The sequence below is a fragment of the Oryx dammah genome, unplaced genomic scaffold, assembly GCF_014754425.2.
Source record: "Oryx dammah isolate SB20612 unplaced genomic scaffold, SCBI_Odam_1.1 HiC_scaffold_23, whole genome shotgun sequence".
NCBI lineage: Eukaryota > Metazoa > Chordata > Mammalia > Artiodactyla > Bovidae > Oryx > Oryx dammah.
Window position 1 is genome coordinate 110,081,531 of NW_024070207.1, and position 144,179 is coordinate 110,225,709.

General features: G+C 42.0%; 1 protein-coding gene across 2 annotated transcripts; it reads right to left on the bottom strand.

Annotated features, from left to right (window-relative positions):
- Nucleotides 1–18,358: 18,358 nt before the first annotated feature.
- PDK3 (pyruvate dehydrogenase kinase 3) lies at nucleotides 18,359–98,036 on the bottom strand. Of its 2 annotated transcripts, none has more exons than XM_040266646.1 (12): nucleotides 97,716–98,036; nucleotides 71,848–71,989; nucleotides 67,255–67,326; nucleotides 63,039–63,223; nucleotides 60,427–60,516; nucleotides 46,391–46,468; nucleotides 37,745–37,821; nucleotides 36,336–36,437; nucleotides 28,639–28,749; nucleotides 25,480–25,593; nucleotides 23,007–23,146; nucleotides 18,359–19,060 (listed from the first exon to the last, which is right to left on the bottom strand). In XM_040266646.1, the coding sequence occupies exons 1-12, from the start codon at nucleotides 97,819–97,821 to the stop codon at nucleotides 19,030–19,032; spliced, it is 1,248 nt and encodes a 415-aa protein (XP_040122580.1). In that variant the 5' UTR covers nucleotides 97,822–98,036; the 3' UTR covers nucleotides 18,359–19,029. The 2 variants fall into 2 exon arrangements, with proteins under 2 accessions (XP_040122580.1, XP_040122582.1); XM_040266648.1 differs by having other exon boundaries at nucleotides 23,015–23,146; nucleotides 97,716–98,012.
- Between the last annotated feature and the right edge of the window lie 46,143 nt (nucleotides 98,037–144,179).

A 144,179-nucleotide genomic window follows, 5' to 3' on the forward strand; every position in this document is an offset into this window, starting at 1 on the left:
CACTTTGTTGTACAGCAGAGATTAGTACAATTAAACCAATGATAATTCAATAAGAAAATAGCTGGTTAGGATCACTTACCTGGAGGGGAGGTCATGCCAGGGGCCCAGCCAGGACCCTGAGTTGTAGGCTCCACTGCCAAATTGCTTTCTGACCTGTGTCAAAGCCCTTCACTTTTCTGACCTCAGTGTCTGCTTTTGTAAAATGAGGGCATTAGAGGAAATGGTTTCTGAGGTTTCCTTTGCCCGTAGAAGTCTCTGAATTCAGGAGGCAAGCTCCATGGTCCCCAAACTTCTCCAGCTATGAGGCTGTCACTGAGGCACCATGGCAAAGAGCTCACCCCTCGCTAGGAGACTGGGAGCTGGCCTGGGGCCTCCACACCCAACTGCACAGGGGGCCACTTTCACACTGCAGCCTCTGTAGGTTCTTGGGTTCTACCCACCACCCTTACCTTGCCACCTACAGCTTTTCACCTGGGCCTGAACACTGGAGTGTGGCCATTTTGGCCACTTCTCCATCTTTGAGGCAAAGCTGCTTTCATGGGCTGCTAGCAGAGAGATGGGAGTAGTACTAAATCAGGGTTCAAAAGGTCAGCAAATTAAGGCAGACTGTTGCTCACAGCATTGTGGTGGTGCCCTCCACTAGTGGAATCCAGGAGCTTCTATTAGATTCAGTGGGCTTCCCTGACAGTTCAGTGGCAAAGAATCCACCTACCAATGCAGGAGATGCAGGTTCAATCCCTGGGTCAGGAAGATTCCCCTGGAGATGGAAATGGCACCCCACTCCAGGATTCTTGCCTGGAGAATCCCATGGACAGAGAAGCCTGGTGGGCTTCAATCCATGGGGTCACAAAAGAGTCAGACACTACTGAGCGACTAAACAACAATTAACTCCATTGGCATGGTCTAGCTCTTTGAAACAACAGTTCTGACATTAGCCTAGACTCTAGAAGAAATAGAACCAGGCCTGCGGGCAGCATGGGAATTCATTTAAAGACAGAATACCTGTCCTTCACACAGTACCTGGCTTTTCCCACACAGATCAAACGTGTCCTTGACAGGCTGGATTTAGAGTAACTCGACTCTGACATTGCTGTCCCTCTCTGCCCCACACACATGGAACCACCAAAGACCTTTTTCTTTTTGTCCTTTGGACAAAGTGCTGAGGAAGCTGATCTTCAGTTCTTAGTCCTCAGCCAGTCCTTATCCTCCAGTGTCTGGCTATCCTCCCAGTCTGGCCCCCAGCCCTCCAGGACCTCACCTCCCACCCTCCTGACACACCTGCCTCTTCCCTTCCTTTCTTCCCTCCCACCCACAGAGACACACATCTTTTTCCAACTAGCTGATTTTATTGTATTCAACATCCATATACCATGATAGTCTCAGATGTGTTCCTTCATCTTTGACCATTTCCTCATTGCTGCTTCCAAAGACAGCTCGTTCTAGTGCTCTGGCCCAGGCTCTGAAATTAACTGTCTGCACAGGAAGTTACTTTGAATGGTTGGATTTTCCATTGCTTCTTATTCCTGCTCATCGTGTGCTTATATGATTTTTCAGTTTGTGGTAACAGATGAATGTCGTAGGCCTTAAGCTTCTGTTAGATATTCTTGGATAAGAGGGGGATGATTGAGATTTTTTTCTTGACTTCTTTGAGGGGTCCTTTTTACTCTCATGTTTTCCTGCACCTGAAAAGGCATCAGGCTGAGTCAGCAGGACTTTGGTTTGGGAGAGGAGGATTGGAATGTTATAGGAAAGGGGGCCTCATGGGTAGAGACAGGACTTGAGGCAGGCATTTGTGCTTGGCAAGGGTAGGATAGGAGTCTTGGGGAGATCTACGGGGAGGAGAGGAACATGGGTAGGGTCATCTGACCTTGGTACTGTCTCTGGTCTTTGACTGATGAGAAGTCCCTTGTTCCGTCTTCTTCTTGATTCTTGGAGCTAGCTGTTCTGTGTTTGTGTTTTCTCCATTTATGTTACCCTCCTCTGGTATACAGATCTCATCAGCCATAGTTAAGCCTCTCACAGTGCATCCCAGGGCTCCTGACCTCTCTATATACACCCTCCCCCAGGCAAAGGGGAGCCACACCCTTCAACTTTGTTTGCTCATCAAGGAGCAAATAGCTCCTTGCAATAGTAGCCTTGCTCCTTACAAAGCCCACTCCTGACACCTCTGTGGGGGTGCTGCTGGGGAGGTCAAGATGCTATGGTTGGGGGAAAAAAAGGGTTATTTCCTCAGTACCCCTAAAGATCCATGCTTACGTGGCCTCCTCATTTCCCCATCTTCAATTATGGTGGGTCTCATGGCAGGGAGAGAGTGTTTTCTCCAAGACATTCTCCACAGCCACTCCCATTCAGTGGTTCATTCTGTTCTCTGCCATCCTTTACTATAACCTACCATTGTGGATGTCTTACCTAAAATCCCTCCAACATAATGTGTGTGGCCTTACTTAATTCTCTGGGGATATGGGAATCATACCACTTCCCTCCAGCAAAGTTCCCTCTTGTGCCTGTTTTTGTATGGCCTGTGAATGAAGACAATTTTTGTTGTTCTTGTTTGATTCTACATCTTTATTTATAAATACTTATTTGGCTGCACTGGGTCTTAGTTGCAGCACGCAGGATCTTTAGTTGTGGCATGTGGGCAAACAGCATAACAAAACTCATGTTTAAAAGTAATTAGCCTCCAATTTAAATAAATAATATAAAAAAAGAACTTAAGTAAAAACTTGAAAATAAAGAACCAGTAAAATCTGAATATATCATTAAGAGCATAAACATCAGCAGATGCTAATGGATCTTTATGTTAGGCCCTTTACTGCCATAATTTATCAGTTCAGTTCAGTCGCTCAGTCGTGTCCGACTCTTTGAGACCCTGTGGCAGCACGCCAGGCCTCCCTGTCCATCACCAACTCCCAGAGCTTGCTCAAACTCATGTCCATCGAGTTGGTGATGCCATCTAACCACCTCATCCTGTCATCCCCTTCTCCTTCTGCCTTCAATCTTTCCCAGCATCAGGGTCTTTTCCAAGGAGTCAGTTCTTTGCATCAGGTGGCCAAAATATTGGAATTTCAGCTTCAGCATCAGTCCTTCCAATGAATATTCAGGACTGATCTCCTTTAGGATGGACTGGTTGGATCTCCTTGCCGTCCAAGGACTCTCAAGAGTCTTCTCCAACACCACAGTTCAAAAGCATCAATTCTTTGGCGTTCAGCTTTCTTTATGGTCCAACTCTCATATCCACACAGGACTACTGGAAAAACCATAGCTTTGACTAGACGGACCTTTGTTGGCAAAGTAATGTCTCTGCTTTTGAATATGCTGTCTAGGTTGGTCACAGCTTTTCTTCCAAGGAGCAAGTGTCTTTTAAGTTCATGGCTGCAGTCACCATCTGCAGTGATTTTGGAGCCGAAGAAAATAAAGTCTGTCACTGCTTCCATTGTTTCCCCATCTATTTGCCATGAAGTGATGTGACCGGATGCCATGATCTTCATTTTCTGAATGCTGAGTTTTAAGCCAGCTTTTTCACTCTCCTCTTTCACTTTCACCAAGAGGCTCTTTAATTCTTCTTCACTTTCTGCCATAAGGGTTGTGTCATCTGCATATCTGAGGTTATTGATATTTATCCCGGCAATCTTGATTCCAACTTGTGCTTCCTCCAGCCCAGCATTTCACATGATGTACTCTGCATATAAGTTAAATAAGCAGGGTGAGAGTATACAGCCTTGACATACTTCTTTCCCGATTTTCATGGCCAGTTCTACCTGTTGCTTCTTGATCTGCATACAGATTTCTCAGGAGACAGGTAAGCTGGTCTGGTATTCCCATCTCCTGAAGAATTTTCCAGTTTGTTTTTATCTACACAGTCAAAGGCTTTGGCATAATCAATATAGCAGAAGTAGATGTTTTTCTGGAATTCTCTTGCTTTTTTGATGATCCAACAGATGCTGGCAAATCCAGCTTGAACATTTGGAAGTTCAAGGTTCATGTACTGTTGAAGCCTGGCTTGGAGAATTTTGAGCATTACTTTGCCAGTGTGCGAGATGAGTGCAACTGTGTGGTAGTTTGAACATTCTTTGGCATTCATTGCCTTTCTTTGGGATTGGAATGAAAACTGACCTTTTCCAGGCCTGTGGCCACTGCTGAGGTTTCCAAATTTGCTGGCCTATTGAGTGCAGCACTTTCACAGCATTTAACAGAGTACCTGAAGAACTATGGATGGAGGTGCCATAACTTATATTCTAGAAAAAAAAAAACACCATATTGGTTGAATGTCAGCTGCAGTTGACCAGATGTGGGAAATTAAATGTTCAAAGTAGGGTTGACTTGTTTCCTGTGAGCAATTTTTACTCTCATCACCTTCATAATCTTTCTTGCAAGGCAGGGAAAGGCATTAATTTGGAAGGTTACTGTACTCTCTTAATAGAAGCAGAGTTCTGATGGAAGGAATAGACAGAACTAAGATTCTTGATATGTAACCTTCTATTTTAAAAGAATGAATCCATACCTGAAAGAGGGGATACTTTACCGTTTCCACAGGGACCTTTTCAACTTCTTAGACTTGCAAATAAACTTGTCACTCTAGAATTTCCAAGTTCAAAGAAAACCTGTCATCTTCTGCTATACATATACATGGATGTGACTCATTAGCAGGACATGACTCATTACATAGCTTGAGGTGATAACCAGACTTTGTCTGATAATCCTGTTCCACTGGACAGATGTTGACGAGATGCCATTCACTGGCCTGACCATATCAGTACATTGACACAACTGAGTCATTTTTTCCCCATGTTTTCCGCATATCTGGTACCCAGGGATTAAGGATGGAGGAAAGAAGTTGAAGAGGAGTGTGTGTTAGTTTCTTATTGCTGTAACAACTTCATGACCTAAAACAACACAGGGGTATTATTTTACAGTTCTGGAGGTCAGAGGTCAAAAGTGTGTCTTCCTAGACTAAAATGAAGGTGTTTGCAGGGCTGCATTCCTATCTAGAAGCTCTAGTGGAGAATTCATTTTCCTTGCCTTTTCTAGCCTGCATTTCTTGGCTTGTGGCCCCCTTCCATCCTCAAAGCCAGCAATGACCAGGCCAGTCCTTCTCATATCATATCACTATGACATGCCTTCTGTCTCTCCCCTCTACAAAGAGCCCTTATGATTATACTGGCCCACTTGGATTATCCAGGACACTCCCCCTATTTTAAGGTCACCAGCAACTTTAATTCCTTCTTGCTAGAAAACAGAACACACTCTCAGGTTCTGAGAATTGGGATGTGAACTATCGAATGCTTCTGCATCCATCACTGTTGTTGAAATCATTAACATGTTTATTTTGTTTGAGCACTAGCAAATTCTGTTTGGACAAGAATGCCAGGAAACAAGAGTAGCATTAGCTTAGAGTTTCTTGCACAGCAAAGCTCCTCAGTTGCCCCAAATCCAAACTGACAAGGCCTTTTCTCTCTTTTTAAGTATTTTCCAATTACCTGTTAAATAGAACATCCATGACCCTAGGCCTGCTCTGTGCCAGGGAAACAGGATTTGCTGCTACCAGAATTTGAGCTATTCTCAGAGGCTGGTCTGTGGTTGGCACCTGATCAGTGGTTTTCAATCCTGTCACACCTTAGAATCTCTTAGGGAATTCAAAAGACTTCCCAGACACCATCTGATGAATCCAAAATGGTGCACAGGACTTGGAGATTCTGATGTGGTCAAGTTGAGACCCTCTGGCCTGTAGTTAATACTTCACCTCAAGGAACAAAGTGAGTCTCTGAGATAACTGGATTCAAAGAGGTTTAAGATCAATGCCTTTTGTAGCAAAGATGAGAAGTGATGCACTGAGCAGCTGTAACAGGAAAAAGTCTAAGATATCCTTCTGTTGTTTTTTTTTAATCCAAAGGGAGCCAATTATGTTGATTAAAGTATCATAAGTAGGCAGGGGGCAAAGGATTCATTTTAAGACCTACATTTAGAAAGGACAAGGGCAGCATCAAGCACCCAGCCCAATGACTGGCAAGAAAGGGTACTCAATGTTAATTTTAAAAACTCAACAGCGAGTAATGCCTGCATATAGCTACACTGTCCAATATGGTCACCATGAACCCCAAGTGGCTATTAAAATTTAAACAAATACTAATTAAAAATTCAGTTCCTCAGTTCAACCACACATTTCATGTGTACAGGTGGCTGCTGCTGCTACTGCTGGGTTGCTTTAGTCGTGTCCGACTCTGTGTGACCCCAGAGACAGCAGCCCACCAGGCTCCCCCGTCCCTGGGATTCTCCAGGCAAGAACACTGGAGTGGGTTGCCATTTTCTTCTCCAATGCAGGAAAGTGAAAAGTCAAAGTGAAGTCGCTCAGTCTTGTCTGACTCTTAGCGATCCCATGGACTGCAGCCCACCAGGCTCCTCCGTCCATGGAATTTGCCAGGCAAGAGCACTTGAGTGGGGTGCCGTTGCGGTCATATTGGACAGCAAAGATAGAGAACACTCTCAGCCTCACAGAGTTCTAGTGGTGGGCAGGGGTCTACAGCAACCCTTCCCAGAGGCAACCCCTCCTACGTGATGCCTTATGGTTTATTCATGTCATCAAAGAGTACATCTCTGTGTTATTATGACATGAACATCCGAAAATACCAGCAGATAATCATTTGTTAACATTCACTGTTGGAAAGAATTTTGAAATGAAGGACAAGTAAGTAAAAACAGACACTATGCTACAATGCTCTGCAGCAGCTTCATGAACCACAGACTCTTGAGTAGGGGTCTCTGTGAGTTTTAAACCATACTTACCTCCTGAATTCAAAACAGGGCAGGAGTGGCTGCTACAAAAATGCTCTTCCCCAGTTGTGAATGATGTCTTAGCACAGTGACTGACTGTTGGTAAAATACAGATGGACAATTTAAAAATTCTGACTAAACTACTGTCACTTCCAAGAGTCAGTGTTTTGGGCAAGACACAGCACAACATGAAAGCAGGTGATCAGGAAGTGCTTCCCATTTTAGGTTTTAAAGAGAGCCCTATAACATTAGACCCAGCAAGAACCTTAGAACCAGGCAGTCCAACTCCCTAACAGATGAAGAAACTAAAGCTCAGTTAACAGCTGGCTGGTAGTGGAACCAAGGCAAACACACTGATTTCCTGACATTAACGCTCCCCAAGAATCATTCAAACCCAAGTTTCTCACCTTAAACTTTCCAGAAGTTTTGGTTTTTAGTGATGAATGCACAGGACAGCAGTTATATGGCTCTCAAATTTTAAAAAGACACCCGTTCACCAGTGAATGCGTAGTAAAATAGTGACACATCGATAAAGCACACGGAGACTCTGTCTCTTAGTTTTTCAGTAAGGACCTAATTTCAGCCAAATGCCCTTGGAGGCTCTGGGTTCTCTGGTGTCAATGCTGTGCCAGCTGCTCAGAAGAGACCATGGAACCCACAGCTCTTTCATTGAAAATTCCAAGTTTTCTATCTTCTGCATGTTCTGTATGGCAAACGTTTCCAACTTACCTTTTAAAAAGAATTCCCCTGGGGCATCTGTTAAAACCAAGATTTCAAGGCCTCCACCCCAGAGAATCTGGATCAGTAGCGCTGACCCAGAGCCCAGGAATCTGCATTTAACCAGCATCTCAGTTAATTCTAGCATAGGTGGTCCATGGCCAGTCAAGCCCAATTTCCCCAGGGCAGTCCTGGTTTACACCTGTTGCCATGGCTTTTATAGCATGATTAGTAAACGTGCTTTCTCACAGTCAAAAGTGTCCTGGCTTGTGAAGGAGTCCTTGGGCCTAGAAAAGAAAACAACTGTCTCAAATGCCCTTTTGCTGAATCATCCAACTTCAGGGAAAACAAAACTGAACTTTAAGTTCCGCCCTGATGCTCCCGGCCGGTTGCATCTACCTGGGACTTACCACCCTCTGCTCAGAAACCTCCCACCCCCTACATCTGCCTGGGGCTTATCACCCCCTTCCCAAAACCTCCCACCCCCTGTTCAACTACAAATGCCATCTCAACTAAAGATTACCCAAAACATCCCGCCTGACTAACGTTTTCCCTTATCGCTCCACAAGTAAGTAAGTAAGTAAAGTCGCTCAGTCGTGTCTGACTCTTTGAGACCCCATGGACTATACTATAGCCTACGAGGCTCCTCCCTCCATGGGATTCTCCAGGCAAGAGTACTAGAGTGGGTTGCCATTTCCTTCTCCAGGGGATCTTCCCAACCCAGGGATCGAACCCGGGTCTCCCGCATTCCAGGCAGATGCTTTAACCTCTGAGCCACCAGGGAAGCCAACCTCCCTTTAAATATGAAGGCTCCCTGATCCCTTGCGCGCTCAGCCTGGTCGTTAGACAGACTGTCGCCCCTCCTTGCCTGAATAAAGGTAACCTACCTCGGTTGAGGTTGTCTCTCCTTTTCTGCCTCGGCCCGAACTGTACTTTACAGCTTGGCCAGTATATTATATTGGTCTCTTTCCTTCAATCCTTGGATAGTATGAAAAATACCACTATAACATATGGTATTTTTCATAATAACATAAGATTTACTGTTCAAACTGTTAAGCAGTTTCTTTGCCAACAGGATGTTCCCCGCAACCGCCCCCGCCACCACAAAGGTCAGTTCCATGATCCCTGCCACAGAGAATCCGAAGGACCTGTTTTTCCTTTGAGTGATGGTAAGAATTTTAAAAAGGCCTCTTGTCCATTCCCAGCAACTTGCCAAGCTGCTTGGTGCTGTTCACGTACTGAGTTTCTGACACTGAAAGAGCAGAAAGTGGCGCTTACCAGGGGGAGTGATGAGACTTCAGACAAGAGCTCAGGAAAGGACCACACTGACACTCAGGGAAACACAACCACCACTTTATTGTTCAGTGACTGTGTACAGGACTGCCCACGTGCTCCAGGACTCGTCTGGCTATGACACACACCACAGATGGCTCCCCGACTGATGGGGGACATTATCTGAGCCACACACTTCCCCAGTCATGTTTTTCCAACCATCACAAAAACAAAATTTCAAACCAAAGTCATTCTTCACTCGTGACAGTGTGTACCAGCCAGGCCACAGAATAGCACAGAACACAAGGGGCCGGGCTTCCCTCTACAAACCATGAGGCAGCTTGTGAACCCTGGAAACACACATACATTTCACTGCAACTAAACTGACCACTGCTCAAAGCCAAGCAGGTCAGATTTGGACTTAGAGGCACAAACATGGTAATGAACTTTCATTTTATATATACATAACTCTTCTCTTGTTAAATCAGCTCACGTTCTCAGTTAGGCATTGTTCATGAGTTAAGCAGTGATTATTAAAAAAAAAAAATCAGCCAAGTGACTTTACATTTCAATGCAACATTAAATTTGTTCACAATAGTATATTCTACTTCACATTGACTTTTCTTTTTCGGTTCAAGCACTTCATGAGTATTCACAACTTGTATTCTAAATCTGGGAAATATTGACATTACAAGCACTCATGTACTTTTGTAAGGATGTGAACTTAGAGCAACAGATGTCATGAGTATATAAACCCGAAGCAGCAATCACAACTTCAAATGACTTTAACACCAAGGAACCCTGCAGAGATTGGCGTCAGCCAGGATGCTAATGGGGTAGGGTTCACTCTCCTAAAACGTGTGTCATGCTGTCCAGTAGTGACTTGAGCACAGCCTAGGTGTTTCAGCAGAGTGGAGCATTTGATTCCAGTGCAGCGCGGTGAGGACAGAACAACAACAGTGAACAACAGAAACAAAGAGGCAACGGCACTGGATTCCTCCGACCCTGAATACAGCCAACTTGCATTTTTAAAGTGCTTAAACCTTTATACCTTCTAGGTAAAACTTGCCTTGGCTGTTTACTCAGAGCCAAGATATATTTAGTTTGGTCTAGTTTAAAAAAGAATCTTAAGCACATGCACAACTTATTGGTCAAATTCACACACCAACATGAACAGGAATTTAAAAGAACAAGACATCAAAGGACTTGACATACATTTTCTCCAAGAGTTACAGAGGCAGGTAGAGAAAATGGGAGCAGATACGGGATCGTGGCTAACATCTATTTTAGGTTTTATACTAGTTGTGACAGCCATCGGCACACACCAGGCTGCAAAGCCTGCCACCCAGCCTGGATCCTTGGCAGCGGCAGGTGCCTACAGGCTTCAGTTGTAATGACTCTAAAACATTTGGCCTAATTAAATATGGCAGACAGTGACCTCAGCAGTGTTTTAGGTAAAAGTGAAAGTGAAGTCGCTCAGTTGTGTCCAACTCTTTGGGACCCCATGGACTGTAGCCTACCAGGTTCCTCTGTCCATGGGATTTTCCAGGCAAGAATACTGGAGTGGGGTGCCATTTCCTTCTCCAGATCATCTTCCTGACCCAGGGATTGACCTGGGTCTCCCGCATTATAGGCAGACGCTTTACCGTCTGAGCCACCAGGGAAGTTCTAGGTAAAGGAAGTTTTTGGTAAAGGCACAGGCCAATTCTTAATGTAAATATAATGTCTTTAAAAATATTGACTGAGGTTTCTCATGGGTATAAAAGTTCAAATGGCAAAAGAAAATGGAATTTAGAAGAAAGTGGTGCCATGATGCATTCTCAGCAGCAATGTAACATCTTATACCTATTCTGTTTTTGTCAACTCTTCATCATTGTTCTTGTACATCAAGCATGGCTAAATGGCAAATGTCTGTGACTTCCGATCATGGCATGTATGAAGAGCCAAAACAGAACTGAATGTTAAGAGTCACTTTTTTCTCAAAAAGAATCTCAAGGTAAGACTATTTTAAAACATTAACTAGTTCTGTTATTAATAAGCATTCTATTCTGAAGGTGCCATTTTCAACCAATTTGGAATGCAGAGATAAACTGAAGAGCCATTAAGCCGCTCCTAAGTGCTAGGATTACACATTTCTTTACTTGGCTAACTACAGGGTGAACACAGAGCTTATATCTTTGACATTTGTGCTGTTTTGGCCCATTTGCAAAAATTAGCAGGCCACTTAGAGGTTGTCAAAAGTTAGAATTATCTAACAGAATGTACTTTTAAGTGAAATTTTGTTATCCCACAAGGATTCAATTCCAGTGGGAAATGGAATCTTCACTGAAAAGTCAAGAAGCAAAATGATCAAACAAAATCAAAATGCAGGGTTCTTCTATGAAAATCTCAGAGAAGAGCGATAAGGAGGTCTTTATACCACTACACAAAGGACTTTAAGGTGTCCTTTTATTATGAAAAAGCACATAGAATCTGAGAACTGTAAGGATGGAGTTCAAGTTTCTTGGGTAACCTTGTGTTCCTGAGATGACAACACATTTCAAACTTTAGCTCTAGAAGTTTAGACAAGAATGATCAAATCTGAGCACACCACAATAGACTTCCAGAGATATCCATGAGGAATCTTATCAAAGGCTATTCCCTGAGACATGCAAGAGTAGTGAAAATGTAACTCTGAGTACAAAAAAAAAAAAAATTTCTAAAATCAATTTGCTCTCTCTCTCCCTTTAAAGCAATTGTTAAAATTAGTTGGCATATTAAAGAATGCAACTATAATTCTTCACTTTTGGAAACTATAACATGAAAAAGTTAAGCAGACTTAATGGAATCCTCAAAAGATGAGAACTTTTAAAGAATGCAATCGCAATTTTGTACTTTTGAAAAATGTGATGTGAAAAACAAATCCAAAATACTTCTCTATGTAAATTAAAGCTTCAGCCACGGTATTCAAAATTAAAATGATTTACATAATCTACTATACTTTTTTTTTTTGGTAATTAACCTTCCTGAGGCTGATTTTGTTCTTAGTATTTGCTTAACTAAAGTGCCTAATAAAATTTCTACAGAATATATTACTCTCTTCATAGATGAATATTATTTTGAACTACATTCTGACAAAAATCTAACTACATTTAATTATGCTTGATTAATCCAAATGTCACTGAGAGATTTATAGAATAGAGAAATATTTTTCAGGTTAAGTTCATCCTTTCTTTCACTGCAAGCTTCCTGGATCCACTATTACCACAAACCTGCGACTCAGTTCTAACATTTTTTTAAAATTCCACCAAAAATAACTAGACCACGGGACTCCAGACATCAAACTCTACTGCTTATCCTTTTCAAGAGATGTGCAGACTCCACCAAAGACTCAAGTCACCACTTCAAATTGGGAAGCGAGCCACCCCTGTGGAGACAGCAGTGCTGGAGGGAAAAGAATACAGAGACGAGGAGTCGTCAAACACTAATATGCGTTTATTAAATGCTGCAGAGTCTTAATGCGAGATAAGAGCTGGGCTTTCTTTTAATACAGGCACTTAACTGTATCCCACTTTCAAAGGTTTTCAGTAGTGATGCCCTAAGATGCTTTCATTTATATGCAAACGCACACCTAGCTACCCTCCCTAGAAACCAGTCGGACAGGTCAGAAGACCTCCCGAGTGTCCTCCTCAGCTCTGAGGGAGCAGATCTCTACCGAGAACCCCCAACCCCCGCCCCAAGTAGCTACTTGCGTCCCAGCTCCACTGACCCATCACCAGCATCCTGGGCAATTCAAGTCCAGGTTTTAGAGATAGATGAAAAGGCATAAACAAAGGTTTCTCAAGGATTCCAGGACCTCGATATGGCTGTCCTTTTATTTTCTTCATTTAGGGGGTGGGGAGGGGCACGGGTTGAACACCATAGAGGCCAACTTGCAGACTAGAGAGGGAAGCCTCCTCGGCTAACCCTCTCCCCCGCCTCTCAGACCAGTTTGCCAGTGTTCCAGACAGTCTTTTCTCCTGACAAGCGGCATCACCCTCCAGAGGCTTGAAGTGAGAGGATCTGGTTTCGGTCATGAGTTCTGAAGTTCTGCAAAAACCATCCTGGGGTGTGGCTCAGCCAACGTTTCCATTGTGAGGAGACACCGGCCCACACCATCAGTGCAATGTGATGACTGAACCTGGCTCATGCGCCCACCATTCCCCGCTGGCCAGCGAGACAAGGAAACGCCAAGGGGCTCAGCCTGGGCGCAAGGCAGCAGAGCCAGGCTGGGGACACAGCCTCTCCGGATGCAGAGGAACACACAGAGGAGACAGGGTGTCAGGGCTCACCAATGCTGCCTCGTTGAACAAACACAACCATACCATCTGTGAGGATGGCAACGCTTGCAGGGTTTTGTGTCCTCCCCCATCACCTGGCCCTTGCCAGCCCCTTCCCGCCTTTTTCTCTCAACTGTACTAGAAACTCTCCCTGGTGAGGGTCTCACCCACCTGAATGTGGGCTCGAGAGGCTGGGACTCAGCCGGCTGTCATCACGGTGTGTGCCCAGCACTGGACATTTCAAGTGCATGGGAGACACTAGCTATTTAAAGGGAGGAATGAACACGGCTTTCCTTTCCGTGAATCCGCTTTCCACCCTCTTCACTTCCTTCGTCCCTCACATGTGGACACATGATCCATGCTGCGCTTTACACCAAGAGGGAACCAGAGCAGAGACCCTGAACTGAGGGGAAGGCGGTGCCCAGAGCAGAGTCAGGCACACTGAGCAAGACTGTTACCCCTGCTTGTGGATCGTGTGCTTGGCTGAAGGGAGGAAAGTGTGCCTCGTCGGATACTGGTCCACCAAGGGAAGGCGGCTTCAATTCTACAAACAGGCCAAATAAAACACTCAACCTGTGATCACCCTGTAAATGCACTTTCGAAACATCAATTTGTGTGACAGTAGGTCCCAGGCCTACGAACCATCTCAGTGTACACTTGTGAATATCAGCAACCATCCTGATGAGGACTTAATGCCTTTCTATTTCTTAATGAACGTTTTGAGATGGGTTGCTAAAAAGACAAGTAAGACAACCTGTGTCACAGTAAAAGCTCTCATAGGAACACCTCTCTCAGTCAGGCAGTTCGACTAGCAACCTGTTAGTAAAAAAAACAAGAACAGTTTAAACTTCTCTTGATAACAACTGATTATCTGCTAGTTTGAAATATTCTATCATATTTAATGAATTAATAAATCTGTCAATGGCTAGTCACTTTTGAAGTTCATTAAAACGTCACCTGCCCTCTTGTTTTCAAGCCAGAAGGTACTGATCTCTCTAACTGATGGACCAGGAACTCAAGGTAAAAGCTATCGTTTTACAAAGAATAAACAAACATCCGGTATTGATGAAGTTATTAATGGTGCCTTCCTGCTAGCGGCATGGCTTCCATCTGCTGACTAACATATAGCTTATGGTTGGGAAGGACATTATCGTCAAAGTCAATGTTTAAGCACCTGGACTGCTGGGAAGATGGCAGAGTAAGTCCATGTTTATATACGTGCTCCTGCCCTTCAACACACACATCCAAAAGCTGGAAAGGAAGCTGTGTACAGGGAAACTAATAAAAGCCACCACGCCATACCAAGGACTCCAGGGAAGCATCTGACAGCTAAGCTAGGGACTCATCAGAGAAGGCTTCTTCAATCTGTCAAGCAGCCCACAGTTGCTGGGCAGTCGCTGAGAGGGTTTCAAGCGACTCAACTAATTATCTCTGAACTTGGAGAAACAAAGCCTGGTGGTGGTCAGGACAAGCCGAGGGCGCGTTTCCCCAAGCAAACCTAGGAGGGGAGGTTGACATCTCATGTGGCCATCTGTGTGAAAAGGAGACCAACTGACTACACGTAATCCAGCAGAGCAGAGGCACAGACCCTCTGAACTTGAGGGGGCGACCTCTAGTGGAGATAGGGAAACGCGAGGGGACCCCTCTCCCCAAATGGGACACAGCCAGCCCAAGGGCAGAGCATTCAACAGTGCCCATGAAGGCACTCTGGGAGGCTTTGCTTCCCCCCGCTTTCCCCCGCGTCCAGAGAGCAGAATGGAAAACAAAGACCGCCTCTGCCCCCACACCCCATCAGCATCCAGCCTGCCAATTTCAGGGCTCAGGTGAGCAAACGTGTATCACTTAAAAAAGGAGGAGTTCAAGGATGATTTATTCATACTCTTCTTGGCAGACAGAATTGGTCCCATGCAAAGACCAAAATAATAAGCAAAAAAAGCCATCGCAATACTTGTGCAACAATAAAAGAGCAAAACGACACAGAAGAAAAGGAATGAAAGAAGCAAAAGATAGGTACACACACTCTGGAAAAAAGAATGATCTCAGAAACCACAAAGACGGTAGACCACATAGGTCAGCTTTCCAAGAAATGAAATAAGGGGTCAAAGAGGACAACACAATGAGAGAAAAAACTGGCAGAGCTAAGCAAAAGACAGAGAGAAAAAAGATAAAACTGTAGCCAAAGTGAAAGCCACATGGGGGCCAAATCGAGGCCTAGAATCAACATCACAGGAAATGGAGTCAGTGAAATGGGAGGTTAAGATTGGAGAAAAAACATCACACAGCAGGAAGAAAGACAAGGAGACCCAAACGATCAAAGGCAAGATAAATGTGGAGGGCAGAGAATGGAGAGCCAACATAGGAGCAAACTGCTGAACAGAGAGAACCAACAAAGGGTAAGAAGTGAGGGAAGGCACGAGTGTCAATGTCTGATGCTCACTGCATACCAGAAAAAGCCAACAGATAACGGTTGGCTCCAAGATACACTTGACTGAAGTTACTGCATGTCAAGGACAAACATGAAATCACAAGTACCAGGGCCAACGAGCAGATCTACAAAAAAGGAAGAAAAATCTGTCTGGACTCAGCTCTCTCTGAACCACTAGACACTAGAAGACAATAGAGTGATGTCTCTATAAAGAACCGAGAGAAAGAAAGATGTGATCCAAGAATCTGATAGCCAGCCAAGTTACTGTTCGTAAAAGACGCCATCTGAAATGATGCGAGAACACTCAACGGAAGCTGTAATCCCGTCCACTGAAAGATAAAAGCAACGACTCTCGAATGTAGAGTCTGTATGAGAGGGCTGGCAGTGAGCACTGACTTCATTCAAACACAGAATTAAGCCTAAATAACTCCAGTAATTACCTACAGTTAGACACTTTCAAGTCGCCTTTCTAGGTAAAAGCTGCCAAATCCATTCAATGATCTCTAACTCTGCAAAATGACAATGCACAAAAGAGAACCTCTCCCAAATGAAATTCTCTGACACTAAAGAAAATTTTTGGTTTCTGTCTTACCCTTGAGGGTTAATATACTCAGGAAATTTCTCAAAAGAGATCATGCTAATTACCTGGGGCAGTGCTGAGAGCACAGACTGAGGGCCAAGAAGACCCAGCTGCTGGCTTTGGTTCTTCCCTGCCACTGTGACGAACCACTGAACTGCTTTGGAACTTATATGGAAAACTGCATAATACCTGCATGGTTCAGCACACGGCAGCAAAAGGATCAAACGGGATGCTGTATGTGAAAGTTCTATGGAATCTGTAACCAAGGGTATAAAATCATGTTACCTGATTCGATGGAAAGTGAAGTCGCTCAGTTGTGTCTGACTCTTTGCGACCCCATGGACCTACCAGGCTCCTCTGTCCATGGGATTTTCCAGGCAATAGTACTGGAGTGGATTGCCATTTCCTTCTCCAGGGGATCTTCCCAACCCAGGGATCGAACCCGGGTCTCCCGCATTGTAGACAGATGCTTAACTGTCTGAGCCACCAGGGAAGTCCGACTGGATGGGAAAGAATACTATTTAAGGAGTCAAAATCAGTCATTCAGAGACAAAGAAAGGATCAGATGGCTCCCATGAATCCATCCCTAAGTCCATCCTTTCACGTCTCTCCATTTTCAAGTCATCTCTTAACACTTTATAAAAAGGAAATTCTGTACTTTCATAGCTCCTGACCAGAATTATTTTTAATTTGAAAACAAAGATAGTTTAAGAACTAACTAAGAAAGATGCCGCCCACCATCCGAGGTAAATGTCTGTCCACTTCCATTCACTGACTCAGCTAATATTCATTAAGCACCTACTATGTGCCAGGCCCTGCTTCAAAAAGTAGATGCTTGAAATTGAGGAAATGACAGGGAAGTACAGGGGAATTGGGAGAATTAAACAAATTTAGCTGAAAAACGGTTAATGTCTATATATATTACAACATGTAGAAAGATGACCAGATACCTAGAGACAAAGCACAGCAAACAGAAAGGAGAAATGAATGCTTGGGGTGGCTGAACTGTGTGAATGCAAGATGTTCCTGAAACTCTTATGGTTGCTTTGGAAGCAAAGTTAATTTCTTAATTCAGAAAACAAAGACACAATTTAAAAAAGAAAAAGAAAACAAAGACAGGAGAGGCAAGACTGTCCTGGAGTCAGACAGTTAAGCCAGAAATACATCAGCAAAGGACTATCAATGAAGTCATTAAAACACTGAAAGACATCTTCAGTTTCAAAAAAGACCTGAAAAGAAAGGAATGTGATCCCCTCCAGTGTATCATGCATAGAGAGAAGAGTAAAGAGCTGTGTAGCTGGAAAGGGAGGCGAAGGAAGAGGCTGAGAGACAAGCTGACATATAGGAAAGCTGGGGTCTTTAAACTCAAAGGCCATTTTTTTTTTTACATCTTTATATCACATGGAAATAATCACATGGAACAGCCCCATTCCCAAGACACTGACTTGCCCTTCAAAAAACAGGCCTTTATGCAGACCATCTCATTGACTTGTATCTTGGGAGTAACATTGGTCTTTTTCTTATCAGACTAGATTATGAGTTCCTTGATGAGAGTCTTCTAAGGATGGAAGAGATGAGGTCTTCCGAAAGACAAAGGAATCACCATGAGCTCAGGTAATGTAATGAAAGAGTATTAGCTTTGGTGGAACAAAGAGAAACAGAGTCGTCCTCCATGCGAGTGCAGTGGGTCAGAGCATGGCTCCATCCAGCGGAAAAGCCCACTGAGATGGCAGCGGCGAAAAGAGGGTTAGTACTGTCATACGTCTAGAGGAGGAGGAATACTTAACCAGTGACAGCTTTTAAATCAGCGGACTCAACACTTCAACACTAGATGGAGAAACATTTATATGGATGTTAAAAGAGGGCAGAAGTCAAAGTAGAAGATAAATATATGAAAAATATTAGTGAAGAGAAACGCACCCTGCAGAGCTGTTTAAGTTGTGGGTTTTAAATCCAGACTCTCAGATAGCTTGTGTTTCTAAGGGTAAACATGACATGACAACTCTAAAGCGGCTGAACGTCATGAAAATATAAACGATGATGACCTGGGGCCTGTTCCAAATCAACTAGAAAGAGCTTTTCCCTTCGATGGCCTATTTGACACCTAGTAGAGTGCATCACCACAGGGACTTAGAAAACTGCAAAGGGATATGATGTGAGAAAAGGACCGTATTCAGTGGTAGATTGTTACATGAGCATAAAAACTTCACTTCCCACTCTTTACAAACTTCATAGTGACTTGAAGGTAGTTTTTCACTTAAGATCTTTGAAACCAAGCAGCTAAGTGAAAAATTCCAAGACAACTTTTGGAACACTTTAATCAACAGAATCGAAGTATACAAATGAATTTCAAAATGAAATCAATGCACCCAAGAGGGAGATCTAACATGAGAGTATCTACAGCTCACAATGAGAATCTGGTCAGATGGAAGAAGGCCAGAGTCCAAAGCCGAGAGTGAAGAGGGATGCGTAAGAGAGAGGAAGGGCTCTGGGACAGAAATATCAAGACATGCTCATCTGATGTCTTCAAATTCCAGACTCCCCAAGGCCATAGTTGGTGGTTTGGGACAAACATGGTATTTGGTCACAAAGAGCAGCAGTAGAGATCGGCTGTATCTGGAATGGGGAGGGAGGCGAGAAATCTGGGGAGACTGTAGACAGTCTATGATAAGACGGAGGTATGAGGGCACGGGCACTAATAAGGCTCTGTGTCCCCTTACGACAGGCGCCAACCAAACCACAGCAATGTACTATGAAAAATGACTCAAGTTAACTGCTTTAGTGGAAGATATGAAGTAGCTACAGAAACTTCTGTGGAAAAGGTCCGGCTTATATGGAGAAAAATACACATTCAAGCACTGGATTATCTATAGCGCCACATTCAGAGTTGGTGGAGGAAAGGAGCTCTTTCCGGGTGACTTGCAGAAGGCCATCTTTTCTTCAGGGAGCGGACTAAAGCATTCAGTTCTTTACAAAGTTCTGTTAGTCTTCATCTTGTCCCTACAAAGAAAATGACAGGGACAGCCCCAGTGAGTTTATGAGGACAACCTTCTCAATTTTAACTGAGATGTAGTCAGAGCATTTAGTTACAGTGACAATTCAAAAACCTGTGTCTTATCTCAGAATTATTCTCTATAGTTACTACAGAAGAAGAATTAGCATTTAATGACATATATACACTAAAGCAGTTCTTTCCTCTCAGTGAAAAACATGCTTAGAAATGAGGAACCACTGCCAATGGGCACGGGGTTTCTTTGGGGAATGGTGAATATGGTCTAAAATCAGACAGTGGTGAGGAGCACACCGCCCTGGGAATTCACTAAAAACCACTGAGTTGTATGCTTTCAAAGGGTGACTTTTATGGTATGTGAATTATATCTCAATAAAGTTGTAACTCAAAATCTGCTTAGAAATTAAATTTTCTTAGCATTTTTCATTCACCTAATGAATTTAATATAACTACTAAATACTTCCCCAAGGTTGCCAGCAATTATCCTATTTCTGTTAAGTGAAAAATTTTCAGTGTCAGGGTAGCCATTTTAGAATTTTAAAAATTGCTTTCTGATAACATTTGTTTGCCTAATAAGATATCAGAAATGAAGACTCAGGGACTTCCTTGATGGTCTCAATGCAGGGGGCATGGGTTTGATCTCTAGTCAGGGAACTAAGATGATACATGCTGCCCAGCATGATCAATAAATAAATTTTAAAAATTTCCCCTAAATAATAATGTATCATCCTTTATAAAAGAGAAATTAAGACTCATAATTACAGTATACAACCTGCTAAACTATTTAAATAGGCTTTAAAACAATATTCAACTAAAACCATCTTTTTACAATCCAAATGGACCTTAATGTTCATAAAGACCGTTTTCTGTGCTACCCAAATAATTCCCCCTACCAGAGCCATAGCTGGAATTAACTGCTCATACTGATGCCCAATATACGTCTTGACTTATACGAACTGAAAATGGAATCAAGGGAAATTGAGCCAGGTGTTTCAAGCTGATTTAGCTTAACCTTGGCCAGGGACGGTGTGTATATGTATATACACACACCTGTGTGCATGCTCACATTCATGTGCATAAAACAAACTCCTCTAAATTTCATCATTTGAGGTGAGTGACCAACCTTGCACAGAGGCCCATCACAATACTTCCAGAGGAAAAAAAAAGTAGCAATATAAATAACCTTTTATATCCTTCACTGGAAAAGATCAATGCTACTACAATGGTACAAAGTCACAAAGCTATATAAACTCTATTTGCCTACAAATACCTGTCTGTTGCACTTTGTTAGGAATCAAGGTTTTCAGGGTAGGAGGAAATATATACAATTAAAATAGATTAGGGAGAAATATTACAATGTTAAGAGAGAATTAAAAATCAACATGAACTTATATATCTTAAATCATGTTTTATAAGGTCTGTCCAGAAAACAAGACTAGAAAAGATGTCATGTACGCCTCCAGCTCCCAGATTAGGGTTTCTAATACCCATTAAAAGTAAACAGGAGTCTTAGTATGAGATGAACCTAGGACATCCTCTTGGGCCAGAAAGAAAGGAAGCTTTCAAAGACCAACAGGATTTCACCAATGGTACATAAAGGATATGGCTCAAAATAGCTTCCAATGGCCAAAGGTGTGCCAATTTTAGCATTAAAAAGATGGCTACTACATGCAGTGACAGGGTGAACTTCACAGAGAAGAGAGCCAGACACAAAAACAGCATGCACTGTATGTTCCATTTATTTTAAATTCAAGAAGAGAAGAGAGTCAGATATAGTGATAGGTGATGGAGTAATGGTTACATGGTGGGGAGGGAAAAAGGAGAAGAGTGTGACTGGAAAGTGGCCTTTTCGGGTCCTGGAGATACAGATGTAAAAATTCATCATGTTACAAACTTTTTATCTGTACACTTTATATATATATGTTAAATATTGACCAAAATATACCAACAAAGCAATAAAAATCTACAACATGCATAATACTACTTTAAAAAAAAGGAAGCCTGAGATTCACCCATTACCATTTAAGGTGGTTTCTAACTCAACATCGTCCTGGAAAATTTGCAATTTAAAAGAAAGATTTAAATGCCTATCCTGCCTTGCCAGGAGGAAATGTACTTCAGAAGGTACCTAAATGACCTTAGCTGATGAGGAAAAACTTGATAGGAGAATGTCAGCTAATTGTCAAAGGAATGACACTAACAAAAAACTCATCATTTTATAAACATTAACAAAATTACTGATTCAGGCCAAGTTTTTCAACTGGTCTTAATAACCCCTAAGTGATGGTTGTATGGTGCCAAAGTAACACTACGCAGATCATTTTCTGATTGAGAAGGGAAAATTAACCACATTGTGGAGGGACCAGGCAGTCATCATCTGAATTATGGGCAGTCTTAACATTACTAACACTGGATCAACTGAACTGCCTGGGTCTCAGAGTGTAATTCTGCATCCATATTTATGAAATATTCTAGCAAAAAAAAAATGCTCCACTGAGCCTTCAGATGAACTTCCAGTTTACGGGAGAGCCAGGGTTTCAAAGAAAAAAAAAAATCAAACAAATCAAGGTGGGACATTTTTGCAGGACAACTGGTATGGTCTTTTAATAACAAAAAATTGTTCTACATTAAAATCTAGAGACCTACTCAGATGTGTTATGTGGTCCTGGAATCGATTTGTCTTTGGGACGAATCGATTTGTCTTTGGGACAAATCAGGGGAATTTTCATGATGAAAATATAATGACACAGAAAGATGGAGACAGTTAAATGAAATAAAACTAGGCTGCACGACAGTATGAAAAGTATGATCTCATTTGGGGAAAAATACATATACATATATACAAATAGCAAAACACCTGGAAGGACACAGATAAAGCTCTAAGAATGGTATTCTCTGGATTATGAAAATACAATAGTTTCTCATTTTTTGCTTATTTATATTTTTTAACAGTGTACATATACTGCTTTTTGATGATTAAAAGATTACTTTAAGTTAAACAAATAATCAGAACCCTTACTGTTGCTAGTAGAGTTGGAGCTTAAAGGTTGTCAGAAGAAAGAAAACTGGAAACCAAAGACTGCATTATTTATTGTTATTACCACAAAGTAGTAAAACTCGTTATTCTGTGATTGATCATTTTCTTCATTTTTTTAATTGTGGTAAACTATATGTAAAGCTTACCCTCTGGTTAAGATGGAAAAAAATGTTTTATTAAGGGTACAGCTCAGCAGTGTTCAGTACATTCACAGTGTTGCACCACCATCCATCTCCAGAACTTTTTCATCTTTCTTCAATGAAACTCTGTCCTCATTAAACACTAAATTTGCTTTTCCCCTACTCCCCAACCATGGCAACCACCATTCTACTTTCTTCAGGGGCCTTACATAAGTTGAAGCATACAGTATCTGTCCTTCAGGGTCTGGATTATTTCACTTATCATAATGACTTCAAGGTTTATCTATTCTGTAGCATGTCACAACTTTATTCTTTTTAAGGGCTGAATAATAATAATTGGTTATATGGATAAACCCACTGTTTACCTTGATTGATAATTTTAACTTTTTATTTTTCTGGTTTCAATCCATCTACAGACTTTCTCTAAACATTCTGTCAATTCTATGGATGATGATAAACTGAATTACTTTTTAAATAAGATTCATGGCAGGATACACACCCTGCTTACTGCTTTTAATACCTCCATAGGGCAAGGACTCCCAGAACATCAGCTCCGCTACTGAAATGGCTACTCTGGTGACCCAGTTCTTGCTATCCTTCCTGTCTGGGGTGAAAAAATACTCCCATCTTTCTTTAGGGATCACTTTGCTTTTCCAGTGGCAAAACCACAAAGATGTGGCTGAAAATATCAATCGTCTGGCTGGTAGACTCTGAGGAAAAATCAAATATTTTGTAATACAAAGAAAAGTAGTCAATTACTGTTTTGCCTTGTATTTGGAAGCGTCCCTGGGCTCACTGCTGGGATTGCTCCAATCGTCAGCTTCAGCTGTGCTCTTGTAATGGCGCCATGCGGACTTGTTAAAAACCGGAAGTCTCTCAAATGATTCACTTGAAAGGGCCTAAGGAGAGAAACAAAAATGTATACTAAAGGTCTACAGTATCATCTTTCTCATTCGAAATACCAACTCAAATTTTACTATTCAAAGCATCAGAAACCTTAATGTGGAGGTATACTAAAGTTACATTTTAGCATTTTACTTAGACTGGACAGGATAAAATGAAAGCATTTTTTAAAGGAATAAAAACATTCACACACAAAAAACCAGTAAACATGACGAGAACAAAAACCATTTTCGTTCAGTTAATACTGATAAAGATATCCAATCGTCTTAGACCAAACACTATTGTCCACTGGGTAAATGCTCTCCCAGAGGGCCCAGAAGAAATAAAGTTTCACAGTAGATTTATAAGCTCATAAAGTGATATCAAATAGCATATTGTTTCTATGTACTGGCATCTAAAACAAACACCCCAAATAAAGGGTTATTTTATGATATAACATATAAAACACTACACAGCTGCTAAAAGGATGAGCCAGTTCTATGTGAACTGATATGGAAGTATCTCCAAGATATATTGGAAAGTAGAACAGAGCAAAGTGCTAAAATAATCACTGGTGTGAAAACAATTAGATTCTCTCTCCATATGTTTATCAATACAGAATCAACTTCTAAGAGGATTCACATGAAACTGGTACCCCTGGTCACCCCAGAAAAGAGAACCCAGTGGCTCTGGGCCAGTAATGGGAGACAGTTTTCCCTTTCACAGCTTTAAAATGTCATATAATGTGCCCCTATTACATAATCAAAAAGTACTCCAAATATTCTAGAGTTTCAGTTCAATTCAGTTGTTCAGTCGTGTCCAACTCTTTGCGACTCATGGACTGCAGCACACTAGGCCTCCCTGTCTATCACCAACTCCCGGAGCTTGCTCAAACTCATGTCCATTGAGTCAGTGATGCCATCCAACCATCTCATCCTCTGTTGTCCCCTTCTCCTTCTGCCTTCAATCTTTCCCAGCATCAGTCTTTTCAAATGAGTCAGTTCTTCACATCAGGTGGCCAAAGTACTGGAGTTTCAGCTTTAGCATCATTCCTTCCAAAGAAATCCCAGGGCTGATCTCCTTCAGAATGGACTGGTTGGATCTCCTTGCAGTCCAAGGGACTCTCAAGAGTCTTCTCCAACACCACAGTTCAAAAGCATCACTTCTTTGGCTCTCAGCTTTCTTTACAGTCCAACTCTCACATCCATACATGACTAATGGAAAAACAATAGACTTGACTAGACGGACCTTTGTTGGCAAAGTAATGTCTCTGCTTTTTAATACATTGTCTAGGTTGGTCATAACTTTCCTTCCAAGGAGTAAGTGTCTTTTAATTTCATGGATGCAATCACCATCTGCAGTGATTTTGGAGCCCAGAAAAATAAAGTCAGCCACTGTTTCCCCATCTGTTTGCCAAAAAGTGATGGGACCGGATGCCATGATCTTAGTTTTGTGCATGTTGAGATTTAAGCCAACTCTTTCACTCTCCTCTTTCACTTTCATCAACAGGTTCTTTAGTTGTTCTTCGCTTTCTTCCATAATGGTGGTGTCATCTGCATATCTGAGGTTATTGATATTTCTCCCGGCAATCTTGATTCCAGCTTGTGCTTCATCCAGCCCGGCATTTCTCATGATGTACTCTGCATAGAAGTTAAATAAGCAGGGTGACAAGATACAGCCTTGATGTACTCCTTTCCCTATTTGGAACCAGTCTGTTGTTCCATGTCCAATTCTAACTGTCACTTCCTGACCTGCATACAGATTTCTCAAGAAATTTCTTAAGCAGAACAGGTGGTCTGGTATTCCCATCTCTTTCAGAATTTTCCACAGGTTGTTGTGATATTCTAGAGTTTAGAAGTAAATAAAAGTTTGATACCACCACTGAATGAGAAAAGTTGTATCACAGAGAACTTTGTTATCTGATCAGACTTTTAGGTAAACATATTATAGGCACTGAAATCTTGCAACTTTAAGCCAGCAAGTCTCTAAAATAAAAGACTTCAGTTTATGAAAATCTGTCTTTTAAATGAGTCCTTTTAATGGATATGCAAATTTTTTAAAAATCACAACTTAGAATTAAGGTTTTCAAAAATCAGTATTTAAATTTTCATATCTCCATATTTCCTATTTTGCTCTGAGCATAAAATCAAGGGTAGATCATAACTTGGTTTTCACATAAAATTGAAGTAAATCCTAGTTGAATATAAGAATTCATATATATATTAAATCATATATATATGATTATTCATATATATGAGATGATGATACAGTGCTAATCTGTTTTAGTTATTAGAACTTACAGCTTTAAAAAGTAAAGATGCCTTCCGATAACAGAAATAAAATGCAGTACCTTTAAATAAATGACAGCATCAGTACCCACGCCTTCCATAGAATAGAGTTTTAGATCTCCTTGAAAATATCTAGCATACAGACGAGAAATTGGCAAGCCATAACCAAATCCAGCCTATTGAGAAAAGAAAATTAATACACTGAGAAAGGCACAAAATGCTAACACATTGAGTCTGAGGACCATCTGAAAGATTAGAATCCATTCTTGATTCATATTTAAAGCAAATACATTGACCCAACCCATGCTATGACGCACATACATGGCATCTATGGCAAACAATCTATTTTCATCCTCCAAAAATATTTCTCACGTGTTTGGAAAAGAATAGAAACACTCCTATTTTGACTAAGGTTTTTTTAAATATCACAAATAATGCTTTTAATTATTTAGCTTCTTATAGTACTCACATAACAGAAACTGACAAATCCATGTTGTTGTTATTTAGTCACTAAGTCACGTGTAACTCTCTTGCAATCCCATGGACTATAGCCCATCAGGCTCCTCTGTCCATGGGATTTCCCAGGTAAGAATACTGGAGTGAATGGGTTGCAAATCCTTCTCCCAGGAGACTAATGTTTTTTGAATGTTTTAACGTAATTGTTTAGCATTGTTTAAAAACAAATCCCAAATCAAGTGGGATTTGAACTGGAAACTCAACTAAACCACATCATTCCAAAGTTCTATTAACTGATTTCTTTGCTCTTTATAGTGAACATTCAATTGAGTAGCACAGGAGTTGAAACCTATCAGTACCAAGGCTACCACAATGAAAAGAAAGTGATCTCCTAAGGGCTACTTCCTAAAGCTGTGGAACACTACAGTATTTTGACATGTGGTTGTCCACGTATTTTTAGAGACAAGAAAGCAATGCTAGTACCCTCCTGTATCTCTGTGTCATAGAACCCTGACTGTAACAGGTTGTTGGGGGGGAAAAAAAGATTTCCAATACTGACAAGAATAAGAACAATTGAGACTGATTTCAAAAACTCTGGGTTGGAGAGGAAGGGGCTGTTAATCAAGCTTTGGCCCCTTTGATTAAGTCCACTGACAGGTTAGTGAAGGAGGCAGTGGGCAAACACACAGCAGTGGTTGGGTGGGCTTCAGGTTCAGACAGATGAAATCCACTGTTTGTGCAACTAGCAGTTTGCTCAACCTAAGACTGTTTTCTTACCCAAAAAATGTAATAAAAAGCTTACATAAAAGCTGTTGTAAGAATTAAATGATATAAGGAGTGTAAAGTCTTGGGACAGTGTCTAAGACACAGCAGAATGAAAGAAATGGAAGCTACTATGATGGCTACCACACAGCAGTAATTTTACTAAGCTCTGCAGCTTTCATCTGCTTTCTAACAGCTTTCCTAGATTCCCTCCTTGGGGTTAGGGCCTAAACAAGGGTTGGGTGTGATAGAGTACACCATCATGGAAGGGCTGCAGGACAGGCAGAACACGGTCAGGAGCAAAGACGAGGCAGCCGAAATGGTGACTGAGGTCACCACAGCAAAGAAATCAGCGGACTCTGGAGGAGGCTGAGGAAACCTGCCTCCTCCAGTCAAGCAAGGCCCGGAGCCAGCTCCCAGGGCTACCAGGGAACAGCTGAGAACACCTGAGCCCGATGCAGTCATGAGTGTGAAGAGACGGGTGACCCCAGGGTCCCACGGAATGCAAAGGAGGGGCCTCTACCTCAGACTTGGTCAAGTTCTGGAAAGTCTTCCCAGGGTGTCAAAGGATCAATAGGAGTTGGCTGGGACGATATTTCCAAAAAAGAAATGCATGTGTCACAGGACAGGGCTGTAACACAGTAAGGTGCTTGATGGTGAAATTACATTTCCTAGTAGTACATACCCACATGCCTGCTTACAGGCTGAGGAGAGCTAACTGGGAGACATGCTAGTGGAAGCATTTCTTCAAAAGTAGAGCCACATAGCACACTGGAAAGAATACAGAGAGACATAGCCAGTGCTGGCTTGACCATCATGAGCTCAATGACCTTGGGCAAACAGGTAACCTCATTTCCTCATCTATAACATGTGAGGTTGGATGCATACTTTTTAAAACTCTTACTTCAATTGCTCAGTTTCATTTAAAAAAAAATGACATCACAGCTGTCCTCAAGATGCTATTTTGAGACCTGGAAGAGATAATCCATATTCCTTTCAAACAACTGATGAAGGCTCTAGATTTGCTTGTGGCATTTTGTTTTCCTTTTGACATTTGTTTAAATAGGTACCAGAAAACTAGTCAAGGTGATGGGTTTCAAAACTGATCTCTCAAATATTTTCTTGAATCCTATATAAACGACTTCCTCTCTGTTTTCAATATGCTGTGTTAACAAACTCTGTCTTGAATAAATGATGCTAAGTGTTGGATTTTATTCATACAAATAAAACATAATCTTATGTGCTTATCAGGCAGGTAAGACTTGAAAATGAAAATGTACACCCTGAACTATTTCGCAGAATGATAGCTATGTTGCTGTGTTTAATGACAAAGGGTTCAATTGTTGTTTGTCAATTAGAAACACTCAGCGGGGGAAGAAAGTGTGGCCCTACCAGGATCTAAATGCTGCCATGGTAACCAGAGGCTTTCCTCACTGCCTTAATAGAGCTGAAGATTTTTTCCACAGTGAGACAGAAAAGGCTCTGAAAATGCATACACAACCTCTATGTTTCCTGCTTATGTTATTTCATGTAAAAAATGTAATGTGTTCATAATTTAACATTTAATTATATAAACAAATTTGGCAGGGGAAGTTCTAAGGCCCTGGATGATCCAAGCCATGGAGGTATGCAGCGCCCAGGGCCTGCTGCAGCCACACACACGGTGCTGTTCCCAGTTCACCTGCTATTAAACTTCCACCCCCGCCAAGGGGAATGCCAGGTGGTAAATGGTGCTCTGGCAGCTGTCTTAACCATGACGTTTTTCTCTCTATTGGGAAAGTAGGCACTCAGCTCTGAGTGTTTTTTACACACAAATTAGAAAAGAAATCTGAGGCCAAAAGAGTCATAAAGAAAGTGGCAATAGTATAAAACTCCCCCCTCCTTCAAACCAGGTGGAAAACATTCAAATTCAACAAGGCTAATGCAACACCCTGGGGAAACAGCCTGCCCTGTCCGTTCTCGTGTTAATGGTCCTTCCTCCAACAACAGCTTGACAGGCTTACCAATGGGGCGGCTCGGGTAGGCTCCAGGCTAGGTCTCGGAGCAGTTGAATACATGTAGTTAAAAAGGCGATCTATTTTTCGGAGTGGAACCCCACCACCTAGGTCACTTATCTGTAACGTACAAAAACATTAAAAGAAGAAAAAGTCATCATCCATATACTTAGCAGGTGGCAAGGCGTTCATTACATAAAGTATATGACAGATTACTCTAAACTGTGCAAGGGCTTCAACTCCCAAAGAAATATAGTGAATGGTATAAAACAAGGGAGGTGGGCAACTGGGGTCAGCATCCAATAGGCTTGAGTTTGAGATCTTGATCAGCTCCCTAAAAATGGGGCTCTAATGAAGTTTAAACAAGGTAACTTAAGCCAAGGATCTAATGTAGTACTTCCAAATAAAAACTCCCAAACTCATTCTACAAGGCAACCATCATCCTGATACCAAAACCACAGGCCAATATCAATGATGAACATAGATGCAAAAATTCTCAACAAAATTCTAGCAAACAGAATCCAATAACACATTAAAAGGATGATATATCATGATCACATGGGTTTTATCCCAGGGATGCAAGGATTCAACATTCATGAATCAATCAATGTGATATACAATATTAATAAACTGAAATATAAAAACCATATGATCATCTCAATAAATGCGGAGAAAGTCTTTGATAAAATTCAATACTCATTTATGATAAAAACTCTCCAGAAAGGAGGCATAGAAGGAACCTATCTCAACATAATGGGCTTCCATGGTAGCTCAGACGGTGAAGAATCTGCCTATAACGCAGGAGACCTGGGTTCGATCCCTGGGTTGAGAAGATCCCCTGAGGAGGTCATGGCAACCCATTCCAGTATTCTTGCCTAGAGAATCCCCATGGACAGAGGAGCCTGGCAGGCTACAGTCCATAGGGTCAGAAAGAGTCAGACACGACTGGGCAACTAAGCACAGCTCAGTACATCCAAACATAATAAAGGCCATATATGACAAACCCACAGCAAACATTTCTCTCAATGGTGAAAAACTGAGAGCATCTCCTCTAAGATCAGAAACAAGACAAGGGTGCCCACTCTTGCCACTATTATTCAACATAGTTTTGGAAGTCCTAGTCATGGCAATCAGAGAAGAAAAAGAAAAGGAATCCAGATTGAAAAAGGAGAAGTAAAACTCTCACTCTTTGCACATGATATGATACCATACATAGAAAACTCTAAAGATGCCACCAGAAAATTACTAGAGCTAATCAATTAATATAGTAAACTCACAGGATATAAAATATACAGAGATCATTTGCATTCGTATCAGCTAACAATGAAAACTTGGAAAGAGAAATTAAGGAAACAATTCCATTCACCACTGCAGCAAAAAGAATAAAGTACTTAGGAGTAAACCTAAAGAGATTAAAAACCTGTATTCAGAAAACCATAAGACACAGATAAAAGAAATCAAAGAAGACACAAACAGATGGAGAAATATACCATGTTCTTGGATTGGAAGAAACAACAATGTGAAAATGACTATACAACCCAAAGCAATCTACAGATTCAGTGCAATTCCTATGAAACTACCAATGGTATTTTTCAAAGAACTAGAACAAAAATATTTCACAGTTCATACAGAAACACAAAAAACCCTGAGTAGCCAAAGCAATCTTGAAGAAAGAAAAAATGGCGCTGGAGGAATCAACTTTCCAGACTATAGACAAAACTAGTCATCAAGACAGTATGGTACTGGCACAAAAACAAATATAAACCAATGGAACAAGACAGTCTAGAGATAAACCCACACACCTATGGGTACCTTATCTTTGACAAAGGAGGCAAGAATACACAATGGAGAAAAGACAGTCTCTTCAATAATTGCTGCTGGGAAAACTGGAACCCTACATGTAAAAGAATGAAACTAGAACACTTCCTAACACCATACAAAAAATGAACTCGAAATGGATTAAAGACTTAAATATAAGGCTAGAAACTATAAAGCTCTTAGAGGAAAATACAGGCAGTACACTTTTTGACATAAATCACAGCAGGATCCTCTTTGACCCAGCTCCAAGAATAAAAATAAACAAATGGGACCTAATGAAACTTAGAACCTTTTGCCCAGCAAAGAAAACAATAAACAAGATTAAAAGACAACCCTCAGAGTGGGAGAAAATAATTTCAAACAACACAACTGACAAAGGATTAATCTCCAAAATACATAAGCAGCTCATATAGCTCAATATCTGAAAAATAAAGAGCTTAATCAAAAAATTGGCAGAAACAGCAAAGGAAACTACAAACAAGGTGAAAAGACAACCCTCAGAATGGGAGAAAATAATAGCAAATGAAACAACTGACAAAGAATTAATTTCCAAAATATACAAACAGCTCATACAACTCAATACCAGAAAAACAAACCACCCAATCAAAAAGTGGGGAAAAGACCTAAAAAGACATTTCTCCAAAGAAGACATACAGATGGCTAGCAAATACATGAAAAGATGCTCAACATCACTTATTATTAGAGAAATGCAAATCAAAACTACAATGAGGTTATCATCTTACACTAGTCAGAATCAGTTCAGTTCAGTTGCTCAGTCATGTCCGACTCTCTGCGATCCCGTGAACTGCAGCACGCCAGGCCTCTCTGTCCATCACCATCTCCCAGAGTTCACTCAAACTCAGGTCCATTGAGTCGGTGATGCCAACCAGCCATCTCATCCTCTGTTGTCCCCTTACCCTCCTGCCCCCAATCCCTCCCAGCATCAGAGTCTTTTCCAATGAGTCAACTCTTTGCATGAGGTGGCCAAAGTACCAGTCAGAATAGCCATCATCAAAAAGTCTACAAATAATAAATGCTGGAGAGGGTGTGGAGAAAAGGGAACCCTCTTGCATTGCTGGTGGGAATGTAAACTGATACAGTCACTATGGAAGACAGTAAAGAGCTTCCTTAAAAAGCTAGGAATAAAGTGAAAGAGGAGAGTGAAAAAGTTGGCTTAAAACTCAACATTCAGAAAACCAAGATCATGGTGGCAAACAGATGGGGAAACAACGGAAACAGTCAGAGACTTTAATTTTGGGGACTCCAAAATCACTGCAGATGGTGACTGTAGCCATGAAATCAAAAGATTCTTGCTCCTTAGAAGAAAAGCTATGACCAACCTAGTCGGCAATTAAAAGCAAAGACATTACTTTGCCGACAAAAGTCCATCTAGTCAAAGCTATGGTTTGTCCAGTAGGCATGTATGGACATGAGAGTTGGACTATAAAGAAAGCTGAGTGCTAAATAACTGACACTTTTGAACTATAGTGTTGGGAGAAGACTCTTGAGAGTCCCTTGGACTGCAAGGAGATCAAACCAGTCCATTCTAAAGGAAATCAGTCCTCAATATTCATGAAGGACTGATACTAAAGTTGAAACTCCAATACTTTGGCCACCTGATGCCAAAACCTAGAGCCTATTATACAGAGTGAAGTAAGTCAGAAAAAGAAATATAAATATTGCATACTGACACATATATATGGAATCTAAAAAAATGGTACTGATGAATTTATCTTCAGGGCAGCAATGGAGAAACAGACATAGAGAACAGACCTATGGACACGGGGGAGGGAAGGAGGGAGAGGATGAGATGTATGGAGAGAGTAACATGGAAACTTACAATACCATATGTAAAATAGATAGCCAATAGGAATTTGCTGTGTGACTCAGGGAACTCAAACAGGGTCTCTGTGACAATCTAGAAGGGTAGGATGTGGAGGCAGATGGGAGGGAACTTCAGGAGGAAGGGGACACTGGTGTACCTATGGCTGATTCTTGTTGATGTATGACAGAAAACCACAAAATTCTATAAAGCAATTATCCTTCAATTAAAAAAAAACAGGCAGAAGACCTGAACAGATTTCTCCAAAGAGGACATATAAACGGCCAATAGACACACGCACATATTAAGATGCTCAATATCACTAATTATTAGAGAAATGCATCAAAACTACAATGAGGGAGGTGGTCCTAAGATGGTGGAGGAATAGGACAGGGAGACCACTTTCTCCCCAACAAATTCATCAAAAGAACATTTGAACGCTAAGCAAACTCCACACAACAACTTCTGAATGCTGGCAGAGGACATCAGGCACCCAGAAAAGCAGCCCATTGTCTTTGAAAGGAGGTAGGACGAAATATAAAAGATAAAAAGAGAGACAAAAGAGTTAGGGACAGAGATCCATCTCAGGAAGGGAGTCTTAATAGAGGAGAAGTTTCCAAACACCAGGAAACCCTCTCAACAGTCGGTCTGGAGGAAGTTTTCAAATCTCGGAGGGCAACATAACTGGGAGGAAAAATAAATAAATAAAACCCATAGATTACATGCCTAAAGGAAACTCCCAGCAGAGAAGTACCTCAGATGCTTGCATCCGCCACCAGCAAGTGGGGGCTGAACAGAGAGGAGGAAGAAATAGAAAATATTAACAGACCTATCACAAGCATGGAAATCAAAACTGTAATCAGAAATCTTCCAGCAAACAAAAGCCCAGGACCAGACGGCTTCACAGGTGAATTCTACCAAAAATTTAGAGAAGAGCTAACACCTATCTTACTCAAACTCTTCCAGAAAATTGCAGAAGGTAAACTTCCAAACTCATTCTATGAGGCCCCCATCACCTTAATCCCAAAACCAGACAAAGATGCCACAAAAAAAGAAAACTACAGGCCAATATCACTGATGAACATAGATGCAAAAATCCTTAACAAAATTCTAGCAAACAGAATCCAACAACACATTAGAAAGATCATACAGCATGACCAAGTGGGCTTTATCCCAGGGATGCAAGGATTCTTCAATATCCGCAAATCAATTAATGTAATCCACCACATTAACAAATTGAAACATAAAAACCATGATTATCTCAATAGATGCAGAAAAAGCCTTTGACAAAATTCAACATCCATTTATGATACAAACTCTCCAGAAAGGATGAATAGAAGGAACATACCTCAACATAATAAAAGCTATATATGACAAACCCACAGCAAACATGATCCTCAATAGTGAAAAATTGAAAGCATTTCCCTTAAAGTCAGGAACAAGACAAGGGTGCCCACTTTCACCACTACTATTCAACATAGTTTTGGAAGTTTGGGCCACAGCAATCAGAGCAGAAAAATAAATAAAAGGAATCCAGATTGGAAAAGAAGTAAAACTCTGTTTGCAGATGACATGATCCTCTACATAGAAAACCCTAAGACTACCAGAAAATTACTAAAGCTAATCAATGAATTATAGTAAAGTTGCAGGATATAAAATTAACACACAGAAATCCCTTGCATTCCTTTACACTAACAATGAGAAAACAGAAACAGAAATTAAGGAAACAATTAGCATTCACCATTGCAATGAAAAGAATAAAATACTTATGAATATATCTACCTAAAGAAACAAAAGACCTATATATAGAAAACTATAAAACACTGATGAAAGTAATCAAAGAGGACACAAATAGATGGAGAAATATACCATGTTCATGGATTGGAAGAATCAATATAGTGAAAATGAGTATACTACCCAAAGCAATCTATAGATTCAATGCACTCCCTATGAAACTACCAACAGTATTTTTCACAGAACTAGAACAAATAATTTTACAATTTGTATGGAAATACAAAAAGCCTCAAATATCCAAAGCAATCTTGAGGAAGAAGAATGGAACTAGAGGAATCAACCTGCCTGACTTCAGGCTCTACTACAAAGCCACAGTCATCAAGACAGTATGGTACTGGCACAAAGACAGAAATATAGATCGATGGGACAAAATAGAAAGCCCAGAGATAAATCCACATACCTATGGACACCTTATCTTTGACAACGGAGGCAAGAATATACAATGGAGAAAAGACAATCTTTAACAAGTAGTGCTGGGAAAACTGGTCAACGAAGAATGAAACTAGAACACTTTTTAACACCATACACAAAAATAAACTCAAAATGGATTAAAGATCTAAATGTAAGACCAGAAACTATAAAACTCCTAGAGGAAAACATAGGCAAAACACTCTCTGACATAAATCACAGCAGGATCCTCTACAACCCACCTCCCAGAATAATGGAAATAAAAGCAAAAATAAACAAATGGGACCTAATTAAACTTAAAAGCTTTTGCACAACAAAGGAAACTATAAGCAAGGTGAAAAGACAGCCTTCAGAATGGGAGAAAATAATAGCAAACGAAGCAACTGACAAAGAATTAATCTTAAAAATATACAAGCAACTCCTGCAGCTCAATTCCAGAAAAATAAATGACCCAATCAAAAAATGGGCCAAAGAACTAAATAGACATTTCTCCCAAGAAGATATACAGATGGCTAACAAACACATGACAAGATGCTCACCATCACTCATTATCAGAGAAATGAAAATCAAAACCACAATGAGGTACCATTTCACGCCAGTCAGAATGGCTGCTATCCAAAAGTCTACAAACAATAAATGCTGGAGAGGGTGCAGAGAAAAAGGAACCCTTTTACACTGTTGGTGGGAGTGCAAACTAGTATAGCCACTATGGAGAACAGTGTGGACATTCCTTAAAAAACTGAAAATAGAATTGTCATATGACCCAGCAATTTCACTGCTGGGCATACACACTGAGGAAACCACAATGGAAAGAGACACGTGTACCTCAATGTCCATCACAGCACTGTTTATAACAGCCAGGACAGGGAAGCAACCTAGATGTCCATCGGCAGACGAATGGATAAGAAAGCTGTGGTACATATACAAAATGGAGTATTACTCAGCCATTAAAAAGAATACATTTGAATCAGTTCTGGATGAAACTGGAGCCTATTATACAGAGTGAAGTAAGCCAGAAAGAAAAACACCAATACAGTATACTAATGCATATATATGGAATTTAGAAAGATGGTAATGATAACCCTGTATGCAGGACAGCAAAAAAGACACAGATGTATAGAACAGTCTTTTGGACTCTGTGGGAGAGGGCGAGGGTGGGATGATCTGAGAGAACAGCACTGAAATGTATATTATCATATGTGAAACAGATCACCAGTCCAGGTTCGATGCATGAGACAGGTGCTCAGGGCTGGTGCGCTGGGATGACCCTGAGGGATGGGATGGAGAGGGAGGTGTCAGGGGCGTTCAGGATGGGGAACACATGCAAACCCATGGCTGATTCATGTCAACGTATGGCAAAAACCACTACAATACTGTAATTAGCCTCCAACTAAAATAAATCAATTAAAAAAAAAAAACTACAATGAGGTTATCATCTCACACCAGTCAGAATGGCCATCATCAAACAATAAAAGCCTTATTACACTGATGGTGAGAATGTAAATTGATATAGCCAGTATGGAGAACAGTATGAAGACTCCTTTAAAAACTAGGAAATAAAACTACCATATGAACCAGAAATCCCACTGCTGGGCATATACCCTCAAAAAACCGTAACAGAAAAAGACACATGTACCCTAATGTTCATAGTGGCAATATTTACAATAGCCAGGACAGGGAAGCAACCTAGATGTCCATCCACAGATGAATGGATAAAGATGTGGTACATATATACAATGGAATATTACTCAGCCATAAAAAAGACACTCAAAGCCAGTTTTCTTTCCTTCCCTTTGATTCTTCAATGTCTACACACTATGAAACTAACTGATAATTCAAGTGTATGTACAAATAAAGCAGTTACCTTAATGGATAAGTCTTCTTTACCCAGAGTAACCAGGGTTTTAACAGCTGGGTAGCCCTCTTTTCTATCTTCATATAGTTCAACTGTTGCTCTCATTGAGTTCTGAAATCACAGAACCTTTTTTTTAGCATGACACCAATTCACAAACTACTACTTTAAAGAAACTAGCAAAACTTTACCAATACACAACAATTCTTTTGTGGGGCAAATATTAGTTGGATTTCTATGGCACTTTTTTCTCCCTCTAAAGAACTTAACATGTGTTCAGATCAAGGAAAAATTTTCTGATGCTTCGTTTTTTCATCTCATTTCAGTCTCACCCACCATACTAAATGCTTATTTTTCTTTCCTTCCTTTTTTTCTTTTTGTTTTTGCTTTAGGGTATTTAAATTATTCAACTTTTAACCAAGAGGGATGTTTTTATCACATGTAATGAAGCTGTAAAGGCTCACTGACACACTTTAAATTCGATTATCAGTCTGCATTTACAGAGCACTCTTCCTCTAAAGAAGGTGGAAAACCAGAGAGGATTCTGGCTTCCCACAAAAATAAATCATTTGGCTGGGGGAAAAAAAAAGTCAAAGAAATGTCAAGTGAAAAGAAATTCTGAAAAAGCCACAGCTTTTGAAGAACAAGTTCACAATTGAATGCCCATCTCAACCTTCAGTGTCACATCAGTAACACTATAATTTGGGGAAGCAAATCAGCATAACTGATTTTTCTGGTGTTCAGTTTAAGGTTTTACACATTGGAAGAAATGGAATTTTACTCAAATGCCTCATGCTTGTAATACTGCTACTTACATGCCATTAGTTACCGGTTAATAAAAACAACAGTTTAAGTTGTAGAGAGTTACTTTTCTTTGTTCTATTTTTTATGTGTGTGGGGGGGTCCTTTTTGGTCCAGCCCATCCACATCTTTCCCTTCTGCCTCTGCCAGAGCTTCTGAATTTTCTAAAATGATTCAACTGTGTAAGGGTGTTAACATATCTTTCAGGACTGGAACAATTGCTAATGCATCAACATGGTTAACACTCAGAAGCATAAAAGAGGCATAAACGTGTTTTTATTTTGATCTGGCTACCACTAATCAAGTTTTTGCCAGGCTTGGAAACTAAAAAGCATCTCTAAGCTCATATCCAAAGAAAAAACAGCATGGATTTTACATAAAGTCACAATGGTACAACTAAGCTTCAAAATCAATATGTACCAATATTCATGAAAACTATAGTGTACACAGCAATTTTTCATCTCAGTGTACAAAGTATAAAACCCACAGGATATCAGAAATAGCATTTTTTAAATGGTTATGCAAAACCTTTTTCTTATGCTAATCTAATGAATCCATTCTGCCTGAATCAAAGTAATTTAAAATGAAGACTTCTTTCCATATTTTCAAATTCCACTTACCTTGAACAACTCAAAGAGCATGTGAAAGAGGTGTGAGGGCACATAAACTACCTGAATAGGTTTGTTTGGAGCTTTGGCTGAAAACAGAGACAAAACCGTCAATGAGTAAGGACCAGGACTAGAAGAAAGTCAAGAATGTTGTTGCATCCTTACTTCCAAGTACATAAAAAAGATGCTACAAAAAGCTAACGGAGGCTTCCAACTCTAAAAGCAGGATGGAATTCCGCTCCTTCACTTACCAGCTGTATGACCTCAGGCAAATTTTTCTCTTTGGAACTTAAGTTGAGCAAAACTGGAATATCATTACCTATGTCCTAATGTTCTGAGCATTACATAGGGCACCCAAACGTCCCCTGCATGGTGCATGCTTAGTCACTCAGTTGTGTCCGACTCTCTGCAACCCCATGGGGTGTAGCCAGCCAGGTTCCTTTGTCCATGGGATTTCCCAAGCAAAAATACTGGAGTGGATTGCCATGCCCTCCTCCAGAGGATCTTCCCAACCCAAGGATTGAACCTGCAGTTCCTGTGTCTCCTGCATTGGCAGGCAGATTCTTTATCACTGAGCCGACACAGAAGCCCTCAAGTATCTCTTGGTATTTCTCAACATGGGGCTACCGTCCACCACCACCAGTGATCCCGGTGGTCAACCAGGGGGAGGTGAAACCACAGAGCAAAGGGGGCACATCCTCTTGGAGAAACGGACGAAATAGGAACATTAAGTTCTGTGAAACTATGACAAACAAGGCATGCTATCAGCAGCTAGCAGACCAACCACCAGAGACCTACAGTCCTTTCTCCTTGTGTCAGAGACGTTCCGAGGAAAATCTGTGAAACCCTGAATCCCAGCATAGGCTTGAGAGTAGATACTGGACAATTTAGGCTTTTCTCCTCCTCATGACCCGGAATCATTAAGAGATCGACACTGCGTAAACTTTCTCCAGTAGAAATGTTATGATTTCAACTTAACTACTTCCTCTACTAAAGCAAGTAATTAACAGTAATATAAAGGAGAGTGAGCATTTGTTTGCATCTGAGCAGTTTACAAAGAGCTTGCAAATACATTACTCGACTGAACCTTCACGACAAGAGAGAAGTTGAGAAGAGCTTCCTTTATGTGAAAAGGTGATCTACTTAATAAGGAAAGGGGGAAAAAGAGATCCGTGCTATAATAGTTTTGCTGTCACACCTCAAATTGCAAAAGCATCACATGGCTGTAGAGTATGTATATACTTAAGTTAAAGAGTATGTATATACTTAAGTTAAATGTACTCTGTACATTTCTACATTTTGAGAAAGAGCGAACACATTCACATAACTTACATCGCAGTACATTGTTATAACTTTTATTATCAGTTATTGTTGTTAATCTCTTTCTGTGCCTAATTTTAAGTTAAATTTTATTATAGGTATGTATGTCTATAAAAAAACAAAGTATATAAACAGGGTTTGGTACCATCTGTGGCTTCAGGCATCCACTGAGGGTCTTGGAATGTATCCCCTATGGAAAAGGTAGGACTACTATACTGATGATTTTTTAAGTTTTTAAAAGAGGAAAAGTAAAAGTTGCTGTACCCTTTTCCCATCACTCTGCACACAGAGGCAGCTTTAATACTATGTATGCTTCAGTCTTTCAGTTTCTGTTTTTTCCATTCTATTCTGTAACCCTAATGAACTCTTAGGTACTTTGTCTACAGGCTCTTTTTAAAAAGCTGTAATTAGAAAAGATGCAACCACCCCTATGTTCACAGCAGCCAAGAAATGGAAATAGCCTAAATGTCCACGAACAGATAATGAAGATGTAGTACACATATCCAACGGAATGCTATTCAGCCATAAAAAAGAAGGCAACAATGCCATTTGCCACAACATGGATACAACTAGAGATTATCATGCTAAGTGAAGTCAGAGAAAGACAAATATCATGATATCACTGATTTGTGGACTCTCAAAAATGATATCAATGAACTTACTTATAAAACAGAAACAGACTCAGATATAGAAAAGAAACTTATGATATATGCAATATGGAAAATAAAAAAGCAAATTTATGATTACCAAAGGGGAAAGTGGGTAAGGAGGGATAAGTTAGGAGTTTGGGATTAACATATACACACTACTATATATAAAACAGATAACCAACAAGTATCTACTCTACAGCACAGGGAGGTGCACTTAACATTTTGTAATAAGCTATAATGGAAAATAATCTGAAAAAGAATATACACACATATATAACAGAATCACTTGAAACTCATACAACATCAACTGTTTCAATAAAAATTTAAAAATAAAATAAAGTGGGTTTCCTGTAAAAAGTATATATGTTGGTAACATAACCAGGTAAATATTGCTCACTTCAGCATGGCCACAGGAACGTACCAGAAAGACGGTTCCTTCCTTATAAGTCCAATGTGTCGAGTTATGCATCATTGGAAGGAGAATGTTCTCAGGCTTAAGATGAAATGGATTCACTTTATCCACCTCCAACAGCTCACAATCATGATACCTTTTTAGGTTGCCAAATGTTTGGACCATGTATTTCTGATACAGTTTGATCTATTTCCTAGAGTTTCTAACTCCTCCTCCTCTTGGGTAACTGGACAAGAGATGTAATAGACACACAAGTGATGCACAGCCATCACTTCAACTGTTGTTGACTGAAGTTCTAGAATGTTGTGTGCTATTTCTTATATCTACATTATACACACCATTTGGTACGTCACATAACCTACCTCAGAAAGCTATTCATGCAAGACACATTTCTCAATCTTTATACCTCTGATTCACTTGATTGGAGGTTTAACTAGGTACACCATTCGGGTTTGAAATCACTTTCTTTTGGCATTTAGAAAGGCAGGGGAGTCTTCTGACCAGGACAATGCAGCTGAGAAGTTCAATGCCAGTCAGGTTTTCATTCATGCTGCTGGTCTTTTGCCCAAAGTCTGATACACCTTGGTTGTAATATTCTTGTTGAAGAATGAGGAACTAGATTATTCATTTGAGGGAGCTGGTGTTGACTTCCCCTGGCAGCTTTCCCCTAAGTGGGAAGGCTGACTTGAAGCTCTGAGTGCCTGGTCAAGACTTTTCCACTGGCTTTAGGATGAGCAGCCAGCCACAGCCAGCCTCTGACTGGAGGGTCCCCCAAATGTTTGAATGGAGAGGGCTTTACTTTGGGACAAGTTACACGAACAGCCCTAGTTTTTCCCAGGTTGTTCTGGAAGAAACTATTTTCATTGTTTGCCCCAGGGAAAATGCTAGTGGCTGTCGGCAGGAGAGCAGAGCCAGAGTCAAGCTGCTCCAGTACCCATCCTTACCCGACCTTAGACCGGTTCTCCATTTATCCCGTCTTCTGATGTCCCAATCCAGTTCTCGGCCCCTCCCAGCTCTGCCCCCGGCACCCCTCCAGGATCACCCAGTGCCATTCCTGCTGCAGCCTCCTCCTCTGCGGCTTCTTCTGCTCTGTCCCGTCAATCAGCCAGTGCGCTGCCGCCTGGTTACTCTTTGGCTGGAGGTGGGATCAAGGACCGACTGATGAGTCCCCCAGGGTTCTCGGCTATTTCTGTTTATATTCCCTGTGGTCTTTTTAATGGAGCCCCAGGAACACGCTGAATGCTTGGTCCCTCTTGTACCAGAAGGCATGATTAGTTATATAAACAGTCTTCTGCGATCAACCTCTTCAGTCCAAATCTCAGGGAAACTGAAGTACTTTTGATAGCTTTTTTTCAACCAGCATTCTGTAGGAGCCATCTGAGGGCTTGCTCAATTACTTGTACTTTTCTTCAAGAACATCATAGTTTAGATATCTTTCCTTCTTTTTTAAACCATGTCAAGTGTTTTGGTCCATAGCGCTTCCCTAATCCTGGGCCTAGCCAGGGGCTGGACAGAGTGGACCCTTAATAGATGTTTGCTGGCTTTCTAAAATAAGGCATAAATGGAATATGAATTTTCATCTAAGGGCGCATTTCGAAAAGTCAATGGAAAAAGTGGCCCAGATTTTTCATGCCCAAGACTCAAGAAATAATGAAGTCTCTATTTGTATAGTCACTGCTCCAAACATCATTAGTTGAAAAGACATTTAATAATGTCAACAGAACCCTATGTTGGATATAAAGAATTTAATTTTCAGATAGTTCTCCTATAAGAATGAAAAAAAAAAAAAGGAGACCAAGCAGAAAAAATGAGAAACTTGATCCATGATTGGCTAAACTCGTGGATGCAGAAGCATTGGATATAGAGGGCTGACTGTACTATGCCAATTCATATAAAAGACTTGAGCATCCATAGATTTAGGAATTCACAGGCAGTTGGGGAGAGGTCCTAGAACCAATCCTCTGCAGACACCAAGGGAGGGGTATATATTAATAGGAATTCAATGCATTTGGGTCTCCAGCATTCCATTTCTATAATGGGCACAATACAAGGATGGGAATGGGGGAAGGGATAGTGAGGCATGCACATGTACACATAGCTATACTTAAAATGGATAACCAACAAGGACTGACTCTCTAGCACAGGGAACTTTGCTCAACATTATGTGGAAGCCCCGATGAGAGGGCAGTTTAGGAGAGAACAGATACATGTATATGTATGGCTGAGTCCCTTTGCTGTTCACCTAAAACTATCACAACATCGTTAATCGGCTATATACCAACATAAAATTTAAAAGTTTTAAAGAAAATAAATAAAATTATTTCTCATATCTCACTGGGTTAATGTAGGGATTAAATGAAATAACAGTGATAAACTAGTTTACCCAGAGCCTGCTACACAGTAAGCCATCAATAAATACATGTTGGCTATTACCATTACTAAAAAATTAATTTCAACAGTGTCAACACAGCTACAGTAAGGGCTTTTTCAATTCTTGTGCAGAAGCACCTAACTAAAAATATCCACAGAAGTATCCAATATGAGGAAACTAGACATAGGTCAAAGATCCCAGGATAGATGCATACATTTTCTATGAACCCGCCTGTAACAAAATACACATAGTATGAATGGAAATTTTTACTTTTCCAACAAAACCTAAAGCTATGAATCAACCTCTTGACAAGAAAGACTAATCTAGAAAAGGTGAAAAAAATGCCAGTGTGGTAACCAGAAGTCTTATCTTTCCCAAGTCAACCTTGACTTCCAGTAGCCAGCCTTTATTACATTTCTAGCACATGCTTATGCTCTATTTGAGGACTTAGAAAATTTATCCTTCCATCACCTCACAAGGAGAGCTCACAGCTGAGTGTCAGAGGTGAAGTGACTTGTCTTCTAAGTGTCAGGATACAGATTTCCACCCCCTGAGCTGGCTACAAACTTCATGTCTTTCAGCCATGCTGCTTTACCATGTGAATGCAAAAAAGGTAAGTAAAAAGGTTTACTTACTTCATGTTTTGGCAGTTGCCAAAAGAGAAAGAGAACGTGGAAACGAGAAAAAGCACAGTGGGATAGCCACCTGTCTTTGGAGCAACCACATGGGTTGCTGTGGGTAACTAACCAGTAATATTTGAAACCTGATGTAAGGTAAGTAAAATTCTGCTATTTTTAATGTTTCTTGAAATGTATTACTAAAACGAAAAAAAAGGACGATTACTACAGCAAGCCCCCCATATATAAAATGCTAGTGATGACTGTAAATACTGATGGTATTCACACACTATGTTCTGCATAATCCTATTTACTCCCTTCTCAAGGGACTGCAATGGGCAAGAAAAAAAATCAAATAGTCAGAAAATGAGATGAGGGGTCAGTCAATCTAACAGAACTTAACATTCTCAGGTAGCAACAAATTTTTCTTTGAGGGTTAATGGCAGCCTTACTCCTCTGAAGTGCAGAGCAGAGGGCAGTGAGTGCTATCACTGACAATTGTTCAAGGGACCCGGTGGACCCAGCAGGGTTGGAAAATGGGAATGTCCTGAAGAAGGTGCTATGCTAGTTCACACAGGCTCTGAAAATGAATCCACAGAGTCTGGATCTGATTCCTAGCTGGGAAAGAGTCTGCTACAAAAACCCAGTGTCTGCTTAAGGTATTCATGACTGACCTCTGACCTGCTGTCTCTGTGATGAAGCTTGTGAGAGCTCCAATGCAGTCCTGAACTGCACTCACAAAGAGCTTTGGCATTCAAGAAATAACAAGTAGAAATCCTAACTATACCACCCAAAGCCACAGGAAACTAGAGGCTATCTGTAACCACCAGCATTCATTTCTCTCAGTGATGGCAGAGGGGGCTTCAAAAATCACACATAAGATGGTGCCAAAAATGCTTGGAAAGCTTCTCTTATGGTGGGGTGGACTGCCCAGAGAGATGGGGAAGGAATGCGCTGACCTGGTTGGCACCAGGCATCAGCAAGACCAAGCAAGTGAGGCTGGCACTCATGCCAAAGAGCAATTAATCACTAACGGTGAGTGCAAGTTCCACGTCTGACGAACAGAAATCTGGATGGTGAGGTCAGGTTCCACCTAGCCAGTAGGGAGAAATAAAGTTGCTTCTCAGAAATACTCAAGCAAAATCTACTTGGTCTTAGAGATGTATTTCGGTAAAATAGGGGTGTAACTCTTTTCAGAGAACCCAACAGACTTTGCAAGCAGCTTTGATTCTCTATCTCCCAGGAGAATATTGGGGCAGGGGAACTGTTATGGCAGTCTGAAGTCTTCACATTTTCAACTCATTATAAGAGAAATAGATTTTTGGAATATTTTTGAGAGGGAATGTGGTTTATCTTTAATGCATAGCCTAAGAACCCATACCCTAAGACTCAGTCACTCTGCTTCTAAGAATGTAACCAACAGAAATACTTCCATACATTCATATTTTCCCACCCTCCAAATACACACCCACACACACACCCCTTCATGCCCCATCATATGGAACATGGGAAAATTAGAAATCCTAGATGCCCATCCAACGGAAAAATGATTACATAAATTAAGATAATCTACACCACGGACAATCTCTAAAAGACAAAATACATGCCAAGATCTTTAAGGTGAAGTGAAATACGTAAGTTAAAGAACATGTATGGTTTTAGACTCATTTATGTAGAAAACAAAACTGTATGGGAGACAGAGTAGTGGGGACTTTGACTTCTTATTCTACATTTATGTTTGTATTTTTATGGTAAGCATGTCTCTTTCATAACTTACAATAAAAAAGTACACGTAAATATAGTTTCATACAACTAATATAAATATCAGCTAAAATGCCACTATTCAGGGAGCTGCTATTATGGTGGTAATAAATCCTTTGACATATTATCCAATGAACCTGAACAATAGAAAACTTTTATAGCCTATGTTTACAACTTTTCTCAAATATTAAATATTCTGTAAAGCATTATTCTGAATGGCTACATAGTATTCTATCTTATGGGTATGCCAGAATTAATTTAATAACCCCTACGGTGGAGAAGGCAATGGCACCCCACTCCAGTACTCTTGCCTGGAAAATCCCATGGACGGAGGAGCCTGGAAGGCTGCAGTCCATGGGATCACTGAGGGTCAGACACGACTGAGCGACTTTACTTTCACTTTTCACTTTCATGCATTGGAGAAGGAAATGGCAACCCACTCCAGTGTTCTTGCCTGGAAAATCCCAGAGATGGGGGAGCCTGGCGGGCTGCCGTCTATGGGGTTGCACAGAGTCAGACACAACTGAAGTGACTTAGCAGCACAGTGGAAAATTGGGTTGTTTTCTAATTTTTCTCTATAAGAAAATCACTGTGGGGTTTCCCTGGTGGCTCAGTGGTAAAGAATCCACCTGTCAATGCAGGAGACACGAGTTCGATCCCTGGTGCAGGAAGCTCCCATATGCCACGGAGCAACTAAGCCCATGCACCGCAACTACTGAGCCTGCCCTCTAGAGTTCGAGAGCTGCAACTACCAAACCCCGGTGCCCTAGAAGCCTGTGCTCCACAACAAGAGAAGCCACTGCAGTGAGAAGCCCACACATCACAACTAGAAACTAGCCTCCACTCACCACAGCTAGAGAAACCCGGGCAGTAAAGAAGACCCAGTGCAACCATAAATAAACAAATAAAATTATTTTTTTAAAAACCTACTGAGATCATCATTCTTATACACAGATCTGTGCAATCTCTATGTTCTTATAATAAATTTTCTGAAGTTTATTTACTGGACCAAAGAATATAAACATTATTAATTTAATGTACTAGGCGAAGAGATAAAACACTGTTAGCCTTTTGTTAAAGAAAGGCTATACCAATTTAAACTTACACCAGAAATATGTAAGTGTTGGGGAAAGGTATTTTTCTGGGCATCAATTCAAAGCATTAAAATGTTTTAATCACTGCCATTTTTAAAGACAAAAATATCATTTGTTTTCCTTTGTTCTTTTTTGATTATTAGAGTTAAACACCTTCCCATTTGCTTAATGACTGTTGGCATCTGTTATTTTGAGAACTGTGTGTTCATATCTTTGTGCATCTTCTACCTTGATCACTTATGTTCCAAAACCTGAGGGTTCTCATAGATTACTGTACAAAAACTCGTTGACCAAAAACACAGAAAGGGTTTTAAGAACACATAAAAGATGAAAAAGCAACACAATTTGAGGACCTCAGTGAAATACAGCTCAGGTAGAGTCAGTTTTTCAGTCAGCTCATTTGTATCTAAGGTTAAAATTATTTTTCTTTTACCATTGAATTCTTCAACTTCCAGCTCTGGAGCTACCAGATAATACTGTTCACAAAGCATCTTGGCGGTTTCATATGCATCTGCAAAGAGAGAAAAAAAAGTCTAGCTGATGCACTAATACCATGGACTCAGACAGATGGGCTTAATAAACAAGGACAATGTGTAACCTGACACATTTAGAATTAATCAATTACCGCCTTAAAAAAATAGCCGTTTTGGGCTACAAAAAAGGAATTACAGCAACTAAACCAAAATTCCTCTTTTAGTTTTAATGACCACAAGAATATCAAAATGCTTATTAATGACAACATGCTGCTATGCTGTACTTAGCTATGTCCAACTCTGCAACTCCATGGACTATAGCCCATCAGGCTCCTCTGTCCATGGCGATTCTCCAGGCAAGAATACTGGAGTGGATTGCCATGCCCTCCTCCAGGGGAGTCTTCCAATCCAGGGATCGAACCCAGGTCTCCCAATGACAACATAAGCCAGCTCTATACAAAACAAACTTTTAAATATTCCTGCAAGGCATTTTTCATGATAATCTATAAATTCAAGACTGTATTTCTGACCAGTCTGCAACCTGACTAAACTGTACCAAAAAGATATGTGTTGCAATTTCAAAAATAGTAATGCCAATCCTCTTAAAGATCTTCCAATTCTTTGTAACTGAAACACCAATATGTATTTTATAAATGAATGGTTTTCTATGAGCCACACAATTTAAGCTACTGGAGATACTACTCTTGCTTTAAAATGTCCTTTAAATCACCTACACTTCAATAAATTTTTTAAATGTCCTTTAGGTAGTTAAAGGTAACAGGTTGTGCTGTGCTTAGTCACTCAGTCATGTCCAACTGTTTGTGACCCCATGGACTGTAGCCCTCCAGACTAGAATCCATAGGGATTCACCAGGCAAGAACACTGGAGTGGGTTGTCATGCCCTCCTCCAGGGGATCTTCCCAACACAGGGATCAAATCCAGGTCTCTCACATTGCAGGCGGATTCTTTACCAGCTGAGCTACCAGGGAAGCCCAGGTAACAGGTTGGGGCTGTTATTTTATCAAAATCTGAGGAGCAACAGTTTGCTTTTGAAAGAAAAAACAGATAAAGGGTTAGAAGATCAGAGCCATGAAGGTCGAATGGAAGAGAGAAATCAGGAAGTTACAACCCAAAGATGGGAACAAATTCAGAAAGCTACAGTGAATTGTTTTATACTGCATGTGTGCCTTTTCTCTTCAACTGTAAGCAATCTGAGGTCAGGGTTTGTGCTTTACACTGGTTTTGTAACTCACACAGAACTCATTCCATGACTGTTAGATAGTCAACAAATATTCCTTGACTTGATCAACTGTGGGCTTCCCTGATAGCTCAGTTGCAATGCAGGGGACCTCGGTTTGATCCTTGGGTTGGGAAGATCCCCTGAAGAAGGGGAAGGCTACCCACTCAAGTATTCTGGCCTAGAGAATTCCATGGACTATATAGTCCATGGGGTCGTAAAGAGTTGGACATGACTGAGTGACTTTCACTTAATCAACTGTAAGCCTTTTGATAATTTATTAGGAAAAAAAAAACAGGTTTGTTGAGATATAATTCTTATACAAACTACCCATTGAAAGTGCACATACAATTCAATGATTTTTAGTTTACCTGCAAAGTTGTGTATCCATGACCACAATTAATTTTACACTTCCAATTCCCCCAAAGGAAACTCTATAACCATGGACAGTCATTACCCTACTCCCATCCAGCCCTAGGTAATCACTAATCTACTTTTTGTCTCTACAGATTTTCCTATTCTGGACATTTCATATAAATGAAATCACAGAATATATGGCCTTTTGTGACTGTTTTCTTTCACTTAGCATAAAGTTTTCAAGAGTCACCCATGTTGGAGCATGCATCGGTAGTTAATTTCTTTTTATCACTGAATTAATATTGCATTGTGCAGATATATTGCATTGTGCAGATATATCACATTCTGTCTATTCATTTATCCATTGACAGACATCTGGATTGTTTCCACTGTTGGGGTATTACATGTGAACATTCACACGTTCATTCACACTGCTATGAACATTCATGTGCAAGTTATTTTGGTGAAGATATATTTTCATTTCCCTTGGGTATATATCTAGGAGAGAAAAACTGCTTGATCATCTATCAGCTTTATGTTTAAATGTCTGAAGAACAGTCAGAGTGTCTTCCAAAGTAAGGAGATTTTTTTTTAAAGTTCCATCTTTATCATTTCTAAAGATCAGATATTCAAATTGCTTTAAAATGCTTCGTGGTCACATTTGCAATGTCCTCCACTGGCTATCAGCTCTTTGGAGACAGGCTCACATTTCTTTTCAACTCTTCACATCAGTACTGTGCATAGAGGAGCCACATTCAAGATTCAAGAAGGAAGAGGAAAAGATGGAAGGAAGGAAGGGGGGAAAATAAGCCTGACAGGAATTAAGTATATAAAAAATTGACACCAACCTAAAATAATACAAAAGATAAAATTAGGGTACGTTCAGACTGTAAGTTGTGGTTCGTTTACCTCCTATTACTACTAAATTTCCATTTTGCCTAATATTTGACTTTAGAGTAAAAATTCTTACTTTATTAAACTTTTAGAATTAAACCACTATAAAGAACCACAGAAAGAGACATCAGAATCTCTTTGACAAGAGGAAATAATGAGGGCTAGCCAAAAGAAACATTAGCCAGAGGAGAAAGAAATTTAAAGAGTTCATCAGTGTAAAAACAGGTATTAAAGTAGGACTGGATTTAAACCTTAATGAAGAAGAGGATAATTTAGAATTATATTAAGTTCACAAGTTTTTTCATAGGGTATAATAAAACTCATCAAATATCTCTAAAGTTCTTTTGAAATAAGAAAAGAAATCCAGACATACTCTTTGGGCTGTGGTTACACCACCAAACAAGGCTACATCTCCACCTAGTGACAGGACAGCACAAAGCTGACCAAGAACTTCCAACACTTAAAGCAGAAAGTACAACACTCATCAAGTGATGCTTCATTAGCCATATACAACGCCAATACATCTCCACAAAACCACTCCTCCAAGTACATAGCACCATAACGGCTCTTCCATTCACTACAAAACAGGAAATGAGCCCAACTCCGCTAAAATGTGCTAGCTCCTCGTGACATTAGCTTGCCCAGTAGCATGAGATTATAACAGCATTATTTTTTTTTAAAGTTGGACACAAACGTAACATGTGGAAGATGGTACAGTCCAGATAGATGCAGCCAACTTCCGAAACTCAAAGACCCACCATGATTCCTAAAACCACATGTGAACAAGGATTTTTCAAGTATTTCCACAAATCACAGTGCATCAGTGCTAGAATTAGGAACTGCATCATGATCCTTGAGAAACTCAAGACAAGAAGACTCACATGTATCATCAGCCAGCCAGAAGTATTTTGGGGGCAGTAATGGCAAAATCTGTATTTGCATGCATCCTTACAAATTCCCATGGCTCTCTTAAATAGAACAACTCTGCCCATATGATAATTCTCCAGGTACAATCAAGTATAATGATGAGAGACGTTCTTTCTGGTCAGATGGGGAACTAGTGCCCTAGAGGAGCCCCCAAAACTGCATGTGCAGAATTCATTAGCAAGTTCACAGGTAAAATGAACCCCTGGAGATTCTGATGCAGTAGCTCTGTGTAGCCTAGGAATCTGTGGTTTAAAACAATTTAAAAAAAAAACTTATTTAGCAAGTAATTCTGAAAAGAGAAGCTAGATTTGGGGACTACTGGTCAAGAAAGTCAATGCTGGGTTATGCTAATTCTGTCACTGTTACTCGTAGGATATGAGTGATCATAGGCGCTGGCAAGTATGACAGCATATATATACTCAAATAGAGGACACTTCTGTTCAGGTAAAATACCATAAAAATGAAAAAGGTTTTAAAAATCACCAACATTACAACCAAATTTCAACTACTGGCTTAAAAATTCATTTCCTTTATATCTAGAGTAAAATGCAAGTTCTACTAATGAGCTTTCTAATAAAACTTTCATATTTCTTAAATAGACACCAAAACCCTAAAATATAATAATTTATCAAATTACTTTTATCTGTGATATATTGAGTTGGCTAAAAAGTTCTTCTGAGCTTTTCATACCATCTTGCAATAATACCCAAATGAACATTTTGGCCAACCCAATATTTGAGCCACCAATCTTTTTATTCTTTACTTTTTATTATTTAAAAAAATTTCAATCTTTTTAAGAGGGTTTTTTCTTTACCATCAATCTTTAAAAGGAAGTATTAGGAAATGATTATAACTGCCACTGAACATGTCATTTTCATTGTTTTAAGAACCTGTTTTCAAGAGAAATAGAGTATTGATGATAAAGTAACTAACAAAACTGTAGGTGTAGCACATTTCTACTTCCCCAAGGAAGAGTACCCTAAATGTAAACACAGAGATTAAAATAAAAAAAGACTGAGTCATTAAGAGTAGAGGGAAGGTTCACATAGCAACAAGCACAACAGATCTACTATAGCCAGGAATCCTGCATTAGATGTCAAGAAAAGCACAAAGGAATATTTAATACTGTATGGACGTTATGTTATTCAGTTCAGTCGCTCAGTCGTGTCCAACTCTTTGTGAACCCATGAACCGCAGCACGCCAGGCCTCCCTGTCCATCACCAACTCCCGGAGTCCACCCAAACCCATGTTCATTGAGTCAGTGATGCCATCCAACCAACTCATCCTCTGTCATCCCCTTCTCCTCCTGCCCTCAATCTTTCCCAGCATCAGGGTCTTTTCAGATGAGTCCGTTGTTTGCATCAGATGGCCACAGTATTGGAGTTTCAGCTTCAACATCAGTCCTTCCAATGAACACCCAGGACTGATCTCCTTTAGGATGGACTGGTTGGATCTCCTTGCTGTCCAAGGGACTCTCAAGAGTCTACTCCAACACCACACTTCAAAAGCATCAGTTTTTTGGCACTCAGCTTTCTTTACAGTCCAACTCTCACATCCATACATGACTATTGGAAAAACCACAGCCTTGACGAGACAGACCTTTGTTGACAAAGTAATATCTCTGCTTTTTAATATGCTGTCTAGGTTGGTCATAACTTTCCTTCCAAGGAGCAAGCGTCTTTTAATTTCATAGCTGCAATCACCATCTGCAGTGATTTTGGAGCCCAAAAAAATAAAGTCTGACACTGTTTCCACTGTTTTCCCATCTATTTGCCAAAAAGTGATGGGACTGGGTGCCATGATCTTAGTTTTCTGAATGTTGAGCTTTAAGCCAACTTTTTCACTCTCCTCTTTCATCAACAGGCTCTTTAGTTCTTCTTCACTTTCTGCCATAAGGGTGGTGTCGTCTGCATATCTGAGGTTATTGATATTTCTCCCGGCAATCTTGATTTCAGCTTGTGCTTCCTCCAGTCTAGCGTTTCTCATGATGTACTCTGCATTATAAGTTAAATAAGCAGGGTGACAATATATAGCCTTGACATACTCCTTTTCCTATTTGGAACCAGTCTGTTGTTCCATGTCCAGTTCTAACTGTTGCTTCCTGACCTGCATACAGGTTTCTCAAGAGGCATGTCAGGTGCTCTGGTATTCCCATCTCTTTTAGAATTTTCCAGAGTTTCTTGTGATCCACACAAAGGCTTTGGCATAGTCAATAAAGCAGAAGTAGATGTTTTTCTGGAACTCTCTTGCTTTTTTGATGATCCAGTAGATGTTGGCAATTTGATCTCTGGTTCCTCTGCCTTTTCTAAAACCAGCTTGAACATCTGGAAGTTCACAGTTCACGTACTGCTGAAGCCTGGCTTGGAGAATTTTGAGCATTACTTTACTAGCGTGTGAGATGAATGCAATTGTGTGGTAGTTTGAGCATTCTTTGGCATTGCCTTTCTTTGGGATTGGAATGAAAACTGACAGTTTCCAGTCCTGTGGCCACTGCTGAGTTTTCCAAATTTGCTGGCATATTGAGTCCAGCACTTTCACAGCATCATCTTTTAGGATTTGAAATAGCTCAACTGAAATTCCATCACCTCCACTAGCTTTGTTCATAGTGATGCTTCCTAAGGCCCACTTGACTTCACATTCCAGGATGTCCGGCTCTAGGTGAGTGTGAGTGATCACACCATCATGATTATCTGGGTCATGAAGATCTTTTTGGTAATGTTGTTATTAGACGTTATCATTAGAAGACTTTCTTATTCAAAATTCACCAGAGAACCCTGCTATCCATATTAGCCTCTATCCCAAACACATGCCATTGTCTGTTTACAAATATCAGAGTCTGGACAAGGATGAATCTGAGTGAACGCTGAAAAAAACAAATGAAAAGGATACCAAAAATCATAAAGCTCATGCTTAAGAAGCACTACCCAAACAAGGCAAATTCATATGACCACAAAGCATTACACAGTCACAGGTATGCTTCTTTTAAGACAAGCTGAAGTCAATTCTCACAAGGTTTATCTATCATCATCTACTCAAAACCCATCCTGAGAGGAGAGAATCAGGGTTTTGTTTTTTTTTTAAGTGCCAGAACCTCTCCCATTGCCCAAAACACAGCCAACTGGAGAAGTGAGGAAAGAACATCTAACACAAGAGCAACCAATCCACAGGCTGATCAGACGCATAAGCATTCTGGGCAAAGAGATGGGCTGAGTCAATGAAATTCATCTTCTGCGCCTTCAGGATGGAGACAGTCAGGCAGGGCAGAAGACAAAGGATACATGGAGAGTTATGATAGAGTAGAAAGAAGGCCTGGAGTGCCTGTCCTCACCCTTAACAAGCTGCCCTAAAATGTCTGCCTGTCTACAGACAAGACAGCGGGGCGGGCGGCCGTGACTTGACCAGTTCAGTCGCTCTGTTGTGTCTGGCTCTTTGCAACCCCATGGACTGCAACACACCAGGCTTCCCAGTCCATCACCAACCCATGGAGCTTGCTCAAACTCATGTCCATTGAGTTGGTGATGCCATCCAACCATCTCATCTTCTGTCATCCCCTTCTCCTTCTGCCTTCAATCTTTCCCAGCATCAGGGTCTTTTCAAATGAGTCAGTTCTTCGCATCAGGTGGCCAAAGTATTGGGAGTTTCAGCTTCAGCATCAGTCCTTCCAATGAATATTCAGGACTGGTTTCCTTTAGGACTGACCGGTTTGATCCCCCAGTCCAAGGGACTCTCAAGAGTCTTGAAAGTGACTTGACTGACCTACTTACTAAGATACATAGAAAAAAAAACCCCTGCTTTCTGTTGCCCAGTTCCAATCTCTATAGCTCCAACTGTAAAGTGCTTCCTGCCCTAGGATTACATTGAAACCTACTAGGTTCTCTGAATACATCTGTCTCCTGAGTTAGCGGGAGTGGGTCTCTCTTACTCATCACCTGAAGAGCCCGAAGTGAGAGCACAAAACGTTATTTCCGACCAGAATAAGGACATGCTCTCCAGACTCCATCTGTGCGCTATTAGGCTAAGCTGAGCAATGACAGCATTCAGGAATAACACAGGTGAGCTAACGTTGCTGTGAGAGCTGACTTTTGTACTAAGTACTTCAGTCTGTACCTTTAAAATGATCTTACCATAGGATTCTCCATTTTGTCTCGCAGTTTCTTACAAAGAAAGGAGGAGAAACAGTCACAATGGAAGGCACTTCCCAGAGGATAATGGGAACTGCTCTACAACACTAATTCTAGCATTTGCTGCCAGGAGGCTGTAATTTGCAGATGTGTAAAGGTAGATATTAATGTGCTAAATAAGCAGCAAGGAGGCATGCTTGAGTGTGCTGCACATTCAATTACTGTGATGCAGGACGCACCCCACTCTAACACATTTATACAACTGTCTAGTCAAAAATAAAAATATTGTCCCTACCTTTCTACATAAAAGTTTCCTAGAGTCTGTCTCAAGAGATGTAAGTATGGGATCACTCTTAGTTCCTTCAGGCTTCCTAAGGCTATAAAACACACATGCACATGTGCATACCCATGTATAGGCACGTGTGTGTACATGCGCACATGCCTGCACACACACACACACACAGGTCATTTGGTGCTGACATCTGACTATGCTTACACCACGCAGGACCTTCACAGCTGAGAAAATCAACAGCAGAGCTGTCATTAGGACTTAGAACCCCTATACCCTCTACCTCAAGCTTCCTAAAACAAAAGGAAGGAACAAAATATGAGAGACAGAGATGCTGAGTTAGATTAACTGAGAAATCTCAGAAGCTAAGAGGAGAAGGGGAAAAACCAGTGACAACAATACTGTCTTCAAAAAAGGAAGGCAGTGGGAAGACGTCACTAAGAGTTATGGATGCTGACACGCATCTCTTCCTCTTCTGACAGTACTGGGGGGCTGCCCCTGGGGCACCTGGGAGTGGAGGCTCCAGTGTCTTTTTGCTAGAAGATATGGAAGAACTTCTAGGCCTTCTGAGAGCCGGTGCTCTCTACCTTGTTGATTCTTTCTCAGACTTATTTTGAACCAGAAAGAGCTCCTGCTTGGGTACCCAGACACTCCGAGAATTAAGAATGGGGTCCACAGGGCACGAAACAGAAAGCTGCCTATTAAAATGTGCTTTGCCCACAAAGAGGAAAGAGACTTTCACGTTTCCTGCTAGGCTGTCAAGCCAATTCTGCCATGGCAGGAAAGGCAACTGATTTAAGACTAGTGCCTCACTGAGGAATAAGGATTATATGTACCTGGCTGGGAAAACCAACTGAATATAGAGGTTATGAGTAGAGCAGATCAGATACTGTATTCATCCAGGGAAGGTGGTATGTGGTGGGCATTGGCACTGGAGATGGGGAAATACACAAGTACTACGGATTTCATAGAGAGATGCACATTATTCACAGTTGCATACCATTAAAAAGCGGGTATGAATTCAAATGTAGAAAACAATGCTCTCAATGGGTTATGAAGACAGGTGATTTTTATTTTCTTCCATCTTTTCCCCCACTTTCTCAGTTTTCTTCAGTGAGCACTTTTTATGGTTAGATAGCATCACCAACTTAATGGACATGAATCTGAGCAAACTCCAGGAGATAATAAAGGACAGAGGAGGCTGGCGTGCCACAGTCCATGGGGTCACAAAGAGTCAGACACGACTTAGTGACTCAACAACAACAATATGGTATTAGTCCTCTTAACTGACCAAACTGGGGACAGGAGTTGGATGATTGACAAAAAATCTGGATAGCAAGAAACCATAAAATATGACAACTGTAAATATTAACCTAAAATACATATATGAATACACAGTTTATTCCTCTACCAATCTTCTCATGTAAGGCCAAAGCCCCTCCTTTAAATAGGGGTTCCAGGTCTTATTTCTCAGATAAACAATACCGCATACAGCTATGAATTCCAATTTCTATTTCCTTAAAGTGCACTAAAGATACTTGTCAAGCAATCTGAGTGCAGATTCTTGCTCATATTTTTACTCACCGCTGCCCTGTCACCTAATAGTTACCTTGTTCACAGTTATTTCATTACATTTTTAAGAAACTTTTTTTTATCACATCTTTCCAAAGCATTCAACCTGATTTTTATGGAAATCAGTTTCTTTTCTATACTCACATTTCTTCAGTTTACATAACGTATAAATAAAGCATGTATGTTTATACATATTCATGTGGTATAACTTACACCAACAGTTTGAAGACAAGTGACCCTTAGTTAACACAGGCCTCCCCAAGCAGAAGCACCACCACTGCATTCTAGGAAGTATGTCCAAGCGAAGCGTCCTCAGTGTGCTATGGTGCAATTTATGATTTATGAAGGTGGCAGAAGAGCTGATGGTGTGGAAGTTGCTTCAAAGGTTCATGCACTTTCAGAATCTAAAACCAGCCCCCACTGTTGTCTTCCTTAAGGAAAGAGGTTATTAAGAAATGAAAAACAAGGTTTGAAAGAAGTGGTGGGGAGTGGGGAGCAGGGTAGTCCTTGCCCCACCCCTCCTGAGTATGAGGGGTAGCCGTGCATTGGGGGAGGTGGCAGAGGGGCGTGGGGGTAAGCTTTGCCTTTCAGTTGTGCCAGACAAGCAGTAGGAATGATTCCATGAGAGGATGGATGGAATAAACTGTGTTCACCCTAATAAGTGGGTTGCTGAGTACAAAGTCAAAAAGGGCAGGAGAAGGAGTGAAGATAAAGCTATGAGAGAGCCCAGAATGAGGGAAGGAGCCATCTGGCCCAGAGTCAAAGCCTCGACTGAAAAGGCCCAAGAAAGCAGGAGACACAAACTTCTAGGTTTTTTCTTTCAAATACTTATCCAACTGTCTTGCACATAATCCTCGGCTAGTGTTTGGTACAAAACTTCTGTCTCTGAGAAAAGTGATGCAAGCATGGATGAGAGTTAATTCCAGCCTTTTAGGAAGTTATACCCCCATCAGAGCTTCCCTTGTGGCTCAGCTGGTAAAGAATCCACCTGCAATGCAGGAGACCTGGGTTCAACCCCCGGGTTGGGAAGATTTAGAGAAGGGAAAGGCTACCCACTCCAGTATTCTGGCCTGGAGAATTCCATGGACAGTATAGGCCACGGGGTTGCAAACAGTCGGACACGACAGAGCAACTTTCACTTTCACTTTAAAGAGACCAACAGGAGCATTGCTACAAATGATGCCAAGCCCAGGCAGGATTCAGTAAGAGTCACACAGACAAAATGGGCTGCAAACACTGGCTCTTGCTCTCCACCAGCGTCCAGCCTCCTCCTCTGACTCACCGGACAGCAGCGCTAACGACTGCCGAGAATGCCCATTAGTTCTCTACTTACACTGACTCATGGCTACGACCTCTCTAAAAATGAGTGAGAGGCTTTTTGTGGAGAAACACTGAGATGATCAAAAAAAAGGAGTATATTTTTACAGCTTTATCATGAAGAACTGCAAACATAGACATAAGCACAGAGCACAGTGTCAAGAATCCCTGTGTGCTCATCACAAGACTCAACGCTTCCCAACACAGCCCAGTCTTTCTCACTGCCCACTCTCTGGAGTCAATCCCACATGGCATTTTGTATCAAGTGTGGTATCTCAAAGAACCTCTCTTGAAGCTAAGGATGCCTTTAAAACGAACATAACCACAATGCCAATATCACATCTACAAAATTAACAATGTTTCTTGGATATCTGGGCTTCCCTAATGGCTCAGCTGGTAAAGAATCTGCCTGCAATGCAGGAGACCTGGGTTCAATCCCTGATTTGGGAAGATATCCTGGAGAAGGGAATTGCTACCCACTCCAGTGGGTATCATCAAATATTCAATTGTTTTATCAATGTCCTGCTGCTGCTGCTGCTGCTGCTGCTGCTGCTAAGTCGCTTCAGTCGTGTCCGACTCTGCGACCCCATAGACGGCAGCCCACCAGGCTCCCCCGTCCCTGGGATTCTCCAGGCAAGAATACTAGAGTGGGTTGCCATTTCCTTCTCCAATGCATGAAAGTGAAAAGTCAAAGTGAAGTCGCTCAGTCATGTCTGACTCTTAGCGACCCCATGGACTGCAGCCTACCAGGCTCCTCCATCCATGGGATTTTCCAGGCAAGAGTACTGGAGTGGGGTGCCATTGCCTTCTCCTTATCAATGTCCTAAATGATTTTAAATATTTTATAATTTATGCCTGAATATTCATTGGAAGGACTGATGCTGAGGCTGAAGCTCCAATAACTTTGGCCACCTGATGTGAAGAGCTCACTTTCTAGGAAAGATTGAAGGCAGGAGAAGGGGATGACAGAGGATGAGATGGTTGGATGCCATCACTGACTCAATGGACATAAGTTTGAGCAAACTCTAGGAGATGGTGAAGGACAGGGAAGCCTGGCATGCTGCGGTCCATGGGGTCACAAAGAATCAGACAAGACTTAGTGACTGAACAACAACAATTTATGCCAGAAACAAACACAAAGGCACCAACTTATTACACAATCAATGGTATAAGTGAGAAGGCACATGACTCATGGGATTGCCCCAGGACACTCATGAACTTGTCTACCTCCAGCCCTTGTTGGGTGCTTGCCCTGCTTCAGGAGCTCTACTTATGTTTACTCGTTGAACTCTAGGATACAGGTGAATTGCCAAGAGCACCATTTTATTGATGAAGAAACTGAGGCCCAAAGATATTATATAACATGTCCAAGGTCACCTAGCTCATCTAAATGTCTATCAGCTGATAAACAGATAAAACAAAATGCAGTCTATTCACACTATGGAATAGTATTCAACCATAAAAAGAAATGAAGTACTGATTTATGTTACAACATGGATGACACTTGAAAACATTACGCTAAGTGAAAGAAACCAATCACAAAAGACTACACACTGTATCACTTCATTTACATGAAATGTCCAGAATCAGAATATTTGTAGAGACAGAAAGTAAACTAGTGGTTGCCTAAGGCTGGGGAGAGGGGCAGTGGGGAATGACTGCTAATGGGTATGGGGTTTTCTTTGTGGGGTGATGAAACACTTCTAAAATTGGATTATGGTGACAGCTGCACAACTCTGTGAACATACTAGAAATCCCTGAATTGTACACTTTAAATGAGTGAATTGGATGGTATGTGAATTGTACTGCAATAAAGCCTTTTTTTTTAAAGTAAATTACCAGAGGTTGGACATCTCTAAAGCCAAGGAGAATTTATTGACCATGTACACAGACATATACTAAGTTCTAGGTGAGTTGCAATGTAAGTATAAGACAAAAACCCTGACTTCAAATTGCTAGCAGTTCAAGAGAAAAGGCATCTATGCAATGTATCAATATTATAATGCCCTTTTGCTTTATGGATATGTGTCTTGTCCATAAGACACATATGGCAGTCGACTATGTGAACCAGGTTTTCTAGATCATAAAAGCTACTGGGCCAGGGTCAAGTGAACATACAAGCCCTGGTCGCTTCCCTCTGCTGCCAGGGGCCTGCAGAGGGTTATCTTGTGAGAGAGAAACCTACAGGTATATTCGGGAGCTGAAGCCGAGCCTATTTACTTATAACTGGAGTAATGTGAGTACATGTTTTCTAACTAAACAGAGGCCAAGGCAGCCTGACAAGCCTTGGCTGAGCTAAGGCCACCAGGGGGATACCCAGGGTAACCAAATATTAGTAAGACAGGTTTTCCTTAGCTTCAGCAGCTGAAAATCTGGTCTGTTTCCCCACCAGGGAAGCTGCCCACACTGGGTCCCCTCCCTTTGCCCTCTAAGCTTCGATGGCAAAGGTCATTCCACTTTAGGCGGACTTGAGAGCTTTGCCAAAGAGACCAAGCCCTCCTCTACCTGTTCTCACCTAGCTACAAAATCCAGATAAAGGAAGAGCAAGAGAGATCCTGATGACTATCTGGGAGAGCAATAGTCATGACAGGGTAAGATGTGGGTTTAGAGGAAGGCTGCAGGAGACACGATCCAGGAAAGGCAACAGTCTCAGAATGTGAGGCTGTGCGGGGTAACCATAACATTGAAAAAAACTGGAGAGGGCCAGGAACCCGCTCAATGATTTACAACCAGGAAGGCTTTCTGGAGCTAGCATTTACCTTAAGTGAAAATTGAGGAAAATGCTGTTCTAATGGGCTCTCTTGTACCCTGAGGCTAATGGAACAGAGCCCAGCTCAATGTCCAGTGAACCCGTGAGCGCAAATGCCTCATAGAACCTACAACCTGGAGGGCATGTCAGTAAGATGTCTATTTTTTAACCAATGCGTGAATTCAGCTGAATTTTACAACAAAGGTTTATATTCTCAAATTTTCAGACAGTGGTGGCAATCAAAACTTAGACTCTTACTTAAACTCATAAATATTTACTATTTAGCTAGAACTACAAGAAAAACCCTGGTCCATGAAGTAGAAACTCCCATTTTGAGCATTACAAACTATGCATCATTGCCTGAACTGCCAAGAAAGATCATATTTGGATCATGTGGTTTGGGCCCACAGTGGTCTGATGAACCAGCAAGCAGTTCAATGCCATAACCCTACAGCCAAGCTGCCTCAACGAAACTGCATCCCTAACACATCCCAATGAAACGAAATCCCTAACAAGACACTGGCCTCCTTACCTTTCACAACATCAGCAACGTTGCAGGTGGGATCAATACTTCCGATGTGTTTCGGATGCGCAGGATTGGGGTCACCGCCAAACAGAAGTGCTAAACACATCCAAGAGAAAAGGGAGAGGATTAAAAACACACCCAGCTAGGATGGTCAGGCAGAGATGAATTCAGGGCTTTTAAGTTTTGAAAAGATCCTCTCATTGTGCAAGCTGTTTTAGCATCCACAGTGACTTAGAGTAACAGAATCCACTCAACTGGTTGGTGATCAGTTATCATACAATGGAGGACCTGCCATGCCATGAAAGCTGCCCCATGCAGTTAGCAGGTCCTAAAGCAGCAACGTGAAGCACGTATCCAACCTGCTCTCCCCAACCCAATGTGATCTGGTTGAAAAACAGCTTCCTTTCATCCTGAGTCAAGTTAACCCACCTTCTCAGCACTATCCTAGACAGTTATTCCAACATTCACTAAATATTTACAAAATAGTCTGCAGCATTAGGCTAGGTTTACAAAGGGTATTTTACCATGAACACTTCAAATGCCTCGATCATAGAAGTTACTTTCACCATACCACACTATTTGTGCAAGCGTTTTTAAGAGAACACTCAACTACTTTCATAATATACAAGGTTGGCAAAATTTTACTTCTGAAAAAAAGCCCAAGTTGTGGTACATATATACAATAGAATATTACTCAGCCATAAAAAGGAATGAATTTGACTCAGTTCTAGGAAGGTGGATGAGCCTAGAGTCTCTCATACAGAGTGAAATAAATCAGAAAGAGAAAAAAAAGTATCAGATATTAACGCATATATATGGATTCTAGAAAAATGGTACTGATGAATCTATCTGAAGGTCAGGAATAGAGATGGAGATGCAAGAACAGACTTATGAACACAGCAGGGAAGGAGAGGCTGGGACAATTAAAGATAGTAGCACTGACGTATACACACAAAGTGAAGTCGCTCAGTCATGTCCAACTGTGACCCCATAGACTGTAACCCACCAGGCTTCTCCAACAGTGGGATTTTCCAGGCAAGGGTACTGGAGTAGGTTGCCATTGCCTTCTCCAAGGGATCTTCCCGACCCAAGGATTGAACCCGGGTCTCCTGCATTGTAAGCAGACGCTTTACTGTTTGAGCCACCAGGGAAGTCCATTACACACAACCACGTGTAAAACAGACAGCTAGTGAGAAGTTGCTATATGACACAGGGAGCTCAACCTGGTGCTCTGTGACAACCTAGAAGGCTGGGATGGGGTGGGAGGGAGGTTCAAGAGGGAGGACAATTTATACAATAAATTTATAATTTATACAATTGTATACTTTATAATTATAAAATATGCGTAATTTTGGCTGATTCATGTTGTTGTATGGCAGAAACCAACACAACATTGCAAACCAATTATCCTCCAATTAAAAATAAATTTTTTAAAAAAGTCAAAAGGAGACCCCCTTCAAAGAAAAAAGCAATCTGAATGCAAATGTTTATATGTGTGCCTATTTTTAAGTCAAATAAGAAATGGGAAATAACTTAGACTACACAAAAAGAAAATGCTTAAGTAAAATAGGTGAAGGTTTTAATTGTGAAAGAGGACAAACATGGGCATTAGGCCAATATGTAAAGTGCCAAATGATTAAGTGGAAGAAAAACAAGAGATGTGCAAGTTTAATGATTGAAAACCATGTACATATATATGTGGACACACATATTCAGGTCAGAAAGAAACTGCAGTTATCTAAGTAGTTTAATTCAATAGTATTGGGGTTTTTTTTTTCTTTTAAATTTCCTGTAAATTGCCAAACATTTACATTTGCAACAGACATACATTTAGAACAAACCCACATTTAACAGTTGCATAACATTTGTTTATCCAAATAAAGTAATATTACTAAAATAAAGATGCTCTGTCCATTTTCTGACTTAACAAAAAGGATGAATTGGACTCTAGACACTAGATGCTTTTTCATAAAAATTATGAAATCGGACACAGAGACACGCTGAAAATGAGTTTAAAAGTTTTTGTGGAGATAATTTTAGTTATTCTTTTCTTATCTGCTTATCAGCCTAGATAGGAGAGTAAAACTCTCAATACAAGATTAGGGTTTGACAACTCCACATAATCTGATTTCACTGATCACTGTGAAATGTAAGATCAATTGCTCATATTGCCAACATGCCAATTCAATATTCTCAGTATCATTATCTCAGGTTTGTTTTTAAAACCAAAAAAGGAAACCATGTGCCATCCTGGATAAAGATTAGAACTGACTCTAGAGACACTGGAAGTATTCAGAGATGAACACCAGAGTGCCAGGTGCCTGTCAGATACTATGCCCCACCAGGAACATAACAGCAGAGGCTTAAAAGGCAGGCAGTGGTCCTGTCTCTAATATGAGTATCTAATATGAGTATCCAAAAAGCGTTTCAAGGATTTCCTTGAGAGTTCTAAAGATTAGCTTTTTCATAGACAGAACTCACTTAGGAAAAACTGACCTAGAAGTAAAATTTCTAGACAAAAATGCAGATCAGTAACTGAAAGTGAAGCAATAGGAAAACATTTGGGCAAAATCACTCTGGTTATCTTTTCAAAACTGGACCAAGAAAACCCAACTTACTGTGCTGGTTAATAAGCATGCGGAAAGAGATGCGGTTGGTATAAAATCGGTCCAGAAAATACTGGATGTTACTGCTAATGAATGGATCAAATCCAAACTTCTCCTTGTACTCGATCACTCCTTGGGCCATTGTAGGAACCACATCATTGTGTCTATTTCTGACTTTAATTAGGACTTGTAGAAAGCTGCATGGGAAGGAAACAAAAAAAAGTGGTCAGTCTTTAGGTTTCATGGACTAATGCACAAATTTCCCAGCTTTATTTTGGAACTATTTACCTGCTGGTATTTTTATAGGCAGAGCCATCATTATCATCATAGGCTACAAGGAAGTACTCACAAGAAACTAAAGGATTACCCAGTTTTTGCTTGAAACTTTCTACAGAAAGTCTTCCTTCGGAAATACTTAACTTCTTAAATAAAGAAACAGAATGCTCAAATACCTTTTTAGGAATCCACTGACTTTCTAGATAAATGATTACATATGAAACAGACCCTATAAATGTTTGCTGAATACATAACTGCAGAATTTATTGATGTTTCTTCTGACAACATGAAGACAATACCAAAAATCTCCAAGGATTTATGATGGACTCTTAAAAAGACAGCTTCCATGAAGAAATAAATGGTGTCAAACTGTTTAAAAGCAAAATCTTGAAGCAGATTTCTCACAGCAGTAAAATAGTGATGGAACACAGACAGAACTAAGGTGATTAAGACAAACCTATTCAAATGTTTGGGTACATTATTGTAAAGGTGTAGAGGGAAAACTATATTGAGAATGGTAACTAAGAACAGAAAGGCAAGTCGATGGAACCAAATAAAAACCTTGGAAACAGGATCAAGGATGAATGGGAAGGTGTGTGTAAAAATTCAGCAATACTAATGATGAAGTGACAATGTAAGTCAGTAGGGAAACAAATTAGTTGGGATAGCTGACTAACAATGTAAGTCATGCCCCAATTTTAAACCTTACGCCCAAAAATGGATTAAAAACTTAAATGCAAAAGGGTGAAATTGTAGAAAAGAAAGAAGAAAACCAGGTGAGTAAGTATATAACCCTGGGAGTAAGGAAGACTGTTCCAAGCCTAATACCAAAGGCAGAAACCATGAAGAAACAAATCATAGGACTGTCTAGGATCTCAGCAATGTTATAAGGACACAAGAAAAGTGAAGTCTGAGAAATATATATTCACAAGAGTTACTAATCTTAGTAAAGGAAAAGATGACCACACCCTAACAGAAAACTAGGCAAGGGGCCTGGTATCAATAGAAAATGTACCAGAGGGCACGCAAATGCCAATAACTTTACCTTCGAAATAATAAAAGAAGAGCAAATTAAAATAATGCACCACTATGCTTACCGGACTGGCAAAGAATAACCACTGCTGGCTAGAGAGTGGGCACGTAGCTGATGAATTTCTAGGGGCGACTGAGCAGCCTGTATCAAAAGCCCAAAGAAAGTTATTCCACTCCCAGGAACTGACTCTAGGGCAAGAACTGGACAAGGTCAACAACCGTATTTCAGAACTGTTCTTTAGAGAACTACTTAGGGTACCAAGAAGACCACAAACTATTCTAAACCCAGTAACAGGAGGTCAAGTCATCTGACTTATCTACAGGCAGACCACTATGAAATTACTAACAGTGGTGTAGACCTATAATGCTGACACTGTTTTCTTTGTAAAAAACAAAACAAAACATTCTGTACATATAGAAACACATACGCCAAGTTAAAAGTATGGATGGAAGGAAAATGTTAACAGTAATTCAATTTCCCAGTAATGGAAATTTGGAGTGACTATCTGCATAGTCTTATGTTTCTCAATGATGAAACTCTTCTGTAATAAATACATATGTACAGAGACAGCAAAAATGAATAAGTCAACTCAGAAATTAGAAGGTCAAAATTATTCACGAGAAATTTTCTAATGGACCATTTATCTTTTACATAATGCTCTTCCCAATGTATTCATAATGAAATATTACTGAAGTGTAACAATTCATTACAGTAGGAAAGTGACTCAACTTATCTGTAGGGAGGAGACTTGCCTCAATGGTTCAATTCTCAGACTACTTTCCCAATCTTCTGAGGCTCCTTTTCTTTTTTGCAACAAGTCTTATTTAATTTTACATTTTTGGCCACACCCAGGGCTTCCCTGGTGGTTCAGACGGTGAAGAATCCGCCTGCAATGCAGGATACCTGGGTTCGATCCCTGGGTTTGGAAAATTCCCTAGAGGAGGCAAGGCAATCCACTCCAGTATTCTTGCCTGGAGAATTTCCACAGACAGAGGAGCCTGGTGGGCTACAGTGCACGGGGTCACAAAGAGTCAGACGCAGCTGAGTGATTAAGCACAGCACTGTGGCACATGGAACCTTAGTTCCCTGATCAGAGGTCAAACCAGCACCCCCTGCATAAGAAGACAGAGATTTAACCACTGGACCACTATGGAAGTCCCGGGACTCTTCTAAACTTTGTCATTATGATCAACATCCTCACCTTCCTTGCTACTTTCACTCTACTTATGATTTCCCTGCTCACGACTCCTGTATAACTCTCACTGAGCAGAAAAGGCTGCTACGATGAACAGGACTCCCCATTCCTTCCTTCACCACAAGCATCTGGCTTCTACAACCCCAAGTCTCCCAACTAGCTTCATGACAACCTGGGCAGGTTACTGAAACTCACTGAGAGCTGTTATCATTACGATCTCATACACACTGGATCCAGAAGTTGGCAGCTTCTAAAGGCTTGTGTCCATAAATCACAGGACTGCAGGAAGTACACCGCAGAAATGTAATATCACAGATGCTCACAAACCTATATCCCCAAATCTGAAGCTAGAGAGGTCAGTCCTTATGTGCAGGATACCAGCCAAACAAACTGTCACTAGCTAAGGACTTTGGTGAAAACAAAGCTTCTGGATTCAATTAACTTTGATAACTTAAATGACAGCAAAGGCCTGTAAAAAGGAAAGCGTTACAGCCAGGGCTCTAATCCAATGCCTCCTCTTCCACATTTCATAGACCCATTAACAAAACATCTCACGAAGTAAAAAACAGTTCAGGACTTTTTTTCCTTTGCATTTTAATTTACAAGTACATCCGACCTAGCTACTCACAACTCAGACCAGCAATTCTGGCAACATGGTGCATTGCAAAGAGCAACTGTACTGAGGGAGAGTAAACATGATTTAGAGACTCAGCTCTGCTCCAAACTGATGTTACAATCTTGGGGAAGTCACTTCCCATCTTGTACCTCATTTTTCTTATCTGTGAATTAAGACAGCTGGGTTAAATGCCTCAAGCTAAGGTCACTTATGTAATGTGATATTTCTTAGTTCTTTTTATGGAACACCTACACGTAAGGCATTTGGTTGTCACAATGATGTGGGCCAGGTTTCTACTTAGAAATTCCCCAGCACAACGGGCCTGCCAAATGCATTCAATGATGGGTACGTGAAAGAGTAGAAAAATAATGGGAAGAGGTCCCAATTTCTCTTGGCGGGAGAAAAAAACACACTCAGAGCTGGGTGTTTTCTGGTTAAATGAAAAAGAACAACTGGAAATATTTCCCATCAGCATGCAAAGTTAGCAGTCTCCGTGCCTAATAGCAGCAATAGAATTCAGAAGAGTTATGTTAATAGCATACTTTTATGCTTCTCCAGAATAAAAGCATTATCTTTTCTCTGAGCTCAAATGTAATTACTGCATTCAAACTTTAAAAACAAATCATAAGGGACTAAGTACATAAACTCATGTATACACAGAGGTCAGTGCATTCTTAAAACTACCACTAGGTGGAACATTTACTGCAATATTTACAGTCGGTGCCCAGCACCAGTTCACCAGAAAGAAGCACAAATACTAAGAATTAGATCATGAGGTGTAATTTGAAAGGTCTCCTGGTACTAGTTAAATTCTTAGCTCGAGTTTATAGAGTGGGGAGGGAGGTGGGAAGGGGGTTCAGGATGGGTGGGGGAAGAGACACACATGTATACCTGTGGCGGATTCAAGTTGATATACAGCAAAAACCATCACAATATTGTAAAGTAATTATCCTCCAATTAAAATTAATTAAAAACTGCAATGTTGAGCTGTTACCCATTAAGAAACCTAATGCCTCCATCCCACTTGTACTTCTTGGCTCTCAGTGACATGAGTTCCATTTACCAAAACATTTTTTTGACTTTCAGGTAAGTTTGCTATCCTACTTACTTATCCAAGACCTGAGGATCTTCAGGGCTCTTATTTTCATATTCTAGAAGTTCAAGAAAACTCTGCATATACCTGAAAAAGAGATACTGTGTTAGTTGCCTACCCAACATCCAGCCTCCTTCCCCTCTTCCTTTGTCACCAGCCAGTTCAGTCATGTCCAACTCTTTGTGGCCCCAATGGACTATTCAGTCCATGGAATTTTCTAGGCCAGAATACTGGAGTGGGTAGCCATTCCCTTCTCCAGGGAATCTTCCCACCCCAGGAATCGAACCCAGGTCTCCCGCATTGCAGGAGGATTCTTTACCGTCTGAGCCACCAGGGAAGCCTTCAGTTCAGTTCAGTCACTCAGTCATGTCTGACTCTCTGCGACCCCATGAATCGCAGCATGCCAGGCCTCCCTGTCCATCACTAACTCCTGGAGTTCACTCAGACTCACGTCCATCGAGTCAGTGATGCCATCCGGCCATCTCATCCTCTGTTGTCCCCTTCTCCTCCTGCCCCCAATCCCTCCCAGAATCAGGGTCTTTTCCAATGAGTCAACTCTTCACATGAGGTGGCCAAAGTACTGGAGTTTCAGCTTAAGTATCATTCCTTCCAAAGAAATCCCAGGGCTGATCTCCTTCAGAATGGACTGGTTGGATCTCCTTGCAGTCCAAGGGACTCTCAAGAGTCTTCAACAACACAGTTCAAAAGCATCAATTCTTCAGTGCTCAGCTTTCTTCACAGTCCAACTCTCACATCCATACATGACCACTGGAAAAACCATACCTTGACTAGACGGACCTTTGTTGGCAAGGTAATGTCTCTGCTTTTCAATATGCTATCTAGGTTGGTCATAAGCCTTAGAGTACCTTAAATTTCCACCCAGGTATCCATCCAATCCCCTCGCTCTCCCATGGAACCCAAGTGCTTCAGGGGAAGCTGATACTATGCAGAGCTCCTGAGTGGCCAGTTTTCCTCTGGGTAATCCTATTCCTCTTGTCACTAATTCCTAATTAGTCTGATAGTCCTGGTCTAAGCCTGTCACTGCACTGCATTCCCTTGAACTCAGGGGGTTGGCTCAAGAATGGAGCCTCAATTCAGGCCACTAAAATTAGAGCAGATTTGCTGGTGGTCTTTGGGAGAGAGGTGCATGGATATAAAGCCTGGAACTGCTGCAGCTATTCTGTCACCAGGAGAAAATCCAGTCAGGACAGAGGACAAGACAGTTGGATGGCATCACCAACTCGATGGACGTGAGTTTGAACAAGCTCCAGGAGTTGGTGATGGACAGGGAAACCTGGCCTGCTACAGTCCACGGAGTTGCAAAGAGTCGGACAGGACTGAGTGACTGAGCTGAACTGAATGAAGTCAACCCTATGGAAAGTAGGACCTTGAAAATCTCGTGACTCTGAATTACACCAACTCCAAAAGGTCATCCTATGGGAGGATCTTAGTTACCATTTATTGCTTCAGTCAGGCTTAGTTGGATTTTCTGCTAACTTGCTAATACACATATCTTAACTGGGACACAAGTCTATAGTTTGATTACCAAAAAAAAGTGCAGAATATTTAATAAGCAAGTGTGTGATCCTGAAAAGGATGCTAAGAAGTTAGAATCAGAAATAAAGAAGATTCCTTCTCAGAGTTAACCTAAATTCATCAACATGTACATGGAGGAGAAAGAATGCCTCTTCTCAGTTCAGTTGCTCAGTCGTGTCCAACTCTGTGAACCCATGGACTGCAGCATGCCAGGCCTCCCTGTCCATCACCAACTCTGGGAGTTTACCCAAACTCAACATTGAGTCAGTGATGCCATCCAACCAGCTCATCCTCTGTCGTCCCCTTCTCCTCCATCTTCAACCTTTCCCAGAATCAGAGTCTTTTCAAATGAGTCAGTTCTTTGCATCAGGTGGCCAAAGTATTGGAGTTTCAGCTTCAACATCAGTCCTTCCAATGAACACCCAGGACTGATTTCCTTTAGGATGGACGGGTTGGATTTCCTTGCAGTCTAAGGGACTCTCAAGAGTCTTCTCCAATACCACAGTTCAAAAGCATCAATTCTTCGGTGCTCAGCTTTTTTTACAGTCCAACTCTCACATCCATACATGACCACTGGAAAAACCATAGCCTTGACTAGACGGACCTTTGTTGACAAAGTAATGTCTCTGCTTTTTAATATGCTGTCTAGGTTGGTCATAACTTTCCTTCCAAGGAGTATGTGTCTTTTAATTTCATGGCTGCAATCACCATCTGCAGTGATTTTGGAGCCCCCCAAAATAAAGTCTGTCACCGTTTTCACTGTTTCCCCATCTAGCCTCTTTTACGCCCTTTGAAACAGGTCCTGTTGTTGATTAGGAATACCAACATATCTCAGTCAGTGCCAGCTGACTATAATGTGTCCAATATAGATCTGGAGAATGGAGGATATAATGTGATTCAGAGAGTCCAATTACTTAGAAGTGTGTGAGCTCTGCTTTGGGTCTGAACATGTCTGAACAAATTACCCCTTATCCTAATTATTTTTAGTAACTAATTACTACTAATCCTACTCTTCTGCTTTGGATAGAGGATGAGGGCATGCCAACAACTAAACATGACTGTTTAGCTTATAAACATATAAACAGGAATGACGTCTTATTAATCAGCCTCACCTGAACTTTGTGACAATGCATGATACTAAAGCATGTTCATCTCAGGATAATTTTTTAATATGGTTTCTGGGCATTTAAGGCTATGAATTAGACACTGTTAAAATCATTAGGTCAAGCCATCCTAAGAGGCCACAGTCAGCCATCCACAGTGATGCCCTCAGGCCTGCCACATGTCAGCAGATTTTCAGGCTGGCACACCATCCTTACAGAAGGGGATGTCATTTAAAAAGATGTTATAAGTGGAAAGAGGTCAAAGTTATGCTGAGCTTCTCAGCCTGCAAGTCAAGAAGACACGGAGAACACACTTGACTCAGGTGAGTTTCACAGCCCAGTATACTTAAGATTCGCTTTCGAAAAGAAAAGGAAACGACAGATCAAGACGACGCATGCTCCTGAACTGGATTCCGAGATCAGGGTGATACAGTAATATTGAAAGATAGCTAGCCTACCCAGAATTTCCAGCCCAGTAGCAGGCCCCTAATAGTGCTTATATACTTCATGATGGAAAATCTCTTATCATGGTCTCAAGAGCAATAAGAAAGTCTCATGCAAGCAAGCATAATACTTGCTGCTTCTAAAACAAGCTATGAATTCAGGGCAAAATCCAAGTGACTCTGAGATGGAAGCCAAGGTCGCTGCCTCTCTGAGCTATCCTGGGTCCTGGGTCCGCTGCGCCAGCCATGGCTGCCTGTCTGGGAGAGGGAACTGAATACTGTACCTCTAAGACCACCCACAGACTGCTTCTCAGATGACTCATTCTCAACGCTAAGAATGTACTATAACCAGCATTACTGAGGAATGACTGGTAAGTGGCCATCCTCCAGTAGCCCGGTCTCCATTAACCCTCTAGCCACCTCCTTGTATCCAGCCTCATGCACTCCTCCAGCTTTCTCCATGGGGACTTGCTCTCTGCTTGGAGAATACAGAGGAGACATGCAAGCATTTCCATGTAAATCCCTTTCTAAAAATACACCACCTGGTCTTCCCTCCTACCATTCAGCCACTGCCTCACACTCTGCCTACTGAGTGGGCAGTTCAGTCACAAACTCAATTTCCTCAATTAGACAGCACGTGCTTTAAGCATCACATTAAGTTATCCTGTTAAAGATTTTTCAGAGTTTTCATGGGGCAGATGCAGCATAGCAGGTGGCTGATCTTTTTCACTTGGGACATTCCCCTTCAAATGACTTAATTTGTCCTAAAATAAATATGATCTTCCAAAAACTTTTTTAAAAGGAAAAAGAGAAAAAACCATGACGGAGACTGGATTAAAGTAACAACATTCCCCTAGTCAAAGAAAGAATTGGGAGACCTGCTCACAGGGGCCACTGCATTGGTATTCTTTCCATAATTTTCTTCACTTCTCTTTTTCCCAATGAAAAATCACATTTATAACCGAAAAAATTTTAAGTCAAGAAAATGCCTGGTACAGTTGAGAAGTTATTTCCCTTAGGACAATTATACACTGTCTTGAGATTTCTCCACCACCACCCCTCCCCCTCAGAAAAACTTGGGACTTCACTGGTGGTCCAGCGGTTAAGACTTTGCCTTCCAATGTAGGGGGTGTGGGTTCAGTCCCTGGTCGGGGAGCTAAGATTCCACATGACTCAGGGCCAAAAACCTAAAACATGCAACAGAAGCAATGCTGTAACAAATTCAACCGACTTTAAAAATGGTCTGCATCAAAAAGAAAAAAACTTAAAACTCTCAATTACTTGAAAATTCAGATTCATAACCAGAAAAAAATTGAAAAGTCAAAGAAGTGTCTCATACAGTTAAAAGCATTTTCCTTAGGATAATTAAAAAAAAAAAAAAAGCCCTTTAATTACCTAAGAAATCCAGCTATCCTGAATGAGTCATACCCACAGGAAGCAGTATGTGTACTTTAGGGAGAATGGTCCCAATGTCAAATGTTCTGAGCATTCTGGGTAGAGCCATCTGCCCCACACTATGTACTTACCAGCTCTGAACCAATCCCACAGAAGGGCGGTTAAGCAAGTTCTCCGGCAGAAGATTAACTTCTCTCATTGTGTTAGCCAGGCGCACAGGAAGCTCCTTTCGTAGGAACATATATGAAGTTTTCTCACACGCATTATCTCTCCCTATTAACAGATGAAAAATGTTCCGTGACTTTATACCCTAACAGATGGAATAATAAAGGGTTCTCATGGTAGCCCGGAGAAGGCAATGGCACCCCACTCCATTCCTCTTGCCTGGAAAATCCCATGGACGGAGGAGCCTGGGAGGCTGCAGTCCATGGGGTCTCTGAGGGTCGGACACGACTAAGCGACTTCCCTTTCACTTTTCATTTCATGCATTGGAGAAGGAAATGGCAACCCCCTCCAGTGTTCTTGCCTGGAGAATCCCAGGGACGGGGCAGCCTGGTGGGCTGCCGTCTATGGGGTCGCACAGAGTTGGACACGACTGAAGTGACTTAGCAGCAGCAGCATGGTAGCCCAGTGACTGGCTGGGAAGAAAACATTAAGTAACCCTGCAGTCTCTAGTTAAATCTTTATCCTCTGAAATAGCAAGCTTAAGAAAATAATTTAATTAGAATAGAAAAGGAGCGTTTATTCCAAGAGGCCACCTCGAAAGCTATGTTTTTTTCCTCCGCACAAATACATCCCTAGTGTTCTCAGTGGCGGAAAAGAAAAGTGACCTGGGATATAATCGGAATTTGTTTTCAAATAAACCCAGTGGGAAAACTGCCAAATAGAAAACTAGGAGAACGTGTAAATCCACTCCTGTTCACAGGGGTTTCCAGAAGGCAGCAAACCCATTCATTCCACAGACATTCACCTACTGTGGGTCGACTGCTTCCTAACACTTTCTTCAAACATGTTTCTCTCAGGACCAGAAAGCAGCCACAGACCCTGGGTCTGACTGAGACACACGACTCAGGAGGTGCCCAAGAAGCCAGCTCACAGGTGCCCTCAGCAGTGGAGTGGTGGCACAGTGAGAGAAAAGATACCAGGCCACGTGAAAGAGGAGACCCCGAGCCCCTTCCCTGGCTGCCATGTGACCCCAGCAGTTCCATGATTGGTCTTGCTCCCAAGCCTCACCCTGCTGTAAATCCAGCGAGGATGTGACAGTAAGGACAGGAGCTCTGGGGACAGAAATGTGCTTCAGCCTCAACTCTGCCCTTGTGGGGGGTGGGAAACCCTTCTTAAGCTTCTTAACTTCTGAGTTTCAGCTGCCTTAATCTGTAGAATAGGGATGAGACATCCATTTTTATAAAGACGACATGTGACAACATGTACAGAGCCTGATACAGAGCCAAGTGTTGAGTGAATGTTAGTTCTTCTGTCCTCTGTGATACTTACAGGTCCGGCCAAACTCCCTCAAGATTGGATAGGCCTGCCCCATGTCCCCTGCAGGCCGCTAGGAAATGGGCCACCTCAGGGCCAGGCCTGGAGAGAAGGAAGCAGGGCTCACCTCCAAACTCTCCACTTTCTTCTGCCTATGATGAGGCAGCAAATTAGAGGTTCAGAAGTAAACCCATTCTAACACTTCTAGCCCAGTTCTGGTTTCTTCCTTTCCTGTCCTCAGCAAGTGAGACTGGTAATAAAAGAACCCACTTTTGAGGCTCATCTGCAGAACCTCTTCTGCCTAATGCCCCCTGCCCCCTTCTCCATTTCCAGAAAAGTCAGAATAAAATAGTAAAGTCTTAACCCATCCCTCACTTTCCTCATTCTAAGTGAGTAGTATATTGAAGGCCTCCAATAAATCTTTAATTAATCAATAATTCTGCTTTTCCCTTTGCTCCTAAGGGAAATACTCCGAAAAGGAAGAGAAGTGTAGCATCTCAGCAATGACCTTCCAACACTTACTCAACACACATTTATCTGGCCTTAGATGATTAACACAATGATTCAGGCTGCTTTGCTTCAGATTATATATATATATATATAAATCATTCTTGAAATGTTCTGCATAAATATAATCTTTATGGATGAACCATTGTTCATCCAAGTGCATTAAAAATGCTGATATTTCAAAACAACTTGTGGTGAATCTCATTATAAAATGAAGGACCTATTATCTAAATTAAAATGGGCATGCACATTTGCATGTACCAGGAGAAATAGTTTGTGTCCTGGTTATATAGAAAGGACATTTTCTTTAAAAAAAAAAAAAAAACACAAAAGAAACGATGATGTTCTCCTTGGAGAAGGAAGTTAGGGAATGGGAAAGAGTGAGAACCCTGTGGTGTTGAACTGGAACTGGAAGTTATCAGCATGACCTCGGTATTCTATCTGAGTTTTGGGGGCAACAAAAGTTGACCTGCTTAAGTCGCCTTGCCCACAGCACAAGGAGCCGCAGATGAACCGCACAGTGGTGGGGCGGTGGGAAGCAGGAGGAGAGGGAGGCTCAGGAGAGGTGACAATGGGCTGGCAGCTGCCAGGTGACAAGGGGTGATCAGGTTCACATCTGTTCTGGAAACCCACAGGGCTAGATGGCTTCTGAGTGGAAAGGTTTTCAGATTTTAGGAAGTTAAAAAAAATACATCCGCTGCAAGAAAGAGTCCAGTCTACACAGACACAAGTGCAGTACAACCTGTGAACATCCACACTGAGCAGGGAGGATCATGCCCCAAGCCACTTCAGGCCAGCTTTCACCACAGACTGAGTTTGAGCACCAAGGGTATGTAAAAAGAACTTCCATTTGTCAAGTTTTGTGGATTTCAGAATTGAGATCAAAGGTGACAGAGCCTGCAGAAGAGTAATGCCAAGATCAGATCCCAGAGATAGATTTGGGTTTAAATCCTGAGCGCCCACTGGCTTCACGAATGCCACCAAGTGTCAGGACACGTCTAAGAATGGGACGGAGCTCACAGAGGTTGCAGCGAGGGTTAAAAAGTGCTTAACATTTCACATGAACAGGTTTTTTAAATTGAGAAGAGGGGACTCATTAAAGCACAATCACTAATAACACCGGATGGTAGAAAGCACAACAGCCCGAGGCCACAGGGTACCAGATCAAACGGACTGATGCTAAGCCCCGTGAGCGGGACTGCATTCCCGTTCAGCGAGGTCGCCTGTGCTCATTTGATGATTCTATGTAATTAAAAAAGGATTAAAAAGGATTAAAGTATGTTCTGTGTCCCTGCCACTCACTTTTCTTTTCTTCCTAAACAAAAGCCTTGAGGCTTGCATTGGTCAACTCTGCACTAACTAGAGGGCAACTAACTACAGGGCGTGGCCTGAAATAACCAAATTTCAGGAAGCATTGATTCTAGCCTTCCTAGATGATCAGCCTTTCATAAACTAGTGTTGAAAGAAATCTTATTTGTCTGTATACCCATCCCCCACCCCCATGGCACTGACTGGAGTGCCTCACCTATGGAAGCTTCTCAATGATTTACTCCAAGAATAGAGAATACTTTCAGAAGTTTGTTTTTTTTTTTTAAAGAGTACCTGCAAAAATCTCAGGTTTTGCCTCCTACATTCTAATTTAGCTTCAGAGATGAATTCTTTGTACTTGGATACCTTAATTATACATCAGCTTAAACAGGGGGATGTCTTTTATCGTTAGTTAATTAGCAAGCCTAAAAATATATATGGAATGCCTGATTTTTTTAACCTTTCCGTGGTTTTCCTCTTCAAAGTTTTTTGTCCTGTGTGTTAATATTAAATACTCACTTTAAATCAAAGGGTTTCAACCATTTTTTTTTCAGTTAAGTTACCAAAAAGACACTTTGGGTTTTAATTCAATGTCCTCTCAAAAGGGTTGTGTTTTTCTAAGGCTTCTGGCATACTGAGTATTTTCCACTTATTCTTCCCAGTCATTTGACTTCATTTTTTCCCTGCTTACTTGGCTTCTCCACATTCCTTAATTTTGATTTTCTATTTTTATTCTGCATTCCTCCATGGACTTCATCTTATTCAAATTTACCGATTAAATCTTTCCCTAGTATTAGTTCAGAAAATGAAGAAGCAGCATTGGGTGAGAGGCATGGAAAATTCTCATTTTATGAACTTAAATACACTCGTGTATTTCTTCAACTTTTCCTTCTTTTTTGATGACCGTTTAATTCTCTTCTGTTTGGTTTTCATACTTCATCCTTTCATTGAGAAGTTGGAGACAGTTACTACATTTGCAAAAAAATGTGATTGCTCTGTCTAGAAAGGTTCCAAAGAGCTTTCCAATTCACTAAGAGACAGGATAAACAGACACAGAAACACAAATGACTTTTCCCATAAATGACTTCTGATTTAACACGGTCACCAATAAGTGATGGTCACCAATAAGAAAGCAGCATTTGACCAGCCCTTCTGAGAGCAAGAGTACTGACTGATTATTCTTTCTCTGGTTTCCACTATGGCCTATATTTCTGGTGAATCTCTAATCCTCTTTTCGACCAATTTACAGCAAGTAGGAAAAAATTATTATTTCTTCAGTTAATGGAGTGATCTGATAATTAAAGCATAGGGCTGAGCACATGCCTCCCCAAAATGTAGTCTCCTGTCTGGATTACTTAAAGGCTATCTTTATCCACATCTTTCAGCTTTACTACTTGGTGGGAGATGTTCTGGGAACCAAAGCAAGGGAATCAGAGAATGGAAAAGCAAGGCAAAAATAGAAAAATTAGCAGCAAGGCACCAAAATCCAACAGAATGATCAGCTCATTCTGATAATGCTGCTTTTTCTAAATATTAATTAAATGTTTGCATTTACAATGCATTTTTACCACTAACCATGTTAGAACTGGACACAGAACAACAGACTGGTTCAAAATTGGGAAAGGAGTACGTCAAGGCTGTACATTGTCACCCTGCTTATTTAACTTACATGCAGAGTACATCATGTGAAATGCTGGGATGGATGAATCACAAGCTGGAATCAATACTGCTGAGAGAAATATCAACAATCTCAGATATGCACATGATACCAAATTAATGGCAGAAAGCGAAGAGGAACTAAAGAGCCTCTTCAGTTCAGTTGCTCAGTCATGTCCGACTCTTTGCGACCCCATGAACTGCAGCACGCCTGGCCTCCCTGTGCATCACCAACTCCCGGACTTCATCCAAACTCATGTCCATTGAGTCGGTGATGCCATCCAACCATCTCATCCTCTGTCATCCCCTTTTCCTCCTGCCCTCAATCTTTCCCAGCATCAGGGTCTTTTCTAATGAGTCAGCTCTTCGCATCAGGTGGCCAAAGTATTGGAGTTTCAGCTTCAACATCAGTCCTTCCAATGAATATACAGGACTGGTCTCCTTTAGGATGGACTGGTTGGATCTCCTTGCTGTCCAAGGGACTCTCAAGAGTCTTCACCAACACCACGGTTCAAAAGCATCACTTCTTTGGCACTCAGCTTTCTTTACAGTCCAACTCTCACATCCATACATGACTCCTGGAGAAACTATAACTTTGACAAGACAGACCTTTGTTGGCAAAGTAATATCTCTGCTTTTTAATATGCTATCTAGGTTGGTCATAACTTTTCTTCCAAGGAGTAAGCGTCTTTTAATTTCATGGCTGCAATCACCATCTGCAGTGATTTTGGAGCCCAAAAAAATAAAGTCTAACACTGTTTCCCCATCTATTTGCCATAAAGTGAAGGGACCGGATGCCATCATCTTCGTTTTCTGAATGTTGAGTTTTAAGCCAACTTTGTCACTCTCCTCTTTCACTTTCATCAACAGACTCTTTAGTTCTTCTTCACTTTCTGCCATAACAGTGGTGTCATCTGCATATCTGAGGTTATTGATATTTCTCCCGGCAATCTTGATTCCAGCTTGTGCTTCCTCCAGTCCAGCGTTTCTCATGATGTACACTGCATATAAGTTAAATAAGCAGGGTGACAATATACAGCCCTGATGTACTCCTTTTCCTATTTGGAACCAGTCTGTTGTTCCATGTCCAGTTCTAACTGTTGCTTCCTGACCTGCGTACAGCTTTTTCAAGACGCAGGTCAGGGGGTCTGGTATTCCCATCTCTTTCAGAATTTTCCACAGTTTATTGTAAGCCACACAGTCAAAGGCTTTGGCATAGTCAATAAAGCAGAAATAGATGTTTTTCTGGAACTCTCTTGCTTTTTTGATGATCCAGCGGATGTTGGCAATTTGATCTCTGGTTCCTCTGCCTTTTCTAAAACCAGCTTGAACATCTGGAAGTTCGCGGTTCATGTATTGTTGAAGCCTAACTTGGAGAATTTTTGAGCATTACTTTACTAGCGTGTGAGATGAGTGCAATTGTGTGGTAGTTTGAGCACTCTTTGGCATTGCCTTTCTTTGGGATTGGAATGAAAACCGACCTTTTCCAGTCCCGTGGCCACTGCTGAATTTTCCAAATTTGCTGGCATATTGAGTCCAGCACTTTCACAGCATCATCTTTCAGGATTTGAAATAGCTCAACCGGAATTCCATCACCTCCACTAGCTTTGTTCGTAGTGATGCTTCCTAAGGCCCACTTGACTTCACATTCAAGGTGAAAGAGGAGTGAAAAAGCTGGCTTAAAACTCAACATTCAAAAAACTAAGATCATAGCATCTGGTCCCATCACTTCATGGCAAATAAGAAAGTGGAAACACTAACAGATTTCATTTTCCTGCACTCCAAAATCACTGCCCATGGTGACTGGAACAATGAAATTAAAAGATGCTTGCTCCTTGGAAGAAAAGCTATGACAAACCTGACAACATATTAAAAATGAGAGACATCACTTTGCCGACAAAGGTCCGTCTAGTCAAAGCTATGGTTTTTCCAGTAGTCATGTATGGATGTGAGAGTTGAACCATAAAGAAGGCTGAGCACCAAAGAACTGCCTTTGAACTGTGGTGTTGGAGAAGACTCTTGAGAGTCCCTTGGACGGCAAGGAGATCAAACCAGTCAATCCTAAAGGGAATCAACCCTGAATATATTCATTAGAAGGACTGATGCTGAAGCTCCAATCCTTTGGCCACCTGATGCAAAGAGCTGACTCATTGGAAAAGACCCTGATGCTGGGAGAGACTGAGGGCAGGAGGAGAAGTGGACGACAGAGGATGAGATGGTTGGATGGAATCACTGACTTCAATGGACATGAGCCTGAGCAAGCTCAGGGAGATAGCGAAGGACAGGGAAGCCTGGCATGCTAAAGTTCATGAGGTTGCAAAGATTCAGACACGACTTAGTGAGTGAACAACAACAACATTAAAATGGGTAAAATATAAGTGACAAAATAATATTTCAGGGGAATCTTTTTTGTTTTTCTTCAGTTGTATTTATAAGATTTCAATCTGTTGAAAACACTGAATTTTAAGATAGGTAATTTATTTTAGAACTTACCAGAGCTATAAGCAATGATTAACTGAACAGTCCTTCCAAAGAAACAGTGGAGAGCTACCAAACGATTGTAAATATCCTTCAAAAGAATCCCTCCCCACTCGTTCTAGCTTTATTTATACTTTGGGCTTCCCAGGTGGCGCTAGTAGTAAAGAATCTGCCTGAAAATGCAGGAAACACAAGAGACACAGGTTCGATCCCTGGATCGGGAAGATATCCTGCAGTAGGAAATTCTTGTCTGGAACATTCCATGGACAGAGGAGCCTGGCGGGCTACAGTCCATGGAGTCACAAAGAGCCAGACCATCTGACCGAGCGCACACACACACACACACTTTGAAAATGTCTGTTTTACTCCATGTCCAAAAGTATTATTTCACTGCCTGGGAAGTTTGTTTTCCTTTGGGAAAACATACTCCTGAATTTCAAGAGATCAAGATAGGTAGTGGGTTTGAGATCTACCAAACTTGAGGCTGAGTCCACTCTAGGCTGGACCATTTGGGTTATTATTACTAACAGCAAGCCAGAAACTTCAGAGCCAAAGAGTCAAAGATCAGGTATTTCACACACACCTCATTCCCTACCAAACTCAATGCCCCAACAATAGTCAAGTGAAAGTAAAAGTCGCTCAGTAATGTCTGACTCTTTGCAACCCCATGGACTAGACAGTCTATGAACTTCTCCAGGCCAGAATACTGGAGTGGGTAGCCTTTCCCTATTCCAGGGGATCTTCCTAACCCAGGAATTGAACCCTGGTCTCCTGCATTGCAGGCGGATTCTTTACCATCTGAGCCACACAACAGCCAGCTATCATACTATTTCTCTCAGCCCAATGTCTATTTTATTATGCTCACAGATGCTGTGGGTCAGGAATTCAGAAAGGACACAGGAGGTAAGGCTGCTCTGGAACCTCAGCTGGGAAAACTTAAACATCGGGGGAGTGACTGGACTGTTGGGAGCTGAAAGCATCTGAAGGCTTCCCGCTCACAAGGCTTCAGCCGACTACTTGAAGAAGGAGACAGCCCACTGGAGCATCTTCTGGTGGCCCCTCCAAGGGCCTCCTCACAGTATGGCGGCCTTGGGCTAGCTGGATTCTGGGATGGCTTCCATAAAAAAGGCAGAGGCTGCATGGCCTTTTATGACCCTGCCACAGAAGTCACACTGCTAGTCCCCTTCTGTCACACTCAAATGGTCTAAGCAGCCATAGCTTGCCCAGGCTCCAGGGGTAGGAGACCAGACCTCCTCTTCCGACCACCGCCCACTTGGTGGAAGGCTGGCAAGGGCACATCATAGAACAGCATCGTCATGGCCATCTTTGTACAGTGCCATCTGTCCTCTAAGATGTTCATCAACAGGTGTAGAAGATGATTTATTTCTCAAATTACACTTCAAAGTACTCTTCTACTACCTCAATTTGTTTTCTTTGGAGTCATTTTTTGGCATTTTAGTTTCTCTCGCTCTGGGCTCTCCTCAGATGGCAGGTAGCCCTTGCTTACTCAGTGAGGCAGCCTAATGACTAAGGAAGCACCCCAAACACCTCATGGATTACATAGGTCTTTTTGGTGGGGTCCTAACACCATACCAGCTTCCCTTATTCACCTTAAACAGTTCATTCAGCGTCTTTAGAGAAGAATCCTCTTTTTGCCCTTCACTTTGCCTAAGGGTAGCTGCCTGCCTACTAACGTTCTCATGGTCAGGTTGGAAGGTAACCCTTCGTTTTTCATACTTCTGGTTCATTCTCCAGCTCTACCTGTTACTCCTGCTCTGTATCCCTGGTGCTGCCTTACTAAGGTAGAAGCCCCTCTGGAGGTTGCAGTGCCTCCTGAGTATGCTCTAGACCCCAGCTATCCAATATAGGAATCATGAGCCATTAGGGAAAACATGAATATTCAATTACGTTATAATATCAATGATAAATTCCCCAAGTGTGATCACTGTGTCATGGATATTAGAACACTTTTTATACTTATGATATATTAGGTTGGTGCAAACGTAATTGCGATTTTGGATTGTGAATTTAAATCATTATAATTAGGCTCAAACACAACTTTATTAATCAAAATAGGAACCATTACAATCAACACATTTTTGCCAATGAGAAATAAGTTCATTTATTCCTGTACCATAAAAATCCACGCATTTTCTGCCTCCTGCTTGTTATGGAAGCATTTTCCCTGCAAAAAGTTGTCAAGATGCTTGAAGTGGTAGTCGGTTGGTAAGTGCTCACGTGAATATGGCAAACGAGGCAAACCTTCATAGCCCAGTTTGTTCAACCTTTGAAGTGTTGACTGTGTGACATGGGCATTATTGTGGAGAAGAACTAGGCCCTTTCATCTCATTGATTTGTTGAGCATACTTCTCAGATATAATGGTTTCGCTGGGATTCAAAAAGCTCTAGTGGATCAGACTGGCAACAGACCACCAAACAGTGACCCATGACCTTTTTTTGGGAGCAAGTTTGGCTTTGGGAAGTGCTTTGGCGCCTATTCTAGGTACAACCACTGAGTTGATCATGGCCAGTTGTAGTATAAAATCCACTTTTCATCACACATCACAATCTGATTAAGAAATAGTTCACTGTTGCGTTAGAGTAACTTAAGATAAGACAATACTTCAAAAATGACAATATTTTTGATCTGTGGTCAGCTCACGAGGCACCCACTTATCAAGCTTTTCCACTTTTCCAGTTTGCTTTAAATGTCAAACGACTGTAGAATGGTCGATGTTGAGTTCTTTGGCAACTTCTCACATAGTTGTAAGAGGATAAGCTTCAGTGATGGCTCTCAATTGGTCGTTGTCAAATTCCAATGGCCAGTCACTACGCTCCTCATCTTCAAGGCTCTCATCTCCTTTGCAAAACTTCTTGAACCACCATCGCACTGTATGTTCATTAGCAGTTCCTGGGCCAAATGCATTGTTGATGTTGCGAGTTATCTCTGTTGCTTTACGACCCAAAAAATACAAACAACCCTATCCGAGAATGGGCAGAAGACCAAAACAAACATTTCTGCAAAGAAGACATACAGATGGCCAACAGACATATGAAAAGATGCATATGAAAATATTAGAAAAACGCAAATCAAAACTACAATAAGGTACCACCTCACACGGGTCAGAATGGCTTTCATTAAAAAGTCTTCAAGTAACAAATGCTGGAGAGAATGTGGAGAAAAGGGAACCCTCCTACACTGTTGGTGGACATATAAGTTGGTGCAGCCACAATGGAAAATAGTGCAGAGATTCCTCAGAAAACTAAAAATAAAATGACCATATGATCTAGCAATCCAAATAAAACTATAAATCAAAAAGATACATGCATCCCTATGTTCATAGTAGCACTATTCACAATAGCCAAGACATGGAAGCATCCTAAATGTCCACTGAAATATGAATGGATAACTAAGAAGTAATACACATATACAATGGAATGTTACTCAGCCATAAGAGAATGAAATAATGCCATTTGCAGCAACATGAATGCAACTAGAGATTATCATACCAAGTGAATTAAATCAGAAAGATAAATACCATCTGATAGACATATGTGGAATCTGAAATATGACACAAATTAACCCATGTCTGAAGCAGAAACAGACTCACATAGACAACAGATTGGTGTTTACCAAGGGGCAGGGGGTTGGGGAAGGGATGAAGTAAGAGGGTGGGGTTAGCAGATACAACCTTTTTTTTTTTTTTAATTTATTTATTTATTTTTAATTTTTACTTTACAATCCTGTATTGGTTTTGGCATAGATTGACATGAATCCACCACAGGTGTACATGCGTTAACCTTTTATATATAGAACGGAGGCTTTCCAGGTGGCACAGTGGTGAAGAAGCCGCCTGCCAATGCAGGAGACGTGGGTTTGATCCCTGGGTTGGGAAAATCCCCTGGAAGAAGGAAATGGCAACCCACTCCAGTATTCTTGCCTGGAAAATACTATGGACAGACTATAGTCTGTCCTCTATGGAGGAGCCTGGCAGACTACAGTCCATGGGGTAGCAAAGAGTTGGACGTGACTGAGTGTTCATGCAAACAATAAGATCCTACTGTGTAGCTTAGGGAACTACACTCAATGTCCTGTGATCAACCATAATGGAAAAGAATATGAAAAATGTGTGTGTGTATACATACATATATAATTGAATCACTTCTGTACAGCAGGAATTAACACAACATTGTAAATCAACTATACTTCAGTTTAAAAATGAAAAAAGTTTTTAAGGAAAAAAGCAGTCATCTGAAAAAGGTCTTTCTATAATTAGAGGCATTCTACATTAAAAAAAAAAAAAACAACTACTAGAGCTATTGTATTCTAAAAAAAAAAAAATCTCAAACAGAACATGCTACTATATGCAATCTTCCTAATGGGGTCTGAGGCCCATGCTACCTTCATGTAATGTTTTTGATGCTCTTGTAAGAAAGACAAGAGGGTGCAGGGTGATTGTGACGAGGTTCTCAATTAAGGTAGGTGAGGGTTACTGGATCCTTCCCCGAAGGAGATCTGTGTTTGGCTGAGGGAAAGTGAGTGACATCAACTAGCACCTTGATCCTCTCTCTTTAAATATCTTGTTTGTTGGCTCTCAAAATATATGTGTCCTTGAACTTCCCAGGTGGCTCAGTGGTAAAGAATCTGCCTGCCAATGCAGCAGATGCAGGTTTGATCCCAGGGTTGGGAAGATTCCCCTGGAGAAGGGAACGGCAACCCACTCCAGTATTCTTGCCTGGAGAATTCCATGGACAGAGAAGCGTGATGGGGTACAGTCCATAGGGGTCACAAAGAGTTGGACACGACTGAGACTGAGTGCACACACACACACGAACAGATTAGTGAGAAACCTGCCCTTCTCTATGTCAGAAGGTCAAACCAAATTATACGTACATTTCACCACAGGGCCACAATTTCTGCCCTTGGCTTGGGCAATCCCTTTCCCATCAGCCCTCATCACTCAGTTCTATGTCTCATGGATCTCAGGATTCCTCAGCATAATACCTGGCACATTGCAGGTGTTTACTATTTCCTGATGAGCACTGAAAATTCAAATACCTAGTAAGTTTCAGTATAAACTTACAATAGCAAATAAAATTCAGGGGTTCAAGATAACATTTGCTGGTAATGGTTAATTCCTTTAATAGATAGATCATTTCATTCTATATATCTGCTTGAGAGTATGCCAATCTTTATAGTTAGGGGAAGAAGAGCCAGAAGGTAGACAGGAAGGTGATAATAAAGTGGCAGTATGGTGTGTCGGGCCAGAGGGACATTTTGAGAATGACTTCACAAATAGAGTGGCTGAAGTATGTGAGCAACAATCATAGCCAAAGTCACCACCCAGATTCACATCATTTTAATTCCAGAAGCAGGGGGGGTGGGGGTTAGGATCTAGTCCTAAGGGTGGATGGTGAGTTAACAGAATGTCTTGTTGTCATGGAAGCAGGAACAGTTAAGTCAAGGTCACAATGTACTCATCATTGAGGTTAACTGAGGCAAAACCTTCAGTTAACCATTACAGTGAACGAAGAAGCTTCAAAGCAAGTCACGCTAAAAGCACTATGTTTCTTGGAAAATGATTAGTTTACAGAGCTGGGACCTTCAGCCAACAAACTTGAAGATAATTAACATTGGAGGTTAAGAGCTTCCTTCGCAGGAAGCTGGTTTCATCCAGGAAACACTGTGTCACTAACTTCCCACAACAAAAGCAGAGCCAACATCTACTGAGCACCAACCATGAGCCATGCACTGTGGGGCATTTTTTCAAGTTCACGGGTGCAACAGGCCTGTGGTTCAATGCTATCATTTCCATTTTGTAGAAAAGGACACTGAAGTGTATGTAGTGGGATTAAGTGATTTGTCCAAGCTCACACAGATGGTAGGCAATGGAAATCAAGCTTTGAGTACAAGTCCACACAGACCAGTTATGGTATTTCCAGAGAGAAACAACAGGCACACTAACAAGGGTGGGTCCTTTGAATAAGTAAATAAAGTAAATGAAGTGTAAGTAAGTGAAGGAGGTAGCAATCTGATGGCTCCAAAGTGGTAACACTAGACAAACATGAGATTACGCAATTTCCTGATTGTTTAAGCAGAACAAATTTAGACAAAACTCCAGGATTACTAATAGAGACTGTTTGCTAGAAAGAACTGCACTGGGGTAACAGTACATTAGGTAGGAAAAAATGGTATGTTATATTGAAAGAAAAAAAGCGTACGTTTAAAAGCTCAATCTACCTGAATTTTAACTGTGGTTTTGTTCCTAATTTTGCTTAGGTAAGATACTTAAATCATCTACGCTTCAGCGTCTTCCTTCAAGAGAGGGAAACATCTGTTTCACCTGGATGGAATTGTAACTCCATCTGTCTACTACTGTGTCTGGTCAAAAGTGGTATGCAAAGGTAAGTTCCCTTCCCTCCTAGAAAGAATAATTTCTGGCTCCCTCTGGAAGAGACAGCCAAAATGTTAGGTCAACAAGTAGCTAGCACTGTGGGCAGCCTCTTCATTACCTGGTGCACTGCCTTTCTTGTGTGTAAAACTGAGGTTGGACAGGGGATCTCTAAGCTCAAGCTCCCACTGAATCAATCTACGGGGATAAGATTTTCATTTAGACACCTTACAATTATTTATCCTGCACCAATCTTGCCTAATGTACAATCTGGGACAACTCTGGAGAGAGCATTGCTAGGAGTGAGTAGCCAAGAAAAGGAGCTAGAAATCAAGACAAAGAGTACATACATAATTTACATTTGTTTTCCACACACACACACACAAAGAAACAAAGCCTCCAACGATACTTTGGATAAAGGACAATTAGGTTAGGGGCTTCCCTGGGGGTCCAGTGGTTAAGAATCCACCTTGCAATGCAAGGGATACTGGTTCAATCCCTGGTCCGGGAAGATCTCACGTGCCACAGAGGAACTAAGACCGTGCGCCACATCTACTGAGCCTGCGCTCTAGAGCCCAGGAGCCACAACTACTGAATCCCATGCGCCTAGAGCCTGTGCTCCACAGCAAGAGAAGCCACTGCAGTGAGAAGCCTGCACACACAACAGAGAGTTGCCCCCATAACCAGAGAAAAGCCTATGCAAAGCAACAGAGACCTGCTGAAATCAAAAAATAAAATAATCTTAAGAAAAAAAAAAAAGGACACCTGGGTTAACACTTCACATATACCCAGAAACCACCTCTATTACCCAAACCTCCAAGGGAGAGGTAGAGAAAGCATGCCACAAACTCATGGGATGCAAACTTTCTGGCTACCTGATATATACTGACGTCTTTGTCCCAACTTCTCATTCATTTAGAAGCCCTTCAAAGGCAGCAACTATGCCTCAATGATTCTGCAACGCTTCTCACTTTCCACTTCATTCTGAATCCAGAAAGTTTGACAAATACTGACGGACTCCTGGGAATTCCCTGGTGGTTCGATGGTTAGGACTCGGTGCTTTCACTGCCAGGGCCCAGGCTCAATGCCCAGGAACTAAGATCCCACAAGTCGCATGGCACAGTCAAAAAAAAAAAAAAAAAACAAAAAAAAGTTGATGGACTCCTAAACATCTTAAGTGTTAACCTTTAGCATCTCAAAGACTTTATTGCTTAGTGTTTCAGAGCTCTTGGGCAAAAATTTTAACAGATCTAACACACTTCTTAACACTGGAAGCACATTATAGTCACCAGTAAGTAAAAAATACCAGCACCTAGATCCTACTCGCAGGGCCTAATTTAATTGGCGTCTACAGGGGGTTTTTTTTTGGGGGGGGGGGTGGCGGGGCGGGCAGATGGCACTGGTTTTAGGAGTTCCCCAGATATTTCTCAGGAGTGCTCAGGGCTGAGATTCACTGACCAGCATCTAATCCCAGAAAATTCAACAGCAGGATAAACCAAAGATCTCCTCAGGCTAAGACAGTGGCTGAGCATCCCAAAATTTTTCACTGATCCATCTATTTTTAGTCTCTATTTTCCTGTTTGAGTTTTGTTTCGGCCTCCTAGGAAACTGACCACACTGGGGCACATGACAGGACCAATACAGGAAAGTTAATATAGCAAAACTTTCTGCTTAATGCTTTTTACTTCATCTCAGAAGCAAGAGGAAAAATTAACCAACTTTATACAAAGTACACAGTCATGTATTAAGGAATATCTGCTACCAAGCTTGAGGAAACAAAACACTGTACTCTTCTAGGACAGATTCAAGGTAGGGTCGGGTAAACCCTGAGTCTGCTCTGGCCAACGAAAATGTAGCAATTCGCTGTGAAAAGATGTGCATGTTCACAGCACTTGGGGTACTTAACTTCAGGCCTTGAGAAAATGTTAAAAAAGATACATGGTGATTTATTACCAAGAGTGACAACTATTCTACACTGACCTTCATGCCCTAGTAAGAAACATTGACACGACTCAAATGATGGAGTGGAATCAGAGGTCAAGTCTAAAAATGAAAAAGTCCCAACTACTTGGGTGATGCTTAGGGAAATAATCTACTGAGTTACAACCCCAAATATTCAATCACAAGGAATATAAACATCGACCTGTGTAACAGATGACAAATAGCTTACTGTGGTTTTTGTGCTATTTATTATAGCAGAAAGAATCATCTCCAACAGGATGAGACACTGACTGGGAAAGGAGGTATCCTCAAGGGATATGAAGGAAATCAAACCCAGCTCTGCCACAAATATGGTGAAACGGGCTCCCTGAAGATGCTTTCAGGCTAGCTTCAATGAATGCCAAGTACCCATTCACAGTTCCCTTAGCACATTTTCTCTAAGTTAGCTAATTTACCAAAAAGAATTAAGTGGGCAAGAACAGCAAGAATCTTAGGTAATAGAAAAGGAGCTGCCATCACCAAATTTTACCAGAAATTACAAAGCAAAAGTTAGCATATGATATTTAGCTGAAATCAGCAAGTTCTCCTTTTGGAGAGAATTCATCTACTCTGTGACAAAACAGCAACAAGAGAGAAAGATACAGGGTCTTGATCATTGCTGCTGTGCAAATGAACAGCAGAACTGAGTAAGGGAGTTGACTGCAAACTTCCCAGCAGAGATGGCAATGAATTCCAGAGGGATTTAGTAACAATTTACATACTCCTCTAGGTGATAAATCTGACCATGATAAAAGCATTGTAAATGATTGAGTATATTAAACTCAGACTGTGCACTAAATAAAAAGGAAACATATTCATTGTCAACATATGTAAATAGATGGGCAAAAGCTGTAAGCCTACGGCATAAAAAATGGATAAAGAATTAGAGATGATATTCTTCTCACAAGCCTTTAATTGTATACTTATCATTACTTTATTAAAGAAGAGAGTGCAATAGGAAACAATAGTTACACAGAACAATAGCTTACTGTGCAAAGTCGACACAGGGAGTTCACACAAATGATTAAAACTACAGAGCCCGGACAGACTTTATTTTTCTGGGCTCCAAAATCACTGCAGATGGTGATTGCAGCCATGAAGTTAAAAGATGCTTGCTCCTTGGAAGAAAAGTTATGACCAACCTAGACAGCATATTGACAAACAGAGACGTTACTTTGCCAACAAAGGTCCATCTAGTCAAAGCTATGGTTTTTCCAGTAATCATGTATGGATGTGAGAGTTGGACTATAAAGAAAGCTGAGCACCAAAGAACTGATGCTTTTGAACTGTGGTGTTGGAGTAGACTCTTGAGAGTCTCTTAGACTGCAAGGAGATCCAACCAGGCCATCCTAAAGGAAATCAGCCCTAATATTCATTGGAAGGACTGATGCTGAAGCTGAAACTCCAATACTTTGGCCATCTGATGCAAAGAACTGACTCATTTGAAAAGACCGGGATGCTGGGAAAGATTGAAGCCAAGAGAAGGGGACGACAGAGGATGAGATGGTTGGATGGCATCGCCAATTCAATGGACATGAGTCTGAGTAAACTCCAGGAGTTGGTGATGGACAGGGAGGCCTGGCATGCTGCAGTCCATGGGGTTGCAAAGAGTCGGCCACAACTGAATGACTGAACTGAACCAGAGCCTGGTGAATAAATGGTCAAGGGCACTTTACACACATCAAAATGAACAAAATAAACCCACAAGGGGAAAAAAATAAAACTTTTAGCTTCTATGTTACCTATTACACAAAGTCATAAAACCTCATTTTGGGAGGGCTGCGGAGAAACCAGTACACTTCAACTCGGGGACAGCCCTATAGATTAAAGCTATACAACCCCTCAAAGTCTTTCACGTGGTAATTCCACACAGGGGCACAGATCCTAGAGCTAAGCCATCGATCACCTGGATGAACCTTAGCTATCCCAAAAGTCACCCTCCAGATAGCCAAGACTGAAGCGACTTAGCAGCAGCAGCAAGCATGACAAACAGAGCTTTGTCATTTAAATGCAAAATAAGAGCAATCACAGCACACTTCTTTAACAGAGAGCCAAACTATCTTAGAGGTTGCAAACTTTCTGTAAAGGGCCAGAAGGTAAACAGTTTGGCTTTGTAGGCCAGTCTCCATGGCAACTATTCAACTGTGCTGCTGCAGAGGTTCAGAAGCCACATGTGCTATGTAATGAATGGACATGGCTGTGGTCCAATAAAGCTTTATTTACAAAAATAGGTGTTGCCAAAACCTAGAGCATTTACAACATAAAGACCAAACCCTAATGGGAACTATGGACTTTGGGGGATAATGATGGATCAGTGTTGGTTCATCAGTTGTAACAAACGGCCCACACACCATGGTGCAGGATGTTGATGGTGGAGGACATTTTATTTGTGGAGGTGGGTATGGGAGTTCCCTCTACTTTCTGCCCATTTTGCTGTGAACCTAAAACTACTCTTCAAAATGAAGTCTATTAACTGTAAGACAAAAACAGGTAGCTGGCCCTTAAGACTATAGCATTCCAAGGAAAAAAAAAAAAAAGGATTTGCCCAATTCTGGAATCAGATAATCATGGAAGCAAAATATCAGTAACAGAAAACACACAAAATGAAAAGGAAAAATGGTGGTATTTTCTGCTTCCATCCAGTAATAAGACCAAGGTTTCCCAAATCTTGCCAACAACCCGATCAATTTCCCGAAGTTTAATGGGAGGAAACCACTCAGTCATCCGTAGGTCGGTATTGTGACCTGTCCCTGCTTCGGAAGCATACCTAACTGCCAAGACAACAATCAGAGCCGGAACTACACCTGAAGTGCTCAGAGTCTCATAAACCATGTTGAGATCCAGTCATATCAGATCTTTAGGGCCCCAAAGGTCAATTCGTCCTTTAAATTTAAATATTGACCAACATGCATTAAGCCACATTAGATATCTGTCCCCGAAATGGAATTGTTCCCTTCCCCTTTCAATTCTGAATCATTGGCTTTCGTCTCTAAACAGGTGAGTCGAATTCTTGGCAGTGCCTTAGAACAGAATAGCCTGAGTGCTGACAGAAAACCAAGGACAAATCCATTCTTCTCCCCAGTAGTAATCAGGCTTTAAGAAGTATGACTTTAGAAACCCAAGGCTTTTCAAAGAGCAGTCATTTGGAAGCAAAGTCAACTTCTCAGTGGGCACTGGAACCTTAAAATACCTTCTCAAGGAAAAGAGAAAGCAGCTGGGCTTTCGAACCTCAAAAAGAGTCCAACAGGGAAACTGGCTGCTGCCTCCTAATAGCTAAAGGCTCCAAGGTTCGCAGAACCAGTGTTAATTATGGTAGAAATCTTTTCTGTGAAAAGGCAGAGTTGTCAGACAACCTCTCTTCTGGCGGCTTTATTTCAGAGATGCTATATTTAAACGTGGGGACCTTACAGAAGTTTGCACTTATATAACCACTGACTAAATTAAAGCGACATGATGTTTAATAACCTTTAGATGAAGTCAGTAATCACCACTCACAGAGCGCCCACTCAGGGTAGAAAGCAAACAGCTGAGGTTGAGAGAGGTTATGGAGAAGAGGTGAGTGCCCACCCTCCACAGAGAGACAATTTAGAGTAAAATCAAGTAACAGAAGCAAATATCTTTAACACAAGTGTGGCTGTGCAAAAGACAAGGGCAAAGGAACTGGAAAATAAAACAGATGGTCTGTAGAGAGAGGATCAGAGTGATTAATGAAGGAACCAGAAGAGGACAGGGTAAAGCTGAAAGATGAAAAGCATGTCCAGATGAAAATGTGAATCATTTCCGATAAACACATTTGAGATTCAGAAGGTTCTACCTTTAAGTTATATTGCACAGTCCAAGTTCTCCTTTTCTTACATCACCAAGAGAACTTTTAACTCATAACAACCACTTAATAGGAAGACCTTGGGCTTTTGCAAATATCACAAAGAACCACCATAACATGAACGGCCATTTAAAGACAGTTAATTGGTCCAAAATTCCTGAGAGTAACAGATTTATAGGGGGAAAAGAGAGTAAAAGTTGTACTGAGCTATAAAATCAATAAATGTTTATTCTGTACATTAAAATGTAATATTTCTATTACTCTTAATAAGGAATTAATACATATAGTCTGAAGCCTCATTGTCCAATAGAAATACGTGAGCCACAAGTCATTTTAAACTTCACATAAAAAGAAACAGGTGAGATTTTTGATGCTTTATTTAATGCAAATACTCCCAAAATTACCATTTCAACATGGAATCAATACAAAAATATATTGAGATATTTTACTATTTTTATATTGTCTTTGAAATCCAGTACCTTATACTTAGATCTCAATTCACAGGCTAAATTTCTATCAGAAATAATTGGCCTACAATTAGATTTCATCAAATTTACAGTTCAGGTAGATTCACATATTTAAACTGTTCTAAACATACTTAAAAGTTTTCCAATTAACTGAATCAAGTTTAAACTTAAATCAATTCTGTTTCCCAGTTTCAGTCACATCAGCCACATTTCAAGAGCTCAGTAGGTTCAAGTGGCTAGTGGTGACAGAACTGGACAAAAAAGGCCGAAATACAGAAAGATAATCCCTGGAGTCAAAAATTCAAACCTAATCACTAAGAAACATAAAAAAACCAAAGCAAAATGTGTAACACGGTATAAAAATTAAAGGATTAAAGACAGAAAATGAAAGGAAATTATAGATGTTTATCATTACAGATAACAGATCCGTCATATCAACAAATATAAACTGGTTAAACTCAGCCACATAAAGAAAAGGTCTGGCTCACAAAGCAAAACCCAACTTTAAGTTTTCAAGACAGTATTTAAAACAAAGTAATTCGGAAAGTTTCAAGAAGAAAATTAAAACAAGGAAAAAAGGGCTCCAGATCTCAATGTTAAACAAGGTTGAATATTTAAGGCCAAAAAACTGAACTAGTAAAAAGGTAGCACTCTGTATCCTAAAGGGTGCATCTTGCAGTGACAGTTAAGGATATCTATGCAGCAAATGTAACATTAACAGGCACAAAGCAAAAATCATAGGCAATGTGTGGAGAAACAGAACTAGGAGACTCGAACCTCTCTTAGCCCATGACAGGCCCAGTAAATTAAAAAAAACAAAAGTTATAGAAAATTCAAATAACATAATACAGCAGATTTGATATATCAGACCCTGTAACCTGAGAAGAGAACACAACCTTATTTTTGCTTCCCAAGGAACAATGACAAGAAATGAGCCCTGACTGGACTACAAAACAAACATCAAGAAATTAAAGAAATAATGATTCAGATAGCATTCTCTGATCACAACACAACAAAACTAAACATCAACAAAATGAGAATACAGGGTACATTTACACTGGAAATTTAATAGCTCTTAGTTAACTTAAGAATAAAACGAAGATGAAGAAGAGCTGGGGGGAAAAAGGATCAAATACTATACATATCAGCTGCTAAAGCAATGTTCAGAGGCATACTTGTCACCTTAAATACTGAAATAAATAACAAAGAAATGAATTTTCCCATTCAAAAAGAAAAAAATAACAACACTGAGCAGATCGGGGGGATTAATAAAGCCAAAGTAGACATTAATGAACTAGAAAACAAAAGTCATAAAGCTAAGAACTGAATCCAATCATATAAATCAACAACTAATCTCATCAAGAAAGAGGGGAGGGGGGAGACTATAGAAGGAATAAAAGGGGAACAGCCACAGAGAAAATTAAGACTAAGAGACTACTATCTCAGCTATGCAAACTGACTTTAAAACCTTGATGACTAGGATAATTTTCTAGAGAAATATATCAAAATGGACTCTAGCAGAGACATAAAATCTATACAGATCAATACCACAGGCTAGAGAAACCTGTCGAAGAGCAATAGTTCCCAAGGCACACTAGGTTTAAAAGGTTCTGTAGGTGGATTCTACCAAATCTTTAAAGAACAGATAGTTCAAAGGATAAACTGTGATCTTAGGGCAGAAAAACAATTTCTCCTGAAACAAGCATGACACTGACAAGAAAATCTAATAGACTGCACATACACACAACACCCAGAGCCAAACAGCACATGGAGATCAATATAATGAACCCAGGAATTCATCATACTATTCTCTCTAGTTCTGTGTATGCTTAAAATTTTCCGTAATAAAAAACTAATGTTTTACTCGATAAAAATACTGAATCATTATGCTGTACACCTGAAACTAATCTTATAAATCAACTACTCGTCAATTTAAAAGTTTTCTTTACTCAAATAGAAATTAATTCTATCGAGATACCCTTCACTTATCAAAAGTTTGACAACCGTGTGGTAGAACTGTAGGAAGACAGGTACTCACAGAAACTTCCAGTGAGAGGATAAACAGACAACCTTGATATGGAAGGCAATTTAACAATATTTATCCAAATTTCAAGGCTTCCCTGGTGGCTCAGACGGTAAAGAGTCTGCCCGCAATGCGGGAGACCTGGTGATCCAAATTTCAAATGCACATAGCCTTTGATGTAGAAATCCCATTTTGAGGAATCTGTCCTATACAAATACACATGCATGACATGGTGAAGGCACTAATTCACTGCAGCATGGCTTGTCATAGCAAAGACTGGAAACAACTTGCTAGCCATCAACGGGGAGCTGGCTAATGAATATAGTACATCATACAAACTCTCAGATACCATAAAAAGAAAAAGGAAGTTCTCTAGTTATAGATATGGAAAGTCGTCTGAGGAATTAAGTGTAAAAAGCAAGGTACAGACAAAAGTATTACGAGTTGCCAGTTATGTTAAAATGGGGAGGCAAGTGGACGAAAGTTGGAAGCTGACTTTTCTATGTCGTTTTGTACCTTCTGAATCTGGAACCATGTAACTATAATCTCAGACCAAAAAGAACTTTTTTTTTTTAATCGCACCCTTTGGAATTGCACTATTGTAATTATAAACTCATAATCCATTTATAGTACCTGCTATTCTTGTGACAGTTGCTAACTGTGTGAAAGGCCATGTTTTAAGTAAAGATTGAGCTCAAAAGGCATAGAGAAATAAGACCCACAGATGAAAGGGGGACAACTCCAGATCCAGAAGATCATCTTAACTGGTGGTTCTCAACCCTGGTGATGCTGAAGAACCACCCAAAATGCCAATGCTCTATACCCCACCCTCTCAGAACATTTATAGTAAAGTTTGGGGGATGGGGCCCAGGCATGAAAACCATGCCTCTAAATGCTTTATATAGCAGTGGTCTTCAACAGAGGGTGATTTATTTTGCTCCCCTGCAGGACATGGTGCTGTCTGGAAACATGTTGGCCGTCACTACTCAAGGGTGAAGGGAGTGGTGGGTGCTACGGGATCTCGTGGGTAAAGGCCTGGGAGGCCCAGAGCGCACAGGACAGAGCCCGCACCCGCCCCACCCCTAAAAATGTCAAGGGTGCTGAGACTGAGGAATCCTCCTTTCAAATAAAATCAGTGCTTCTGCAGTAACATGCAGTTTTAGCCTTCCTTCTTAAACAGGGAAGATCGTCTCATTTACTAATGTGGATATATTCACATAATAAAGCTATTTCTGTGCCCATAAAAACCACAATTTGTCAGTATGGTTGTCACAAATACTGTAAACGTGAAATTCCGAGTATACCCTCTCTCCAGTCCCTGTCCAGGTATTCTAGTCAAAAACCCGGGTCCCATTTGTAAAGCAGCCGGAGGAAAGTCACGAAGTTCACCAAGTGGCAGCCTGTGGATCGACATGGTCCAGCATCTATTCTATTTGAGCCCTGCGTCTTTTTAAATATACTGAATTGGTGCCAATCAGCTTCCCTTTCTGGAGCCAGCACATATGGGGTGGGGGCAGGGAGGTTGCCACAGTCCCCCCACCCCAAGCTGACTACTCCCCACCCGGGGCCTTTTAGCATTTGAGGTGGCCCTTCCCTGCCGTGTGCTCCAATCACTCTGGGCCATAAAAGCCTCTTAACTCTTGTGCCTCCTCTCCTTAAAAATACCCCCACACCCCTTCTAAATTCTCAAACTCCCACATCACTTGCCAAAATCAGACTGCTATCCAGAGCTGGAAGAACCAAGAGAATGGTAGAAGTTGAAATGGCCTCTTTGTGTGACAACTGTCTACTGTTGTCATTAAAGACAGGCTGCCTGCCACCTGATTCATCTCTGGGCATTACAAAGGAGGGCTGAGTTTCTAGCAAATTCCACCACAATTTTATATATATAGCACTTCTGTGAGCTTCCTTATAAGGAAAAGACTTCAGTTAGTAAGCTTCTTTCATTATCCGAGATTAGAGTACCCCTCCACTACTCCCCATATAGGTCAGAAGCTTTATATGGGAAATACCTATCCAAAGATTTGGTAATTTCTTTGTAAAAAGCTCATCCCTCTTCCTTTGAAATTAGGATCACACAGTTTTGGAGCTGTGCTTTAGAGATGACCTTATACAACCCACATGTGTTCTTGAGGAGGAAAATGAACTCCAGGGGAGTTCAGTCCCTCAGCCACGGCCAGGCTCTGGAGTCACTGGCACAGCAAGAATTAGAACATTTCTTTCCAGATAATGGTCCCGTGGGTTTTCCACAATAACACTATCCCCCACTGTGGTTTTCCTCCTCAAATAACATCTTTGCCAAAACACCTATTAATGTGGTAGATAGGAGCCGCTAACAGAAACAAATCAACCGAAATGTCGCCAAGCTACCAGGGCTATCACTTCAACTTGGGAGAGTGGAAGGAGGGAACTAGGAGTCTCTGGATTCTTTTTACGTCTTTTATTGTGAATTAACCTGTCTCAGTTTACCCCACTGAAAAGTGGATACCTTCAGACTCTGGCTAAACCACACATTAGGGATGGAAACATGCTATTTATACCAACAGAGACACTTTGTTGTTAAACTTTGAAGGGGGCAGGGGCTCTGCCTGAAACCTCTAAACTTCTCACAAGTGACAGAGATGGTAAAGTAAAACTAATGCAAAGCTTCTGGGGGAGAAGATGCAAAGGTCCACCTATCACCGAATTCTGATTTCCCTCATCATTTGCTGGCAAACTGGTTTCTTAGCATTTAATTTGGTCTCAACTAACCAATTCCGCTCGTCCTATCCCAACTGTGAACAACATCACATTGAGCTCTGGCTCTCCCTGAAGATGCTACCTACTCTACACTTCGGTTTTGATGCCCACCTGACATCATCTCTTGACATTTACCTAAGATTCATTAAACGACCAGCTGCCCCGTTATTCTCCCTCGAGAGCTCAGAACATCTCTGCTGCTCCATTTCCTTTCCCTTTCAGGATGCCCTGCTCTGACTCGATACCTGGCTGCGCACTTCGGTTTTATCACTTTCACGTGTTTCACAACCAGCTGCCCCGCGTTCAGCAATTGGGAGTACTCCCTACGTGCTCGCAGCGGCACCACTCTGGGGAAACACGGTCCAGTTTTAACAGAACGTCGTGGACTCTGTTCCCATCTCGGCTAGGCCTCGGGCAGGTTGGGGGCAGGGTCTTCTGCGCTCGCACCTCACTTCGTGGAAGCTGCCCACCAGCCCACCGCACAGGGGAGAAGCGAGGGGACGCAGAAGAGGCACGATGAAAGGTGTGGCACCCGACCTTGCTCTGGCGCCAGGAACCCACACGTCCGTTCTTCCCCACCATCTAAGGCATTCGCAGCCCAGGCCTCCAACTGCTTTAACAGAACACCACCAAGACAGCAGTTCGAGTCCGGCTGCTCCGGCCACCTTAGGTGGTGCCTCAGAGCACCTTCGAGCAGAAAAGGAACGAAATGTCATTGCATAATTTATTCGACCTCAAGGTGTTTCTAAACAGGTCTTACCCAACGCAAAAAAGAAAAAACAAAAAAACCAACTACCTAAACATAAAACCCTTGAAAAGCCACCCACATTCTGCTCCGAAGTTTTAACGGCCCGGAGGTCTGTGTCAAGCAGATTGGAAGCTAACGACGGCAGGTTTGGGAAGTCCCGCCGCCCGGGTTGATGCTCCTCAGACGCCGTTTCTGTGTCTCGGGGTGAGCCCCGGCGGGTGTGCGGGTGCCAGGCCCTACCCCTCCGTGCCCCCAAATCCGAGCCTCTAGGAGAGGCCCCGGAGCCCCGCCCACGGTTCCCACGGACTTTGCCCGGAGGCCGCGGAGACCCGCGGTGGTGGGCCCGGAAGGTAGCGCCTCCGCACCCTGGGGTCGTGGGGACCATGGCCCCGCACTTACCGAAGTCCAGGAACTGCTTGATGGAGAGCGGCGATGGCGAGAAGCGCGAGTAGCGCTCAATCTGCTTGGGCACCGGCTGCTTCAGCAGCAACCGGAACAGCCGCATCCTCGCCCCGGCAGCGCAGAGACCGGCCGAGACGCTCAGGCGGCCACAAGGACCGGAACAGCTGAGCCGCGCGGATTGGGTACGTTCGCCAAGCGCGCACCCCGGCCTCCACCTCCGCCTCCGCGCCGCTGGTGCAGTCTCCGCAGCACCGGCACCAGCAGCTCCCTGGCCGCCGCCGGTTGCCCGCGGCTTTCCCAAGCCCCGCCCACGGGGGCGGAGCCGGCCGCCGCACGTACGCTGGGCGCGAGGGGCGCGCGGCCGCACGCGATGGCTGCTGATTGGCCGCTGCCGCCCTGGCTTTTGGCGCAGCCCGGCGCCGGTGCGTCCTTCCTTGCCTCCTGGGACCCAAACAAGCCCGGCAAGTGCAGCTGACCCGGGTCCCGTCCCGGGCTAGGTCCTCCGCGGCTGAAAGGTGGCGGAGGTGCAGGGAGACTGGGAAGAGACCCGAAGCCTTCGCCCGGAATCCGATCCTACGCGCTTCCAAAGGCCCCTCTCTACCGAAGGCATCTCTTCCGGGAAACCCTCCCTGGATCAGCTGACTTTCACTTCAGGGTATTCGTTGCATCTTGATATGTTTTCATTTTCTGTTTACCACTTAATTATAGAGATTGCTTCATGCCCTCCACCACCATCACCACCGTTGGGCAGAAACAAGCTCACCGGTTCGGATTCCTGCCTGCCCATCACCATTGGACGGAATTCATTATAACGTCATTGATTCTGTTCCGTGCTCCCCCCCGCCCCCACCCTTCACCTTCGGACGGGATTGTTAGGTCAGTGCCTCCTTATTTCGTGACTCACCACCCCTGGTTCCCACCAACCCTCCCTTCCCACCCTCCTTCATGGGCCAACACCTTTGGGCAAGATTAATTGATAAGTCACTATTTCATGCAACCACCACCACCATCATTGGACAGGGTCAATTATAAGGTCACTGACACTTCATTTCGTCCCTACCCCTACCCTCCTCCTGTGAATGGCCCCTAACATCATTGGACAGAATTAATTGTAAGGTCACCGTCTGTTTCATGCCCCCCCCCCCGCCCACCCTGTTTTGAAAGGATCAAAACACTACCACTGCAAAGGACCAAATTTAAGGTCTTAGGCACTATCTTTCAGACCCCCTCATGACCACCACCACCATAGGACAGCCCCCTGACTCTTTTTCATGCCTCACCACCACCATACCACTTATTCTGGACAGGAGCCTGTGTTTACACTATGTTTACACACTCCGTTATTCTTTGTGTAAGAGTGAACTTGAACTCAGGGCTCAGTATGTGAAATCATTATTTCCCAATGTGAAGGTATAAAATACAGCTTGCTTTAACCGTTTCCACCAAACTTTGCTTTATTTTTGGCACTGTATCAACTAAATGATCGGTAGAATGGGACTTCCCTGATGGGGAATGACTAAGACTCCATGCTTTGATCCCTGGTCACAGAACTAGATCCCACATGCTGCAAGAAAGACTGAAGATCCCGTGTGCCACAGCTAGGACCCTGGCATAGCCAAAGAAATAAATATATTTTTTAAAATGAAAGGTAGAATATTCTCTAAGGAAAGATAAAAATTTAACTGGAAATCACTCCTTTGGTCTGGTTGGACTGGTTTTCTCAGTAGGATTATTGGTGTGTAGCTGTTTAGCTTCCGTGCCTTCGTTGGGTTTTTATGCACCCAGTTCTCTACTCTGAACTTAAAAAGTCATACGTATATTCAAAAGACATCCACTGGTCCTCCCTCACTTCTAGATTTTCAAGTACACTTTGGTCATCTTGGTGGTGGTATGTTATGGAGACTACCATGTCTTTCTCATTCAAAACAGAAGCCTAAAAGACATACTAACAATCTCTTTAACCAGGAGCTTTGCCAGAAGAGCTTAACCGATCCTGATGGTGTGCATGGGAAGACAAAAAGACCTATGGTCTGTGGTTCCCCCAGTGACTTTCTCGGGGGCAACCTGGAGGCACAGTGTATTTGGTGGCAATGTGAGAGTAGATGAACAGGAAGACTGAGTATCCGTGGAGAGGGAGTTTTTCCCAACCTAAGTTGCAAATTGCTGCTGATCTTTCTGAGCTCAGAAAGACTTGTTTCACTCCTTTGTTTTTTTAACTGAACAAAATGCTACTTTACATCTATGTATTCTGATTTACTAAACTGTCATGTGCCTAGTTTTATTAATATTTCTCCAAAAGGTGGCAAAGTCTTAGAGGCTGGGAACAATATGAAAGAGCCTGGTATAATAGAAATTGTCCTAGTCCAGGGCTCAAATGAATCCTAAGCTTGGTTCTATCATTAACTAGCTGTGTGACCTTAAACTAGCTGGGGGAGATAAATCAGGAGCTTGAGATGAACACACCCACTACTCTTGCCTGGAGAATTTCATGGACAGAGGAGCCTGGCAGGCAACGGTCCATGGGATCGCGAAGAGTCAACACAACTGAGCGACTAACACTACTATATATAAGACAGATAACCAACAAGGACCTACTGGATAGAACAGGAAACTCTACTCAATATTCTGTGATAATCTATACAAGAAAGTAATCTAAAAAGGAATATATGTTTATGTATAACTGAATCACTTTGCTGTACACCTGAAACTAACACGACATTGTGGCAAATCAACTACACGCCAATAAAATTTTTGTTTTTAAGTGTGAGAACCAGTGTGCTGTGGTATGCACTCTAACCCAGGGCCCTATTCCTTCTTGTTAATGCCTCAGACCTCAGCACACGCATCACTTAGATCTACATCAAGAGAGGCCTTCCCCCATCATAAATGCTACTCATTCCCCTTGCTATATACTTTCCTGGCTCTCATGCCTCCCACTGGAACACACAAAACACTTTGTTATGGTTTCATTATTGCTGTCTATTGACTAGTGCTGTCTTTGTCGGCAATAGACATCACCCTGTAACCACTGGATCCAGGTCTGGCTTATTCACTGCTTCATCCTCAGTGTCCAGCATAAGTACCAGTCAGTATTTAGGTTCACAATAAATATTTTTTAAATAAATGAAAACCAGCAACAACAACAAAACCTCCTCCAAGCTGCATTCCTTTTGATCAGCTCTCAATGGAGAACAAAGGCAAGGGTAGTGTTCTGAGTAATTAAAACAATAATGGATACTTCATTATGTAATAATTTGATAAAGCCAAAATCCAAATGAGGGAAAAAAATAACCCCTGATTATCTCACCATCAATCACTGGTGGGTGGATCTTGTCCTAAAATGCCTCTACCTTCATTTGACTCTATGAAATTCTGGTCTCCCTGTCTTTTCCTCTACTCTCTCTTCACTCTCAACAAATATTTTTTGAGCACCTACTGTGTGCTCTGTGAAAGTACCTATGTTGTCTTTTCACAGTAAATCTGATGGGTGAATATTATCTTTATTTGATAGGTAAGTGAACTAAGACACACAAAGCTTAACCTAATTTAAGATTACACACCTTGTATATGACAGTCCTCATTCGAATCAAGATCTCCTGACTCTCAATTCTATGTTCTTTGATAATACTGGCCTGAATTGTTCTTTTTTTTTTTTAATCATTTATTTATTTTAATTTGGCTGCACTGGGTCTTAGTTGCTGCATGTGGGATCTAGCTCCTTGTCCAGGGATCGAACCCAGGCCCCCGGCATTGGGAGTGCAGAGTCTTAGCCACTGGACCACCAGCGAAGTCCCTGAATTGTTCTTAATAGACTTTTTCTAAAAAAGCATTTTTAGGTTCATAACAAAATTGGGTGAAAAGTAAATTACCACACACAGCCTCCCCCACCATCAACAACCCACACCAGATGGTACCTTTGCTACAGTGAGCCTACATTGACACATCATGATCAACCCAAGTCCATAGTTTACACTACTATTTATTCCTGGTATTGTACAGTCTATGGCTTTGGACAGAGGTATTCCCTGAAAAATCCACTGTTCTCTGCCTACACATCCCACTCGCCACCAAGCCCAGGCAACCACTGATCCTTTTACTGTTCCCATAGTTTTGCCTTTTTCAAAATGTCATGTAGTTGGAATCATACAGTAAACAGCCTTTGCAGAGTGGTTTCTTTCATTTCCCATTGCACATTTAAGATTCCTCCTTGTCTTTTTGTGGTTTGATAGCTCATTTCTTTTTAGGTCTGAGTAATATTCTATTGTCTGAATGTAGCAGAGTTTTATTTATCCATTTGCCTCTTGAAGGAAACTATGGTTGCACCCAAGATCCACTAGCCCACCTTTTGATTTGAAAAGTGGAAAATAAGAGTGTGGAGATGAGTGAACTAGAGGAGCAACAACTATTTACGTGTTAATAAATGTATACTTTGAATCAAATATTGGTGTATTTGAAGCAGTAGCTCTATCTTCCCAAGGGTCAAGATTCTTGAATTTTTTTTTTTTGACAAGCTATTTTAGGTGGTTCAGATCCTCTTGAAGTCCATTTATCCTAGTCTTTTCAGTTCTAATTAAGGTTTTTTGGTCTCAATGGTCTTTCTCTCGCCCCAAAAGAGGTCAGAAAAGACTTTAACTACAGGGATAGTGTGGCAGATTAACTTACTGAGAAATGAAATCTGGGTTTTGTTTTTGCTGCTCTTGGTGGGAACAAAACAAAGGGAAAGCTGATCTTCGCCCACCTATAAGACAATGGAGACTTTGGGTCTCGGCTTTGGGGTCCTGTGCCTTGGGAAATTTATTAGCTGTTCTGTAGAGAGAGTGCTTTGGTTTCTAGGGCTGCAAACAGGTTGCAAGATATTAAGAGACATTCTGGTAGTCTCTGTAATCCCACCTCGGATAAACCTCATTGGGTATAATACCGAGCAAAGCTGGTAGTCTCTGTAAATTCATTCCCTCTTCCGTTGGTAACTTACATCCCACTGCCTTTTGTTTACTTCCTAGTGCAGTGCAATTGTGCTTTGGGGGCGCTGGGGAGGTGTCCAATGGGGAATAGCCCATTTTGGTGGTATTAATAATAAATGAGATATATGGCTCAATCTAAAAACTCATGAGCTTAATTCTGACCACTGGCCATGGTTCATGGTTTTTGGCACATGACCCAGTTGAGGCCAATAAAAAGCAGAAGAATGGACTTCTCTTGTGATCCCATGGTTAAGACTGCGCACTTCCACTGCAGGAGGGGGTGCAGCTTCCACCCCTGATGGGGGAACTAAGATCCCACAGGCCAACTGATGCAGCCCCCAAAATTTAAAAAGGCGGGAAGCATTTCCTGGGAGCGTCTGTAAAAGAAACTTACTTGCCATTCAGAGAAAGCTTCTGGAAGGAACTCTCACTCTTTCTACCTCCTCCCCATCTCTAAGCACACACTCAGAAGAATCAGTGGACAACCATCTTGTAAGCAGGGTGAAGCTGACTGTGTAGAAAGCAGAGCACAAGTGGGAAGAGGTTAGGTTCCTGGTGATATTGTCAGGCAACTAAACCAAAGCAATCCTGAAGTTTCCTCTGAGCTTCCAGTTGCACAGCCTAGTACAAACTCCTTTATGGTTTAGGCCAGCTCTGGAAGATGCATATTACTTAGAGTCAGAAGTATCCTAACTGGCACACAAAGCATTTTCCAGATACCTTGCCTACACAATTAGGAACAAGACCCACACTGATGTCTGTTGATGGATGTCTCGCCAGCTTTGCAAGTGGGAACTCAAACTCAGATTTAATGTGATTTCTTAAAAATAAAAGTAATATTTCATGTGTCCAAGTGTTGTAGAACAAAATCACATAATATTCAGAAGAAAAGAAACAGTTCTGGAGGATGGTTAGTAAGTCATGGCAGATGCAGTCAATGGATCATTATACTGTCATTAAAAATTCATTGTGTGAAATCTATATGAGAACATGGGAAATGCAAACATTTTGAGTAGGTTAAGGCAAGATACAAAACTTTATTTGAGCTCAGCTATGAAGAAATCACAAAGGCTTCATAGGAAAAAGTCTGAAAGTAAACAGAGTGAAATGCCCACAACAGCAACACCCTAAAGAGTGTTTTGAGTGATACTGTTCAGGAAATTCTCAGAGTTCTTCGGTGGGAAGTGATTCTAAAACATGAACCAAGGCTAGGTAACATGAATGGCCTTATTCAGTCTGCCTTCACCCCAAAAGAAGAAGGTTCATTATACAAAGACATGTCAGAATCCACTGTTTTTATCCAAAGCATGATTTTATCAGTTCCAATTAATATTTACTTAGCACCCATAATTAACTGAGCATGAATCATTATGTACGGTGGACTCTGATATCTAAGGTGCCACCTCTTATGTGGAAAATTTGGTGTTTCTTACATGAATAAGTCTAGTACAGGCTTCACCCATCCAAGCTGTTTGCCAAGAAGCAGCCGCCACCCTTACCCCTGACTGTCACCACCCCTAATAGTGAACTTTACAGCAACCCTGAGTCAGTTCTCAAGTTGCTAAGATTTCATCAAAGAGCCTTGTTGTGTAGCTACCAGGAGGACCTCTTCCCCAGGAACTCCAGAGTCGTCTTATCAGCCCCAGTTCTTTTCACCTTCTCTTTCCACTGAAGCCAGTGTTCTAGAGGTTTGAAGCTTTGAGGACAAGCCAGCCAGCCATTCCTCACAAGGAGATGGAGGATTCCTGCTCTCAGATAATCTGGTCCCATGTACCATCCCATGCCTGAATGTGGACATACGTGACTGTGAAAGTCACTAAGTTGTGTCTGACTCTTTGCTACCCCATGGACTGGAGCCCATCAGGCTCCTCTGTTCATGGGATTTCCCAAGCAAGAATACTGGAGTGGGTTGCCATTCCCTTCTCCAGGGGAACTTCCCGACCCAGGGATCAAACCTGGGTCTCCTGCCCTGCAGTTAGATTCTTTACCCTCTGTGTCACCAGGGAAGCCTGAGATAACTCTAAATCAGTGATAATAAAGAAACGGGACTGGGGCCAATTGCCTACCACAATTTGAAATGTGCAATAGAATAGAATTGAAAAGGCTAGATCTCAAAATCTAAAGAGATTCAATTTCATCAGAAGTATGACTACTAAAGCCCATATGAGGCTATTGAGCACCTGAAATGTGCTGACCTGAATTGAGACATGTTGTAAGTGTAAAATTCACACCAGATTTTGAAGACTTGGGATGAAAAAAAAAAAAACGGAAGAGAAAGAGGAGGGAAGGAGGGAAGAAGGAAGGAAGTAAAGGAAAGCAAAAGAATATACAGAACTATCTCATGAATAATTCTTATACTGATTACATACTGAAATAACAGCATTTTACATATACTGGTTAAATTATATACATTACTAAAATTAATTTCATCTCTTTCATTTACTCTTTTTAAAATGTGGCTTCCAGAAAATGTCAAGTTAAACCTGAGGCTCACATTTGGGGCTCCTGTTAGATTTCCACTGAACAGTGCTGTGCTCGATACCTTGCAGGATGCCCCTTGTACCTCTGTGTACATAGACAAGGTAACTAACATCTGCTGCTGGGCTTCTCTGCGCCAGAGCTGTGCTGGGTATGGTTAGCTCTTTCAATCCTTGTATCAATCCTGCAAGGCACTCAAGAGTAGACACACTTACAGATGAGAAAACTGAGGCTCAAAAAACTTAAGTTAACTTGCCTAAGGTCATCCACTGAAGTATGAAAGAGCCAGTAAATTCAACACTGGATAATTTTTCAGGGAATTATTCATTTGCCAAGGCTTTTCTCTCTGCCATGGCTCGGTGACCTATACAAGCAGAAGTGATGCCAAAAAAAATAGGAGGAGACCTGTTTTCTAAAACTGAAATTGCTTCACACGGACTAGCCTCATTAAAAAACTAAACTACACCTCCCTAGTCTTTGAGGCCAAGTTCCAAACACATGACTGGTGACAAGTGATACAGCCCTGCTTTTCTTTCCCTCAGATAGTAACCTGGAAAGAGGTTTTCAGCGGGTGCTATTGAAGAGCTAGACCTGCCCCATTCAAAAAAGATTGCTATATTTTTTTTTGTCATTTTATGTTGTGTGTGTTGCCATAGGGGCATTTAGGTTATTTCTACACTGTCTTTCTTTCCTTCCTTCCTTTTTACGTATTTATTTATCCACTACAAATAGTAAACAGTACAGTTGTGAATGTTATCTTTGGACAGGTATATGGACTCCATGAGAAAGTCTAATACTACAAGATAATGCAAATCAATTAAGCCAATTCATATCCTATGGATGAATAAGAGATTTTGTTAATCCATATACTCTTCTTCAAAACGTGGTATTATCATTAATACAACATTGTCAATCAACTATACTTCAGTAAAATAAAAAATCATGGTATAGTCAGCTTCATCAAATGCTCTACTTTAGGGTTCGGGTGTTGGTTCCTGGGTGTTTATACTGGTTTACGTATTTCTTTAAGAAGAGAGGCACGCATGGACCTGTGGATCTTGAGCCCAGGATTATTAACTCAGTTCTATGCAATTACGGAACCCCTGGAAAGCAGTTAGGGTCATAGCACACGTATCTCTAAATGCACGTGATCAGCTCCCCTAAACACCTCAGCCCAGTGAGGGGCGCAAAGACCCAGCCTCAGTCTAGATGCTGTTCTGAGCTGGGCAGTGTCTGTCCTTTCTCCAGAGACCCCTTCCCTTCATTCAGCCTCCACCAGACCAGCATCATACTACTGGGCCTGGAGTTTCCCTGCCAAACAGGACACAACTTCAGTGTCCCATTTCCTCAGCCCTTTGCCCTTTCCTGGCACCACAGCCAATGAGTTGGCTCGATAGTTTTGGTTGTGTGGGTCTTTGAGCGGTCCTCATGACGCCAGGAAGGCCATCTTCCGTTCCTCACTGAGGTAAAGGATCACCCCTGGGTACTGGTCACCCCCACTTGGTTATCCCGCAAGATGAGGTGTGTTGCTGCTTACTGACAGTATGGTTTTAGGCAAAAGTTATTTAACCTCTCTGAGGTTTGGTTTCCTCACGTGGAAAATGGGAGTGTTAAAGACTCCTACAAAGGTTTGTTCTGAGAACTGGAGATGGTATCCTCCTGGCCTCAGCAAGCTTTGCATTATGGGGGTTAATGCCAAGTGGCTATCCACTGTGTACAGCCTACGAGACACCTGACCTCAAAGGTCCAGGCCTAGATCTGCCACTAACTAGCTCTGTGGGTTTTGGAAAATTGCTTCATCTTTCCATGGCCAGTTCCTCATATGTGAGGTGAGAGAGCTGGACTTCAGCTGATCTCTAAAAAGGAGCTCATGAATCTATGAGAAGAACTCTGACTACACTACTCAATTATTTATTGCTGCCAGCGTAGTCACCCACAGCTATCACTCCTCAGGTACTAACTTATTCAACAGATCCTGAGTGAAGAGTGAGGACAAGAACTTTCCCAGGAAAGGAGACAAAATCATTTTGTTTTACCCGAGGGAATCATTTCCAAGTCTGAAGGGCAAAGGAAATAGTAGAAGGAGGGGGGGGGTATCTACCCTAAAATTTATACATAAAACCTATGTTTGTGTTCAAAACCAAGTTCGGAACTCTTTGACATTGTTCTCCAATTATTTTTTCACCACTCAAGATTATTAGATGAGTCAGAGCTATACCCTGTTTCTCCTTGTATAATCCTTTTCTTCTTTTATTCCTTTCCCTCAAAATGGCTTCCTTCTTTCACTGCATTTTTTTTCTTCTCTGCATTCCTGCTGTTGCTTTGGTTTCAGTGAGAAAGTTACTTTGGTCTTGAGTTAGTTTTCTTTGGCAGCATGACCTGAGGAACACCTGTTCTCATTCTTCAGCTATGTTCCCTTGTAGCCACGATCAAAGAGTTCCATTTGAATTAGACATAAGCTGAATTTCAGTAGACAGCTGTAACAAATAGAGGACCATTTTCTCTTTCCAGTATTTTAACCTTCAACCTCAGGCAACTCTTTTGGCTTTTCCCTTAGCCTCCTAAGGGAGCCTGAGCTGTATCCTCCCCTTAGACTACTCTGAACTCACCAACCTAACAAATAGCCCTGTTGTCCTTTGCCCACCCACAGGGCTGGCCCTGTTCCTGATAGAGAACCACTGTGTACACACCGGATGAGAAGCAGTTGCAATGAAATGTTCATTTACTCAGACTCCCTGGAGACACAAAATCTCTCCAACCACATCAGGAGAAGGAAAGAAGAAAGAGGAGGAGAAGGTGAGTTCACAGGTCGAGTCTCAGAATAACCAAGGCTCGAGACAGAGACAGCAGCTATCAAGGACTGGAGAGCTACGAGGAAGAGCAAGCGATGGAATGCTTGTGGCCAAAGGTGAACAAATGAACAAAGAGATGTGGTTAAGGCCCCAGGGCTACTGGTTGGGCAAAGCACATGTGTTAAGTATTTCAGCCCTTCCCCAAGAGCAGTTTTCCATTGGACTTCTCACCACCATGGTGCATTCCCTGGAGGTTCTGTTCTCATGAACATCTGCCAGAAACACTGAGGAGATGAGAATCCCTAGGTTCTCTCTCTATCCACCCACCATGCCACATTTATAGTAAGGTCACCCATCATCTTCATGTCCAAAGGATATTTTTTAGTTCTTATTTTTCTTGACCACATGGTCACTTCCTCCTTGCTGAAAAACTCTTGTTTGAATTCAGTGGCTCCCTGTTTTTCTCCATGCTTTCTGGTCACTTCTGGGTCTCTTTTCCTGACATCTGCTCCTAGGCTTCACCTTAAAGTTCCCTGGAGCTCTTTCCTTCTCTCCTCCCAGGCAATCTTTCACTATCCCCACAGCTTCATTTCCATTAAAACTCTGACTACCAATAAAGCATCTGCCTCTGTATATGCAAATGCCAACTTGCCATTTCCACCTGATGGGCTCAGTGACCTCCTCAAGCTACACAGTTCCGAAATTATATTCAAGATCTTCCCACCAAATTTCTTCTCTTTCAGCATTATTCCTGTCCTTAGAAAATGGTCATTTTGCTGACTGGGCTGATTCAACTAAGAACCTTGGACATCGTCCTTGGCATCTGCTTGGTGTCGCCTCTCACACCCCCTCAATCATCGAGTCTTTCGATTCTCTGTCCTATAAACCTCCTGAATCCTTCCTTTTGCATCTTTCCATCCTCCTGCCAACATCCTGGCCTCGGTGACCATTACTTGTCACCTGGGCTGTGGCTGTGTCCTTACACATTGGTCTCCTGGCATCTTCTCTTGCCCCTCATTCCATTCTCTCACCTAATGCAGCCCAGTGAAGTGAAATTTGCTCAGTCGTGTCTGACTCATTGCGACCCCAAGAACTATACGTATACAGTCTATGGAATTCTCCAGGCCAGAATACTGGAGTGGGTAGCCTTTCCCTTCTCCAAAGGATCTTCCCAACCCAGGGATCGAATCCAGATCTCCCACATTGCAGGCGGGTTCTTTACCAGCTGAGCCACAAGCCTAAGGGATCTTTAAAAGTGTGAATATGGTCAAGCCACTGTCCTTAAGGGTCTAGGAGGCCCTGCCTAGTCCAGGCCCTCCCTACTCAGCTCGCCACCTCCTCTTGTACAGCTCTCGCTCTCATTCTGTCTGCTCCAGCAATACTGGATTTATATGAATGCCTTAAAATGTGATGTTTCACCTGCCTACAGCTATTGGACATGCTCTTCCTTCTGTCTGAAAGGTTCTTTCCACCCCCATTGACCTGAGAGCCGATTCTTGCTCATCTTTAGAGTCTGCCTTCAACATTGCACCCTTGAGGAGGGAGGGAGGGAAGGACAGACTGGGAGTTTGGGATCAGCAGATGCTAGTGTATATAGAATGGATACACAACAAGGTCTACTGTATAGCACAGGGGACTATGTTCCATATCCTGTGATAAACCAGAATGGAAAAGAATAGGAAAAAGAAGATATGTGTATATAACTGAATTGCTTTGCTGTTTAGCAGAAATGAACACAACATTATAAATTAACTATGCTTCAATAAAATTCAAAAATAAAGAAATGTGATTCTCAGGAACACCTTCTCTGACCATCCAGATGGACTAGGTCTCTTCTGAATCACTCACATAGCGCCATGTGGTGCTCCTTCATAGCACAGTGCACACTTGAAGTTAATTAACAGCAGTTTTGGCTTAATGCCAGTCTTCCTCCGGAGAAAGCAATGGCACCCCACTCCAGTACTCTTGCCTGGAAAATCCCATGGATGGAGGAGCTTGGTAGGCTGCAGTCCATGGGGTCGCTAAGAGTCGGACACAACTGAGTGACTTCACTTTCACTTTTTACTTTCATGCATTGGAGAAGGAAATGGCAACCCACTCCAGTGTTCTTGCCTGAAGAATCCCAGGGACGGGGAGCCTGGTGGGCTGCCATCTATGGGGTCACACAGAGTTGGACACGACTGAAGCGTGAGTTTACTTCAAACACTCTATGAAAGAAAAGCTTACTAAGCAATTAATGATGTAAAAAAGATCATTGAACATATTATTTGCCTATTTTCTGGGACAAACTCTTTAAAGGACACTTGCCTTTAACTGTATGCAGCTATACTTTTGATTTTAAAATAAATCATTCAGGCAGGCCTTGCAAAACTTTAAAGTCATTTTTCATTTTAATCCTCATTATACACTTGCAATTTAAAAAATGATTTATTTTAAACAAGGAGCCTCAGAACTTCCATTGATCCCAGCTTGATTATCCCTTCTATTGATTTAGAATTAAATGGGTTTAACTGTAGGGTTTCAAAGGGAATCAGAAATTGTGTGGCAAGCCCTATCCTTCCAGAGCAATGGCTCTTGTTCACCTTGAGTGAATTTTGGACACCTGTGCTCTGATGAATAAGGGAGGGTGGAATGTTTAGGAACTTGCTTTTCCCCACCAGAACGAATGTGGTACTTTTAATGGCATCCCTTATTTTTACACATCAAGGACTTCTTCAGATGAAAACTGACAAGTCATTACCAGGTGCTAGGCCTTTCAGAAGAAGTCCCCTGCCCTTCCTGCCTGCAGCCCACACACCAGTATCATAGGTCATTTCTGCCACCCAGCTCTCTGGGAAACAGTGAATGTGATAGGATTTTTTTTTTTAATTTTATTGGAATATTTGGAATATTTATTTATTGGAATATTTGTTTCTTTGTTGTTGAGTTGCTAAGTCATCTCTGACTCTTTTGCAGCCCCATGGACTGTAGTCTGCCAGGCTCCTCTGTCCATGAGATTTCCCAGGGAAGAATACTGGAGTGGGTTGCCATGCCCCTTCTCCAGGGGATTTTCCCAACCCAGGGATTGAACCTGTGTCTCCTGCATTGGCAGATGAATTCTTTACCACTGAGCCACCACAGAAGCCAGGTTAGTTTCTGCTGTACAGCAAAGTGAATCAGCTACACGCCTACATATGTCCCCTCTGTTTTGGATTTCCTTCCCATTTAGGCCCACCAGGAGCACTGAGTTCCCTGTGCTATACAGAAGGTCCTTATTAGTTATCTATTTTATACACAGTAGTGTATATATGTCAATCCCAATCTCCCAGTTCATGTGACAGCATTTGATTTAAACATTGCACCCCTATCCATTCAAGAAAAGTCCTCTCATTTTTATTAATTGCAAAATCAAACTGACTCCCAGTGCAAAGTCCATTCCTTCCTCTAGGACAAGGATGCTAACTACTATTAGGTACTTCCCAGACAATCTGATTTTGGGGTGGCTCCCTGTACTACAGAGACATTTTTCATGTTCCCTAGGACTATATCTCCTTCCCTGGCATCTAGGGTTGCCATGTAAAATACAGGACATCCAGTGAACTTTGAATTTCAGATAAACAAGAAATAAATGTTTTGTACAAATATATCTCATGTGCTATTAGGAACATACTTATACTTGAAAAACTTACTTGGTGATCATGTGAAATTCAAATCACACTGAATGCCCTGTATTGATTGACTGTTTCTGTTTGTTTTTTTACTAGATCTGGCAACTCTACATGATTTTCTTCATCCAAATTTGTTTTGTTCTTTATCTTAAAATGGCATTTTTTTGGTCTTTTATTTTTACAGAGAGCAGTGCAAAATGAGGCTGTTCCTCAAAGGGTGACTTGGAGTTAGAAAATCCATCCTGAGCATGAAAGGGAAAATGTTAGTAGCTAAGTCAAGTCCGACTCTTTGTGACCCCACGGACCATAGCCCACCAGGCTCCTCTGCCCATGGGATTTCCCAGGCAAGAATACTGAAGTGGGTTGTCATTATTTTAATGGACTTCCTTCCCAATTTCATTCCCCTCTTTAAGAACAGTTATTTATTCACCTTCTACTCTTATTTGGGGAGATTAAGTTTTAGTGATCAGGGGTTATGATAGGACGGACCCAGCTTTCTGTATAAAGAGCCTCAGAGCCACACATGCATCAGGTGAGATTAGAAGAGGGCTGATCTGGAGCCATTTCTTCTGATCTTCTACCCTTAATTCTACTCCTTTGAATTCAGCAATGCCGTCTCTAAGTTGGACTTCTAAAGCATCTCTGGGACATAGTAATACAAGTCACTAATACCTTAGGAGAAATGGTGGTGATGATTTTAAAATTTTATCTCCATCTACCTTTTAAAAATAAACTCCTCTTTGGAAGTATAACAGGTGTGTCCAATTAATAAGTGGACACATTTTCCCAAAATGAACATACTCAGGTAAGCAGCACCCAGATCAAGAAACAGAACATTGGGAAGGAAATCCTGTCACGTGCTACAATATGGGTAAGCCTTGAGGACGCTCTCCTATTGGAAATAAACTAGTCACCAAGGAATAAATACTGTATAATTCCACTCATATGAGGTATCTAGGGTAGATACCTCTTTGTTGATTTCAGATTGATAGAAATAAAAAGGAGGATGGAAGGGTAGTTACCAGGGGCTGAGGACAGAGGAGATGGGACATTTCTGTGTAATGGGTATAGAGTTTCAGTTTTGCAAGATTAAAAAGTTGGAGATATTTGCTGTCCAATATGAATAACACTACTGAACTGTACCCTTAGAAGCAGTTAAGGTGCTAAACTTTATGATAGGTATTTTTTTTTTACCACAATAAAAGCCCGGAAGTCCTCATGTCCCTCCCCAGTAACTCCTTGTCTAAGATGACAACTATCTTGATCTCTAAAAGGAGCCCTCCTGAAAAGATTCTAGAGTTAGTAAGGGGGGAAAAAGCTTATTAGCATCCCTCCGTTCAGACAGGGAGACTCCTTCGTATCAGAAAAGAATTTGATCATGGATATCAGAGTGCCTGGGGTACAGGAGTAGTAGCTCAAAACTGCGAATTCCCTGCTGACTGAGAGCCCTAGGCTTGCGGTTGTGGGAGGAGCTGAAGGGAAGTAAAGGGCACCGAGGAACGAAGATGAAAGTGCTGGAAACAAATGCCAGACGCTTTGCAAACCTGCCAAAGGTTAGCCCTGCATATTCATTACAGGTTTATGTAATGATGCGTTTTTTCTCTTTCACTGTGTTGACAATATGATCTGTAGGTTCATATTTGAATCCAGCCCAAAATATAGAGCTATTTTTTGTTACTGTGTGCATAGCTCTAATTCCTTGTTTTCTTACCAGGGTGTTTACTGCCAATGTGTATGGCATGAGACAAAAGAGATGTGCTTGTTAATGCTTGCCTCTGAACTCCTCAAGGGAAAATTCTAAACTCTAAGCAAATTTAGGTTCACTTCATTTTACAACGATTTGATCCACTGGGCTGTTTGATTATGTCCTTTTCCAAGAGGGCACCAAATGTTCCAAAGAACAGTTGACAAAACTATAAGCGTTGATCAAGAAAATGGATAAAATTGCTATTTTAGACCACAAGTGGTAGCGACTGGGGCAGAGTTGAACAATCTTTTACAGTCTTGCAGCCAAGGGAACATGATACACCACTCTTTGATGTCAGATGGTAGGTAGATATGCTGGGAGCCTGGGAAAGAAATGATCTTTTCAGATTATGCTAAGGATTAGTTATTTAGACCAGTGATCTCAGACGCAATGATCCCTTATATAACATAAATTTAGTAGTCCTCCTGTACTGACTTGAAAGGAAATTCAAAGGTGATACCACATACTTCTACAATCACTGTAAAAAAAAATCAACATAATGACCTAGTAGAAAGGAGAAATAAAAGGAAAGTTATTTATAATAAAATAGCATGCACCTCAAAACATAAACCCTCTGGCATGGCAACACCAGACCACAAAATAGCCAGAAAAGTGAAAGTCGCTCAGTCATGTCCGACTATTTGCAACCCCATGGACTATAGCGTTCATGGAATTCTCCAGGCTAGAATACTGGAGTGGGTAGCCTTTCCTTTCACCAGGGGGTCTTCCCAACCCAGGGATCAAACCCAGGTCTCCCACATTGCAGGCGGATTCTTTACCAGCTGAGCCACCAGGGAAGCCCAAGAATACTGGAGTGGGTGGCCTTTCCCTTCTCCAGAGGACCTTCCCAACCCAGGAATTGAACCAGGGTCTTCTGCATTGCAGGCGGATTCTTTACCAACTGAGCCACCAAGGAACTTATGATAATCACATCATCACTGGATGACAGCTTGAGACACAGACCAACCCATGTGCACTTTGGTGGCAACTCAGATTACAAAAGCAGACCTGCCCATGTGGCTATGACTTCCCAACATGGTGAACAACTCTTAAAAAATTCTAAGCAAAATTAATTTAATCTTTTAATTGCCACAGTGCTTGCATTCTTGGAAAATTAGGTGCTTATTTTCACCTACACGCAGGTTCAGCAGGACATCTGAAGGTCAGTTGGAGCATAAAACAATTTCCAATTCTAGCATCTCAGGATCTCACCCTCTGAATATTACCTCCCAGTCATTGTGACAACCAAAAAATGCCACCATCAATCTCTCAAAACCACCTTCACCCCTGGACAATACCCCCTCCTATTTAGTACCCCTGATTTAGAGTAAAGACAATTTACTTGCATAACCATTTTTTAAATCTTCAAATACATCACTGTTAAAGAAAAAAAAAAAGGATCCATATCCTCAGAAATTCCTCCACTTGTGACTCACATTCCTTCATGTTTTTTTGAACAATGTGATCTTCACTTTTACAATCCCACCAAAAAGGAATTTCCCAACCTGTGAGTTGGTAAGATCATCAAGAGTCAATAAATAAAATTATATAGTATTTTTCTCTTGGGCATACTTAGTATTTTAGTCATTAAAATAAGAGGTTGACAAAGAAAAAAAGTAAAACTCTGCAGGTTGTCTCATCAAGAAAAGCAATTTAATAAGAAGGTATCATGCAGAATTAGGACAGCAGTACCTATTGTAATTAGTTTTGTTCCATTTTTGCACTTATTCTGTTTGTGTTTTTCCAAAATGCTCAGTAATTGGGAACATTTTTCATTAGCAACATAAATCTAAATCAAATAGCTTACAAATGCTATCAGTTCCTGTCTATAGAGCACTGCCCTCAGATGGGGTTTCATGCATTTTGGGGCCAGTGGCATGCTGGAGCCAACTGGTTCTGGCTCCGAAGAGTTCACTGCACTCAGCTCTTCCTAAGTCTGCATTCAGTGATGCCTTGTGGGTAGGCTGAAATCAGCAGTGATGGAAATTGTCACGCCATGGAAACTGGAAAAAGCTACTAATCAGGTCCACCCTCTGCCACACATTCACCAGATACCACTGCATGGGGCTGGCTTGCAGGAAGGAACCTGACACAGAAGTATGAAAGACGAAATGTGTTATAAACTCTCTTCGAAACCCTCAGTCCAAACTGGGCTCTCTAGTGTTCCATCAGATTCTAGCAAAGTATAAAATGACAGCTCATAAATAACCAAAGAGCCAAAACAGAAACATTAATTCACTAGCATCTGAATATTTAGTACCAAGTATATGCAAACAGCCTCCTTAAATTGTCCCTGGACCAAGGCAAGGTACAAATCAATTATTTAGTGTGCGATGGACCAATGGATAAGCTGCCAATTTGAAAGAGATAATTAAACATCGATATTTAACATTTTTCATTTTTATCAAAGGGGATCCTAACATTTAATAAGCATTGTGCCAGGTTAAGTAAATATTATCTTGTTTGATCTTCACAACCACCATGCAAAGTAATCATTAGGGGAACCATATGAGATTGCTGATGGTTGACCATTTTTTACCTCTACAAGTGGCAGTTTCATAAGGCTTCACCTAATATTATGTTCTCTGTGTTACAGACAAGGAAGCCGAGACCCCAACATACCAATCTGTCAAATGTCAAACAGCTATTAAGCGACTAAGCCAGGATTCCGCACAGACCTGACTGGCTCTAGAGCCCCTGTGTATTCCACCACACACACTTTCCAAATGAACAGACTGTTAAGCTCGTCTGATACACTGCCAACACTGAAAGAAATCTTAGAATTAAACCACCTTGAAATAACTCACTGTAAAAAAAATAATAAGGATGTGTATTTTGCCATCATCACTAAACACTGGCTTCCTGGGTTTCTTAACCATAAATGATTAGAAATAATCATCACTATTGATACATTTTAGAGACTGAATAATATTTTAATACAGATCACAACCACTGTTTAATCTCTTCTTAAGAAATCAAATTGTTTATTTGTACTTAAGAAATTCCATTAACATTCAATTTATACTTTGAGAAGTTAACATTTATACTTAACAAATGACTTTTTAAAACGCTGTGCTATATTACTAGTACCAGCTAACAAAGGTCTTATGGTCACAGTCTATGATTCTCAACCCACCACTAGAATGAGCAACGCTCCAGAAAAGCATTATAATCACAAATGTTTGAACTAACGGGTATAGTACAGAACAGTGAAAGTCATTCAGTCATGTCCAACTCTTTGTGACCCGGTGGACTACACAGTCCGTGGAATTCTCTAGGCCAGAATACTGGAATGGGTAGCCATTCCCTTCTCCAGGGGATCTTCCTGACCTAGGGATTGAACCCAGGTCTCCCTCATTGGAGGCGGATTCTTTACCAGCTGAGCCACCAGGGAGTACAGAAGCGTCTCTTAAATGTTTTAAATTAAAACTCACAGTCAATCTTGACATGATATATATATGCTTCTATATGGATATAAATGAAACAAAAGTGTCATGGTATGTAAAAAACACTCTGATATTTTCTATTCTATTTCATTTTTTAGAAACATGGGCCGCAACTTAGTATTTCCCTTTCACAAGCTCACTAATGTGCTGTAACCCCCAGTTGAACAACACTGTCTTAGAGAACTTTATTTTACAGACCTCCTGTGCATCCTCCATTTTATTCCTTTCCCTCTAGGTTACTCTGTTCTGTTCATTTAGAACTTTGGCCCCTGACTTACCAACTTCCTTCTTTAGACACACATTTACAAACCATCGGCCCTGTGCCAGACACTGTGCTAGGAGAAGCAGGATTTGTACCCACACCCTGGGATCCCAACACTCATCCAAACAACAGGCAAATCAATGCAAACTTTCAACTGTGCTTGTTGCTACAAAAGTCTCCAAGACGGTGGGACTTGGCCTACTAAGGGAAGACTTCTGAGGAAATGGTACCTGAGCTGAGATGTTAAGATATGTTCTATTCTGTTCTATTTCATTAAGAAAAGGCTAGCCACTCCTCATTATCCTCAACCCCTAATCTACTACCAGCTACCACAAATCTAATTTCTGTGTCTATAGATTTGCCTATTTTGGACAGTTTATGTAAATAGAATCATAGATTATATAACATGTGGTCTTTTGTGACTGTATCCACTCTGAGTCATGTTTTCCAGCATCATCCACGTTAGAGTGCTGTATGGATATACCATATTATGTGCATCTATCTGTCAGTTGATGTACATCTGTGTTGCATCCACTTTGGGCTATTAAGAAATGCTACTATGAACATTTATGTGCAAGTTTTTGTATGGATTTACCCTTTCTTTTCCCTTGAGTATATATTTAGTAGTGCAATTGCTAGGTCGAATGGCAAGTTTAACATGTTTAGGAACTGCCGAGCTCTTTTCTGAAGCAGCTGCCCAATTTCACATTCCCACCAGCAGTGTATGCGAGCCCCAATTTCCCCATATTTTACAATACTTGTTTATTATCTGATTATTTGATTATTGCCATTCTAGTGGGTGTGAAGTAGTATCACACTGTGGTTTTGGTTTGCATTTCCTTGATGGCTAATGAAGTTGAACATATTTTCATGTGCTTACTGACCATTTGTATATTATCCTTGGAGCAATACCTATTCAAATGCCTTGCCTATTTTTTTAACTGGGCTTTTAATCTTTTTATTATTGAGTTGTAAGAGTTCTTCATATTTTTTAGATACAAGTCTCTTATCACATAATTTACAAATACTCTCTCCCATTCTGTGAATTTTTTCACCTTCTTGATAACAAACTTTGAAAAACAAGCTTTTAATCTGATGAAGTCCCAACACTGTATCTTACACCACACTTCACACTACAACCATCAACTCCATTTTACCTCAACAATGGACTTTGATAGCACCCAAAGCAGTGAAATGGAGAAGGCAATGGCACCCTGCTCCATTACTCTTGCCTGGAAAATCCCTTGGGCAGAGGAGCCTGGTAGGCTGCAGTCCACGGGGTCGTGAAGAGTCAGACACGACTGAGCGACTTCACTTTCACTTTTGCACATTGGAGAAGGAAACGGCAACCCACTCCGGTGTTCTTGCCTGGAGAATCCCAGGGATGGGGGAGCCTGGTGGGCTGCCGTCTATGGGGTCACACAGAGTCAAACACGACTGAAGTGACTTAGCAGCAGCAGCAAAGCAGTGAAAACTCTGCTTTCTTAAGTTTCCGTGTCCTCTCTTTCAGAGTAAACCCTTTGTCCTTCTAGCTTTCTCTACCTGGTTTCTATCACGTTTGCTCTGTAAACCCTCAAAGACCTCCAACCACCAGCCTTCTACTTTCTCCCTGTTGGTCACACTTGCCTCTTGCCAACCTTATCGTCTTCCACTCTCATCCAGCCCAACCCTTTGAAAACAACACTACAGACTCTCCACTCCCAGTATATTCCACTCTTTTGCCCCACTATCTTTTTCTTACAGTCGTTCTGCAACTTCCAACCACATGTCCATCTGACCATCCACCTTCTCTACTTCTGCTATTAATAGTAAGCAGTGCTGGAAAAAAGTCAGGGAACCAGGTAAGTAAACTATGGCTTATCTACTCATTGGAATGTCACCAAAATGATGTCTGATTTCTACGAAAAATAATCATATGGAATGAGTTTATGCTATGACACTTTTTATGAAAAGAAAATCTGTACATAGAAAGACTAAAAGAAACTAAACTAATGCAATGCTGGGTTTTCTTTATGCGTGAAAAATAGAGATGTTTTTCTCCTTTCCTGAATTCTTCTCATTTTCTCTGTATGTAAAATGCTTTTACTCTGAAATAAGCCCTAATACTTTATTTCTAAAAAAGATATAGTCACATTCTTTCTTCAGTTCATGTGACTTCAAATATTCATTTATTTAATATTTAATTCAGTTTTTAAAACTGAAACATGCAGAGTCAGAGGTTTACCAGCATCCCTCAAGAAACTAAAGACAGAAAAAGAAATATAATAGTAATCCTAAAGTGATATTGGGGTACACAACTTATTTCCTATAGGTTCTGTATCATCAGTATTGTATTTCAGATAGTCCTGTGTTAGTTGCTTCATTAGAGATTCAACAGCACTAGTATTAATATAAATAGCATAAAAGAGGGAGGAGAATATCAGTGAGCTGCTGCTGCTAAGTCGCATCAGTCGTGTCCGACCCTGTGTGACCCCATAGATGGCAGCCCACCAGGCTCCCCTATCCCTGGGATCCTCCAGGCAAGAACACTGGAGTGGGTTGCCATTTCCTTCTCCAATGCATGAAAGTGAAGTCGTTCAGTCGTGTCCAACCCTCAGTGACCCCATGGACTGCCTTCTAGGCTCCTCCGTCCATGGGATTTTCCAGGCAAGAGTACTGGAGTGGGGTGTCATTGCCTTCTCCTGAATATAGGTGAAGTCCCATCTAAATCAAAGTGGGTATATATATGGGTGAGTCTGCTTTTCACCTGAAACTACCACAGCATTGTTAATCGGCTACACTCCAAAACAAAATAGAAAGTTTAAAGTTGAATTAGTTTGAGTTCTAAATTCCCCTAATATATTTAAAACATGGCCCCACTCATGTAAATTATCAGAGAAGACATTTACCAAGTAAAAACCCATCTATGATTCAGATAGTAGGACAAATATCTAGTAGAACAAATTCCAGTCTATCAAAGGAAGTGCCTTAGAGTCACAAAAGGATTTTTAGAATCTGGGTATACCTTGTATGGAACACATCATTTGGAGGGAGGAGACACCCCAACTTGGCATTAAGTTTGAGAATGAACAGCTTAAAGAAAAGTGAAACCTGTTGAGACTAGTGAAGAGAGCCAATTTCAATGAAACAGATGGGGGGGGGAGGATGTCTTAGTGTGGGTTCATCCAGAAGTTGGCACTGATCCATCTGAGCAAGGAATCCGGTACAAGTGGGTGATTTGGGAGGAGATCTCAAGGCGCTTGGGCAGGGCAGTGGGGACTCCACAACAGGAAGGGGCAGGAAGGAAGCCTGAGGGTGTTTTCAAGCTAGCTGCCACCGTGGGCCGCTGGAACCTTATCCTGCCGGGGAACACAGGGTGACCAGCAAGAACACACGCACCTGAGCCACCTCTCCTGAGAAGCCCAGGCCCTTTGGGGGCTGCTCTGGCATCCAGATTATGTCTCAGAGCAGAATAGCCATTGCAGACTGTTGGAAGGTGGAAGGTGTGTGGGAACATGCAGAGAGCTGGCAGTAGAGAAACAAGCGTCTGCTATAGCTTTTTGTTTCCTATTGTATTGTTTAGTCGCTCAGGCATGTCCAACTCTTCTGCGACCCCCCTGGACTGTAGCCCACCAGGCTCCTCTGTCCCTGGGATTCTCCAGGCAAGAATACTGGAGTGGGTTGCCATGCCCTCCTCCAGGGGAATTTCCCCGACACAGGGCTCAAACCCGGGTCTCCTGCATCGCAGGTGGATTCTTCACTGCTGAGCCACCTGAGAAGCCCCATTGTTCGTTTTGGTGCTTTTGAAAAAGTGCTCTGAGTGACTTAACAGTCGTGGCTGACATCCTCTTAGGCGCACTTTCGTCATTCCTACACCAGTGTGCACAGTGTTACACCCGTCCTGCTGGTGACACGCCGGCTTCTCCCACTTCACAGCAGGCTGAGGGCCTCGGTTTGCACAGGTGGCTCATTCTGGTCAGACCTGTTGTCTGTTTTTGGTGGATGTGGTTCCAGGAGTAGAAAACACGGCCTGCCCTGCTATTAGAGCAAAAGCTCTGGCACCTTCAAAGCTTTCCTGCCAACAACCTGCTCCAGTTTTAGACTTGTTGAACATGTTCCCCGGGTAAGGAACAAAAAACCAAATGCAGTTAGTCACTCTAGAAGGGAAGCTGGCCGTTTGCATTCCAAGAGGACTAGGTCTCTCCTCTTTTCCTCCTTCCCAGCCTCTGCACCCTCTCTCAACAGGAAGCACTCAGCTTCTAAGCACTCTTCAAAGGCCCAAAAAAGATTGCAGAGTTCCTAACGTGCAGTTTATGGCATGAAAACACTTGGCAGAGGAAACAATAACAAAATCAACGCCACCTTGCCCTTCCTGTGTGGTTATGTAATCAGGGGGCAAGCTGCTCTCCCAGGCAGAGCTGGGAGAAGGCTGGGCGGACAGTGCTGCACCCTCCATGCTCTGAAGGGTCGGCAGTGGGGGAGCCCCCTTCCAGCTGTCAGGAGGCTTTGACCCGGGCAGCGTCTGGGCGCTGCTCTCTCCCCCATCACCTGGAACTAGGACGGCCCCTATGACACGTTCCTGAGGATTTCAAAAGGCGCCCATCCCTTCCTCTGGGAGCACACAGCCCCATGCTGGGGACCGCAGTTGGGCAGGGCTTGGGCTAGATTTCAACTCCTGCTTGGCACCCTCAGTCAGGCATGTGAGGGCAGAGCAGACTCCCCCACCCCCAACAGTACACATGGGGACCTTGTCCATAGTGGAAACTCTCCCAGGCACGGCAGAGACCACTCCATCCCAGGCCAGAGCTATTGCTTACTCTGTCTCACTTCTCTTGAAGTTCAAGACCCTGAAAGGTTTTTACCCACTTCAAAGGCTAGCTCCTGGCTCCGGCTACAAACTGCTCTCTATAACTTACTTGGAAATCTCTGCCTTTTGGCAAGTTTGTTTGCCTAGATCATTTGGCCTTCTGTATCAGCATTTCCCCCCAAGGCTATATATAATCACTCTTTCTGCCCCAAGTGGCATCACTTTGTGGCCAAATATTTGAGGAGGCAAATGTCCCTTTTTTTTTTAAGATTAAATAAACAAAAAGCCTAGAGGCAGGGGATTGGTCAAATCTGGTTAAGTCAGAGGAGAGAAATTTGCATAAGAAGACCAGGTGCCTCATGGGAGGAAAGTAAGAGATGCCAGTGCAGGGTCGCTTCCCAAAGCTGTGGTAGAGACCAGATGACTCTTAAGAAGTCATCAGCAAGGGAAAGGAGACAGGGGAAGTGGGGCTGACCCTTCACTGGATAGAGGAGGAAAGAAAGCAGGGTTTGGGACCCCTGACCAGTGCTAACTTGGTTCTCTTGACAGCAAGCCGCCATCCTCAGGAAGAGGTGGTGTGAGCAAACCGGCAGGCTGCCCTGGCAGTATCTGGCTCCGGGATCTTGACCCTGGATGTGATCTGGGGATTCAGGGAGCCGCTGCTGGAACCACTGGCTTTAGAGACACACCAGACCTGTGGTAAGCTGCACCCACAAAACAGAAGCTTCCCACCATGCCTCTTTCCCTACTTAGGGGAGGTCTGAGTTTGTCTCACGTGACTGTATCTGATTGGTAGAACTGAAATTACTCAGCTGCCAGGGAGTCTGGGAAATGTAGTTTTAGATGTGCAGACCCTGCCACACTGAAAGGAGGTTGAAATAGATGCTGAGCAATCATTTCCCCCGTGATTCCTCCATCTGAAAATCTTCAATGGAAAGCAGGGCCTGGGCCCAGGAGACAGCAGACTCTGGCAACTATGTTCAAACTGTAGACCCTGGCGAGGGGACTAGGAGATGTTACAAGATGTTCCTGAAACTCCTTGCACCCTAATCATCCTGTAGATTGGAAGGGGGGCGGGAAACAACTGTAACTCCCACATATGCATTCACCTATCTTTCAAACACAGAGAGAAGGAAACTATGATTCAAAAAAATGCAATCACTAAAAACCTTCCTTACAAACATGTTTCTCACCCACAGACCTTACTCTTCTGCCTAGTATGGGAATGCCATCTCCGTCCTTTCTTGCCAATTCCTATTCATCATCTAAGACTCAGCCAAGGTCACCATCCCCCCTGACCAGGGAGGTGACTCTTTGACCTCCTCAGGCTGGGATAGATAAACTTCATCTGTTCTCTCATAATAAACTGATAATAATGAAAATTACAGTGAACTGTGATTGCCTTACTTTGTGCCAGGCTCCAAGAGGTATGTCCTCTGACTATCTCATTTTACAGATGAGGATGCTGAGAGGTGCACAGAGAGGTTGCATAACCTGCCCACAGTCACTTATTAGTCAGTGACAGCTGTGACTGTCCCAGGCAGCACTCTGTCTTCAGAATCTATGCCTGTGGCCAATACGCTGACTTCCTCCCTTTAATCTGTTGTTACATTGCCCTCCCTGCCACAGTGATCTGCCTGTCAGTCCATCTACAGGGGAATCTATACCTCTGTCTTCTCTACAAATAAGCCATGTCTTTGTATGATGTTAAAATGGCCGGGGGGGGGGGGGGCAGAAAAATAACAAGCCTTTCCTCTCTTCCTAACACACTGAAACTTCCAGGACCAGGGTCCAAATTCCTTGATCCTTCTCTCTCATCCTCTACTGTCTGTTAACACAAGGACTATTTTCTCCTTCAGCAGAGAATACCAGCCTAAATTACAGAGCAGGCTACAAAATTACTACCCTCAGCTCTCTTCTCTGCCTGTTTTCTCCAAAATAGATTCTTTCCGTTGGTTGTATAAATACAAGACCGAACCCACCACTGCTTTGAAACCACGTGGGAAAGTGTATCATCAACTCGGAGCTCTGTTGGAGCCCGCCTTCTGGCCAGGGTCCACCGAGCACTCCTTGAGAAAGGATGGGGTTCCTAGACACTCCAGCCCACGCACCAGCACTCTCGGGCAAATATTTGGGAAAGCGCGACATACCCCTGGGAGTCAGGAAGCATTTCCATGTCTGCGCTTGTGCCTCAGCTGTTTATTACCCTTTCTGCCTAACAGAGATGACACTTGCCAACAACCTCACCAGGGAAGCTAGCTGGTCGGTCCCTCTACTGGGGATCAGTCACACCTCTTTCACACTCTCCAAGTACCAACTTACCTTCTCGCTTTGCTCAAACTCCTTTGTCTTCCCTTTGTCTGATATTTTCTCTGCCCATTGGTTTTGGCTCAGTTCAGTTCGGCTCAGTAGCTCAGTCATGTCCGACTCTTTGTGACCCCATGCACTGCCACACGCCAGGCCTCCCTGTCCATCGCCAACTCCGGAGTTTACTCAAACTCACGTCCATTGAGTCAGTGATGCCATCCAAGCATCTCATCCTCTGTCGTCCCCTTCTCCTCCTGCCTTCAATCTTTCCCAGCATCAGGGTCTTTTCAAATTCAGTTCATCACATCAGGTGGCCAAAGTATTAGAGTTTCAGCTTCAGCATCAGTCCTTACACTGAATATTCAGGACTGATTTCCTTTAGGATGGCCTGGTTGGATCTCCTTGCAGTCCAAGGGACTCTCAAGAATCTTCTCCAACACCACAGTTCAAAAGCATCAATTCTTCGGCACTCAGGTATTTCCTTTGCCCTCTTGAGGGTAACTTACAAAAGAAACTTTCTTTAACCATCTTTCAAGCACACTGTCTGGGCCTCTCTTTGGGAAAGTTCACCCTGCCTGCAGAGTGCCCTTCTGAAGCTTTGTGTCCTCTACAGGAAATGGAACAATTCAGGTGGAGCAGGCGTGAGGGCTTTGCCTATCTCCTTTTGTATAATTTACACATCAGAAAGCATCATTTCTTCTGGGCAGCACATTATTATACCAAGGCACATCGTCAGCAGGAGAGACAGGAAAACACATAAACATGCTCAAGGAGTGATATTTGTAACTCATTATTGTTTTAAGACATCTGAACTCCCATCCAGGCTAAATGACCAGCTCTATCCACAACCAGCTTAGAGAATGTCAGTTCAATCTACAGAGTGCGATGTTGTCAAAACAGTGTTGAGCAAACCCTCTAAGGAAAACCAAAAGAAGTTGGAGAGAATGAGAAAAATATGATGGAGTCAATGAGACATGGCATTTCATCTTCAGCTAATGGTGACACCAAGCACCACATGCACAAAAGCCAAAGTGAATCTGAGTAGGGAGCACAGGTTCTCAGCCTTGGCTGCACTTTGAAACCACTTGGGTATTTTTTAAAAGATCCCGCACATCCAAGCCATACCCCAGGCCAGTGAAATCAGAATCTCTGGGGGTGGGTCTCAGGCATCGTTATATTTGAAAGCTCCTCAGGGATTCTGATATGCAGCCCATTTCAAGATCCACTAGTTTAAAATGTCTGACCCTTGCTCACACCACTTAGGCTCTCCTTACAGGTGTTGTCAGGCATGGAGGGTGAGGAAGAGGGCACCACCTGCCTGGTTCTGCTGCTCACTCATGCCAGCTCAACTTGCCAGCTGCCCACCCAGCTCCTGAAGCTACCCAAAAGGTGGAAACTCAAGGTCAAAGTGATGCTCAGGTGAGGATTAAGTTACTAAATATTAGAGCATTAAAAGCCGGACAGCCAAGGCACAAACAGAATAAAAAGACAAGAGTGTACATTAAGTGGCCATCTGTGACAATTTTATTGGTTGTACTCCAAAGGAAGGTGTTGGATTTGCCAATTTGATGTACTGCTACCTGATGTTCAATTGAAAAAGAAAAAAAAAAAAGACCTGGAGGGCAGGAGGGGGCTTCTGAAGTGCTGGTCATTATCTGTTTCTTCAGCTGGATTCAGGTTACACATGTGTGCTGTTTGTGAAATATCGCCACCCGTACAGTTACGATATGGGAACTTTTATACATATACACTGTGCTTTAGTAAAATGTTTTAAAAAGAGAGAAACCCTACACTGGTCAGTGAAAAAAGGTCATAGATGTTGTCAAAAATAGAAAGTCCCATGAACAGTATGAAAAAGCCTGTTAATAGCACTGAGCTTGATAATGGCCCCATATTAGAAACCATTCAAATCATAGGGATTTGGCTGGATAAATTAAGGTTCAGCCATGCAATGGAATACTATGTAGCTATTAAAATTTTTATGTGGTAGGAGACTGTATCATGACATGGAAAAGTGTTCACAGTCTATTTTAAAGTTAAAAGAGGTGGATTATAAAACATTGTTAGATATACATTACATATTATCATGCATCTTCATGCACACTGCTTTTGAGATAAATAAATGTGTTAGGCATATCTAAGATACAAAGTCAAACAGAAAGAAAGAGAGTATGCCGATAGGACCTGGACTCAAGTCCCCATTCAACTTATCTACTGACAAGTGTTTGCCTTTGGCCAACTTGCTCAACTGTGCGAAAAGAGCTTTATCAAGATGAATTCACATAACATACAGTTCATCCATGTAAAGTGTATAAGTTAATGTCTTTTAGTATATTCAAAGAGTTGTACAACTGTTACCACACCCTGATTTTAGACATTTTTATCACCCTATAGCCACTGGCAGTCACTCTCCATTCCTGCCAAGCCTCCTAGCCCTTGGCAACCACTCATATATTTTCTGTATATAGTTGCCTATTGTGGACATTTTCTATAAACTTAATTGTACAATGTATGTTTTTTGTGTTTTTGTCTTCTTTCCCTTAGCATAATGTTTTCAAGGGTCATCCATGTTACAGAATTCATCAGAATTTCATTCCTTTTTATTGCTAAATAGTATGGCATTGTAGAGGTGTATATTTTGCTTAGCCATGCATCAGTTGGTAGATATTTGCATTTTCTATTCTTGGCTATTATGAACAATGCTACTATAAATACTCACACAGAAGTTTTGTGAAACAGAAAGTTTTGTGAAAAGCATGTGGATGCATGCTTTAATTTCTCTTGGATATGTATCTAGGAGTGGAATTTCTGGGTGTGATATAATACAAAAATATATTTAGTCTTTGCCCACAGTTCCTGGCAGAGCTCCTAAAACCCTTGCAATTTCCTGAGCAATAGGATTCTTTTTTTTTTTTTTTTACTATGCACAGCTAGCGCCTTTCAATCACACCTGAGTATGCTAATGAAGTGACTTAGGATGGCGACCAGAAAGACCAAGTGATCAGAAGGTTAGAAATTTCAGCCCCACCTACCAACCTCTGGGACAAGGAGGTGGTGCTGGAGATGGAACTCTGTAAAAACTCAGTGAGATTCAAAGAGTTTCCAGGCTGGTGAAGACCTGGACTTGCTGGGAGGGTGGTATAACTGGAGAAGGCGTGGAAGCTCCATGCTCCCTCCCTTCTCCATACCCTGCCCTGTGCATCTCTTCGCTCTGGCTATTCCTGAGTTGTATCCTTTATAATGGGCTTCCCTTGTGGCTCAGCTGGTAAAGAATCCGCCTGCAATGTGAGAGACCTAGGTTCGATCCTTGGGTTGGGAAGATCCCCTGGAGAAAGGAAAGGCTACCTACTCCAGTATTCTGGCCTGGAGAATTCCATGGACTGTATAGTCCATGGGGTCTCAAAGAGTCAGACACGACTGAGAGACTTTCATTTCACTTCACATCCTTTATCATAAAGCCATCAGTTCAGTTCAGTTCAGTCACTCAGTCATGTCCGACTCTTTGTGACCCCATGGTCTGCAGCATGCCAGGCCTCCTTGTCCATCACCAACTGCTGGAGTTTACTCAAACTCATGTCCACTGAGTTGGTGATGCCATCCAACCATCTCATCCTCTGTCGTCCCCTTCTCCTGCCTTCAATCTTTCCCAGCATCAGGGTCTTTTCAAATGAATCAGTTCTTCGTATCAGGTGGCCGAAGTATTGGTGTTTCAGCTTCAGCATCAGGCTTTCCAATGAATATTCAGGACTGATTTCCTTTAGGATGGACTGGTCGGATCTCCTTGCAGTCCAGGGGACTCTCGAGTCTTCTACAGTTCAAAAGTATCTCTTTCTTTATGGTCCAACTCTCACATCTATACATGACTACTGGGAAAACCACAGCTTTGACTAGACAGACCTTTGTTGGCAAAGTAATGTCTCTGCTTTTTCATATGCTGTGTAGGTTGATCATAACTTTTCTTCCAAAGAGCAAGTGTCTTTTAATTTCATGGCTGCAGTCACCATCTGCAGTGATTTTGGAGCCCAAGAAAATAAAGTCTGTCACTGTTTTCACTGTTTCCCCATCTATTTGCCATGAAGTGATGGAACCGGATGCCATGATCTTAGTTTTCTGAATGTTGAGTTTTAAGACAGGTTTTTCACTCTCCTCTTTCACTTTCATCAAGAGGCTCTTTAGTTCTTCACTTTCTGCCATAAGGGTGGTGTCATCTGCATATCTGAGGTTATTGATATTTCTCCCGGCAATCTTGATTCCAGCTTGTGCTATAAATCTAAGTAAAGTATTTCCCTGAGGTCTGTGAGCCATTCTAGCAAACCATTGAACTTGAGGAGGAGGTCGTGGGAACTACAGTTTATAGCCAGAAGTACACGTGGCCCAGGACACTGGAACTGACATCTGAAATGGGGGCAGTCTTGTGGGACTGAACCCTTAAATCTGCGCAATCGGCTGGTAACTCCAAGTAGTTAGTGTCAGAATTAAATTGAATCATTGGACATCCCATTTGTGTCCAGAGAACTGGTTGATTGGTGTCAGAGTACAGTACAGACTGGGTCATAAGGTAATTCTGTATTTAACATTTGAGAGAGCAGCCAAATTGCTTTCCAAAGCAGTTGCCCTGTTTCCTCCAGCAATACATGTGGACTGCAATTTCTCCATATCCTTTCCAACACTTGCTATTGTCTGTCTTTTTTATCACAGCCATCCTAGCAGATGTAAAGTAGTACCTCACTGTAGTTTTGATTTGCATTTCTCTAATAATTAATGACATTGAGCAGCTTTTCATATGTTTATCATCCATTCATGTATCTTCCAAGGAGAAGTGTCTAATGAGATCCTTCATCCATTTTTAAATTGGGTTGACTTTTTATTATTGACTTGTACTTTTTTAATATATTCTGGATATAAGTCTCTTATCAGATATATGATTTATGTTAATCCATTCTGTGAACCGTCTTTTCACTTTCTTGATGGTGTCCTTTAAAGCACAAATTTTTTTAATTTTGATGAAATCCAATTTATCAATCTTTTCCCTTAGTCATTTTTTCCCCTTTGGTGTCATGTTTAGAAGGCTTTCAGGAATCACATCTTTTAATCTTCTTATTTTGGGTGCCAGGCACAGAGCCTGGCATATAGCAGGCACACAGTATTTGAGAACTGGGATGACATATTTTTCTTTATCTAAACTTGGGAATTCACTGATCACTGCATCATCCACCTAATATTGTGTAACAAATGACCTCAACTGAGCAGCGTAAAACCACAAACATATATGATTTGGCTCATGAGCCAATGGGTTAGTCAGGCAGTCCTTCTGATCCAGACTGGCTCTTGTGTCTGTGTTTAGCTTCTAGCTCGGCAGGTGGTTGAATGATCTAGAATGACCCCACTCAACACATCTGGTGGTTGGTAGACTGTCGGATGCGACGCCTGGGTTCTCTGTGTAGCCTTTCACCGACTAGCAGGCTACCTCATGGTCAGAGTTCCAATTCCAAGTCCCAATACCTAAGCACTTTTCAAGTCTCTGCATATATCACATTTGTTCATGTCCTATTGAGCAAAGTAATTCACGTAGCCAAGCCTACATTTGAGAGATGGAGAACTACACTCCAGCTCTTAGGAGAAAAGAAGGATTTGTGGCCATTTTTGCAATTTACCACAAGCACCTCAGTGCTCCTACACTGTTAGGCTCTTACAAAGGATGTAAAAAAAAGACCCTCTCCTCCTTTCAAGGAGTTTACATGTCACTATGGGCGTTCATTCATTCAACAAGTGTTTACTGAGCATTTCCTATGTATCAGGCACAGTTCTGGGTTCTTGACGTATCTCAATAAGCAGAGCAGACCAAGATCCATCCCCTTTCCCCATGGAATCTACATTCTAGTGGAAATTGCAATAGAAGAGATTTCAAATAGAGTTCAAATTGTCCTGGTGGTGTGGGGAACATTTCTTTGTATACCTATATACAATCAAGATCAAATCCAAGACTTAGCCCCTGGGAACAGGAGGGAAGGAGAAATATTCCCCTCAAGAACACAGAGCAAAAGGGTAGAAGATTGCAAGACATCAAAAAAAAAAAAAAAAAAAAGCAAACTCCTATGGAAAATGGAAATTTGTTCTTGTATTTTCAAAGTGAGCTTCTATCAGTCAGGGTTCAACCAGTGACATATAAATGATAGGAGATATATATTAAGAGATTTAGGGAATTCCCTAGTGGACCAGGGCTTAGGACTCTAATTGCATGAAGAGTGACTGTGCAGTTGCGGGGCTGGCTAGGCAAGTCTGAACTCCACAGGGCCAGCCGTCAGGAAAAACAGGCTGGAATTCCCAGGCGTGAGCTAAAGCTGCAGTCTGCAGGCAGAATTTCTTCTTCTCCTGGGAAACCCCAGGTCTGCTCTTAAGGCCTTTCACCCGATTGAATCACCCAGATTATCTAAAACAATCTCCCTGATTGTGGACTTTAATCATATCTACAAAATACCTTCACACAGTACCTAGATTAGCGTTTAATTGAATAACTGGAGACTGTAGCCAAGCCAAGCTGACATGTAAAACTGAACATCACATGAATTAATTGCACAATTCTCTCAAAAACCACTGTATACATTAAATGGGTGAATTATATAGTATGTGAAATATAGCTTAATAAAGCTGTAAAAAAAACCACAGTGGTTCATTCTATGCTTTGGGAGATCTAGTTTCAAAAATAAATGTGGACTTGGGACTTATCTGGTGGTAAAGTGGCTCTGCACTTCCAATGCAGGGGGCATGGGTTCGAGCCCTTGTCAGGGAACTAGGATCCTGCACACGGAAGCCAAAAAAAAATTTTTTTTAATTCAGAATTAAAACAAAAATTCAGAACTTAAACTGCCCATGTAGAAGAGTTCTCATGGCAGCACACTAAGTGACAAAAGGACCAAGAATAAATGTGGGCTTAAAAAAGTCTTATTATGAAAAGTGTTTGACTCAGTCTGAAAAGGCAGAACAGAAGCTGTAACCCATGAGAAACATGGGCTACCTCACCCTGAGCCCAACACTGTTCTGTCCTCTCAGCTAGGATCGGGAGTCATTTCTCTGTAGCTTCCTTACTGCCTGTGTGCCATAGACGGATTAATGTTTACTTTGCCCAGCCAGTCACCAGAGGAGACAGATGCTGGAGAACCGAAGAGCACGGTTTGTGCTAAGAGCCCCAGAGGGCCCTTGGGCCCCTGGGCTGGTTATGGGATGTAGAATCTGGTGCCACTTAATAAAAACCATGTCACCTCCAATTAGCTCTGTGTATTCTCTGCACTCATGTGGCTCTAGCCTGTGGGCAGCGGTGAGAGCTCTGCTACCGACAAGTAGGTGGTGCATTTAAAAAAAAAAAGTGTGCTGAGGGCTAGACATGTTCCAGGGTCTGGAGCAGAATGAGCTCATTCTAGGCTCCAATAGCTTGGAGGAAGCCCTCGGGAAAGGAAAGATGAAAACACCATGGATGCAACCGGGGCGGGAGGGAGGGCACACGTCAGAACTGGGAACAAACGAAGGACGGAAGAGGCTGGACTGGCTGAAACACTGTCCTGAGGAGGTGGCCGCAGGGCACGGAGGCTCTGAAAGAACAGGCGAAGGAATAGGGACCAGATACAAGCAATCAGTGGTGTCCAAGGTGGGGGCACACACCTCAACGGGTGGCCAAGATGGATGACCCACTGCCATGGGGAAGGAAAGGCATTAACTGTGATTGATCCAAAGAATGAGAAAATAGACGCAACTAGTAGGTAATATATGGATTCCTGCCAACACCCCCTGCCCCATCCCCCATGTGGAGGTCAGACAGGCGCAAGACAAGAACACACCAATTATTCTGAAGACAGAGTGGGAATTCCTCAGTTGAAGGGAGGAGAAGCTTTACTTCGCTTCCTGCATGTTGCAACATTGATAAGATAAAGGGTATTTACAGATTCTAGTCTCTAGTTATGATTAAACCAACTCGTAAAATAAACGGGTGACTTTGAAAAATCCTACAAAGGAAACCCTGGTTAGAAATAATATGCATAAGACAAGACGAATCAAACAACCAGAAAATGTTAAGAATTCTCCTTCTCACAATGCAACAAATGATGCATTTCTCCTCCTTCTAGAACCTTCTGTGTCCACCACAGTTGTAGTCAAAACAATGATCATCTATTCAGATCTGAAGTTATGCAAGAATTCAAAATTATCCAGGTGCCTATTTAAAATATGGATATAAAGCTAGCCCAGGGTATAGCCCATGTCTTAATATACTAGTTAATGAAAGTATAGTATATCATTAATAAACAGGTAAGAATATAATAGGTGTGTGTACTAAGGAAGGTATACAGGAAAAAAAAATGGAGTTCATTGCTGTAAGCAACATGAAGGGCTATTTCCAGAGAATATTGTATGGTACATGCATTGTTCTAGGTTGGGTTCATCTAGAAGTGGACCTGGAGATGATTTGATGTGAGTAGCTGAACTGAGAGATGGACCCAGGAAGCATGTGAGGAGGGAAGATGAGGAGTGAGACAGACAGGGAAGGGAAGAAAATCAACACAGGGTGTGTTAGTGAGCAGGTCATCACTGTGGGCAACTGAGATGACTGGAAATTGGTATAGAACATGCCTTAGGCTTGTCCCCCCTCCTCAGGGCAGGGGGCCCCTACCCCTGGGCCATGGACTGGGCTGCACAGCAGGAGGCGAGCAGCGCGCAAGCTAGTGAGTTTCATCTGTATTTACAGCCATTCCCCACTGCTTACATTACTGTCTGAGCTTCACCTCCTGCCAGATCAGTGGCGGCATTAGATTCTCACAGGAGTGAGCACCCTACTGTGAACTGCGTATTTGAGGGATCTAGGTTGCGTGCTCCTTATGAGAATTTCTAATGCCTAATAATCTGATTCTGCATTATGGTGAGTTATATAATTATTTCATTATATAACCCAATGTAATAATAACAAAAATAAAGAGTACCATACATGTGCTTGAATCATCCCAAAACCATCCTCTCCCACTCCCATCCCCACACCCCAGGTCCAAGGAAAAATTGTCTTTCACAAAACTGGTCCCTGGTGCCAAAAATGTTGGCAACCACTGCCCTAGGGGAAAGGAAGATGGCGAAACTACTCCAGCTTCTGCCATCAATCGTTGAGAGCCACTCACAGGGCATTTACTCCCACTCTGCCTGTGCTTGGACCAGCCCAAGGAAGCCCTCAGAATGACCATCACAGCGGCTTAGAGGAGGACTCATGCATGGGAATGGTGAGGGCCAAGAGACATGGGCGTGGCACCCCCAGTGTCTGGCCCTGGACTTGTTTACAGTTTTACTTTTTACAAGAAGCAGCATTTACTCTCTGTCTCATTGTTCTCTGTTTTTAAACTTTTCACTTGTCAAACTCCCGGCAGGGCAATGAGCCCAGGCGTGGGAGTCCTGAAGGCCTTGGAAACAGTCTATCATAAACAGAGGCTGAAAAGCAGCACGTCGGTCCTCCCAGCCCATCTTAAAGGAGCTCCTGGACTGTTAGGCTTTAGCGAGGAATGTGGTTTTTATAAAACTTTGCTGAGGACTCTAACATGTAACACTGAAACAGAAAAAACTGAAAGGAAGGGTTAGGACTGGGTAGTCTCAGGGAGACTCCACAAGGTTCAGAAAGTTCAATTCAGATAAGAATGAAGCGAAAGACACCCAGTGTGGCCCTAGTTCAGAAATCAAGCTGAGTGAATGCCAGGTCTGTCCGAGAGGATCAGAACATTTATGAGTTGTGGGCAAGTCCAGAGAAGTCTGGGTGACAAAGGAGACATTTTGAGGGGCTCCAACACCAGAGAATAGGGTGGACTTTGCCCATCACGTGCCAACACTAAGGCCATCCCATCTACCAAACAGAACCTTCGATGTGCTGTGCTGGAAGCAAAGATAAGTACTATCGACTTATTTGGCCACCACTTTGGTGCAAGTAGAACTTCAGGACCCATCTAGAAGGGTGTGCATGCGTGCTTAGTCCTGTCTGACTCTTTGCCACCCTATGAACTGTAGCCCGCCAGGCTCCTCTGTCCATGGAATTCGCCAGGCAAGAATACTGGAGTGGATTGCCATACCCTCCTCCAGGAGATCTTCCCAACCCAGCTATTAAACCTGCATCACCTGCATTGCAGGTGGATTCTTTACCCACTGAGCCACCAGGAGAGCCCCACTTAGAAGGAAGGTACTGCCAAATGGGAATGAAGTGCTCAAAAGGAAGTTCCAGAGCAGCATGGAGGGGCAGCCAGAGCCATCATTCCTAATCTCAGCTGCCCAGGCAGGCCCAGCCTATGGGCAGGAGGAAAAGGGAGATAAATACAGAAGAGGCATGAGCCACCCTCACTGGCATGTCCTCCGTGACAACAGATCTTACTGGGGACACAAAAGAGACAGCTGAAGTCTATTCATTCCACCACTGAAGCAGTCGGAAGAGAAAGAGAGGCACAAAGGGAACTTAGGAGGTTGCCAAATATACATCGTCATTTCATGATTTCTTTAACTTCTTCTATCATTAGAACGGGGTTTCCCTGGTGGCTCAGATGGTAAAGAATATGCCTGCAATGCGGGAGACCTGGGTTCAAACCCTGGGTCTTGAAGATCCCCTGGAGGAGGGCATGACAACCCACTCCAGTATTCTTGCCTGGAATCCCACGGACAGAAGAGCCTGATGGGCTATAGTCCATGGGGTCGCAAAGAGTCGGACAAGACTGAGCTTAGTGACTAACCACACATCATTAGAATGACTGCAGGTTATGCCAGAGGGTCATGTTAAAACACTGCTCTTTTTAGTATATTAACAAAGGTAAATTGTGGGGGGCAGGTAGGGTGCATCAAGCTCATTGATCCCTTGGGAACTGGAAGGAAGAGCTACAAGATATCATGACAGAGACCGTCAATGGGTGTGAGCGGGAGTGGGCAATATGAAGGCCAAAAACTTGGAATGAATGACCGACTGGGAATGAATGCCGGCCATGTTTCTGAGGTTTTTTCCATTGATCCTTGCTGCAACCCTAAAGGGAATTAACAGATAAGGAAACAGAGCCAGAGAGAGGTTGGGTGACTAGCTGTGTTAATTCATTGGGTCCACCAAGATGGGATGAGGAGTGCAAGACCCATATGGGTGAACTTTTGGGGAAAGGCTGGGGGCAGGCGGGCAGGAGATCACAGAGCTCGCCTTTGGGTGGCATGCCAGTGTGCGCCCTGTGGAGGACAGAGGATCGCTAGGAAGAGTCCTCGAGCTGTGCAGCTCTAGGAAAGTCTCAACCAGGCTGATGAGGAGACCTTGAGCCAAGGTGGCCTGTGGGAGGAGTCCCACATGCCCCCAGGATGGCCTGCACCAGTACTGACTGTGCCTAATCATTGGCTGGGAGCAGCCCATATGGGAAACAGCCTCGGTGCAAACGCAGCCATGAATTCAGAGGGACATGAGCTGGGCCCTCAGTCAATTATGCTCCCAAAGCAGGAGATCAGAGTGGCGCCCTTTCATGGCTGCCTTGACAACCTAAGATCGCATGACCAGCATATAGTGGGACAGGGATCTGAGCTGAGATCTTTCTGACTCTAAATCCCACCTTTTTTTGGAGGTGGGGGGTCACTGCACTATATACACACGTATATATCTTGGGCATGAACTAAGCAGCATCACAGGACTGAATGTAACCGGGCAGAACTCTGTGGGGTCTTCCCAGAACAGGACTCCCCTCCAATGTCTTTCACTTGCCTTTTGCCTGTAGAAAAAATTTTTGAAGAATAAATTTAATCAGAGAAGTGAGAAAATGCAGAAAAACAGGAAAATAGTCAAGCAAGACAAAATAGTAATAGTCTAGCCATTAAACAAAGTCAAGGACCTTTAGCTCTTCCTCAAGGACTACAGATAATATTATAAACTATGGCCTTGAGCTCTGTGGCGGACCCTGAAACCCTCACCAGGCAGAAGAAGTTAACTGTATGTTGTCCACAGTATGTAGACCCCAGCCTGGTTGGAATCAGAAGGCTGATGACACTGACTTGCAGCTACCTCACCACCAACCAGTCAGAGGAATGTCCATGAGCTGATCGTATCCCCCAACCTCCTCCCTCATGCTGGTTTTAAAAATGTTGCCCAAATCATCCCACCTTGTGAATGGCATTGAAACATGTATAATATCATATGTGAAATGAATCGCCAGTCCAGGTTTGATGCATGATACAGCATGCTCGGGGCTGGTGCACTGGGATGACCCAGAGGGATGGTACAGGAAGGGAGATGGGAGAGGGGCTCAGGATGGGGAACACGTGTACACCCGTGGCAGATTCATGTTGATGTATGGCAAAACCAATACAATATTGTAAATTAATTAGGCTCAAATTTAAATAAACTTATATTTTTAAAAAAATTGCCCAGAAAGCCTTTGGAGAGTTCAGGTCTTTTAAGTCCTGGCTGTCCTGGACTCCTTGCTTGACACCCTGGAATAAACTCTGCACTTTCCTTCACCACAACCTGGTGTCAGTAGACTGGCTTTACTGCACATGCCCAAATGGACCCAAGTCTGGTTCAGTCACATGAAGACTAACTTGAGACATTCCACACCAACTCCTGCAGCACATATTTCTCAAATCGAATCTAGCTGGGCCACATGCACCTTTATGAAGAGATCAGAAAGACGAAAGATTTTCATTCCTATTAAAATTGTTTTTTAGATCATCACCCACTCCTCTCCATTCTTCACAGGAACACACAAATCCACAAATATTTCCTGAGCACTCACCGTGTGTCAGAGTCTGCAGTTGGTACTGGGTATCCACACATGGATTTCACAGCATGGTGGCAGAGGCAAGCATTAACAAGTAATGAAGAAAAATTATGGAGAAGGTTGTAAGAGAAAGTTCAAGGTGTCTTGAGAGAGAAAGCAGGGGGAGATCTAATGGAGATTGGGAGGTGGCGTTTCCAAACATCTCAAGCAATGAATGCCCCAGAAGGAATGGCACTGGGGTCTAGCCCAGAGCATGTGTTATTGGTCCTTTGAGCATAGAAGAGCCGAAAGCCAGGTCTCCACACCTGACTTCCCTTCAGGTAAGCTCTGTGTGTATCTTTCAAGGAGCTTAGGGTATCACTCCTAGCAGAGGGCGTTACTTGACTGCTATGCTTATAGAATTTGAATTCTTAATCGTTTGCAGTCGATTTGAAAACGTAAAGATAAAATAAATACACCATACAATTCTAAGCTTGTTCTTACCCCTGAGAATAAACTAGACTTGAGTGTCCTATCAGCTAGCAGTTTAGCTATTCCAGCGTAATGATGAAAACCCATGTATTTTGTGTCACCAGTTGGTAAGATGGCAGGGATGCTTGCAGATTATATTTTTTAACAGCTGTACAGCTCCCCTATTGCCTGGTTACAAAAATGTTTGCCTTTTGGTTCACTAACTGATTTTGAGGCTCACTTGTTATACTGCTTGTTCAGGTTTAGAAATCTTTAAACAACACGACAGCTGTTGGTTTAAGAGGCCACCACCTCAAAATAAAATGCTTACTACTGAATTCTCATCAGTTTCTCACTCCTATTAAAAATAATTCTTTTCTATCATCAGAATCCCATCGCTGAAGTACTGTTCACACTGACATATTTTCTTCCAGTGTTGTTTGTACAGTTGTGATAATACAGTAGTAACAAATTTCTGTTCTTTTTTGCTTACCATCAAACAAAGCATTCTAGGGGGATGAAAATATTCTAAAACTGATTGTGGTGATGATTGTACAACTATGAATATTCTAAAAATCACTGAATTGTACATTTGTAAGTGAACTGTATGGCATGTAAATTAGAGCTCAATAAAGCTGCTATAACTTTTTAAAATACTAATTCTTGTCTATAAAAATGTCTGTATGTGTATAACTGAGTCACTTTGCTATACAGGAGAGACTGGCACAACATTGTAAATCAACTATACTTCAATAAAAAAAATAATTCTTTTCCCATACAGAAGCCCATGAGACCAAGCTTTTCTTCAACAGGTTCAAAACACTCACTAATCCTCATTAATCCTCCTCTCTTCCCTATTAAACAGGGACAAGTGTCATTACATCATGAGAGGCCAAAGCCAGAAAGCAAATGGTTCGGTGGGCAATTACAGGTCTTACAGGAGCAAACAGGGCACTGAGTTCCCACTGAGGCATCAAGGCTGAATCAGAGGACGGAGTATTAAAGCTAGAATTTTCCATGGAGATGGAGCCAGTGCTCTCCTTGAATGGCAGCTCTGATCTTCACTCCCCTAGGCAAGGTTCTGAACCCCCTTAGGCCTGGTGTTCTCATCCATAAAATGAAACTCGGAAAACTATCGGCTTCCTCATGCGGGTGTGAGGATTAAATGAGACGGCGCACATTAGCACTTAGCAGAGCGCTTGACAAATGGTTGCTTGTTATTAGGCTCAAGGTCAATTCTCCAGGGATTTTAGAGATGTGGATACTGAAGGCAGAGAGGTGGCCCAGGGTGCCCAAGTCAGGTCAGATCAAGGGAGAGACCAAAACCTCATCCTCTCAGTGACAAAGTAGTGAAAGGAGTTTAGCAATGATATCCATGACCGCCAACAATGCCTTTCTTTTTTTTTTTTTTTAAGAAAAAATAATATTTATTTACAATATAAACAAAGTCCCATTGCTGGTTTGGGATATGTGTGTGTGTGTGTGTGTGTGTGTGTGTGTGCCCACGCCACGTGCCTGTGTAGGGTCACAAATTTTCCTTCATAAGACCATAAAGCAAAACTGGCCACCCTGTTGGCATACCCTCATTTACACAAATCTCATGCGTTTTTCTGGGGTTTTCTTTTTAAAGGTAAAAAAGAGAAAGAAAGAGAACCATGTACACACCATGGAAGCTTTTTGTCATTTTCCCACTGTGGCAAGATTTTCACCTGCTGCCTTGAAAAATCCTTGAAAACCAGCCCTGTCCAACAACGCCTTTCTAATTCAACACTCTTGACAGACTGGAGCAGACCCGTCCCTCTCACCCTCTGTAATGGCCTGAGAGTCAGAGGACCTTCAGGCACAACTCCTATCATCTTGCTACATCTCTATTCCCTCTTTTGAAAATGAGGGCTTGGCCTGACTCAAAAGGACTCAATCCGTAAGGGAATCTCATCTTCCATTACATATTGAAGACTGTCAGATTTCCAAATCCAAATTTGTTGATTTTTTAAAATAATGATAAAGTGAGCTGCTTGCGTGAACTCAGAGCTGAATGGTGCATCCAGGATCATAAGGACCGAGGCAGGGAGGTTTCTCTGGAACAGTCTCATGGAGCATTTGGGAGCTCTGTCTGCTTCTCCAGCTGTGGAGCCTCCAAGTCTGACTCTGGCCCTCAAGACTCTGAAAACTATTAAAAGTTTTCAATAAACATCTTAAACTAATGGGACTAGATTCTGGTGCTGATAACTAAGAACTCTGATGGTTACAGAATAGGATATGTTTAAAAGTAACCCAATATGACCCAGCAATCCCACTATTGGGCACCTACCCTAAGAAAGCCATAATTCAAAAAGATACATGTAGCTCAAGGTTCATTGCAGCACTATTTATGTTAGCCAGGACATGGAAGCAACCTAGATGTCCATCGACAGATGAATGGATAAAGATGTGGTACATATATACGGTGAAATACTAGTCAGCCATGCAAAGGAGCAAAACTGGGTCATTTGTAGTGGTGTAGATAGACCTAGAGTCTGTCATACATAGTAAAATAAGTCAGAAAGAGAAATACAAATATTGTATATTAACACATAGATATGGAATCTAGAAAAAATGGTGCAGATGAGCCCATTTGCAGGGCAGGAGTAGAGGCCCAGATGTAGAGAATGGACATGTGACACAGTGGGGGAAGGGGAGGGTGGAAAGAATCGAGAGTAGCACTGACATTTGCACACTACCGTGTGCAAAACAGAGAGCTAGTGGGAAGCTGCTGTACAGGGAGCTCAGCTCAGTGCTCTGCGATGACCTGGAGGCGGGGGATGCGGGGCAGGTGACAGGGAGGCTCAACAGGGAGGAGATACATGTATACTTAGAGCTGATTCACACTGTTGTACAGCAGAAACCAACACAACATTATAAACCAATTAGCTTCCATTAAAAACTAATAATAATAACCCAACGATGTCACCACACATCCCGAAAGGTTCAGAATCGATGCCTCAAAATATTTTTTTTCAAAGTAAAAGTAACTCTGCCAAATAGCAGCAAAATAAGAATGTTTTCGGTTCTTCGACATGTGCATTTACCTCCAAGAAGGCCAATCATCTCCAAACTGAAGAATTGCCATAGGCAAAGAATCTGTTGCAAAAGAGACTCCTACTTTGCAAGATTTTGCAAATACATTTCTCGCTGTTCTACAGCATGTCTAAGAGCTTCACAAGAAGATGCTTCACATTGACCTGTAAGATGTACCTCAAAGTCAGAACTTTGCCTTACTTGTACCACCACCTCTTACTGTGAACTTGGTAATCACTATGAGACAAAATACTCACTATAATCAGAAATCCCCAGAAGTCTTAACACAGTGTTTTATGTTCTGCACTGGCATGATGAAACTATTTATGGTTATCAGAAATTTCCCTAGGATAAGGGAATAGAAATGTCATTGAAAGCAAAAATGTCTCATGCATGAATATTATAACAGATTAACTGACAAAGTCTGCCCACTTCATTATATAATGGACAATGGGAACTATTATACAATCACTCTACTCTTTTTTCTTTTAAGTCAAGGGGGAAAACTGATGGTGCCATGAATTTTGGATTTATTGAAATTTGGATAAACTTTCTCTCTGGTGAACTTTCAACATACTTTCTCAAGAACTATTTGGAGACTCATAATTTCAGTCATAGATTATTTTGTTCATACATGAGACTGCTTTTTAAAAAATCCATACTTCAAAACCCCAAATACTCTACCAAAAAAAATCTGTTAGAATAAATTCAGCAAAGTTGCAGGATATAAAATGAATACACAAATAGGGAGGGTGATGGGAGGGATGTTCAAGAGGGAGGGGACATATGTATACCTATGGCTGATTTATGCTGAGGTTTGACAGAAAACAACAAAATTCTGTAAAGCAATTATCCCTCAATTAAAAAATAAACAAATTTTAAAAAGAAAAAAAATGAACACACAAAAATCAGTTGCACTGTTCACACAAGAGCCATGATGTGGAAGCAACCCAAAATCCAAGGACAAATGAACAGATAAACAAAAGAAAATATACAATGGAATATTTTTCAACCATAAGAAGGAAGGAAATCCTATCACATGTTACAATATGGATGAACCTTGAGGTCACTATAGTAAGTGAAATAAGCCAGTCACAGAAAGACTCGATGATTCCACTTATATGAAGAACCCGGAGTAGTCAAACTCATAGAAACAGAAAGGAGAATGGTGGTTATAAGTAGAAAAGGAGAGTTGCTTTTTAATGGGTATGGAGTTTCAGTTTTGTAAGATACAAAAGTTCTAGAGACCGGACTCACAGCAATGTGAACGTATTTAACACAATTAACTGTACACTTAAAAACTGGTTAAGATGGTAAATTTTAGGTGATATGCTTCTTACCATAATAAAAAAAAAAAAAGACCTCAAAAATTTGTACTTCAAAAAACATAAAGGTGCATTTCAAATCCAGGGCCTTCTACCATAAGAATGTGCCCCATTAACATTTGAGAATACAAAGATATTCCCATATTAGTTTTTTCTCACCCTATCTTGACTCTGCAATTGAGGTATCAGACTTGGTTTCCAATTCAAGTGAGCACTCCTTCCCCCAAGAACTGTTCAGAATGCCATGCTGAAGCTCTTACCTGCCCAAACTAGTAGAAGTCCATCTCTTCCTACTCTCTTGCACTCTCTTGTATGATAGGAATCCCTTGGGATTTTTACTTGAAATCCCAAGGGATTTTTGACTTGAAAATCCCTACTACTCTTTGTGGGAAATCAGAACCCTCTTGACATGAAGGAACGCTACAGTCACCACCAGACCAGACGAACACTGCAGCTGAGGCACTCATTTCCCCAGAGCTGCCCAAGAAGGGGTGGTGACTTAGCAGCCAAGTGATGTGAGGAAGAACAAATCCGGGCGCCAGAGCTCTTTGGGCCCGGCCCCATGGCCACTTGTCCAGCTAAGCCTGACCCAGGCGGACTGCACTGGGACAAGTTCGTTGGTGCCCCATACTCTAGACCTGGGAATACCACTTCTGGTTCAAAGCTGCAGCCAGCACACTGCTCCAGTCTCACCCGCCCTTGCCCTCGGGTAGTAACCTCACTGCAGGAGGTGTGCTCCAGTCCCCCACCTCCAGTGTCTGCTGCAACAGATCTTACTTCTGAAGCTCAAGGAAAAGGCTTGGTGCACAGCCAGCCCTTCCAGAATGCCCTCGGCCTTCTCACACCGATTTCCCCACCCTTCTGCCAGCAGCCTTCAAACTCTGTATATTAGGAGTTCGCTGAAGGAGAAATAAGAAGGGAAACTGACCAGCGACTCAATGACAAGCCTTCTTTCTGTTTAGTGAAAGGGATAGAATGGAGGTGAGGTCAGATAGAAATATCAAGGTGGGAAGATGCACAGAATATTCTTCACCACTGACTTTTCCCCCTGGCCCCTGGGTTTACCACCTCTGAAAAGCCCAGAGACCTTTCTTCACTACACCACTCTTTCTCATTCCTGGTTCTCTTTGGATCTCCCATTCTGTCACTGAAGAAGTGCTTTAAGTCTTTATTGAGTTGAATTGTAGGTGAGGCTGGAGAGACAAGGGTTATCCAAACTTCTTGTCTTCAGATCAACTATTAGTGTATCTTAATAAGGCACAATTATCTTTAAAGGTGGGGGAAGGTGGGTTCATTCCAGATCTGGCAGTGAGGAGTCACCCTAAGCCTTGAACTTAGGGTGTCATCACCGCCCCCTCACCGCCGAATTCCTTGCCTGGGCCTCAGTAGAAACAGTGATCCATTTTGGAAACAATGTGACCAGCTGCAAGAAATGCGTGGGGTGTGTGTGTGTGTGTGTGTGTGTGTGTGTGTATCATGGATGGAGTCACATAACCCAGCTGTGGGCATGAAGAAAGATGCAGAGACTGAGAACCAGGTTAGAGAGGGAATGACCCGTGGGTGGCTTCCAGATGCAGAGCAGTTCTCCACAGAGCAGTTCAAGGTCATCCTGACGTTGGCTGATACCTTACACCTTCCTGGAAGACAATGGGCATTTTCCCAGAAAGTAGCTTACAATTTAATGCATCTCTACAGGTTCTGAGGTTACAATCTAGATTTGAAAATGTATCCAAGATATGATGTTGTGACACTTTGCTAATGACCTTAATCATTTGAACCATACAACATCCTGTGAGATATGTAGAATTATCTCCACTTTTGTGAATGAGGTTATTGCCAGTCAGAGCAGCTTTCCCAAATTCACAGGACTCGTTAGTAAAATGTGTAGATTTCAAAACCCAGGGCCGTGGCACAGCAGCACCTAGAATTTCCTGCTTTCTGCCTTCATCCCTGTTCAATAAAAAAGTATTCAGATACTCGGAAAAGAAGGTAAGGAAGACAGTTCCAGAAGGGGACTATTGCAACGGGGGTTTGCAGTGGAGCAGAGAGATTTGGCCAAACCGGGACAAGAATGAGTGGAGATTTATAGCCAAGGAGGAGGGTAGGGGCAGCGCCCAGAAACTACTAAGGGGAAACCACAAGGATAGTGGGGTTCTTTCTAGACTGACTCAACAGGATTCTTGCTGAAGGCAGACGTGATGAGGGACATGGAGGGCGAAGACTGAGAAATTTGATCAGATATTAAGGATGGGGGTTTTCACTAAACTGACTCAGCAGGACTTTTGCTAATTAAGGACCAAGCCTACAGTTGAGGCAGAGTCAAAAAGAGAATTCAGGGGAAATTGACTCAAGTTTCGTCAAAGAATCATTGTCATCTCTTGGGATGGAGGTGGTAGCAGCCCTAGGGGATGGAGAAAGAGAGATGATAGGTGGACATCTAAGCATGGCAAGAGTGACTTT

Coding starts and splice junctions, on each gene's coding strand:
- PDK3 (XM_040266646.1), bottom strand. CDS start 97,821: ATGCGGCTGTTCCGGTTGCTGCTGAAGCAGCCGGTGCCCAAGCAGATT. Junction 46,469..60,426: donor CGTTGCTGATGTTGTGAAAG/GTAAGGAGGCCA, acceptor CTCTCTTTGCAG/ATGCATATGAAACCGCCAAG. Junction 37,822..46,390: donor GGAAGTTGAAGAATTCAATG/GTAAAAGAAAAA, acceptor CTCTGTTTTCAG/CCAAAGCTCCAAACAAACCT.